General features: G+C 35.6%; 3 protein-coding genes and 1 pseudogene across 3 annotated transcripts; all 4 read right to left on the bottom strand.

The window, feature by feature from the left end:
* Nucleotides 1-14299: 14299 nt before the first annotated feature.
* On the bottom strand, nucleotides 14300-24506 carry LOC100249656 (uncharacterized). Its single transcript, XM_002265163.4, has 5 exons — nucleotides 24080-24506; nucleotides 22738-22854; nucleotides 16531-16565; nucleotides 15793-15893; nucleotides 14300-14563 (listed from the first exon to the last, which is right to left on the bottom strand). Exons 1-5 carry the CDS (start codon nucleotides 24253-24255, stop codon nucleotides 14471-14473), a joined length of 522 nt encoding a protein of 173 aa, XP_002265199.1. The 5' UTR covers nucleotides 24256-24506; the 3' UTR covers nucleotides 14300-14470.
* A 29194-nt stretch (nucleotides 24507-53700) lies between these two features.
* Nucleotides 53701-73478, bottom strand: LOC100261621 (protoheme IX farnesyltransferase, mitochondrial). The gene is made up of 7 exons (XM_002265003.4): nucleotides 73134-73478; nucleotides 67623-67752; nucleotides 67326-67463; nucleotides 67054-67187; nucleotides 64846-64971; nucleotides 64272-64375; nucleotides 53701-54338 (listed from the first exon to the last, which is right to left on the bottom strand). Exons 1-7 carry the CDS (start codon nucleotides 73382-73384, stop codon nucleotides 53953-53955), a joined length of 1269 nt encoding a protein of 422 aa, XP_002265039.1. The 5' UTR covers nucleotides 73385-73478; the 3' UTR covers nucleotides 53701-53952.
* Nucleotides 56130-64265, bottom strand: LOC132255198 (uncharacterized). The gene is made up of 2 exons (XM_059743111.1): nucleotides 57852-64265; nucleotides 56130-57819 (listed from the first exon to the last, which is right to left on the bottom strand). The coding sequence occupies exon 1, from the start codon at nucleotides 61501-61503 to the stop codon at nucleotides 59233-59235; it is 2271 nt and encodes a 756-aa protein (XP_059599094.1). The 5' UTR covers nucleotides 61504-64265; the 3' UTR covers nucleotides 56130-57819; nucleotides 57852-59232.
* Nucleotides 73479-90931: 17453 nt separating the features above from the next.
* On the bottom strand, nucleotides 90932-94480 carry LOC100244494 (proteasome subunit alpha type-1-B-like; annotated as a pseudogene).
* Nucleotides 94481-105687: the final 11207 nt, after the last annotated feature.

The following is a 105687-nucleotide window of genomic DNA, read 5'->3' as shown; positions in this document are numbered from 1 at the left end:
ACTTCCTTACTACCATGCCCTAAAACATCCTTCCTTTAATCCCCTTCACCAAGGTTTCTTTCTCTTTCTTATTTTTGGAAAAAAGGGAAAAAAAAAAAAACATTTCTTCTACTCAATTTCTCATAGATGATGACACATTCATGGATTAAGGGTAAATATCAACAATAGCAACAACAAAGATCAAATAAGCCCAATGATTGGTTTCAATTCCTATGGGTTCGGTTTGTATAAACATGAGGTATATCTGGTTCTCCATAATCAACCTTTTATGTAGTTAGGGTCCCTCCGCCTCCACCCCCCACCCACTAAGAAACCCACAACTCTCAGTTTTCTAAAAAAAAAGTTCATAAATTTCTAAATTATGTTATATTGTAATACATTGTAATGTTAATATATTTGTGTTATAAGTGTAGTGTATTTATATCGTAACCAAACTTTATAATAAAAATATCAATGTTACAAACCCATTTTTAAACCTCATTGGGTGTTAACACATCATAAATGTATTACGCAATGTATTGAAATTACTTAATTATTTTTATAAAAAGAACAAAAAAACATATAAGCATTGCAAATTCAAATTGATATTTTATTTGGCTTCTAAGGTTGGTTTGTTATATAAGACATGTCCATAACTATTAATTTTCTTTCAATTGTCCATTTGAAAGAAAAAAAATTAAATAATTTAAAATTTCATCATGTTGTAATGCATCATTTTTATAGTGTTTTTACATTGTAACTTTAGTGCATTTCTATTGTAATTATAATCTAATCGATCAATATACCAACAAAATCCTGATCTTAGTAGTTGAAGGTTATTTTTTATATTTTTACATCTACTTTTTCTACAAGGCTTTTGGAGGAATTTTTCACTTTTTCCATCGCCCTTTAGAGAACTTAAAGTTGGTGACCCCTTGGAAGAATTAGCCCATCCTACTTGGTAATTTTCCCTAAAAAAAATCCTCAATCCATATATTGAATAACCTTTTTATATTTTTCTATTAAAATATATTCTTTTTTTAAAAATCATTTAAATAACCTATTGAAATTCTAAAAAATATCATTTTAAATACTATTTTTTAAGAATAGGTAACATTCATTAACAATTAGACAATTTAGTTTCTTATATAGAATATTCTTGTTTTGTTCTCTTTTTGCTCTACGCTTTAGACACCATTTGGATATTGCTTTCACTGACATGTAGAACAAGTCGAGAAGAGGAGCATCATTTAGGCTAAACCTCTCCAACAATTAAGTCCATCATGATGTGATGTCATTTTTTAGAATGGAGGAGTTTGTTTTCATATGAATGAGAGGACATCGCTACAATAATGAGAATATCCTTACATTGTAATGGTGAGGTTCATCAACTACTGTTTAATGTGCTATGATGAGGAGAGGCCTATTGGGATGATGTGGTAAGTGGGCATCTTTAGAGTGAGCATTGCCCAATATTATTATCTAGCTAGTCCATGTGTCAATAGAATATCTCACCCTTACAATTCTTATGTCATCAAGTCTTTCAATTCTCTAGAGTTAATTTGAAAGACACTGATAATTGTTATTAAGATATTTTCTCATAGGGATAGACATTTTTCAAAATTAGGCAATTAGTTTTCGTCAAAGACTACTCACTATTTAGTCACTTTACTTTTTTTTTTTTTTCAATTATAGTTATTAGTTTAACTTAAAATAGTCATGATCTCATTACCTAAATGCTTTTTGAGTTTGTCTTTTTTTTTTTTTTTTTTCTTTTCCCTTCTTAAAAGGATTTTATGTGAAAATGCTTTCATTCTTAATTGTCTTTATTTTCAGTACATTGCATGAGGTTTTGAATATGATAATTTATGTGTGAACTCCTTGAGTATATCTTAAGATGCATTAGGGTATCCGTTATTTTAAGAATTGGATACAAAAGAGTACGATCATTATTAGAAAACTAATATCCTATTTCAATTACAATATGAACTTAGGAATATATTTATCTTTAGATGTTTTATTTGCTTTTGTTAATTATTAATCACTAATTTAATTTTGTTAGGTTACAACAATAATTTATTAGTTTAGCAAAAACAATTCCTTGATTCTCTATGACAATTAATATAGTTGTTTGTTTTTTTTAATTCTTTTTTGTTTGGAAAATAAAAGCTTGCAACCTTGGTTTGTAAAAATCAACTTTTTATCACAATCCCCAAGTCAAGCCAAAAATTGGCATCATTATTAGGGAATTGACATTGTTTTGAAATTCTTTTGTTTTGTTAAATCAATAATTATTATTGTTAGGTTAGCTAGTTAATTTTTTATTATTCTTTGTTTTATTTCCTTTTGGTGGATTTCACTTGTTTTCATGTTGAAATATTTGTTCAAGATAGGTTACTAAAGTTCACAAACAAAGGCTTCCATGGTGCACTAGTGAGATGACTGTTACAATTATTTTGGAGCATCGCTCGATCCTACACAAGAGAACTAATCGGTTTGAAATCATCTCAATGCCAAGTTTACAAAATTAATGAGGGATTGTTACGGTTTTCCATTGAATTCTCCTTCATCTTATTGTAACCAACCTTTAGGTTGTTAGGATAACCCTTGTATCATAGATGTATGCAAGATCTATTCTAAGCCTCTCTAAATTTAAGCAACATAAGCAAATAGAACATTAACAACTTTAGATATAGAGTTTAGATGTTGTATATGCAATCTAGAAGTTCTTACATTGATTCCAGCCGATAAAAATGTAGGATAACCTTTGTATTATAGGTGCATGCAAGATCTATCCTAAGCCTATCTAGATTTAAGCAACATAAGCAAATAAAACATTAAAAACATTAGATCTATAGTTTAGATGCTATACATGCGATTTGGATATTCCAATATTGATTCTAGTTGATAAAGAGGTGTTGTGGATCTTGAAAACCAATAGATCTTCCACTTGATAACTCCCTTTCCAACACGCAAGGAAGTGGAATCCTTTTTTAAGGGGGTCAAGGCTAGGGTTCTTCTTTGAAAGATTGAATGTCAAGAGTAAGAGTCAAAGGCCCTAAACCCCTTAGGAGATTTATATAGGTTTTCTTATGACCTTAAATGACTTGAGACCGTCTTGGGCTTGAGTCACTTCATATAATCCATTGGGTCCTAATTGACTAATTAGCTTAATCCAGAAAATCTATTCATAAGCTTATTTAGATTTTGTTCTCATAGCACATACTATTCATCTTATTTGTGTCTTCATGTAGTACACGTGTAGAATCCTTTTCTACTTAGTTGTTCATCGTGCTTCTTGATGGTCCACCTGTTACTCAACTTTACTAACACTTGAGCTAGTTTTTTAGACCTTTTGAAGGGAGTTTTTGGATCTATAATGTGACTTGAAGCACCCTAGGTTTTCTTAAAATTTTGATGCAATTGGAGCCTATTTATCCCATTTTTCCATGACCTAAGATCATTTTGGGGTCAAACCAGTAAAAGGAAACTAGTTGAATCAGATAATTGGTCGAGAGAACCGATTCAACTGATTTAACTAGTTCGATTGGTTGCAATTGGTTGATATAGTTTTTGAGTTTGTTTCGATCCATTTTTGAGCTTTGTCTTTTGTTTTGTTTTTTTTTTCTTTGGGGGTTTTTAAGGGTGTTTTGTGTTGGTTTTTGCGAGCTTTAATAATGGGTTAATGACTCTTTGGGTTTGGTTTTGAATTTAAAGAGAATTGAGCTTTGGTGGAGATCATGACAAGTATCAAGATCCCCACATTTTCTTGTACTATAAAAAGGGCCTTTGGAACTTAATTTTAGGAGGATTCTCTTGGTGATTTTGGAGAGGAAACTCTACCAAATTTCAGAGAGAGAATGAGTAGAAAAACTTGCTTGGAAAAGGATTTGGAAATTACAATAAGACAAGTGATTTACTTATGTAGAGATTTCTTGGTAAGTCACTTTGACTTTGTCTTCATCTTATCTACAATTCATTTTCATTCTCTTGGTTCTTACGTTCATTTGTGTATTGAGTGTGGATATTGAAGGCTACACATTTGATTGTTGGATATTTTGTTCTTTATTTGTGGTTTTTTTTTTTTCTTATTTTCTTCACTTTATTCATCTTGATCACTTAGGAAGTTGTCTAATATTTGGTTTAATTAGTTGCATAGTGGTTTTTGAGGTTTTATTTAGTTTTATTTTAATATTTTTTTTAGGTATTTTACTCATTTTTGAAGCCCATTGAGATTTTCTTATTCTAATAGTTTCTTTTGTTTACTTATTTTAATATTTGGTTTAATTTGTTGCATAGTCGATTAAAAATAAAATTTGAGAGCCACAAATGTTTGTTTATTCGCCAAAGAGATTTTCTCTAGAAAAGCCATTTAGAGCTTATTTTTGCATTTTCAAGTTTATCTAGACCATCTATTTTGTCCTTAGCACACACATATTTTTATTATTATTTTTTTCTCCCACCCCATTCTTTGTAGCACATGTTTAAGATTTCTTTTGCTCAATTTGTCATTGTCCATTAGTCGTCCATGTCTACTTGGCTCATTATTGATTTTTGAGCTACATTTTGGAGACCATTAAAGGATTATTTTAGGTCCCAACATGATTATTGGAGGCTTCTTAGGATTGATTTTTTTTTTTTAGACTTTGTGTTTTTATAGCTTTAGAGCTCTTTTAGGCAATCTAGTTGGGATGAGAACACATGTCTTCATTCTGGCCATCTGTTTTTTTTTTTTTTTTTTTTTTGTGGCCACTTTTAGCCTTTTGTAAGACATTTCCCCCACCATTTGGAGCAATTTTTTTTTTTTTTTTTTTTGGTTAAGGAAACAAAGAGGGGATTGAGAGACAATCTTTATAGGGGAGTGGGTTGCAAGAGACACTGTTGCCTTAGCATGGTGTGGTGGTTAGGTTACAAAGGATATTTTGAGTGAGAGAAGGGAGGAAGAGTGAGGGGACGTAGAGATTCAATAGAGAAAATAAAAGAAACACGGAGAGAATTCCAAGTTATAAGGGAAAACACTCTGTTGTTGATGGTTTTTAGGAGTGTTAGTAGGGAGACTACTTTTTTTCATTTAATGGTTTTTGAGAGAGGAGAGAAGGTGTCTTGGGCATGAAGAAATGGAGAGAGAGAGAGAGAGAGAGAGAGAGAGAGAGAGAAAGAGAGAGATTCAATAGAGAAAAGAAAAGAAACACAGAGAGAATTCCGAGTTATAAGGAAAAACACTCTATTGTTGATGGTTTTTAGGAGTGTTAGTAGGGAGACTACTTTTTTTCTTCTAATGGTTTTTGAGAGAGGAGAGAAGGTGTCTTGGGCAGGAAGAAATGGAGAGAGAGATAACTAAATTGTGAGCATGAAGCAAAAATAAAAGGAAAACTATGAAACAGAGAGAAATAGCAAGCTATGGGAGATCTATTTTTTAGAGGAAAAGAAAACTGGTGGAAGCTGTGGGAAACAAATTCAGGCATGCTAGAGAGAGAGTTGGCTAGATTTTGGGAGGGGTGCAAAGATGCTTGAAGAGCAAGAAGCCAAGAGGACCTCGGGGAACTACTTTGCCAATTTTTGTTGGAAAGAAACACTCCCAAGTGCAAACACTGTGGATTTATTTATTTATTTTTATTATATTGCTCTTCATATATTTTTCTTGTGGTTTCTAGCTTTCATTTGTTACTTAGGTGCAATATTTTTTTAATTTATTTATCATTTTCTTTTGATATTCACCTGAAGATAAATCAAGATATGGTTTTCAGTTTTGCTACTGATAATGAAGTCCATTGATTTCAACATGAAATGGGTTTCTATTTAATGGGTCTTTTGGATTTCTTGGGACATTTCATTTCTTTGCATCAGGTATTTTAAACTTCATCTCTATTCATTATCATTTGCCATGCTTTCTTCAAACTGCTTTGTTTTGTTTCATGGGAGTTTCTAGTTTATGTGCTCATGGAGGGCAGTGTAATTTCTTTTGGATAGTAAGGTTTGAGAAACTGGAAGGAGGAGGAAGATATTAATGGAAGAAAGTAGCAACTATGGGAACCATGGGATTTGTGAAGAGAATTGCACAGTTGAATGATGTGTAAAATGCAGCCATGAAACTTGATGCCCTTGATTTCAATCTGCCTTAATGAAGGAATCAATTTATGTTTTTTTTTTTTTTTTGTGAGATAACTCACATACAACTGTTAATGGAAGAATTGCAGTTGGAATTTCAAGGGATTAATGCATGGAATTTAGTGCCATTGAATTGGGTTTATTATTGAAATTTCAATGAAAATGGGTTGAAGTTTTGGTGGTTAAGTACATGATGAGATTAATGGTGTTTTAGTGGCTAAATGGGGATGGGTTTTGTGGTTGTTCTATGGCTGAATATTTTAAAGATAAATCAATAAGTTCAAGTGGTTGTATATGGAGAAGTTAATGGCTGAAAATTCTAAGTGATTTCCATGGGGTTCAAGTGACTGTGCAATGAAACTTTCATTAGTTGAATATTTATATGGAATTCTATGGTTCAAATGGGTGCATGTGGTGGGTAGTTGGTGTCTTTTTCTTTGGCTTTTGGAAATTCAAGGCTGAATATTCAAGACATTTATGGGACAAAGTGTATGTGCATGAAAGATTTCATGGATGAAAATCCCCGCATGCATGACCTCCTCCTATGCATTTTTTTAAAACACTTTTGTCTCATCTCCTTAATTCTTCATCCTTGTTTTCAAAAATTTATTTTCAAAAGCCCAATTTTCAAATAATTTTAACTCTTCAACTTTTTTTTATTTATTCTTCCTTAGCCATCTTTAGGTCTCTTCAACCTTTGTTTCTCTGATTTTAAATAATTTTCCTATTTTAATAAATTTACTTCCATTTTCTCTTTGGCAACCATCTTTCACAATTTTTTTTTTAATAAATTTTCAATTTTCTTGATTTTTAAACAAACATAAATAAATTCTATAACCCCAAAGATCATGGGATTTATGGAATTAATTCATGTAAAAATAAATCAGGCTTTGGTAGAGCTCAATTTAGTGAACATTGTTTGATCTTTACCTTACTCTGTGATATGCATGCGATTATTTTATGCTTGAGTTAACCTTATTTCCATGATAGCATATTATTATTTGTTGCTAAGGTACACTCCCACTCCCACTTTGTTTATTTATTCTCTATGCATGACTTATTTCCATTGTATGATTATTCCTTGGTATCCATTGATTTCCTTATCAATCGTCATATCTGCCTTAACCCTATTTAATAGAGACCCGTTTTTAGGTGCTTAGAGGGATGCTATGACTCACCACTGTACATTCTCAATAAATAACCTAATTCTCGAATCTAGACTCAATTTTCACAGAACGTTTTTTTCATTCAGGAGTCACACTTAAGGTTTTCTTTCTTATTTTATTTTCCCTTTAAAAAAATAAAACAAAAATAAGTGGTGACTCCAAGTCTTTTCACAAAATAAAATTTTCACTAATAAAAAGTGAATCTCGTCATTCGAATGAGAACACATCATGAAAAATGTGGGTCCACAATTTACTTTACAAATCTAGTTACACAATCCATTTTCAAACTCTCTTTGGTTGAGTTTCAAGCATATTTCAACGGTTGATTTCAGGACCCAAGGTCAAGCCTTCTTCAATGAGTTTTGGTATTACTTTTATGTTTAAGATGATAGTTGTTCTCTTTATTTTTATGATTTTTGAATTTTTTTTTAAATTAATTTTTAGAATATCATTTTTAACCCTTTGAACCTCCTCCCATAGTCATTTGAGGCTTTAGATTATTGTTATTTTATGGTTAATAATGGTTGCCACTAGTTCTTAGCATTCATGGTTTGATTTCACATGGAAACATACCTTTCCATGGATGTTTTCATGTGCATTCAAGCATTTTTTTTCCAAGCTTGAGTGTTAACTTCATCCTCCATGCCTCTTGTGAGCTTAAATTTATACTCATTTGAGGGTTGTGAAAGAGTGAATGTCGTGTAATTAATCAATGGTTCATTTCTTTAGCTTATATTGCTTACTTTTCTAACTTATGATTTTCAAATTTTCTTAATTTTTGGAAAAATGGATTAATCTTACAAATCTTAATTTAATGAGATTATTTCTATCCTTTGTGAGCTTCTTTCCATGATCATTAGAGGGTTGGGATGTAAGTTTGTCCATGGAAATTAATTTGAGCTTATGACAAAGCTTTACATTCTTTGATTTTTAAACCTCACTTGTTTGTTACCTTATTTATGCCCTTTATAGTGTTTTTCCAAATCTGGACCTTTTGGCTTGTTTTAAAATATGTTTTAGTGTAGACCCTCCATTTTGTCCCTTTAACACATGTCTTTAAATTCACTTCCAGTGTTCCACAATAGTTCTTTGATGGCCCATTACTACTCGTGTAGCTTACATTTTCTGAGCCACTTTGGAGACTTTGGTTGAGAGGTTTATCCAGCTCCACATTATGACCTTGGCTGCCCTTCATCTTTAGATTAGGCTTCACTTAGGTGAACTTTAGGTTAGACTTAGTTAGGCTCACCTAGTCTCATCCTAGGCCCGTATAGGTATACCCGACCCATTAGGCACCACATTAGGCCCACTTAGACATCTTAGGTCTATCTAGGTTCACTTAGGCCCTCTTAGGCACACTAGGCCTATTAGACATTTTTAGTGTTTCTCGCATGATTCACATAGTCGCATGACTTGCATGGTCTGCATAGCCTTCATAGTTTGTATAGTTTGCGTGTGCTTGATATCTATTTATTTATTCACTTGACCATTTTATTTTATTTATTATTTTATTTATTTATATTATTTTACTTTATTCTTTTATAGGTTGCAAGATCGCTAACTCTTTGATTTCGTTTTATTCTTTTTATTTTCGTTTTTATTATTTTACAAGAAAATTGAGGGCTGCTAATCAACTTTCACTAAGGCACATGCACTCAAAGAAGGTAAGCAAAATATTTTTGAAGGGAAAATGGGATTAATGTGGCTACATACATATGGAAAGAGGAGATCCTACATAGATAGGAGAGTAAACCTTCCAAAAGAAAAACATACAAAAAGGAAGGAAGAGGAAATAAATGAGAAGATTTTCCTCCAACATATTTTTTTTTTTTTGGGTTGATATATATATGTAAAAAAAAAAAAAGATACAAAATGAAAGATGATTCTTTGATTTATTTTCATAGAGAAGAAGGAAAACGGGTGATTCACTAGTTTTCGAAGGATTTTGGAGAAAAACGATAGCCGGAAGCCAAGAGATTACATTCGAGATCGATCGGGTATGCTTCTTGTTACACTTTGGACTCTTACTTATATTCGATTCCTTCTTTTGGTTGTTACGGAGTATTTAATATTTTGTTGATTGTTGTGGATGGAAAGGACCACAAATTGTTATGTTGAAATTGGTTCTTTGTTTGTTTGATATGCTCTTCATTCTGTTAATGCCATTGATTTCATCTGAAAATAATATGCATTTGAGTCTGTCCTTGAATCTGATGGTAGAAATCCTGCCCTATTTATGTTAAAATTTTGTTTTGAATCATTCCCTCGTTTTAGCCTATGGGTCTGCTCTTGAAATGAGGCTATTTATGTTCATCTTCTGCTCATACTTCCATTGGAATTTTTTTTAAATGTTTTCATCTATGCTTTTTGCTCCTTATTTCACATGGTGTTAGAGTCCTTGCCTATGTGTTTGAGCATGTATTGGAGAATGATAGAGGCTTTGATATAAGAGATAAGTCTATCTAGTTCTGGAAGGTTTTGTGTTAATAGACTAATGCTTGAATACAAGATGGTTAATTATGAGATATTACAAAGGGTTGATAAGGAAGATTTGCCAAGGCTTAGTGAGAATATGAACCATGTGATCCCTAAAGGCAATAGTAAAGGGATTTTGTGGAGATGTTGAGTTTATTTCCCGGATGCTTGTTTCGGTTGATGAGGTCCAACTCATTGCGACAACAATGACATGTATTCTAAGTGCAGGGATGTGGAGAAAGCTTGGAGAATCTTTGATGGTGTTTTCTCTTAAGAAGCTGCCTCTTTGGAACACCATCATTATTGGATATGTGCAGCGTGGACTTTTTGAGGAAGCAATTGATTTATACTGTCTCAGGAAAACGATAAATCTGTTGAGGAATTTCTTTTATCTCCACTTCGTGCACTAGACAAGCTACCTGTGAATCTCCATGCGTTACAGACTTGAAATGTTGGCAAGTCTATGAATCATTTATGCAGTCATAAAAATTCTAAAATTCAAAAGAAAGCTAGAAGTTTAGTTGACACATGGAAGAAACGAGTTGAAACTGAAATGAACATTGATGATGCAAAATATGGGTCAAATCACAGTGTCTCCTAGAAAACAAAGGCAGTGTCATCTGAAGTTTCTTATGAAGGGAATAGGAAAACTGGGGGATCGTCTGAAGCTAGCATGAAGGGCTCCATTGTACAACCACCTGCACCTAGAACTCCTTCAATTAAGCTCAATGATGGTCAAAGATGATAGATGTAGTTTTGAAAGGTTGATCGCTTTCACTTTGTTAGACTACGAACACTAGTTCATGGGGAGATTGAACACAATGGATAGCAAGTCACGAACCCGAGCACTTGGTGTCTCGTTGTTATTGATATATGATACTAGAGTTCAGTTGATTATCTATAGTGGGATGTTGAATCAACTTTAGAATTGGATTATGAGGGAGCCAGTATTCCTATAGGTCTTAATAGTCCTCACTTTAAGGTCATATACCTTGTTGGCATGAGTTTTGAGGGTTGGATTGAGTCTAGGTTCACTTGTGTGCATAAGGGCATTTTGGTAATTACGTAAGATTGCACAGGGGTAAGTGAACAAGGTCTCTAGATTGAGCTAATTGATTAATTAGTCAACCTTGCTGGGTTAATTAATCAATTAGGACCTGTTTTTGGGCTAGATTAAGTGATACAAGCCCTTAGTGGGCTCGAGTCACTTAAGCCCAATAGGAAACCCTATAAATACCCCCTTAGGGGTTAGGGTTCCCATAGTTTTTTCTAGAGAGTCGTTTTCAAGATCAATGTCTAGAAAGAGAGAGAAAAGTCATAACCTCTAGCATCTCTTTCATCCCCATTAGAAGTGTGTCAAGATCAATGTTCGAGTCATTAGGTGGAAGACTTTGGGTTTACGAGACTTCTGCGATTTCATTCTTCATCTTCACTACTTGGATTTGATTTGAGAATATCCAAATATGAAGTATGGTTTTCGTTAGCACTTTTTGAATCCCTTTAAAGTTTAAAAATGCTATTTTTCCGTTGTGCATACGGTTTAGAAAAGGCCTAGGATAGTTATGCATGCTCCTAACTTGACCTATGCTTAGGAAACAGAGAGATCTGAGTTTTTCGCATCAGTTTAGCCATCTTTAGTTCTTGATTTTGATTGTATACACCTTGCATATATTGCATGTTTCTAGCTTTGATATTATATCCCTTATTTTGCTTGTGTACTCTTTTCCTTATGTAAGCGAGCTATCGTATTTTGGGCATTATTGAAGTACGCTTCCTTCATTCTTTGCTTGTTTGATACCTTTCATATACATACATGAATGTTCTTTGTCCATTGCTCTACATCATCATTGCTTTATTGTATATTTTTAGTGTTGTCTCTTAGTATCCATTGGTTTATTAGTCAATTACCTTAGTTTCCTTCACTTGTTTAGTAGAGATCTCTTTAGGGCCTAGAGGGATGCTACCTTATGATACCTTCCCAATAAATAACTTGACCCCCAAATTTAGACTCGATTTTCGTAGATATATTTTTCCTTAAAAAAGAAGTCACTTAAGGCTTTATTTCTTATTTTATTTTCCCCTTTAAAATAAATAAAAATAAATAACAACTCCAACTTTTTTCAAACATCACTTTTTCACTAAAAAGAGAGTCACCATTGAGTGGGGATACATGTGAAAAATGCGGGTCCTCATAGCTCTTATGCAACCTTACATTTTTACTAAAATGCTCTTATGCACATATATAAATAAAGAATTAGATATCCCTCAATAATGTGTCACTAAAAACTATTTTAAAAATTTTCTAATACTATTCTTATTTGAAAATAGTTTTTAAAAACAAATGGAAAATATAAATTTCTTTTAAAAAACTATAAAACATAAATAAAATTAACACATGATATCATTTTTTTTTCTCTCCATGATCTAATACCGATACCATAAATCCTAAAATATGGTCTTCCTGATAAATTACACGTACTTTTATGAATTTCTTTTAATATTTCTAATTTTTTTTAATAATCAAATAAATTTCAAATCAAATTGTATTTGATAAATAAAATTTATTAATTTTCAAAATAATTTGAAACTTAAAAATCGATTTAATTAATATTAAAAAGTCATGAAACTCAATAATATTAGTAAGTCATAGATCAAAATTTATTCTAAATATTTGGGTTAGTTATATATATATATATATATATATATATATTACAATTTTTTTATTAGGCAAATAAATTCCAAATTAAACAATACTTAAGGGGTGTTTGGTACGCATGAATGAAGAGTGGGAATAGACATCTCATTCATTTTCTCACTTATTCCCATGTTTGGATAAATTTTGTGAAGGTAGGAATGAAATAAAAAATTATTATAGCAAAAATCAAATCCCACTTATAAGTGGGATTTTAATTCATCCTAGGTATTTTGATTCATTCATCCAATGAGATAATATAAAATGACCTAAAATTACTATTTTACCCTTAAGAATTTAAATGCTCTTATATATTTTTTATTTTTATTTTTTGTAAAATATAATTCTATAGCTTCTTTTGCATGACAAATTATTCAAATTTGATAAAAGAATAAATCGATATTTGCATATTTTAGGGATTGTGAATTTTATTGGATATAATACTTATTGAAAATTAGAATGAAGTTGAAGTTTTTATTTTATCTTTTGGAAATAAGTTTTTATTTTATCTTTTGGAAATAGGAAAAGCATTTGCTAGCTTTGAGAATTCAAATATGATAATAAATATATTTTTTCTTTTTTATTTTTTGATAAAATATAATTTTATAGTTTCTTAGGTGTGACAAATTATTCAATTCTTTTTATAAAAAGAATAATTGAATATATGTAGATTAGAGTTGTATGATTTTTTTATGGTTAATTATTTATTTATTGAGTACATATTATTTGTTTAGTCTTAACATTTAGTAGCAAAAAAAACCTTTCAAAATTTATTCTTCTAAAATATAAGGGTATTATTGTCAATTTATTTCTTTTTTATTTTCATTCCTATTATTATCGAACATTGTAAGGAAAACAAATAATCATTTTAACTTTAAATTCCTAAGTTGATCCAAACACTGAAAATGGAATCACTTTCATTTCCATTTCACAATAAATTGGAATGGGAAAAAATATCCATTCTCATTCTCCATTCTCCCATACCAAATACCCCTTTAATGCATTTAATTCATTAACAAATCTAATAATTTTTAAAAATAATTTAAAACTTAAATAATAAACTCATTAATCCTATAAATTCATGAATAAAAAATGGTTCATAATGGCTCAATTATGTAACAAGTTTTTTACTTTTTACTTTTAAAAATTATTTTTTTAAAAACAACATGCCAAAGAGCCTTATTTTTATAGAACGCTAAAAAATTATTTTTTGTTCTTGAACTTAAAAATGGTTTTTAAAAACAAGTACTATAAAACATGATCAAATTGTCCCTTAATTTTCTTCCCCTTAACCTTTTTTCATAAACAATCAAAAAAGAGAAAAATGTTATACTAATTTTCTTTTTACCTTTTTTTTCTTCTATTTTTTTTCTCTTTTATTTTTCTTTCCATAACACTTCACAGGAAGGAAAATCAACATAGCTTTAGGTAATTAATACTTTTTCCTCTTGCTTGTCACTCCACTAGACTCCCTCTCAAATTTAGACATGCACCATTCCATTCCATCCCATGTGGCTAGTCATCTTCAACCAAGAATCTCAAAATGAAATAAATAAAAACTGCAACAGAAGAAACAACTACCACAGCTACAAACAAGTCCTAATTTTGCAAATCCAAATTCATAAGCTAGGTATGACTTCTTCATGGGTAAGCCATGCAGATTATTCCTTAATCTTATTGTAAGGGTTTACATTTCATGATAACTCATTTGAACCCATTCAATCATTCCTAGACTTTTGAATGGGAAGGATTCTGAGTTTACATAACATTCAAATGATAAGAGGAAAAAGGTTTTCTAGGGTTTTCATTCTTAATGTTTTTGCAGGTCTCTGGAAGAAAAGATGGTATAGAAACATACCAGACATTGAACGCCTCTTAATTCACAATCTAAAGGCCACCTTTATTAAACAAATAAATTAAAAAGTTAGCTAACTCAAGCTACATTACATCCACCAAAACAGGGTATTAAGACATTTTTTAGCAGCTTCCCAAACAAAAGAAATGAAACGCATTTTGAAGATCACAACCTCAGAGGAGAAGCTAGCAGCAATTAGGCATCACGAGAAACTCCATAGGGGAGAAGTGCAGCAGCCACAATCCTGCCTTCCTCATTTAGTATGTTGTATGTTGATGCAGCATTTCTCTGAGACAAGAAGGAACAATTATGAAGTTCTGAAGACCATAGCAGTTATTAGAGTATGGGGAATTTATAGATGCCATTACTTGGTTTGCTACTGCCCACACATTTTACACAATCGAAATCTATCATGCTGCAATTAATAGGAAGTCTTATTGCTGATATCGAATAAATAGATGAGATATGCATCAGTAAATAAATCAGAAGTTCACATTTTTAAATACAAGTATTTTTATAGGAATCAAGTTCTATTATTGCCTGCCAATGAAAAGGTATCAAAAACTATTTCAAAAAGGGAAAACAGTGAGAAGAAAATTGATGGCAACCAACAGCAGTTAGGCACTATGGAGTATAGTAGCAAACACAATAATGAGAAAAAGGACACAATAGGGCCCCTAGTGTGGAGGAGAATATGATCATTAAGATTAATTACACCTTTACTACCACTTGTACAACAGGTGCTCGGTTAGTAGAACTGCCCATATGAATATACAGGTACCAGGCTTAAAATGTTTTCTATGAAATGATAAAGTCTCTAAGAATTCAAGGGGCACAATATTTTTAATACCTGTAGAACAACCTATGACAACAATCCATTATGTTTTTAATGGCTAAGAGTGATATTGATAGCATACACAACTTATTTTTGAATGATTATCTAGTTGTGGATTGGCACTGTCTTGTGTGTCCAGTTTTGAGTGCGCACCGTTTTGGTGGGTTATAAAGACAATATCAAATAGATATGGGAGAACTAAACTATTAACATTCAGAATCTAAAGCATGCTAAACTGCAAGGTTCTAAAAATTTTCAACCAGAACAGCTGTTGACTTTTTCCAATTTTTTATTTTATTTTTATTTTTTATTTTTTATTTTTTTTGGTTTAGTTTCAAGCAATTTGGAAATTCTCCACATCTCGAAATTGAATAAAACAATTTTTATCTCAAAAAGAGTTTAAAATTTTTTTCTGATTCATTTTGATTTGACGATTCAAAAATTAATGCTAAATTTAAATTTAAAAATCTGAGAAATAGATATGGCTTTAAGAATAAAATATAATGAGTTTTGAATTATGCGCGCCCCTTTGAGATAAATTGTGAAGAGTTATAAATATGTTACCTTACAGGCAAACAACCTTGCTCACATTAATTACCTCCGCTTAATTTAGGCTTAAATAAATCCAATTCCAAAAGGGGAAAAAGTGGGGACGAGGAGGAAATTATATTATGATAAATACCGAGTCAACTGCTTCTAGTTTCATGCCAGTAGATTGGATGTAGCGTCGAAGCTCAGGATCTACTTGTTCAATATGTCTTCCACAGCCAAGAATCAAAATTTCTGAAATGAATAACAAGAAGTGAATGGCTATACAGAAAGCTAAATACAGATAAGAGAGTTGATATTATACACTCAAATAGGTTCTTATGTGGAGGCCATGAGGATGGACCTTGAGGTGTTCTCGTAAGAAACACTTCAAGTATCTAACAACCAGATGTGATCTAACCATAATTCCAGACACATGTATCTGGTTCTCAAGGAAACTAAATACTGATATAAAAGAAGAAAAACCAGTAGAAGATTATCTCTGGGTACAAGAACGAAGAACAACCACCCTCACATGGTCTGTTGACATTTAATCATTCAATTATTTGTTAATGATCAGAGCAGGAAAAATCCAGATGATTTTTTTAACCATTTAGTTAGTTGCATTTACCTAGATGGAAAGCAAACAGTAAGCAAAAAATGTAAGGAAAAAGTATGCAAAATGGTTGCATCTTTGACCTGAAATTTGAAGTAATTTGTGGTGGGCTTGTATAACATGCAGTTTATCAGATTACAAGTAATACCATGATTGAAACATATTAGAGCTTGAGCAGGTGTTATCATGTGCAATATTGCATTAGGGGGCATCATTCTTAATGTTCCAATATAGCATCAAATTTCTGCTCTTAATGAATTCAAATTGAAATCTTACCTGGTATAGGACGCACAATTCGAAAGATAGATAAGCTGCATTAGCATAAAAATGACAAAATATAAGTTAAATACAAGCAGACTTCATGAAAGAATGTACTTATTCTAGTTAAATTACCAAAAACTATACATAACCTAACTGTTAACACCACAATTGATTGAAACTCTTCATCTTGAGGGATTGAAAATATTGTAGAGAGTGAAACAGCCTAGGAGATTCTATAGATCAAGACTCGGTGAATCTCATGACAGAAAAGATCATCTCATCCCCAGCAATTGAAAGTAACAGATCTGAATGGCATGGATAACAACAATCATATATAATGCAGAACATATGCACATGGATATTTTGATTATGGAGAACACCACAAAACCTTGACACATCAAAAGCCAAGATTATATTGCCCCTAATCAATTAATGGTCTCCACTTTAAGATTTCTAAATTTGCATGAGAAAAGGCCATAAGAAGCAATAAATCATTAATTAAAGTAGAAAACAAATAAACTCATAAACGAGTATCACAACCATCTCTATGTAGATGGTTTAGTTCATATACTTAAAAATTCATGATTACATTTTCCACTAGTATCTTATATTCAAACCTAATGCTAAGAATTGTGAATGCTTGGTGAAACCTGCAAAAGTTCACTCCTCTTTTTCATACCTAGTAAAAAATTGGAAAGTTCTAATTAAATATTTCTCCATTACTGTCATGCTTAGAAGCAGTGGCAAAGGTTTTTATCATCAAGTGATGAACTTTGGAATTTCCCCAAGAATATTTGTGACAAATTGATAATCTCATACAATGGTTTTGTATGGGTAAAGGAATACAATCATAGGAGCGTCAACCCTGATGTGATTTGGGAATATGGCTAGAGCAGAGTGCAAAAAATTTGAACAATAGGTTTGGTTTCACTGAAGATTTATTTGCTAAAAAAATCTATTCCCCACATCTCGGTATCAATCCTCAATGAGCTACTTCACAATTTCTTGAGCCTCATCTCTTTGAACTAGAAAGTTGCTTCAATGAGTAAGCAAAGAAAAGGAAAGTAATTGGCCCTAGATTTCCTCCATCTCAAGGTCCTCCCAAATTTAATTTTGATGGGTGCACTTTGGGGTTCTAGATCAACAGGGAAAAATGGGGTTATCAGAGATTATAAAGGGGAGGTGGCAAGCAATAATACCAAAGCAGTTGGTATAACTATAAGTATTGCCATTGATATTGAGCTTTTAGGTCTTTGGGAAGGTTCAAATATATGCTAGCCTGGGTGCAAGGAAACATCCTGTTGAAGGGGATTCCACTATTTCTACGTCATGGGCCCTTTTAGGTGGCAGAGAGCTACAAAGAATCTCTCACTTGATGAGGAGGATTAATGCTCTTAATGGAAGCATTTAGTAATCTTTTACATGGAGATATAGATCATCAATCAGGTGGCTGATGTTTTGTCTAAAAGGGTTGCCAGGTCTTTAGAGAGGTAGTTCTATCTTTCTTGAGTGTTTTGAGACTTATGGTCAATGCTTTGTACATTACTTTTTCTCTGTATATGTTTTGTTTTTTTAGAAGGATGTTTATAATATTCACAAAGTTAATAGTTGAATAAGTGAATTTAAAGGGGCCTTAGGACATCCTTTGAGATTATTAATCATTAGGCAATGGAGTTATGTAAAGAACGGGGCTAGTTTGAAATTGGATCTGTTGTGAAATAAAATTGCACATCAGTTTGGGTCAGATGAAAAATTAGAGAATTGTGGGATCAAAGATAAATACCTAAAGTTCGGTCAGGGGAGTGAACTGGCAGTACCATCTAAAACGATGAAATCAGGTATTTGAGTTTTGTTTGGGTTGTTTCAGTGCAGTTTCTCCAGGAGAAGGAATGCAGCTACTTGGGAGCTGTAAGGAGAAACTACTGAGGGGAAGAAGAAGGCAAGGAATTTGCTCAAAATGCAAAGAGTCGACCTATTAAGCTCAGGAAATTCATAATTTCAAAACCTAATTCTGGAAATTTAAAGGAAAACAAATGATTTGTCAAAGATTTGATATGGAATTTATGGGTTAATGTTCTGACAAATGATAAGGGTTTGCATATGCTTGTTATTAATCACTTCTCTGAAACTTTCTGAGTTTAAACTGGGAACAGCTTAGATTAAACTCTTTGTAAATTTAAACATTACATATGCTTGTTATTACTTTTCAAGCTTTCGTTGTCTTACTTGGGTCTCCCCCTAGGTGCTCCTTTCAAGTCCGTGGCGGTATGGGATGGGGTGGAGAAAAGGTCTCACAGAAAGTTAGCCATGTGGAAAAGGCAATACTTATCCAAGGGTGGGAGGATTACCCTAATCCGGAGTACTCTATCTAGCATGCTCATCTATTTCAGGTCTTTGTTCAATATTCCAAGGACAGTTAGGATGAGGTTGGAATAAATTCAAAGAGATTTTCTTTGAAGAGGAGGAGCTCTTGAGCAGAAGCCACACTTAGTAAGGTGGTCTATTGTTTGTACAGACAAAAGCAAGGGTGGATTGGGGGATAAGGAATCTTGCAAAGCTAAACAAAGTCCTTTTAGGTAAATGGAATTGGCGGTTTGTAGAGGATAGGGGAGCTTTATGGAAGCAAGTTATAAGTGGTAAGAACGGGATAGAAGAGGGAGGGTGGTGCTCCAAGGTGGTGAGAGAAAGTTATGGGGTAGGGTTATGGAAAGCCATTAGAAAGGATTGGGAACTCTTAGCAAATAGGGTTACTTCTTTGTAGGTAATGGGCGGAGAGTGAAATTTTGGAAGGACAATTGGTGTGGTGATGTGGCACTATGTACTTCTTTCCTTATTGTTTATGCTATTGCTAATTTTAAGGAGGATTTTTTTTTTTGATCAGAGAGGACTGGGTGGCGTATGTTTGGCACCCAATAGTTGAAGGGGGATGTTAGGCCCCTCGTTTTTCTAGGGCTTTAAATGATTGTGAGGTAGATTTGGTGGAGCAGTTTTTTTAAAGTTTGCAAGGGAGGAGTGTGTGTGGGGAAGAGGAAGATAAAGTGATTTGGATAGGATCGAAGAATGGAAAGTTCTCTATTAAAGCCCTATACTTGACTTTGGAGATAGAAAGTACAATGCCATTTCCTGCTATTGTGATTTTTAAATTGTGGGTTCCGCCGAAGGTAGGCTTTTTCGTTTAGGAGGCTTCTTGGGCACGTTGGACTATTTAAAGAGGAGAGGGTGGTCTTTAGAAAATAGACGTTTCCTTTGGCTTGAAGAGGAAAAGATCATTAACCACAATCTTATCCATTGTGTCAAAACAAGAGTGTCATGGAATCTTTTGTTCTCCCTGTTTAGTGTGCTTTAGGTTCTTCCTTCTTTAGTTAGAGACATGCTCTTCAGATGACGTGGTTCTTTTGTGGGTAAAAGGCAGAAAAAGGTGTGGAGGGCAGCTCCTCTTTGCTTATTTTGGACTATAAGGAAAATAAAAAACAAAAGAGCTTTCAAGATTGAGGAACAATCCGTTCAAGGACTAAAATACACTTTCCTTTGTAACCTATGGGATTGGCCTAGGTTGTTTTTAAGTTATGGTCCTTCTTCGATTGTAGATCTTGTGGATTGGGTGGGTTCTTTTTTAGGGGGGTGTAGTTTTTTGTTGGTCCCTCTCCTCTTGTTTGCGCTTTTAAGCGGGTCATTATATACTTCCTATGTACTTTAGAACACTGTTTTGGTGCTTTTTTATTGATAATACATGCTTGCTTTACTCATTAAAAAAAAAAACTTATTGATAGAATAGAAAACAATTTTTCCCTCATTTAAAATAAAATCAAGAGAAATTTTTTCTACAGTATTGATCAAGAAGCAGCAAAGTTTTCTACAGGATTTATTTTAAGAAGAAAAGACTAATTAAAATTTTATTAGAATGAGAAATCAAATTCAAGTGGAATGAGATGTCCTTCAGAAGGAAGGGAACCAGAAGAAACATCCAGCATAAATAAGGAGGAACCAATCACTCCCAAAATACAAACATCCCAAAAGGAAGAGAAATAGTGAACCCAAAAAAGCTTCTAAAGCACTTATTTTTTTTAGCCAGTAGTCGGTCTCCTTTTTGCATCCTCCACAGCCACCTAATCTCTAAATCCAAGGAAGTATAATGTCCTTACTCTTAACTGTATTCCTAGGAGACTATGCTCCACCTTTTTATCCAATTAGTGACAAGGAGAAATCACCTTCCTTTTTACTTTTATTTTTGTTTTTGTATTTTAGTTCTTTGGTTTGTTTGTTTGTTTGCTTGTTTTTTCTTTTCTTTTCTTTTTTCCTTTTTGTTCAGAGGTAACTATTTTTTTTCACATTGGGAATGGAGCCTGGAACCTCCCAAATCCCCATAACAACTCCCTGCCTCTTGAGCCAAGCTTTTAAGGGCCAAGGAGGCATCTCCTCTACATGTGAATTCGTAATCCCCTTTGAGGAAGCTTTTTTAACCCCCAAACTTGCCAATTTCTTGATCTGCAAGCATAAGTTGTTGCCATTTAGCCAAGGATAAGCCAGGAAAGTACAATGGTGGGCATCTTCAAAACATCTGCAATGCCGACTGAGTAAACAAGATAAGAGCCATCAAAGAAGAGGTTTGCTTTTCCCTCAAAAGGTGCTCCCACAAGGACAAGAATTATCCCTTATCTACACCTAATCCAACATTATGAGGAACAAAGGAACTGCTCAAACTTTCAAATAACTGAAACCCATATGAAAAAGAGAAAGGGACCCCTATCCCAAAAAATTCCGACATCATAATTCTTTCCTTAAAAGATTTTAGTATTGTATTCCAAACACAGAGTCCAAAAAGTGCAAAGAATAGAGAAGTCCCAAAGCATCCTACCTCATTCCCACCTCACTGATCCTATGAAAAATCTCCATCACGTCCATTGGATATGCTGATGCAACCCATCTCATTTCCTATATAAAATAACCTTTGCCACAAAGATAAGCAACAGGGCAATGATAAAAAAATGATTAATGGTATTACTATTCTCCTTACATAGGATGCACCAATTAGAGGTTAGGAACTTAGTTGGTATCTTACTTGCAAATTTTCATTACTATAGAGTCTCCTAATGGCCAAGGACCAACACTATGCTTTGACTTTCCAATTATCTAGAACCTGACTCTGTACTTCACCATTATAAATCATGTTTATAGTTGACCTCATAATTAATATATCAATTGTGTTTAACTAGTGAACATATTATATATAAGTAGGTCAATGAGTATCTTTGCATCTAAGCTAGACAACAAGTTATCCACAACTTTCCTTTACAATTATAAGCCTTTTTTGCTGTTGTAATATTTATTCCATATTTCATGAATTTTGATTTAATACATTCATATTTCTCCAAATTTTTTAATAGATTTCCATTTTTACACATAGACACAGACACACATGCCAAAAACAATTGACATTTTTGGAACATTAGCCTTAAAAAACACAAATCACAACATACTATAACCAACATAAAATAACATAAAAGTTTTGGTTTGTAGAAATAGCTTGCACGCACAACAAATTCCAAACTACCATGAAAAATTAATGGAATTATAGTGATTATTTGGAATGCTCTGATTAAGGCAATTTGTAGGTTGTACATACAAACTATTTTGTTTGTATAGCACAAATCTATGATACAAGAAACATTAAATATAACCCCATTCCTGTTCGACCAAAACTTTTCCATGCACTACTACTAGAGGTGTTCTCAAATGTTTTGAATTTTCTGTAAACTTGTCTTCTTTTTTCTTTCAAGTTGTATTTTGATCCCATAACTCTTACTAAGAAAAAGGAAATTCTAATTCAAAGTCAATTAAAAATGTTTGGTAGAGAAAATTTTGTTCATTTTGATAAGTAGTTGGGAAAGCTAAAGAAATTTAAAATATTCTTGTCATATCTTTTTGCCAATTTTGACTATGTGGAGTTTATGTGAAAGGTTAAAATATTTTCCATGCCTTATGCATAGTCCAAAACTCATCAACCAAGGCCATTCAATCAAAGATGATTAGTCTTCGAATATATATAACCTCATGTAAAAATGATTCAGCTAACTCTTGCCATCCAGGATACAACATATATATATACCTCAGGGATAAGTTTTAGCAGCCAAATGCATGTATTTCACAGTAGTTATTTATGATTAGATATGGCAATTGCAAAACAGAGTATTTATACATATTAAGAAAAAAATAGTAATGTACCTATCTGCAGTGATTTCCGATAATTTCTTTGGACCCCAAGACAATAAAACATTTCCAACACAAAGCAAGCTCCCTTCATACTGTACTCCACTTACAGTGAATCCAGTGTCAGTATACCTATGAAACAAAAGTGATGAACTTAATGAAGTACACGTTAGCATCCAGAAACATATGTACTAAGTGTTATCTTATGATTTAGAGGCCATTTGGAAGTGATTCTTGTAAAACACTTTTGGCCAGTATTGCCTCTATTGGTAGCACTTCCATCAGAAACAATTTTATGAAGAATTAATTAGTGCTTGGATATAAATAAAAAATAAAAAATAAATTAAAAAAAGTTTTGGAAGTGTTTTTTATAGCAGGATATATGACCAAAAAGTGAATTTTTAAAAGAAACACCTACCAAGTGCCAAACCAAAGCCATTCTCTTGATTTTTAAAAGTGATTTTGGAAATTAAACACTTAATTAAGAAAAACGCTTCTAAGGATTAGAAAACAATTTAAACCCTTCAAAATCACTCCCAAATGCACTCTTAGTAATGCACGAAATATAGTTGGTCCAGTTTTGGTTCTTGGCATGTTACCTAAACCAATTTCAGCTTTGAAATTCAAATGTATCAATCAACTAGTCATACATAGCCAGGATAACTTTAATTTTCGGAGATGGTGCCTAAATCAGTTTGAGCGTACAAATTCAATCAGGAGTTATGGACTAGTCAATTATAGTCTGTCCAAAGTCGTATTCTAACATAGAGCCTACCTGAATTCCAGTTTAACATTAACAGGCCAGTTACATTTAATTGGTCCAGATTTAAGTTCTAGAAATGGTGCCCAAATGAATTAAAGCTCAAAATTTCAAACAACTTAACAGCTACTCACATGCAATCAGGTCAAATCCGACTTTGGTAATGGTACCTAAATCAATTTCAGCTTTAAAATTCAAACCGAGTTATCAGGAAAATTCAAATTTTGGGCATGATGCCTCCATCAATCTCAGATGAAAACATTCAAACCAGTTACCAGCAAGTCAGACAAAGTTGGCCGAAACTCAATTTCAGAGATGGTGCCCAAAACAATTTTTGGATAAAACCCAAACCAAGAAAAGGCCAATTTGCCTAAAACGAAATTTTCGTAATTCAATGTATCTCTTCAACAACGGTATATAAACAAACACCTTATATTCATAGATATTTCATTTCTGGACATACAAGGATTGAAATTGGAAGAAGGAAATTGAAAATCAATACAGCAAAGGGCCTTGGCCTTGAGCCTCCACATGGGATAATGAAGAAATGAGGAAGAAATAGGGGGAAGGAAAGAAATAGAGAAAGTGAATAGGTACCCTTGAAAGCGGAGTTGATCTTCGGGGACGTTATCGATGAGATTGATCTGATCGTAGAGAGAGAAAGCGCGTCGGAGGGAAGGCAGCGGCTGAGTAGTGGGTTTTGGAGGCTCCTTCCGCAGAGCTCTCATCAGAGTTGGCAGAGTTGCCACTGCCCTTTGTCTCACAAACATCATCTGTCTCTCTCTCTGCCCTCTCCTCTCCTCTCTCTCTCTCGGGAGATTATATATATATATATCGGAAATTAATTTAACATATATATCACTATTTTAACCTTTTTTATGATCGGCAACCAAAACATTCCTTTCTTAACTTTACATACTCCCCTTAGATTTGGGTATGGTTGAGCAAGGAACCATCTTTTCTCTTGATTATTCAGTTTATTGAGTGAAGTTTGAATATTTGTGACGGAATGGAATTCTAATATCCCACATCGGTTGATTATTAATATTTACTAGGCCTTATATGTGGGTTTACCTTTACACCCTATTATTTTGGATTTTGAGGGTGTATGTGGTTGCACATCATTTAATAGTGAGGTTTGCCCTAACCCATCATTTGTTTGTTGATGTGGTGGGCATTAACAATTGAATAAGATTGTTTGATGTAGAACAAATGAAAGTTCAATGTCAGTACATAAACCAATTACCAATGTTGATTAAGCCTTTATATAAAAAGTTACCTTTACCCCATCCTCAATTATCTTAAGCTTTTAGGAGTGTATATGATCCGATATCAATGTGCCGTTGCTTGAGAGGTTTGAGCATTGAATTTTCACTACTCTTCATTCTACTTCTTTTGTTTTTCTACACTTCTCTTATCCTCATTACATATTCCTTGCTCTTTGATAAGATTCTAAATTAAGCTCTTCAAATTTGAGGATGAGTTAGATGATTAAGCTTGGACTGATTGAGCTAGGTTGATATTGCATCTTATGAGAACTTGATGAACTTGGTTATGCAGATTGAGAACTCTGTATCCTGAACAATTTTCATGATTACTCCATGGTAAATTCTAGTAAGTCAACACCGTCCATTACTCCTTCTATTAAGCCACAATCTCCTCATTGAATACATGGAAACAATCTTTAAGCTTCATCCTCATCTCATCTAAACTCTCAACCATGACTGAATCAAGCAAAGTCATGTCTATGTCCAATAGTGCAAATCCTTATTCAACCCCTTTCTCTTCACAAGTTATCTCGATCGAGACAACCACACTCATTCCCCAAAAACTATTGACAGAAGGAAACTATTCAATTAGGAGCTCATAAATGATGAATCTCTTCATTAGATATGATTTCATGGGATTTATGGATGGAACTTATCCATGCCCACCAATTGGCAATCCAGAGTACAAAAATTGGATTTGTCAAGATCAAGTACTACTTCTTGCCATCTAAATTGTTGTTACTGGATTAGTGGGGCCACTCGTGTCATGGTGCAAAAACACTAAGGAGGCTTGGAACAAACTCAAAACTACCTATGCCAACAAATCCAATACTTGGATGGTTGGTCTCATGAACTCTCTCACCAAGGTTAGTAAAGAAAGGAATAACATTTATGAGTTCATGTAGTTTGTTAAAACCATTATTGATGATCTTGCCACGATTAGGCATAATTTAAGTGATGGAGAAATCATAGTTCACATACTCAATGGTCTCATTAATCACTACAAAGAGCTTGAAGTCGTCTTACATGCCAGAGTCACCCATCTCGTTTGAAGAATTAGTTGAGAGGCTTCTAAACTATGCATCTAGTCTAAAGCACCCAAATCCAACAAAAGTTGACACCCATCATGACTCAATATTTGCATAAACAACACAACAAGAAAGGCAAAAACGACATTGTCAATTCCATTCAAAATAGGCCAAACTATGAAGGAAACAACAATGGCTACAATTAGAACAACAACAATCAATTTCAAGAGAATTCTTATGGAAATTATGGAAACAAAAATTACTCCAACAACTCACACAAAGAAGAATTTTCGTCTAACCAGTAGCATCAGAATTGATGGTCTTCATTCAACAAAGATTCTCGAGTGGTTTGCTAGTTATGTGACAAACCAGGTCATGTTGCCAAAGTGTGTTAATCACACCTTTCACTTTCCTCTTGGATACAAGTCAACTACACAACTCGTGAGAATTCGGGTAATCAATCAGACTAGATAATTGACTCCAAGGTCTCTCACCATGTCACTTCGGACTTACAAAATCATTCAATTCATTTTGAGTATGGTTGTAAGGAAGATATCATGGTTGGAGATGGTAATAACGTCCGCATTACTCGTATAGGATTCACTACTCTTAAATCTTGTGATTCTACTTTCAAACTTAATAATATTTTGTGTGCTCCAACATCAAGAAAAATCTTCTCACTGTTTCTCAATTTTGCTCTCATAATAACACCTTCTTTAATTTTTTCCTTGATTTCTTCCTTGTGAAGGATCTATCGATAGATGCATCCTTGGTGCAAGGCCGGAGTAGAGGAAATGTGAATAAATAGGCAACTTTAGTGAGCGGATCAATCTATTTGCCACAACCCAGCTCACAGGACAACCATGACAAGTCCTCTTTCTCTAAATTTTAACCTTTGACACAATCAACTTGGCCACCCATCCTTTAAAATTCTTCTTCAAATCATTGCTTCTTACAAACTACCATTGTCTAAATCTAACTCTTCTCTTAATTCTTGTAATGCATGTTTTTGTTGAATGTTACTACTATCTTTGAACAATTTCAATCTCTTGTTGAATGTTACTTTTCTACAAGGATTCAAACCGTCTATACAGATGGAAGTGGTGAAGCCACTAGTCTTGGCCATTTCTTCTCTCGAGTTGGAATACAACATCTTAAATCCCTTCCTCATACTTATAGGGGCTTTCCCATGTGGCCACATGGCAGGCCACCTTTGCTACACGTGGCGTTCTTCTATCTCTATTAGGACAAGCATAACCAGATCAAAATGTCTAATCCGACCTATGAATATCAGTAGTCGGTTACATTGTGTTCCTCTAAGACTGCACGATGCATTCCAAATAGGTTTCCTGACCCACTCCCATGAGCAATCATTCTCCTCATGCCAGAGGTACGCTCAATGGGTCGTCACCCTGTCTCCGCAGGCGACGTGCTACATGTTGCACCATACTACTTGCAGGCTGAAGTGACAAGTGAACCATCAGGTCACCCCCACTAGCAATCCCTGTCAGTCGCCTAAAGGGTGATGATTGCTTTGTCATTAACTATGCTGTCATCATGACTGCGAAAGCCAAGAAGCCATCTCAGCACAGATGTGACATCGTTCCAAACACTATAAAAGCCCTCCTCCAGTCCAAAATCAAGGTACGCGCGCAATACAAACTCCTTCTTTAGCTTAAAAAATGGGGTAATCTCTCGAGTTGAAATTAATCATTTGACTTAGGCTTTGGAGGGTGTGTCCGGACAACCTATCCAGACATCTTTGGTAGGGAAGAAGGGAGAAGCACCGCTCCTAGTTGGCTAGACTTCAACAATACTCTTGAACATGTTGGTACGACTGAGTGCAAACACTGTCATATTAATGAAACTACTCTTACTTTGCTTCATCATGCTTCCATGCCACTCAAATATTGGTCCTTCGCCTTTAAAGTTCCAGTTTATCTCATCAACTGGATTTTTTCTCCTATTACACGTAACAAATCTCCTTTCTCTTGCCTCTTTAAGCAATCACCAAATTACTTATCCCTTAAAATATTCAATTGTCTTTGTTATTCATGGGTACAACCCTAGACTTCTCATAAACTCGAACCACGATCTTGTCCCTTGTGTGTTCATTGCCTATTTAACTACTCATCATACATATCTTTGCCTTGATCTCTCCACAAATAAAATCTTTACTTCTAGACACGTGATTTTGTGGAAAACATCCTTATCTTTTATAACAAAACTTCCCATAACGAGTCCTCCTACATCTTTTCATCTTTAAGCACTTGGTTGTACAAACCAATTCCTACATCTTCCAAATTCTCAAACTCCATATCTTCTCCTTCTATCACTACTAGTTCTTCACTATTAATTTTGGGTACTCCAAATACTACCAATTTGCCCATCACTTCTACATCTTACGTTAAGAATTTGTCACTTCCCCCTCATAGACATTAGTTTAATTCGCATCGGTAATCTTCCTTTTATAGGTCTGAGTTTTTGAACCAAGACATCTTACTCTCAACTTCCAAGTCTCAATCTCGAAATGCATCCAATCCTTCATAGGTAAGTCTCTCACCTTTACTCTCTTCTTCCTTACCTATCATAGTCGAGCCTCACCCTTATAACACTATAATAAGAAACAACATTATAAAGCCCAAACACATACTTGATCTTCACACTAGGCTAAAAAATTTGCACATTTTTGTTATGATTAAATTGTCAAATAAAATATATAGTTGGAAGCTAGATAGAAAATTTAAAAGCCAGAAGCTATATAGAAAATATTTCATAGGCTGATGCTATGCAAAAATTTTGTTTTATCATAATAAAATTATTCATGGTTAAAAGTTATGACAAATTTATTCTTTCACTTTTATTATTTAGTTAATGTTACCTACTTCATGGCTAGAAGCCATATATAAAATTTATGGCCTAAAGTCATATATGTGAAACAAAATATATTATAAATAAATAGAGATTATTATAAGTATTGTGATATAAAAATTGTTGTTTCACTTCTAACCTAAAGCTATAAGATTTTTATATATTTTTATAGCCTAAAGTTATGAAATATGAATTTTTCTCATAGTTAAGAATCGAATTATTGAAATCCTTAATTTTCTATGATTTGGATTTATATGAATAGTATTTTTTTTCTATTAAGTGTAATAGTTGAAATATCTAGAATTATAAATGTTATGCTTTATTTCTATAATAGTGTTCATATTTCATGAAAAGACATAGTTATAAGTGTTTCACATTTATAAATTTACTTAAATATTTTTAATTCTCTATTTAGCTTGTTATCATATGTAATTTCTATGTAATTAAAATATAATAGTTGTTTAATTATTTAGAATAATGTAAAAGAAAGATATGCCCACTAAAAGACTATGATCCTCCTCTAAGTTCACTATAACTAGATGTAATTGGGAATAGTAATTTTTTCATGAATAATCATCAATCTTATTAATCCAGATCTGAATCATTTCCTAAAGTGAATGTAATCGATTAGAAATGAGATCATAGGCTAGGATATGATCTAAATCTAGTATACAATAACTTCTTAATCTATGAGGGTAATTGTTTTCCCAAGAAAAAAAAGTTCATGCCTTACCACCAAAAGTGGTGAAATGATAAAAAAGAAAGTTAGGTTTGTAGAATAAACCTACCCTAGTTGATAAGAAAATGATTGTTAAAGATATAACATATAATGACACTTGATGTGTACCAGTTGTACGATCAAATGTTTCACTGACTTTTAATAAAATTAGAAGAAAAATATTAGTAAATTCTCATGTAGGATATTTACTTTATTATGTTGTGGCTTTTTATTTAATAATATAGTACATATCATATTTGCAAATACATGTCTATGTTTTATCAGTTGCTTAATAAATATATTTCAAGATGTTTGTCTCATTAATTGTATAACATTGGTAATAACTAATGTTATTACTATGTATATCAAGTTATGGAGATCTGATTGAAAGCTCCAAAAGAGCTCATACTATGTCACTAGTGGCACATGAATTCATATGAATGATATTCAATGTTCTATCAAATTCAAAAAAAAATATTGATATGACCAACTTGGTTCCTTTGGGTGAACAATGACAACTCTTAGAATGTCATATGGATATGCATTAAAGAACTAGAAGTTTCTTCAACTAGTGACTGACATATTTAAATCCTTGAAAGGTATTGTTACATGTCATGCAAATTTCTAATTTCATGACATAATTTTCCTACCATTAGGGAGAGACAAGCTAATTCTAAAATAATGACATGAAATTTTGAATATGAGTTAGTATCCCTCCAGAAGAATGACATGAAATTTTGAATATGAGTTAATGTCCTTGAAGGATAATTAACTGATCCTACAACATATAAATCTAAAACTCATCAAAGTGTGATAGATTGATGTCCTAGTAAGATAATCAGTGATTATAGTGGTAAATGAATCTAAAACGTGTTTGAAACATGATAGATCTTTATGTTCAAAGTCTTGAAGCATGATAGATATATATATTCAAAGGGTCGTAATCCTTCAAAAGAGACTAACATAAGGAAAATCATATTGAAATAGGGGTTACTCCTAAAAAGACTATAATTAGTCTTACTAAAGAGAGTACAATCATAAAAAGGGTAATAAAATGGTTGATCAATCCAAAATTATTATAAATAAATAGCCATTGGAGAAGCATAAATAAATAGCCCTTGAAAAAAATTAACACGTTATACAACATCCCTTAAAAAGGAAGACGGTTCCTAAAAAGGCAATAGCCTCTAAAGAGGCATAAGTATCTAAAAATAGCAAGATCTCCATATGTAATATAAAATCAGATCAAAATAATGTCTTCTTTCCAAAGTGACTTAACATCATTAAAAATGATGAAGATCCCAACTGAAAAAAAAATATATATATATATATAAAGCCATCAGTCAAAATGGAAAAAAGTAATCCAAATAGATCTAAACTCGTTAACAAAACGAGAAATATTAGGACTTGAAATCCAACGCTTGAAGATGTAAAAATAAAAGAATTTGAAGTCTAAATTTTGTTGGATAAAATGAGTATTTGTATTAAAGTGATATAAAAAATGAGATCATGAGACATTAAACATTACTTATAGCATGGAGGTTCTAGAAGAAACCATGTATTAGCTCTCGTAATAACTCATTTATGTAGTAGTCCTAGAAGAACTTTATATATATATATATATATATATTCTAAATGTAGCTACAACTTATTTACATAGATCCATGGATAATGATGTATATAAGAAAATCTCTAAAGTGGAGCTTTAAACTAGTTTCCTATAAAACTTATGTGCTTGAAGTGTCATGAGGATCAAATAAGAATTCCAAAATTCATCATTAGAAGCTTCAAGGTAAGTGTTGAGGCCTCGCGTCCCTGGTGATCCACGTAGTTGCCAAATGGATGGACGCACGATCTCAACCAATATAGATTCCTGGTTCGGTCGTTCCTGCAAAAGGCGTCCGGACAGGGTGTCCGAACACACCCTTCGATGGTTTTGTCAGCCATGGTTCAGAGAGATAAATCAGTTGGCCTTTTACTAGGTATAGCAAAAAACTTACCTTCCTCTTTGTGTGAAGATCCATATATATCGTATCAGAAGCTCTGTCTCCCTTTTTAATGATAGGGAGATATTTTGGCTTGTCATGATGTCTCTAGGTGGTGACAGGGTCATCATCACCCTACGGGCGATTGACAGAGATTGTGGGAGGCGCCGCAGCTGTCAGAGATCGTAGGAAGTGACTTGCCATCATTCCTGTCTTTTCACTCTGTAGGTGGCGGAACGTGGGCCGTGGCAGGCTGTCGGAATGACGTAGTAAGACTTGCTTACTTTAGTCAACGATCCGGATAAACATATCCGGATAGGATATGTCGGTCGTCCGGATGTGATATGACGGTCGTCCGGGTGTGATGTTTGCGAGTGTCGTGTGCCTCTCCCTGAGGAAATCAGGATAGGAGAAGCGCGCCACATGTCCTCTTGGGGAAATCTGGATAGAAACGTGTGCCACGTGTCATTAGGAAATGTGTGCCACGCGTCATTAGGGGGAGAGGTCCCTATAATGCCCCCATTTTTAACTTGCCGATTTTGCTTGAGCGGAATGGGCGGGTTAAAAATAATTGTTTTTGAAACTGAAGTTACTTTTTTGCGCTCATTGGGCCACGTGGCGAGCGGGGGCGAAGAGAGAGAAGAGCATATATGATGAGTCGCCGTCTCTAGGTATTCCCAGGCAGCGCGTCGTTTCAATAATGGCGCAGCTGAACGGTTAGAATACCAAGAGGTTGTCTCGCTATAAATAGCAGACTGTTCCTTCCTCTTGCATTTTTTCCTTATGCGTTTTTCCTGGTAGTGCTTTCTCTTCTACCTTCTGCATATCTTCGTTCTTGACTGAAGCTCTAAGGTTTTCTACCGGCAATACTCGTGTCATGACGGTGACTGCACTACGGATTTCATCTCCATTTGCCAGTTTACACTCGGTATGTTCTCTATCTCTGCCTTCTCCTCATTTGCGTTTGCTTTGTTGGTTGTTTCTGACTTGCTGGGCAAGTTTCTTTTGCGACTGGGAGTCGATATTGGTTTCTAGGGTTTTTTCGGGAGGTTTTGCCTGTGTTTTGGGTGTGTTTAGGGTTTCTGTTGCCCCCTTGTAACTTTTGTGGGCTATCGAGTCCTTTTTTAGGATTGAGACAAGGTTTGGGATGGGTATGTTGGTGATGTGAGGTTTTCTGAGCGTTTTTGTAGTTAGGGTTGTGGGGTCGGATTGCTGTGTTTGACTGTTGGCATTCCTCCATGCAGATTTCTTTTCAGCCCCAGCCTAAAAAATGTCTGCGAACAAAGAGGCTACTTCATCTAGCTCGTCCGGAGATGCTCATGCTGAGAAAGCCGTGGATAAGTTGAATGTGAGGGAGTTTCGAGAAAATGCTTCTGCATCCCAAATGGCGTGCTTGTGGAACTTATGGACGGAGAGGTCATGACGACTGAGAAATCTGAGGACAATGCCATCTTTTTTACCAAGGAGCAATTCAATGTTGGGCTCCGGTCCCCCCTCCCGTCACTGTTCAAGGAATTTCTTCACGTTACCCAGATTCCTTCGGCTAACATCCATCCCAACATGGTTCGGGTGCTGATGGGATGCAACATTCTAAGCATGTTGTTCAACCTAGACCTCTCGCTGTTGGAGGTTCTTTTCATCTACTCCCTCAAGAAGAGGAAAAATGACATCTTTAGCATGGTTGCCCACCTGCCCTCTCTTCAACTGGTGACTGAGCTTTCGGATTCGACGAAGGGAGGAGCCAAGGGACATGTGTTGGTCCGGGGTGCCTGGGCTGGGCTACTGGAGCATCCGGAGAGGCCGTTTTCCCCAAACCGTTCGTTGGTGCTTTTTGGTAAGGCAACTTGTGAGGTTTGTCCGGCATTCGTCTTGTTGTTCTTCTTGCTTTGGGGTTATCAGATGGCTTAATATCTTTGGTTCCTGATAATGCAGGTCCGGACAAGAGGGGTTGCGTAGTCGAGTGGGTAGAAAAAGCGTCTTTCTCACGATTGAACAAGTTATTTGAGATTACTGCCGCTGAGAGGCATCATGAGACGCTGCTCACTGCGCAAAACTTGCTGGCCGTTGTCTGGGAGCCCCAGGCGTACGTCATCAATATTCTCCCCAGGAAGCTGCCAAAGAAGGTAGTGCCTGGGGAGCATTATGTTCTAAAAGACCTCCCTTTCTACAAGGAGGTACGCAAGGCAGATGCTTAGAAACGCCAAGCACGCCTCGACGATCGGGAAGGAAGGAGGAAAGAGGGAACTTTGCGGAGAACTCCGGTAAAAAATGCTTCGCGCCCTCTCTTCCTGCTGGCGCCCCATCAAAAAATAAGAAGAAGTTGGTTCTCAATAAAGGGAAAGAAATAAAACTTCCATCTCCCCCAAAGGAAGTGGTAATACCGCCTCTCACTTTTGTAAAGGAAATAACAATAAGAGAGCCAGATCTCCCCATCTTGCCCTCTATTTCAAGCGGCTCCGGATGTCTCGCGGGTCTCAACCATTCGGGGCCTTTAGTGCCAACGACTGGACGGCTGGCTCTTCTGGCTAAGGAAGCGACTTCAGTAAATCAGCCCGACTTTCCCCATCCGGACGCGAATGCAGCCGGGGCCTTTTGTGCTGAAGCATTGCCTCCTACGGCACCCCCAATGGAAGAAACGAGGGCAGAAAGTCAGGGTTTGCCTCCTTACGAGCCAAGCCCCCTTGCCTTTATATCGGTGAAGAGGCCAGCTATAAGGAGGTCTCGTCCGGCGCGCGACTTAAAGTCTGGCCTCATCGGGCGGCTTCAGGATCGTTTTCTGGAAGCCATCGAAGTCAGCTACTCGTTCGTCCAGGAGGATCATCCGGAGGGGAGCGAGACAGAGATGGTAGTAGAGAACCCAACCGCCTCGGTGGTGGTTCTGGATGGGGGTTCACCCGGAGAGACCCAGCTGGCCGAGAATGATGGGGCCCCGGACCCGGGGGAGGAGTCACTCCCTAATGCCTCGTTAGGGGGGAGTCCCGTTGATGATGCATCTTGCATCTCCGCTAGTCCTTTCAACTATGCGGAGTTGGGAGAGATGCTGAAACGGATTCCATCCGGCTCAGATGTTGCTGTGCCTTCAACAAAAATGTTCGAAGCGACGGAAACGGTATAGTTTACTTCTTGGTTTTTCTCGCCATACTGATGTGTTTGCTACATGGGTTGTAATTTTTGCACTTCTTGTTTGTGGGTTTTTCTACAGCTGGTGAGCAGTATTCGCGGAATGGCTCAACAACGTGATCTTTTTTCTGACCTGCTGTGGATCGCTGACTATATGAAGGCCTTCATCTCTCAGCGCATAAATAGTGAAGAGGAACTACGCTTGAGATTGGAGCAGGCCGAGGCCAGTTTATCCGCTGCTCGAGATGACAACGAGGCTCTTCGGATGGAGCTGGCTGAGGCAAAGAGTCGGGAGGAATCTACGGACGCCCGCCTGCTTGAGGTGGAGGACGAGATGACCCTTTTGAGAGGGGGAGGTGAGGAAACTTCGGGCGGAGGTATCTATCGAGAAAAAGTAGAGAGAGGATTTGCAGTTGCGTTTATCAGCGCAAAAAGAAGAGTTGGAGGCTGAGTTTGCTGCAGAAAGGGAGGAATTTGAAGCGGACTACTAGAAGCAGGTAGACGAAATGTACTTCTTCGGCTACCGTTGCTGTATGAAGAAACATGGTATCAAGCGGGACGTCCCTTCGATTCCCCCGGATGAGGAGGAGAAGCTGCACGGCAAGCCTTCCCAATGAGAGCTTTTCTTTTTGTAATTTTTTACTACTATCTTCTCTTTGTATTTTGTAGTCCGGAGAACTCTTTGTATACAACTTCACAAGTATTAATAAAACATACTTATTCATATTTGTACTTGTCTCTTTCTTTCATTGGTAATACTGCTTTAAATTGGACACATTCCATGGTCTGAGTAATGGGGTGTCGTCTAGCTTTTGTAGATGATAAGCTCCACTTTCACTTGTCTTAGATACTATATAGGGGCCTTCCCAATTGGCTTGAAACTTTCCTGCTCCTATCTCAGCAGTATTTTCGAAAACCTTTCTAAGGACCAGCGTACCATTTTTTAAGCTTCTGGGCTTTGCCTTGCGATTGTAGTGAGCGGATGCCCTTTGTTGATAGTCTGCCATCCGGATGGATGCAGTTTCTCTTACTTCGTCTGCCCAGTTCAAGTTTCTTCCTAACTCCGCATTTGCATCATCCTGCCTTCTTGCCTCGGTCCGGATAGTGGGTAGCCCTATTTTAGTAGGAATGATTGCGTCCATACCGTATGCGAAGGCGAAGGGAGTGTTTCCTGTCGGACGTCCGGGTGTGGTTCAATAAGCCCATAGGACGCCGGGTAGCTCTTCCACCCACTTTTCTTTGGCTTGCTCGAGCCTCTTCTTTAAGGCAGTGATTAGAGTCTTGTTTGTGGCCTCCGCTTGCCCATTACTTTGAGGATAACGCGATGTGAAGTATGAATTCCGGATGTTTAGTTCCAAACAGAAATTCCGAAAAGTGATGCTATCAAACTGTGGACCGTTGTCGGCTATAATGGTTTGGGGGATTCATAAGCGGCAGATGATGTTCTTCCATACGAACTTGGTGACATCTTTGTCTTTGATGCTAGCGTATGCTTCAGCTTCCACCCATTTACTGAAGTAATCCGTGGCGATGATCAGGAATTTCTTTTGAGCGGGTGCGGTTGGTAGGGGTCCTATTATGTCCATGCCCCACTATGCGAAGGGCCTGGGGCCTGAATTGACTTCAATGTCTCTGATGGCACATGTGGTATGGGGGCATGCCTTTGACATTTGTCACATTTTTTTACGTAGGCTGCCGCATCATTTTTCATCGTGGGCCAGTAATATCCTTGCGAGTGGGCCCTGTGCGCCAGAGATAGTCTGCCAGAATGGTTTCCACATACCCCCTCGTGCAATTCAACTAACACATACAAGGCTTCTGAGTGGTTTAGGCACCGAAGATAGGGACCTGTGAAGGACCGCTTGTATAAGTGCCCCCCAATCAGGGTGAAATGGGTAGCTTTCACCCGGATCTTGTGTACCTGCTTGGGCTCTTTGGGCAGAGTGCCTGTCCGGAGATAGCTTATAATGTCCTTCGTCCACTCTTAGCTATTTGCTTGGCTTGCCTTAATAGTATTGCAAGTGGAGTCTTCCGTGACGGAAGGGTTGGTTTGCACATGTATAGGCAATAATATGGCTTCTTTGATGGGAAGGGAAGCAGCTATGCCTGCTAATGCGTCGACGCGTCCATTTTCGGCCCGTTTAATCTTTTCGACCGTCCATTCGAAGAACTGTTGTAAGGTGTTTCTCACCTTAGCCAGGTATCGTGCCATGCGCTCATCCTTAGCTTCATATTCTTTTTGGACGTGCCTGACCACAAGTTGAGAATCGCTATAGACCCGGAGCCTGGAGACGGATAGAGCCAGGACGAGGTCCAATCCGGATAGGATGACCTCATATTCCGCTTCATTGTTAGAGGCGGGGAACCCCAGCTGGATGGCTTGCTCCAGATGTTCTCCTGTTGGTGATTGCAGCAGGAGCCCTACTCCGGATCCAGATGATCGTGAGGCTCCATCGACCCGCAAAGTCCACCACTCTTTTTCACTTGGTTCCTTGCGCTGGATAGGCCTACGGGAGTATTCCAGCACGAAGTCAGCCATAACTTGGTCTTTCATGGACAACTTGGGTTGGAACTCAATTCCATATTCGCTTAACTCTATGGCCCATTGAAGCATTCTTCCGGTTATGTCCGGCTTGTGCAGAATGTTGCGAAGGGGCTGGTCAGTTAGGACAACCACCGGGTGGGCTTGGAAGTAGGGGCAAAGCTTCTGGGCGGCACTTCGAAGAGCTAAGGCTGTTAGCTCCATCTTTGAATACCTGGTTTCTACGTCCGCCAATGCTCTGCTGACGTAGTAGATAGGTTTCTACTCCTTAGGTGAGGGGCAACGGAATAGAACAACGCTAATTGCCCACTCTGATACAACTAGATACATATATAGTTTTTCTTCAGGGAGGGGACTGCTCAGGATGGGTGGTTGCATGAGGCAGTGTTTAATTTTTTCAAGAGCGCTTTGATAGCTGTTCGTCCATCTGTTTGCTCCAGCTTTTCATATTGCCAAGAAGAAGGGTCGTAGTTCATCAGTGAAGCGGGCTATAAAACGTCCTAGTGCGACGAGTTTGCCTGTGAGGCGCTGTAATTCCTTTTTGCTCCTAAGAGGTGGTGTTTTCATGACTGCCTTGACTTGGTCTGGGCTAACCTCTATCCCCCTTTGGCTGACCATAAATCCCAGGATTTTCCAGCACTTACGCCAAAGGCGCATTTGGAAGGATTTAACTTCATGCCATACTTCCTTAAGAGTTGGAAGACTTCTTGTAAATGGAGGACATGCTCCTCTCGAGTTTTGCTTTTAACCACAATATTGTCAATATATACCTCTACTGTGCGGCCGACCAGAGGTTTGAAGATCTTCGTCATCAGTCTCTGATAAGTGGCGCCAGTATTTTTGAGTCCAAATGACATGACTTTGTAGCAATAAAAACCATGTGGCATTATGAAGGTTGTTTTTTCTTCGTCAACCGGAGACATGGGGATTTGGTGGTATCCGGATAAGGTGTCCAAGAATGAGAGCATCCCTTGCCCAGCAGTGGAATCCACAATTTGATCTATCCGTGGCAAAGGAAAACTGTCTTTTGGGCATGCATTATTGAGGTTGGTGTAATCGATGCACACCCGCCATTTGCCTTATTTTTTGGGTACCACCACTACATTTGCCAACCAGTCCGGGTAATCCACTTCTCTGATGAATCTGGCTTCTAGCAATTTGTCAATCTCGTTTAAGATAATTTTTTGCCTATCCGGGTGAAAACGTCTAACTTTCTACCAGATGGGTCTGGCTGTTGGCAAGACGTTAAGCCTATGAGAGGTAATGGAGGGATGAATTCCCTTCATATCAAAATGTGCCCATGCAAAGACGTCATGGTTTTGTCTGAGGGCGTTCTGCATGTTCCGGGTCTCTTCTGGTGTCAGGAGGGAATTGATATTTGTAAGGTGAGTACCCTCTTCCGAAATTTGAATCGTCTGTAAGGGATCTGCTACCGGGAGATCTTTGTCCGTCGGACCCAATGATTGCTATTGGTCCCGCGCGTTGGAGGATTCAGGGAGGGGTTCGTTCTCCTGACTTGTTCCTGCCTCTCGTGCTATTTGGCAGCATTGGCGAGCGGCTAACTGGCTGCCATATAGGTCTATTTGCCCATCTTTGGTAAGGAAGCTTACCATTTGATGATATGTAGTGATTACTACTCAAAAAGTGCTATTAGATAGCTTGTAATTAACTCTTTTAAACACTTTTGAGTAGTAGTTATTGCCTTTTAACCCAATTAACATGTTAAGGACCCTTGCAATCAATTCTAATCAAATTGTGTTAAGTTTTGGTGTTTTGATAGCTTTTTGATCACTAAAGCAATCCAAGATTGAGGAGAGTTATTTGGAATCCACGCAAAGCAATGGAAAGCTCAAATTCATGAAGAACAAGCTTTGGAGCTCCATAGCCCTTTGCCAAAGTCGTTCAAAGTATGCAAGGAAAGAACAAAGGAGAGAGGAAAAACAGAGTGAAGAAAACAGAGGACAGTAGCTGCAGTCTTCTTTCGCACTTTTGGAGCACTTCCCGAAGTCCATTTTCTACATGCTATATACCATTTCAAAGCTCAGGAAGTCAAAAATCCAATGCTTCAAACGGTGCACAATTGGAGTTGAAACGAAGGAGTTACAGCCATTGCAAGCAGATTACTCCAAGCTGAAGAAAGCATTTTGCAAAAGTGTTGCGGAATCACCCTTTTGTTGCGAAATGATTTCGCAGCCTTTTTGTACAGTGTTGTGGATTTCCTCCTGAAGTTGCCTGATATATGCCACAAGTTGGAAGCTGAGCACCTCAAGATGAAAGCCAACTTCGCAGCCCTGCGAGAATAACCTTTTGCTGCAAAGTGATTTCGCAGCCCTTTGTGTGCGTCTACGAAATCTCGCAGACCTCGTTTTCACCTGCGAAATGGTCCTTAGTGCTTCTCGATGTTTGCGACCGACACTTTGAGATATTTTTCTTCAGATTTTTGTGTCTAAATTTCCATTTTCTCCTTGTATTCAACCACTCATGTAATTCCTTAGCTAGGAAGTATCCAAGGAAGGGTAAATTACCTTCCTATATAAACTCTCTTGTAAACACTAAAAAAGGGGACTCTTGGGGGACTCTCGGAGGAGCTTGTCCCAGGAGATCATGTAATATAGAAATAGATAGATATATCATATATAGAATCAACGAACAGAGCACTTGCTCTGTTTTTCTTATATATTCTTGTTTTCTCGTTAGTTTTCTTGCTAGCCAAACATTCTCTAAGGATTTTTCCTCAGAGGATGAGAGGTTAGGCTCTTTGTCTCTTGGAGTGAGGAAAGTCAGGCAAGTTTCCACATGCATAAATTGGAAGTTTTGTTGTTTTAGTTTTTAATGAAGAGAAAGTGTGACCCGTTAATGGTTTTTATCTTTTTAGTTAACTTAAAACGCCTTTAAATCACTTGGGCCAACACTTGGTAAGGCAAGTGATCTCCAACCATAGAGATGCACTAGTTTATCTCTTGCGAGCCTTTGGTAGGTGGTTTGAAGGTAGGATTTTCTAGAATAGCCAACACTTGGTAAGCTTTTGGACTCCAAGGAGACATCCATTAGTTATCTCTTGCGAGCTTTTAACGGGTAATCCAAGGTTAAAGATCACCTTGAATGGCAAGTGCTAGGTGAGAGGTATGAGCCATTGCAAGATGCATCAGTGAGAGGGATTTAGTGTTTGAACCCATTAATGGGAAGCATCTGTACAACACCAGTTGGAGAAGGAACTATATGTTAATTCTCTAATGCGAGGAAAAGAAACAAGTGACCGGAACTCCCTTTTTTGTATGAGGAATTTGAGCCTAGTGATCTGAAACTCCAAGAAACACTTTTCTTTGTAAGTAAAATCAGTTACTATTTGTGGTTAGTTTAAAACCAAACCTTTTCCAACTCATCTTTATGTTTTCTTTTAAAGCTAACCTTGAAATGAAAAGGCACCAATTCAGCTTTGAATTAATATCATTTGCAAAGTGAAAACCCATCCCAGTGAATGATCCTAGAGCCACTATGCTATAATAGCTTTGTCTTTACTACCCTATTATATGGTGTAATAGATTATAAATTTTGTTGATTACTCCCTCAATCAAGGAGCACCAGCTGGACACGAATCAGCTGAGACACCAATTGGGCATGAATCATGTAGAGGGGATGACTTTCATGTAGTGCAGCCATGTGCGCCCCAAGATGACATTGAAGGGTGATAAATCTTGTACCACCGAAAATTGTACGTTGAGAGTTACTGGGCCAGCTTGGACCGGCAGTACAATATCTCCCAAGGAAGTAGTTGACGACCCGTTGAATCCAGACAAGATTCGCCCAGGATTTTCGAGGCCTGTGAGACTGTGCCCCATGTGGCTAACGACCGACGCTTGTACAAGATCGGCCGAGCTGCCCGGGTCAACTAGTATGCGTCTCACGTCGAAGTCTCCAATTTCTAGGGACAGGATGAGGGCGTCGTGGTGCGGCTACAATATCCGGGTGGGGTCTACTGATGGGAAAATGATTGTTCCATCTATGGGGCAAGGGCCCTTCCCAGTTATCCTTGGCCGGATGGAGTTGACACGCTCGCGCACCAATGCTGCTCGTAACAACTTTTGTCTCTTTCGCTTGAAGTCGTACTTCTCGTTAGATGGGCCTCTGTTAATATAGTTTATAACGGCTTTGGGGGCGGCTGGGGCCCTGGGGGCTCCAGAGTTGTGATTTCGGGAAGCGTCTCTACCTCTGGCATTTGAGCGGAGGTATTGCTTTAGATGTCTCGCCTTTATGAGCCTTTTGACCAAATAATGCAGGCACCTGCATGTCTCCGTCGTGTGACCATGCTCCTTATGGAAGATACATTTTTTACTATGATCTCTTCGGGATGGGTCTGTTCCGAGGGGTCTAGCCCACCTGAAGTCGGCCATGTCTTGGATCATAGGGAGAAGCTTCTCATAGGATATGGAAAGGGGTGTGAGGGGCGGCTTTTTCAGGCGACTTGGCCCTTCCTGCCTTCGATCGGACGGCCCTAGCTGATCTGGAAGTTTGGCACTTCTTTTCGTGCCACTTCTGGATGCCTGTCCGGCAACCAAGACTTGCTGGGTGGCTGCTTGCATGTCATCTTCGAGCATTGAGTATTTGTTCGCACGCCGGAACAAGTAGTCCATCGTTGCAGGAGGCTTTTTAGCGAGTGATTCAAAAAATGGGGTGTCTGGACAGATGCTTCGCTTGAAGATCTGTAGGACAACATCCATGCTATAAGCCTCTACCTGTAGTATGGCTGATTGGAGCCAAAATATGTGCTCTAATGGCACATATTCGATATGATTTGTGCACCAAAGGACATTCAAATCACCCAAATTGACCTAAATCAATGTTAAGGCCCTAGCCATGAGTTTAATCTATACTTTGGAGATTTATCTTAGGTTCAAGGGAAGAAAATTGTGCAAATTGAATGACTTTAGATTTTGAAAGATCAAGAAAGGGCTAAATGAGGAAATAAGTGAGTCAAGACTCATTGAACGTAAGGAAAGGAAAAACAAGGATATCATGAGGTTGGAGGATGATAAATTACCATTATGGAGTAAGAAAGAAGGCAAAAAAGCATGGGAAATGAGGCATGAAGCAAGATTTAGCTGCATGGAAATTTAGAACTCAAAAATCTGATGGCATTATATACTCTGACTTTGAGGACAAATTTGGAGCACTTTCTGGAGTCCATTATATACATACTATATATCGTTTCGAAGCTCGGGAAGTCAGGAGTCCAACGCTTCAAACGGTTTGCAAATCGAAGCTGAAATGAAGAAGATATGGCCATTTGAAGACAACTGCACCAAGTTGGAGGGTCATTTCGAAGTGATTTCGAAATTCAACTTATGATTTCGAAATTCAACTTATGAATTCGAAATCCACTTCGAAATGACATCAATTTCGAATTCACCCACTGCCACTTTGATGTTCCGCCTCCTCCACCTCGGGAATTGCATCTAAAGCACTCTATCCGCCCTAGGTGGACCCCACACGACTAGAAATCACAATTTTATTATTTTTTTAATCATTTTTAGGAAATTATTTTGTAATAAGTGGCCAATGAGAGTGTGCCACATGTTAGGTAATTGAGGATATTATATAAACTCTCTCAATTCTAGGTTTTAGGAATCTTGAATCTTGGATTTTTTCTGGAGTTTTTGACATTGAAGGAGGAAGAAGACGAGAACTTTGGTTTGTTTTCTTTTGCTTCTTTATTGAATATATTGTTTTTAGTTTCTTTTGATTCAAATTATGGATTTTTACCCTACTATGGATTGTGAATGTGACATCACCCCCATGAGAGGCTAAGATCCAACTTGGGGCTTGAAGCATGAAAACCTAAGGGCTAGGAAACCTATAGGGACAATGGGTGAATTATTACAACAATGAGATTAATTATTGGTTGAGTGACAATTTATCAATTTTTTTTATCCTATCCTTGTGAGTTCATTTAGGGAATGATACGGTAGGTTATTACTTGATACTAGTGATTCTTGGTAATTCTTGATCATTAGTTATCCTCATCTTACCTACCGTTATTTGCCCCTAAACAAAGCTATAAGGAGTAGGAATAGTTAAAAAGCCAAATCTTAAATTGATAATCAATCTCATTCATTTGATGGTTTTAGAAATCTGTTTTAAAAAGGAAAAATTAGGTTTCGGATGCAATTTTGAGTTATAGAACTCAACTTGATCGCGAGTGGCCAAGGATCCCAAAACCTTAAGATCATATTACTTAAAATACCCTTGTTTTCTATAATTTCTATACCCTAGGTTGGATTGTGGAAAACCCCAAACTTGAATCAATTGAATTTAAAATCAATATTCATTTTCTCTTATTAATTTAATTTCTTTTACTTAGTTTCACATTATTCACATATTGTTTTTCACTTAAGGATTTAAACAAAAACAATTCATTTATTCTAGTATTGACAATTTTCATAAGCCAGTCCTTGAGAACGATACCCGGAATACTACAAAAGCCGTAGTGACTCTTTCTCTAGTTTTTCTTGACCAGAGTTACTACGTAAAAAGGCTAAGTATTTTGGTACAATAGAGAAATTTCGGTCAATGGCCTGACCAAACCGCTTCACGAATTCCCTTAAGGATTCGTTATCTTGCATTTTTATGTTTTGTAGAGTGCTGATGTTTTTCTTATGTCGAGCGGAGCATAAGTATTGTCCCACGAAGGCATCTGATAGAACTGAAATTATCAACAGAATTGGGAGGTAGGTGATGAAACCATGAGAGGGCTTGCCCTTGTAGGCTGGCGGGAAATACTTTGCATAGCAGCGCGTCGTTACCTATATCGAGAGTCATGAGCTGTCGATAATGAATGATATGGTCGAAAGGGTCGCTGGACCCATCGTATGTGGAGAATTTGGGCACGAGGAATCCTCTTGGGGGCTCGTAATGAATGATATGAGAGCAGAAAGGCGTGGAGAGCATATCGTCCAGCCTTTTGCTGATGGAGCCAATGGGTGGCTCATTTGGGAAGTTTTTCCCAGCTTGTCGCACCGCTAGGTGCAGTTGAACGTTTTGCACCATAGGGGTGACCATGGGGTCACGGTGTGGGAGAACGTTCTGCACCATAGGGGTGACCATAGGGTCAGGGTGCGCTCCCTAGGTTGTGGCTACTGGCGGCCTTGGCCTCCTAGGCTCTTGTGGGCCTAGTCTCGCGCGCATTGAGTTTGAAAACTGGGGCCTTTTATCGCGTTGTCTTTTTGCTGAAAAATGAGTAGAGTCTAAGCTTTCCTCATGGGGAGCTCAGTGCATGGGAATGTGTGGCTCATGTGGCCTAACATTGCTTGTTTCTGGGATGGCTCCTACTGTCCCAAGGTATATTGACTCTAGTTCTGGCCTTGAATTTGCTACCTGGCCTCTTGAACGCTGACGACGGGGAGGCCCCGTCGATGAAGCCTGGATGCGTAGCACCGCGTTTTCTTTTCTTAACCTTTCGGTCTCCTGGAGGAGAGCTTGCAGTTGTCGTTCGCTTGCCAACTGTCTTCTTTCGATGGCTTGGCGCTATTCAGAATTATCTTCCTATCCTCTACCAGATGAACGGCTTTGGGAAGGTGTGACCATCTTTTCCGGTGACTGAATCAGCGAGGTTCCCACAAACAGCGCCAATGGCGAGGCCTCGCGTCCCTGGTGATCCATATAGTTGCTAAATGGATGGACGCACGATCTCAACCAATATAGATTCCTGGTTCGGTCGTTCCTGCAAAAGGCGTCCAGACAAGGTGTCCAGACACACCCTCCGATGGTTTTGTCAACCATGGTTCAGAGAGATAAATCAGTTGGCCTTTTACTAGGTATAGCAAAAAACTTACCTTCCTCTTTGTGTGAAGGTCCATATATATCATATCAGAAGCTCTGTCTCCCTCTTTAATGATAGGGAGATATTTTGGCTTGTCATGATGTCTCTAGGTGGTGATAGGGCCATCATCACCTTACAAGCGGTTGACAGAGATCGTGGGAGGGGTCGCAATTGTCAAAGATCGTAGGAAGTGACTTGCCATCATTCCTGTCTTTTCACTCTGCAGGTGGCGGAACGTGGGCCGTGGCAGGCTGTCGGAATGACGTAGTAAGACTTGCTTACTTTAGTCAACGATCCGAACAAACATATCCGGATAGGATATGTCGGTCGTCCGGATGTGATATGACGATCGTCCGGGTGTGATGTTTGCGAGTGTCGTGTGCCTCTCCCTAAGGAAGTCCGGATAGGAGAAGCTCCACGTGTCCTCTTGGGGAAATCCGGATAGGGGTAATTCGGATAGAAACGTGTGCCACGTGTCATTAGGAAATGTGTGCCATGCGTCATTAGGGGAAGGGGTCCCTACAGTAAGTACATTTTCATGATTTTTTTTTTCAATATCAAAATATCAAATTCTAGTATTTTTGCTTAATAAAAATTTTACTAAATTTCACTATAGATGATTGAATATATACAAGGAAGAAAGAGAGAGAGAGAGAGAGAGAGAGAGAGTAATACCAAAAGTTCATTGCTGTCCAGTGATTAGGATGTCTAGCTTTCACCTAGGAGACCCAGGTTCAATGCTCAACAATGGAAACAAAATTAAAAGACAAACAAATTTTATATGCATATTTTGAGAAAATAGAAGTTGTAAAAAATTACTATTGTTAAATCTTGTTTGTTATTTTTTTTTTATGTACTTCATCACTTATTAATTTATATTTCCTAAGGATTTCTAAAAATAAAACTCTTATCTTATAAATTTAGTGAGGTAATTAATTTAGTATAATAGCCTAAATTAGGGTAGCTTGAATTAGGACAAAAGATTTTATTATTTAAGTAGGGTTATTAAGAATAAAGTTGACACAAAGAAAAGACAAACAACTTTTATCAAGGTTTTACTATAAATATCAATATATAAAGCAACTTAATGAAGATACACAAAGAAGGAAATTGTGTTTTATATTTGATATAAGAGAAAATGTCTTTTGACTTGTTGATAATTTTTTTTTAGATTGGATAAAAAATATAAATAATTAGATAAATCTTTTATAAATTACAAAATATGAAATATAAATTACAAGAATTTTTATTAGAGATAATATCAAAAGTGTTAATGGAATCGTAGGTATATAAAAAAATGATTGACAGTATTTAAAAGAAAATCAAAATTTATATTTAAGAATTTTTTTTTTAAAAAAAAAAGAAGGGAAAAAAGCCTAAAATGACTTTTGGTCATGGAAAAGAAGTTACAATGTCCAAAACATGCATTTAGTCATGACTAGTACTTAATTACTACCATATTCCTTATCACCTGTGGTTACTATCAGCATTTATTGTGGCTATAAGAGAACCTATAGTCACAAAAATAAAAACAACTATGACTATAAGATATAGCTACATCCCAATGGTCACACTTTGTGACAAATCACTTTATTATGCAACTATATATTATAGTCACGCTATTGCTTGGCACTTCCACCTCCTCAACAATAGCAAAGAGAATCAAACCAAGATCTTCCAAGAGATTGAAAGTTTGTTATCAATCATCCACAAGACCAAATTAATTGTAATAATTTGGCCCTTATTTCTCAAATTGAACCTAAAAATATTCATAAAGGAAAAAATGATGAAAATTAGATGATTATCATGAAAAACAAATTAAATCAACTTGAAATAAATGAAGTTTGAGAATTAGTTCCAAGGCCCACAAAGCAAACCATAATTGAAACTAAATGGATTTTTAGAAACAAAGTTAGGTTAATAGTCTAAGAATTTAATCAAGAAGAAGGAATTGATTATGAATAAACTTTTACACTTGTTGCTAGATTGGAAGCTATTAGAATGCCACATACTTTTGTTTGTTTTAAGAACTTTATTTTATATCAAATGGATGTAAAGAGTGTTTTCTTAAATGGTTATATTTCGGAGAAAGTTTATGTTGAACAACTACTCGATTTTAATGTTTACAATTTTCCTTACTATGTTTTTAAACTCAAAAAGACATTTATGATTTAAAGCAAGCACTTAAAACTTGATATGAAAGATTAAACAAATTTCTTCTAGAAAATGGTTTTAAATAGGAAATATTGATATTACTTTTTTTTTTATATTAAAAACAATGACAAGGATATGCTTATTGTACAAATATATAGTAATGACATTATATTTGGTGCTATTAATATTTCTTTATATATTGAATTTGCTAAGTGCATGCATAGTGAGTTTGAGATGAGCATGATGGGAGAGTTCAACTATTTCCTTAGACTTCAAATCAAACAATTAAAGGATAACATCTTCATCAATCAAGACAAGTACATTAAAGACTTACTTAAAAGATTCAAAATGGAGGATGCAAAGACCATGGCAATGCTAATGAGTTCATCGATCAAGCTTATTAATGAGGAGCAAGGTAAATCCATTAACACAACTATGTATAAAGGCATGATGGGTTCTTTAATCTACTTAACTGCTAGTAGACCGAATATCATATTTAGCATATGGTTGTGTGTTAGATTTTAGTCTTCTCCTAAGGAATCATACTAAAGTGCAGTAAAAAGAATTTTAAGATACTTAAAAGGAACAATTGACCTAAGCTTATGGTATCTAAAGTGTGAGATTTTGATTTGATTAGTTTTTTTGGATGCCAACTTTGTTGAATGCAAAATTGATAGATAAAACACTAGTGGTACTTGTCACTTTCTATGACACTCATTAATTTCATGGCATGGTAAGAAGCAAAATTTGGTTGCATTTTCTACTGCAAAAGACAAATACAATATCATCAATTTATGTAAATTCTTTAAATGAAACAAAGTTTGAATGATTTTGGTTTGTCTTTTAAACATGTACTAATTAAACGTGATAATACAAGTGATATTAGTATCTTTAAAAATATAGTACAACACTTTAGGACTAAGCATATTGAAATTAGGCATCATTTTCTTAGAGACCATTTACAAAATGGACACATTACACTAGAATTTGTAGGCACTAAAGATCAACTAGGCAATATTTTCACAAAACCCCTTAATGAAGATTGCTTTATTAAAATAGGAAGAGAATTAAGGATAATTTTGCTTTGAAATGAAATTGTTTGTGCTCATATGTCATGTGATTTATAATGTCTTATGTCATATTTATTACATGTCATATAGTGCATTTTGATGTCTTTAATCTTCAAAACATTGCATATCACTTAGTCATATCTTAAAAAGAACAATTTTTTACTAAAATTCAAAATCCCCAAGGCAATGGACATAAAAAAAAATAGGAAATGCTTGAAAATAGGCATGAGGAGGCATTAGGAGTAAAATTCCAAGATTTAGGGAAGTTTAATAGATGTTGACTCAACTAATTGAGCTAGAGTTCAACCGATTAAGTCGGTTCATTGAGGCTAAAGTCTAAAACCCTCCTACAATGGTTCATTTTAGCTCCAAATCACTTGTTCTCTTTAGGGTTTTGCTCTACAATGATTGTGCAAGCACTTTTTAGTGATCTTCCCTTGGAAATCTTCAATCTCCTTCCTACCTTCGCGCTCTCTCTCTACTCATTGGATTTCTGTCTTCTATGTGATTGTTTAGCTAGTTCCATGGCACCCCAACGAGTGACTACCTCTCTAAGGCATAAGGGAAGCATCCAAAAAAAAAGCTTCTAAAGCTAAGGCATAGAGAAAAGCTAGTATGAAATCTAGAATTTTGCCGCTACTGAGGAATACCAAAGGTATCATCAGCTGATCTCCACCTGAAAAGTGGTTTCAAATCACCATATCAATTTTGTGCAATTGAGGTATTTTTACTTTAAAGGGCTTGCAATGGTCAGTGATCGTCAATTTTACTCTATCAAGGACCATATAGACTAGTATCAAATCGACTTTACTAGTCAATATGATAAACTCGCCACCAAACTTGATCAGTATCAAGCCACATCCACCTCACAACATGAGGAGATAATGACATATCTCCATTCAATGTTTCCACCTCCATCTTCTCAACCTTAAGTGTCATATTGTATTTTTTTTTTCTTCTTTTTTTATTGTTCTTGAGGGGAAGGGAGGGGATGAGGATATATTTACAAAGGCATATCTAGGGAGTTAGGAGCATTTTGGATATGGATATCTTGGACATGGTTATTTTTTATATGATGGTTAGCTTGATATGCCATTTTGCTAGATATGTGTCTTAGACATGTTTGTTATTTTTTTTCCTTTTTTTATGGATATATTTACTCTCTACTATTAACTTTTTTTATCATCTTACTTGCCTCTTTATATTTGTTTAACCCCCTCCCCTAGTGATTTGCTTAACTTAATTAGCCATATTTCACATCTCCTATACATAGAACTATATATTTTAAAATTTTTCTTACTATGTAAATGGATTCTAAATTAAGTCTAACATAATTAATAATTTAAATTACTTAATAAATATTTTAATTTTTAAGAATAATTTGAAATTCAAAAAATTGATCCAATTAATTTCAAGTTAATCAAAGTATTTTAGAATATTGTGCTTGTAATTGAGTACTAAATGTGGGCATATGATGAAAAACTTGACTTAAAATATTAAAAAAAAAAATTGATGTTTTTTTAACATAAAACAATTTTTAAAAACAAGTATCAAAAACATAACCAAACAAACTCTTTTATTTTCTTAATTCAATTATTTCTCAAAATATACATTTAAAGTTGTTAGCCTTTCTTTATACCTAAAATGAACTCAACCTCATTATTAATTTTTTGCAATACATGCCTTATCTCTCATATATATTTTTTCATTTACAAGTATTATATTAGAAATATAATATTCTCTTTAGGTTAATAAATATTCATTTATCAATAAGTTAAAAAATTATTAAATATTTATTTATCAATAAATTAATAAATTATTTACTAATTTTCCTAACCACAAATCAAATCAAATAGCTTACAAATTAAACCCCAACCCTAAAACAAATCAATTGGCAACAAAATCAAAAACCCTAAATATTCTCATAATTTTATTTCACTTCTCTTCATACTTTTCCCTCAATTCGTCAACCAAACACAAGCTAGGTCCAAAAATATAAAATGTACTCCTACAAACAAATCGATAAGGATTGAATTAAAACCCTAAAAATCACATCCCTGAAGGCTAGATTCCCAAGCTTTTATTCAATATCTCTATTTGAATTTCTAACCAATTTGTGAGCAAAATATGAACCTTAATCTGAAATTTTCATGACAAAAAAGGTGATCAAAGATGGTAGGGCATTTCCCTCTCAGCTCTATAGTAATAGGCGTTTCAACAACCGACATGACAATGCGTGCCATTGATGGACTCCCTGAAGATGGATTTAATAAAATGCACAAACGTTAATTTGAATCCATCAGATTTATGAATATGTAGCCTCACTAAAGGCAAGAATATCATGATAATTAGATTCTAGCTTAATCAATTATTGAGTGTATTACACTTTACCCCCTCAACATATAGTGTGTTTTGCATATTACCTCATCAAGTTCAAAATCGAGCGATGTACCTTCCATCCTTTATAATTTCATGCATGTGCGTTTTTTGAAAGATGATGTTATTTTTTAAAACGAAAAGACATGTGCTCTCCACGTAACTGAGGGTAAAAGGGTCAATTTATTAAAAAAATCCTAACCAGTTAGCCCTTCTCTTTGTTGTTCTTCTTCTTCTCTTTTCACTCTTTCTCTCTCCTCCCCAATTCATTGTGGTCGATTCACTCTTTCTCTTTCCTCTCTTTTTCATTATGGTCGATGTAGATAAGCATTTAGACATCTCTTTTTTCACCTGTCAAAAGATACCCATCAAGGAAAAGTTTTGGTTTTGTTAAGATTTTTCTAAAAAAATTTGTAGAATGGTGTGATGTAGGTCTTCCATGGCAATGCCACCCATAAATAAAAAGCTTCAATTTTGATGATATTTATGCTAGGATTTTTAGATTCTTGATTTAGGTTTTTTCAAAAAACTTGTTTTTTTTTTAAAATTTTTATCTTTAGCTATGAATTGGAGGTAATCATACAAAATTGAAGTGTTTTTTTCCCTTCTTTTAATTTTATTTTTTAGGGGGTTGGAAGATTTGACATTGAAGTCGGATTTTCAACTTTTTATTGCCATAAACATGATCTTTTTAAATTATGGGAACTGTCGATTTGAATAAAATGGAATATGGGTTTGGAATCTGGGTTTTTTTTATTATGATGAACAAAGCCCATCTCTAAATACTTACCATAGTTAAGGTTTCAAGCCTAAAATTTCAAGATATGCGGTCATCTGAATTGGCCTTTTCATCTCATCAAAGACAGGATTGAGGATTGAGGATTAAGGAGGAGAGAGAAAGAGTGAAGAGAGAATAAGAAGAAGAATAAAGGAAGAGGAGGGCTGGTTAGGGTTTTTTAAAAATTACCCTTTTGCCCTCGATCACATGGAGAGCACATGCCTTCCTGTCCAAAAAAATAACGTTGTCTCTCAAAAAATGCACATTGCATACAATTATAAAGGATGAATGGTACATTGCTCAATTTTGAACTCGATAGGGTAATGTGCAAAACACGTTACAAGTTGGAAGGGTAAAGTGTAATAAACCCTTGAATATTTGATTGGTAATTAATACCCATTTAAATTGTAGTAGTAGTTTTCTAATTTCTGTTCCACCTTCAATGACTTTAATGGCTTCATTGTTGAGCTAAAGAATGATGGTATTGACTAAAAAGAAAGACCATGTTGAGGTTAGCTTAAATGGTTTTAAAACCCTAAACAAACCAATTGCAAATGGAGATGTGAACAGAGAGAGTTTTAGATAGAGAAGCACAGGGAAATGAAGTTACAAGAAGAAACAAGAAACTCCATCGCTTTATGATGAGAGCTTCCAAGACTTTTTGCCTAACCAAACAATCCTGAAACAAACCCTAAGGAAAATTTCAAGCTAATCAAGAATTTTAAAAAAAAAAACATAATGGAAAGTACCTTAGAGCAAAGTTCAAAGGTGATTAATGAGAGTGATGAGAATATTCGGGGGAAAATGTCAACTAATCCATAGGTGGGGACAAATTATAATAATTTGTTCCAATCTGAGACAAACAATGACAAAGATATTTTTTCTAAAAGAGATTCTCTAAAGAACCTTATGTACAAGTGAAAAAAAAATCATGTTTTGCATTGAATGAATATATTCATATATCTCTTATTCATATTTATGAAATGATAAAATATGGTGAAACTTATACCAATAATTGGCTCACATAAGAACAAACATATTGCTTCACGTAAGAGTACACATGGAATACCAAAGGGAGTTATTCATGTTCAAGCAAGTTTTAACAATACCGTTGTGACTGTTACAAATGTATGAGGTCGGGTGGTTTCCTGGTCCTCAATTAATACTTGTGGATTTAAGGGTACAAGAAGAGGGACACCATTTGTTGCTCAAATCGTAGCAAAAAATGCTATTCAAAAGAGTAAAAGGAAAAAGTAGGGTATTGAAAACCATTTGGGGGTAATTCTAGAATATTTGAATGATGGGAATGGTGTTTTGGGTTTTTTAAAATTGTAAGGTGGATGTGTTCACAAGTTTTCAAGTGGATGTGTGAATAAGATGGATGCAAAGAGAGTTCAGGTGAATGCATTTATAAATTTCCCTTTTTTAAAAAAAAAGAAACACTTCTCTTAAAATCACTTCAACTATTTTTCTAAATTTTCTAAATTATTTTTTAAAATATTACCAAACACCTATTTTTGATGTTAAAAACACTTCTTAAGTGTTTTTTGGACTAAGAAACATTTGTAAGAAGCACTCTCAAACAAGTTTTAAATAAAACTTGAATCTTTTCTTTTTTAGTAAATAACCTTATGTTATATCAAATAATAATAATAATCATAGTAAATGAAAAAAAAGAAGAAAAATAATAAGCATTGAAAGTTACTTGAAAGTGAGCTTCCAAGACTTTCCTCTTAACCAAACAATCCCAAAACCCAAATCCTAACAAAAATTTGAAGCGAATCTAACATTTAAAAAAATGAAGAACAACAAAACGGCCTTGGAGCATAGTTCAATGATGTTGAATGTGATGAGAACATTTGGCCTATGGAGTCTCCACTCAAGCGGAGAGGGAAAGAGGAAGAAGAGAGTGAAATAGGAAGAAAAGAGTGAAAGGAAAATGGAGGATACCGGAAAACACTGGGGAGTAATTAATAAATATTTAAAAAATCTTAACATTTTTTTTTAAATAAATAAATTAACACCTCCCAAGTATTTTATCTAAAAATCACTTTAAGCATTTTTTAAAAAAATTTTAAAAGTGTTTTTTAAAATGTTGCCAAACACTTTTTTTTTTTTACCTTAATAGTGCTTTTAAGTATTTTTATGATTAGAAACATTTGTAAAAGCACAATCAAACAAGTTATAAATCAAACTTGAATACTTTCTTTTCTTTTTTGGTAAAAAAATCCTACGCTATATCAAATAATAATAATTATAATAATAATAATAATAGTAAATAAAAATAAAAATAAAAGATAGAAGAAAAATAATAAGCATCGAGTCACTTGAAAGTGAGGTTTCCTCTCAACTCTCAAATAATAAAGGATAAACGCTGGTTTGCATGTAAATGTTCCCGCTTATACAATAAATGGATTCAGCTGATCACATTATAGTGGTAAATGGAAGAAAAATAGTAAGTATTGAGAGTTACTTGAAAGTACGCCAAAGAATAGAGGATAAAAGCAATTAACTGATTTGCATATAAATGTTGCCGCTTATACAATGAATGGATTTACCTGATCGCATTGTAGGTAAAACTCAACCAAAATTGGCCAAACCAAACATTATTATTTCGAACCCAACATCCGGAAAAATGTTGCCAACCTGAAAGAGAAAGTACATGATGACATCCCACCTTAATCTTTATTGTACATAAACTTAATTGCATATACAGAGATTAAACTCAACTGCATATACAGAGATCAATCAGCCGAATAAATAGGAGCTGGCAGGAAAGGAAATGGTGCCACAGACGCATAAGCCACCGGTGACTTTGCTGGACTCCCAGCTGCAGGCCACCTTGCCTTGTTCTGACTTCTCACATTTTCATTCTCCTGTTCTAGAGTGCCTGAGGAAGATGATAGCTCAACCGTCTTCTCGGAGTTGTCTTGGACAAGGCCCTGTTGGTTATCAGTCACGCGGTGAACTATAAGCCCAGACATGAATACTGGGAGATACAGGAGGCTGGCATGGAACATCCTCCTGGCCTTTTGTTTTGTGCGGTCTCTGTAGAAAGCAAATGCTGCAGCACTAATTGCAAGGGTGAGGAGTGATGATTCAAGACAAAACCATCCTGAAGTTACACCCCCTGCAGAGAGAAATGGTTCAGTGAACTCTCTGTGGTAATCACCAAGTCAAACTGAAGTGGAATTGTACATTCATATAGCACTGCTTCCAAGTGGAGAATCAATCAGTTCATGGCAATTGAACTCAAAAGGATGGCAATGGAAATAAGAAAACAGAAAGAGCCATGCAAATAACATGCACTAAGTACAAACTTGGTCCATAAAATATAATTCAATTTCAGTCAATTTATGTTGGAAAAAATCATCAAATACTATATCCAACAACTAAGGATGGCCCTCCCTCTTGAAGCTATCCTATGGTAAATTTCAGCCCCATCCCTGTTTCATACCCAGTCAGGGAGGGTAAAGGAACTCCTTTCCTGCTTGCTGCCGCAATTGTTCAGCTACAAAATGTTTTTAAAAATACAAATGGGAAAAAAAAATTTACTGCCAAGAAAATGGGAGGAAAAATATTCAAAATAAAAAGGGCAAAGAAATAACAAAGGGAAATCCAATTTTGAAATTTGTTTGGTTGCTAAGATAATTCACAGGAAATTCATTTTACACCTATGCCCTTAGCCCCGTGTTTTCTCACATCAGCCAGTCACTTTACTAATTCCTTCACCTTTTTCATCATCTCCTCTCTTTTTTTCACTCATTCGTCTTTTGATGCCATTTAATTGCTCCTGAAGTTGTACCACTTGCGACTAGTCTTCTGTGCTTGTCGAAGTCTACACCATGTTGAATTGGATTTGGCCTTTTATGATATTCTCACATATGGCATTGATTAATTACAACTTTCCCTACCCTATCTTTGCACATCTCAGCAGAGGAATAAGCCAAGAATGATCGGCAAACACGTTAATACTTAAAAACTAAGTTGACTAATGGCATTCTGATGGTTGAGTTAGTCATGGTATTGAGTGTCAAAATCTAAGGTAGAAAAAAAAAAAGTATTGAGAATAGAATACTTTCATTCCTTGCATCTTTCACTTGGGTTTATAAACTATGGGGAGGTGTGACCCTCCTCAATCTCACTTTATTTGGTTAAGGAGCCCCTTTTGCTTCAGCCACATTAAATACAAGTAAAGGGTTAATAACAATAATCAGTCCATTTCGTGACTGTACTGCAATACGTCATCATAAACAAAGACAGCACTTTACCATGTCACAATTAATACTTGGGATGTCTTCTAAATGTCGCAATTAATTTAGAAGAGATAGCAATTTACCATATCAAGTGTTGCCTATCTGGCCTCCATCCTAAATAGATATGGCAATATGTCATGTTCATGTCATGAAGTAAGAAATACTAAAAATTTAATCAACATGAACATGACCAATTTAATAATCATGTCAAAATGACTCTACATGAACGCAACTCATTATTATACAAGTAACACAACACAACCCGTGTAAACCATTTGATAAACATGGTTGGGTTAGATTGTGCACAGATTGACACAAATAACCCTTTAGCATGATTCAAATTGATTAAATTCATTAAAACCTCATTAACATGATTATAACTTATTAAACCCATTAAAATAATTATAATCAACCTATCAAAAAAAATTAAAATAATTACAATCAGTTAACTTGTTTAAGATTTTAAATGTATAAAATCTTATTTCTAACAAAATTTTTCATTGTTTTTAATTTTCAACTCTCAAAACATTTTTTTGTTTTGGTTGACTTGAATTAATTTAATTTAAAAATTTTAATTATAAGATGTTTATAAGATAGAAGACAAGTAATCTCTTAATCTTACATTTGTTTTATAATTTTATTTAAGTTTTTAATTATGGAATATTTATAATCTTTATAAATTTTTTTAATATATTAAGTTTTGTTTTAATTAGCTTAATAATTTAACTATAGGATATTTATAAGTAAAGGATAAAACATTTTTATAATTTTTAAAATATATAAAGATAATAAATTTATGTGTTAAACAAGTGATAAACAGATCGTGTCTTAATCATGCCATTTTGACATGATTAACTAAATAAGTTAAACAAATTTACGATTAAAACCTAAACAAAAATCATTTGTTAAACAAGTTATATGAGTTGAGAACAATATTACAACCCCAAACTCATAAATTTTATGTTATTTTTTAGTCATGTTAAATTTGCCACCCCTACTTCTGAAACATCCTAGCAGGTTACTCCCTTGTCTCAACTTAACCTACCAGTTGATGGTCATTCAATCTTTACTCGCCTTTAAAGTTCAAATTATTGACAAGACGTTCTATCTCGCCCAACCCTACTTGCCATGTGGCACATAGGATTTGGCCCACAGATATTTAGGCTAGGCGTAGACCCTTTGGGACAAAAACTAACCAAGGGTTTGAGCAAGTTTAGGACAAGATTTGGTTGAATTGTCCCCCTAGACCCTTAGAATAGAAATTGCCCAGAAGCTCGAGCATGGACCCATTGTGACAAATACTGCCCATGGATCTTACAGGTTTAAGACGAACACTACATGACCTGACCCTAACATCTAGAGATCAAGATCACCAAAAGAAAACTAACCAAGGGTTTGAGCAAGTATAGGACAAGATTTGCTTGAATTGTCCCCCTAGACCCTTAGGATAGAAATTGCCTAAGAGTTCGGGCATGGACCCTTTGTGACAAATACTGCCCATGGATCCTACAGGTTTAAGATGAACATTACATGACCTGACCCTAACATCTAAAGATGAAGATCACCAAAAGAAATATGCAAGGCAGATGACTTGAAATAAGTCTCATTCTAAGCCAATGTAGCAACCCAAGACCGTTACTAAAACATGATGATGTTAGGGCTAAACTTATGGGCAGGGACCCTAACATAGGCAAAAAGAAAGTTTGAATAGCAGAGGCATGGGGAATTGAAGACTAACTTCATAGTGTTTGATAAAGAGGTACACGCCCCCCTCAATGAGTACCTCTAACCTACCCTTAAGACAAAACCTACCAACCTTAGATGATGAAAGGATGTCATAATCCTTTATCATCCAAGAGACACTAACTCTTAACATAGCCATTAGGGTGGGGGAGAACAAGAAGTACCCTATAAGAAGAAAATGAAAACTAAAGGGAAGAAAGACAAAAACCAAAGAGAGAAAAAAAAAAAGGAAGAAAAAAAAAACCAAGAAGAGGTGTAACAAGCCAATGAATATCACAAAGAAAACCTTCGAATCTCAAACCTTTAGCCACCAAATCCTAGGAAAATGTGGGCCCTCTTTTCATTTTTCCTGCTCTAAGAAAATCTAGCATAAGAAATTGAGAGAGAGATAAGTGGGCCAAATCTCAGGTGCCATTTGGCAAGCAAGGGCCTGGAACAATGCTCATTGACAACTCCCTAAGGGCATGTGAAGACTGGATAATCATCAAGTAATCAATCAAAATGTGACAATGGAATAAACTATTCAAAATGATTCAAGATGGAGGTCAGACAGATGGCACATGGTACCTAATGGTCATCTTCACAAGAGTTACAAAAAGCAAAAGATATCACCTACATTAATTGTAACATACAAAAGATATCACCTACATTAATTGTAACATACAAAAGACATCACACACATCAATTGCAACATGTGAGAGGGTCATGTCTTCATTAATGGCAACATGTTGTGGCACTGCTCTCCTTAATCACCAAAAGAACAACGATTACCTCTACTAAGCCTTCACCCACATTTAATGCAAAACACTAAAGCACTAGGGTCTACCTAATAAGGTTAGGTGAGAATGAGGGTTAAACCTCACCACTACTTTATAAACTCAAGCAAAAGACAAAGAAGATGTGCATTCTACTGTCAATACTTATTTTGTTTAGGAATCCTCACTATGATGGCTGACTTAACCATCGGATCGTCATATGCAAACTTAGCATTTGATAGGTAAAATGTTTTCTAATCACTCTAGTGTTCTCACTTATTCAAGCACATGCAGAGCCAAAGTAAATCAAAACACTTGGTTGTTAGGAAAATTGAAAGAAAAATTAACAAAGGTCCAAAACCCCAAAAAGAGTGTTTGATTGCCAAAAAAATAGAAAAGAGAAACACATCAATCTCCAAGTAATGGAAAATGACATTGAGAGAGTATTGGAACTTCTTGAAGCATTATATTTGATGTTGTGGTCAAGGGATGGCATCATGGTTGCAAAGAAGGCATCTAGCATTATTGTAGCTGTGGAGAAAGCAATGTGCAGAAGAACTCGAGTAGATTAAGATTTGGGGAAATTTATCTAATGGCAATTTGGCAAATATTTAAAACATAAAGAATGATTTAGTACAATTATAGTCAAGGCAGGCACTATAAACACCTGCCCTTAATCTGAAACGGGTTAAAGCAAATCCCAAACCTGCACCTACACTGATTATTCCTTCCCAAAGTCGTCCTTAGAAGGGTAGGATAATCAAGTAACCTAAAAAACCTGTCTCATTGTCATCCCTACAAACAACCATGTAAAAAGCAATAATGCTAATTGGCATTCTCTCTACGAACATGAGCACTTGTCCTGCATGCTAAAATAAACTGATATGTAGATTCACGGATTTTATATTCTGGATTTTGCAAGTAAAACCAGGACACTGAGGAAACTATAAAATACTTAAGTACAATCAAAATTGACAAGGTAAGGCTACAACACAGTCAGAGCAAAAACAACTGAAGACGTGTCCCAAACTTTATTTTGAAAACAAAACATTACGTGACATGATATTAGCATATCCAGTCACTAAATCACTTCAACTGTTTGTACTAAAAGGGGGAAAAAAGATGGAAAAGATGGCTATGTATTTTTTTTTTTGATAAGTAAATGAATTTCATTAAAAAAGAGACGCTAAAATAGCGACTCTAAGTATACAATACCTATACACCCGCCTTCAAAAAGGCCAAAAGTCAAAGAGAACCGAATACCACAAACCTACTTAGAACCCAACCAATCAATAAAATTAGCTATAGTTAGAGGGCAATCGTCTATGAACAACTTAGCCTCAGCCCATAAAGTAAGAATAAAAGAGTGTTTCAATCTCTGAATTGACAATGATTCATCCTTGAAAGCCAATCTATTCCTCTCCTTCCAAACCGTCCAAAAAATGTGAAGAGGAGCAGCTCTCCACGCCTTCTTGCGATTTTTGCCCAGGAAAAAACCATTCCAACTTAGAAGGGTCTCTCTAACTGAAAAAGGCAAAACCCAAGACACCCCAAATAAAGCAAAAAGAAGATCCCATAACGCTCTCGTTCTTGAACAATGAAGAAGAAGATGGTTTATGTTCTCCTCTTTCTCAAGACACATAAAGCATCTATTCGCCAAGGCCCATCCTCTTTTCTGGACCATATCCAATGTTAAGGCTTTGCCCCACGTAGCCTCCCATGCGAAGAAGCTAATCTTGGGCTGCACATTCACATTCCAAATGAAGCTTGAAGGAAACAAAGATAAACCACCCGCTTCAAGAGCTATGTAGAGAGACTTGACCGAGAATTTACCACTCTTGGTTTCAGTCCAGGACACCGTATCCTCCACATCCTCAATAACTCTTTTACTCTGAATCCTCTCCATAAATCTTTCCGCCTCCTCTACCTCCCAGTCATTGAACGCTCTTAAAAAACAAGGGTTCCAACCCCCCCAACCCCCCTCAGCCAAGGGATCCCATATATCTGCCACCCACGCTTCCTTCTCAACCGTCAAAGCAAAAAGAGAGGGAAAGGTCATACACAGAGGAGACTCCCCACACCATCTATCCCTCCAAAAATTCACCCTTCTCCCATTACCAACTATGATAGCCAACCTATCACTCACCAACTTCCAATCTGCCCTTATTCCTTTCCACAAACCCATACCATGAGCCTCTCTCACTTCCTGTGAGCACCATCCCCCTCTAGCTTCTCCATACTTCCCTCTAATCACTTGATTCCACAAGGCCTCTCTCTCATTTGCGAAACGCCAATTCCATTTAGCAAGAAGAGTCTTGTTGAGGAGGGAAAGGCTTTTAACCCCCAATCCTCCTTTTGACTTACTTAAACACACCAACTCCCATCTTACTAAATGAGGCTTTCGCTCCAGATTGCCCCCACCCCATAGGAAGTCCCTTTGGATTTTCTCTAATCTCCGTCTAACTGAGCTTGGTAAGCACAACAATGACATTAAATAGATGGGCAAATTCGATAACGTACTACAAATGAGAGTTGCCCTTCTTCCCTTGGATAAATATTGTCTCTTCCACATGGTTAACCTTCTTCGAAAGTGCTCTTCCACACCATCCCAAACTGTAACTGACTTAAAAGGAGCACCCAGGGGCATCCCCAAATAGGTGGTTGGAAGACTACCCAGACTACAGCCAAAATCCCTAGCAAGATCATCCATATTCTCCACCCTCCCTACTGGAATTAGTTCACTTTTTTCCAAGTTTACTCTCAATCCTGAAGTAGCCTCAAACCACATAAGAAGCCAACTGAGGTAAGTCAACTGATCTTGTGAAGGTTTACAAAACACCAGTATATCATTAGCTAACAACAAGTGGGAAATTAGGACCCCTTCTTCGCTCCGACCTTTCACCCTACAACCTGATAAAAAATCTCCCTCTACGGCCCTTTTGATGAAAGCACTAAAGACCTCCATAGCTATGACAAAGAGGTAGGGGGAAAGGGGATCGCCCTGTCTCAACCCCCTAGAGCTTTGGAAGAAGCCCGTAGGGGTTCCATTGATCATCACTGAGAAACTTGCAGTGAATATGCACCATTGAATCCACCTAATCCATTTCTCCCCAAAACCCATTTTCTTCATGATTGTGAGAATAAAATTCCAGTCCACTTTATCATACGCCTTCTCTATATCTAGTTTGCACAAAATGTCACTCTCATTATTCTTAAGGGTCGAATCAATGGCTTCATTGGCTATCAACACTGCATCTAGGATTTGTCTACCTTCCACAAACGCCCCTTGAGCTTTGGAGACCACTTTTCCAACCACCTTTTTTAGCCTATTGGCTAATACCTTGGCCAGCCACTTATACAAACTTCCCACCAAGCTTATAGGCCTATAATCCCCTAAAGCTTCAGCCCCTGCTTTTTTTGGAATTAAGACCATGAAGGTTGCGTTTAGGCTTTTAACAAATTTACCATTTTCGTAGAATTCCTTAAAGAAACTCATCACATCAGCCTTCACGAAATCCCAAGCAAAATGCCAAAAATCCATAGAAAAGATGGTTATGTATGCATCAGGATTAATTCAATGAGAAAGATAATCACCTCCAAAATCTGAAATAACAATAAGTAATTAGTACCTTAAGAACATTAACTATTTTACAAAAGGAGGAACTGAAACTCTGAAGTCACTGACCAAATTTCATGTAAAATTAAAACAAGAGTCTCATAAAGTCTATGTTAATCTTTTAGTTTTAGAAACTTGATAATGATTATTAAGAAGTCATTACATTATTTCACAGTCTAGCAAGAAATATCCACACACGAAACAACCTTGACATAGTTACACCCCCCACCGGAAACCCAATCACAACCCAAAACCCTCAACCAAACACTAAAAACAAAACAACAACCTCGCAAAACAAGTGTTGAATCCCCAATGCTCCTCCCCTTCCCCTGACAGTGAGCGGAGAACTATTGTAATTAACCAAACACTCTGGTTTTCGGATTTTCCTCTAAAAATGGGATGCCAAGGGAAGATTTGCCTTTCCGTTTGAGAACTTAATCCCATGCCCTTTTCATGACTCCAATTTATTTAGAAGGGAGTTGATCTCATTTTCAAACCATGCAACAAGACAAACTTACTAGGAAGGCTATCAAGATCCTCCCCCTCAAATCACAAGCAAGCTCCATGGCCTTAGAGGGCTCTAGCTCCTCAGCCCTAACCACCAACTACTTACCTGAAGGATCCTTCACGAAACTTCTTGAAATCTCCAACAAACTACCATCTTTAAGCAACATCCTTAGCAGTTAGCTTCTAGAGTCCAAAAGCCCCAAAGAAGAGAAAGAAGGGCTAGGATACCTGTTCACCTCTGCCATGAGGGCTTTGTCGGTGATTGCCACACAGGAGCATGTCGGCACCAATGCTGGAAACGACTCTTACCTCTCAACCACATCTCCAACACAACTCCTCTGCTAGGTCACTTGAGCCTCTGTAGAAAGACGACTCCCTTTGCAAAGCCCTAACGAGCCCTTTTCTCCCTTAGCCAATTCCAATAAAATACAACCCTCCCTTAAGACTACCCCCCTACCAAACTTAACTTTTCATAGGAATAGCCCCACTCTTAATGCTCTCGCCACTTCATAATCAAATCGAAGGGGCCTCTAAAGCAACAGGCCCACTAAGGCCTCAAGCCTAAAAGGAAACACGACCTCTAGTTTCCTGGCACCCACCCATCCACTAGTGGCCCAAACTCCAAGTCCTTAACTCAACCCCACCAAAGCCTTCCTTAACACAAGGATCAACAAAATTGACCCCTCCTTCTCTAGCTGTATGCCTCTCATCGCCTCCTTAGTCTTCCCACCCTCCTACAACTTTTGCAAGACAGAAAGTTGCAACCTTTCCTGCATGAGCATTCCTACCACTGAATTGCAACACGTCAACGCCTGCACGCTAACAGGGTTGCCCTTCCTTTCCCACTCCTATGTTTGAACATCGACCATCCTCCACACCTCCCCTTTCCTCTAGCCCACAAGAACCACTGCTGCTACTACTTAGGACCGATCACCAATGAAAAACTAGGTGGAGCTTCCCACCACAAGTGAATGGAAAAACTGGAAAACCCCACTATCACTTGCAAGGAGTCGGGCATAGCTCTCCAATCAGACTTAACCAAGATCCTCGCCCACCGTAAATGAGACAAAAGCACAATGTCTTTATCCACAGCGACAAAACCCCCACAATAATCCCCTAGCTTCTTAAACACCTCCTAACTCCACAGATGCAAACAGAGTCCCAACATCCTCACCCATAATTCCGTAGCAAACCCCACTTTAAGCAAACACCCAACCTCGGGAATCCACCTTACTAGATGCAAAACTTTCTCCTTGAGCCTCTTGCAAGCACCCTCTCTGCCTTGGAGCTATCGTCAAAATCAAACAAATGCAGGGCTCCCCCCAAGACTGAGGTTTTCAACCCCTCCTTTCAAAGACCAAACATTAGTCACCAAACTTTTCAACGAAATTAAACCAAGTAGCGGGTCTAAAACCTCTACAAACCACCCTACCAAACACCACCTCAATTGCTCCTCCCTACACTTCATCTCACTCTCCCCCAGCTCAAGCCAAATGGCTTCTCCCACCATGGTCATATCCTTCCTAACTGCATCTGCAAAAGTCCCAACAACAGTCCCATCCTTTGGATTACTCCTCGCCTCTATAGGGGAGACCACTCCTCTAATCTCTACTAAGGGAACGACTCCTAGAAAACGAAGCTTCTCCACACAAAACAGACCACCCCCCATGGAGGCCCCTCCCTTTAGGAAAATCAACAAATACTTCTTCGCCTCCTCAGTCACAACTGAACAAAATAAATAACGCCCTACCCCATTCTAACAACGCTCCATCTTGAACTTTCTCCGACCCTCCCAAGCTTTTCTCCACCTCACCAAGCCTTCGTCTCTACAACAAGTTTCCACCCTTTCCAACAAGCAGCATAAACTCAAATCCCTGAACCTAATCCAAGCTGAAAGGCCTCTTCCCCTTTCCTCAATAATGCCTCTCAACTTTCCCCCCACCACCTCTACAGAAAAATCAAAGGACTTTGAGGGGATTAAATCACGTTTCACTAATTCAAGGGTGCACTAGCTCTAATTCTCACATCAACTTTCCTTCACTTGCTTTTTGTGTTATTGAGTAGGGACTTGCAAGTTTTCAGAATTTACTAAGAAAGATTGCTTAGAACTTGTCAAGTAGAACAAATAGAAAGACAACAAAAATTTCCAACAAAAAATCCTTTACAATTGGGAAAATGTAACTCACAATCATAGGCTATGAAACCCAATGGAATCAAGTACAGGGAGTTCCTCAAAGCCACCACTGCAGTTCTCCGACCAGATGCATCAGCAAAAGAAAGCATTCTATACCTAAATGCATAAAAAAGATGAAATGAGTAGAAGGTCAAAAAGCAAAAAGTGTAAACATGCTGCAAACTCACTGGACATGCCATGCAAGCATTCCAGCTTCTTTATAAGATGTATGCAGAAAATCAACAAGGTGACAAAATCCCTATTGTCCAACCGAAGACCCTTTTCTGGTAATGTGTACTCATAAATTTCATCAATATGTTCATAGTAAAAAGATATAAAGGATCATGCCACCAGGTCACATATGTTTATCAACTTTCAGCTTATAACACATAAGGCAAAAGGTTACATAGAACATGGCTAAACACATCCCTTGCTGAAGAATTCTTCCTATACAGCCAAATGGGACAAGATCCATGAAGTATATCCCAAAGCCACAGCTCTGACTTTGACAACAAGGAATATGATAAAGCATGGACATAGCATTTAACTTCATGCATTCAAAATACAAAATGCAGATAGGAGCATACCCCCCAGCAGCATAATCATCACGACACAAGTATGCTAGGGCCATAAAATGGGGTATTTGCCAAAAATAGAGGGCAGCAGGAAGAATCATTCCATTGAGTGAAACCTGTCCGGCAGCTGCAGCCCACCTAAAACCCAAAACAGATAGGCATGAGCATGTCAGATCAGATATATAGCCAGTGGATATGATATGCAGAATGTTTGTATGCACATGCATGCATTTGATACCATGGGCACAAGCAGACAAGAAACTGGTTCAAAAAGCTAGGTTAGGTTAAGTATGATCTTAAACAACCATGAAAACTACAATCCAAAATGACATTCTGTTTTCATAAAAATAAAAAATAAAAAATAAATAAATAAATAAGTCATTTTCACACAAAGTCTCACCTCCTTCCAGTGTGTTCTCCAATGTTGATCTAATGCGAATTGTCCAAGGAACATTCTCAGAAGTTAAGTTTTAAAACCCAAACTGATACAGAAATTAACTCAGCTTCTATGCCCACCAGTGCCACCACCCTCCTAATTGGAGGGCAGATTGAACTCAATTATCCAAAATGATGTTAAATGGAACTCTCACCTCGGTAACTAACATCTACAGAGATGTGAGAAAATATATTATCTTCCATAATGCAGTCAATAATTACATTTTATCGTTAAAAATCCAGTCATCCCTTTCCACCAAAAAAATGATGTATATTTTCAATTTAAAAAACCCTATCCATGAAGAAATCTAGGCATTCCTTTCAAGCCAAATAACCCACAAGGATGTGACGATGGTATCCCCAATCCACCCTAAACCCCATAGGAGCCCTACCTATATGGTACCTATCAATACCCAAAAAAGAAAAAACGATCATATCAGGAACATCTACAAGAGATACTACTAGCAAAAGTACTCTACTACAACTCTAGGGTAAGGGGAGAATGGAGGAAAAATGGAACTTTTTGCATTAAATACTGATGCATGTGCCAAGGGCAGATACTCTGTATAGTTGTAGTTCAGCTTGCAAAGACTTCAATGACAGTTTTACTGTGAGGCTATATGGGAAAGGAAACATAGGTATCAGCACCAGCTATGTAGTTGAGCCCCGAGCATCTTCCAAAGGCTTTAACTTCTATAGATCAAAAATATCCAAGGATGATTATTAAATCTGATTTAGAAAGTTTAATTCAGAAAGAGGTGGTAAAGCTCATTCAAGGAGAAAAAACAAGAAACTGACTACAAGCGCCAATGGAAGAATTTAAGTCATTTAGAGCATGTTTGGTTTGCTGGTTCCTAAATTAGGGAATACAAATCATATTTCCAGAAATGGATCCCCAAAATATAATGGATATGAAATTCTCATTCTAACATTAAGTTAAAAGTTAGGATTTTGAGATTCTGGTCAAGTTATATTTTCATTGTAGCATTTGATTATCTTAGCAGCCACTAGAGAATTAATCCAAATTTACATAACAATCTTTAAAATAATGTTTATAAAAATTAGATTATTTATAAATAAAAATGGCTTATCCAGTCTTCTTTTACTTTCATTTGTTATGAATTGGAATTAAAAAATAAATAAATAAATAACAAACTAAGATGGTAACAGATTACCCCAATTTTGGAGGGGATCTCACATCCAAGGAAATCAAAATTTCCTATCTATCCCCCAAACATGATAATCGTTATATCTGAAAATGACGTACTCATTCCCCCAATTAAGAAACTCACAAAATAAGCATACCCTTAATGTATATGAGATGGGACTGCAAGATTGTTCACACCCTTACAGGGGAACTTCTATGCAGATCACTTTGGTAATACAAGGGATGAGCAACATGAAAAGATGGTGATTCCAAGTATCCAACTCCACAAATGACTATTTCTACTAGTAGACATGCCAGCTGTGAATTTTATGAGGCCTCATTCAGTTGGGTTGTTTTTTATCCGTAGCACACCACAAAAAAGAAAATCTTTAAAAAACATTCTTTCTGCAAACCAAAACTTAAAACCTTAGACTCTATCCACAAATCACCAAGGAATTAATTCTATTGTAAAAATAATGTAGATAATTTAGTGGAATTCTAGCAAACAAGGATAAAAGGACATTGACAATGTTGTGCACTATCAAGGAAGAACTTAGAGCCTAAGAACAAATTCTTAGAAGTCCTATGAGACACAACTGCAACTAAAGAAGCCAAACCCACATTAAAGAAAAAATTACCCAAGCAGTGGCGGAATAGCACCAACAACAGCTCCAACCCAGGTGTTAACTGGATGAATTTGCTTCAATGGAGTGTATACAAAGGCGTAAAGAAGAAGATTAGAAGCTGCAAGCCCCGCTGCCAACATGTTAGCCTGCAACAACCTTGTCATAGAACATGCAACATGAGTCCAATTACTAGAATATTCAAGATATCAAACAACAAGGGATTATTTTGCATTTGTATCATTGAATGACATGAAGAAACGGGGCGATAGAGTTTATGGCACCACCTTGCATGCCAAAATAGCAGTGCCAGCTACACCAACAGAAGAAGCCCAGGTGACTGCATGAGGTATACTAAGGCGACCAGAAGGTAGTGGCCTTCTCATTGTTCTCTTCATTTTAGCATCATTATTTATCTCAAACACCTAACAATACAAAATGCAAAGATTAGTCTGAAAATTCAAGCAGCCTAGCACATGCACGCATGCGCATGCGCGCGCACACACACATAGACAGTACTTGTAATATGAAAATGATTGTGATTGGAAAATAATAATAATAATAATAAGCAGTTCAAAAGAAACCTGATTTAAGGAGTTAGCGGATGCTGCAACCATCATGGTACCAGCACAAGTCCAAAAAAGTCCACCAAAATCAATGATATTGCCACTGCCAAGAACAAATCCAGTCCCAGAAGTTGCTACAACTAGCATGCTGGAAAGAATGTCAAGCAAACGGTACGGCATAAGAAGTTTTTAAAATGATTTCAAACATTCACTCAACGGTCAAGGCCCAAGTATAAAGAGAGGAGCATCCTGTATACGCCAACAAGTACTATTTTTTTAACACTCATAGATACACAGATAACAACTTGTTAACCACCTTTATTCCAAGAGAGGCATCAAAATGAACCCAAGTTAATGTAGAATACACAACATGGGCATAAAAATGGAATTCCATCAGAAAGAAGAGCAGAGGGTGCCTTCCACTCTTGTGAGATCATAGAACAACTAAGATCTCCCTCAGTACAAACTACAACCTTCAAGATTATCAATCTATGCAGTAATCAACAATGATAAGACCTAAAAACAGAACAGCCAACAAGATAAATGTCTTACAAGATCATAGAACAGGTATTGCATGGGCTAGCATGCACCTCTCTATCCATTGAATAACCACCAGGATTGGCATCCCTACCACTTCACAGCAAGTCAAAGGCCAGTGGAATCCCCTAAATCCTACCACTTTTACATAAACATTTCGATGCAAACATTTTAAAAAACAGGGACAAGTTTTTAGCATCCCAAGAACTGATATTGTTTTAGTGCAAATACGTCACTCTCATCTTGAAATTGTTTCATTTGATTCAAACATATTTTTGGTTTCTTATCAGGAAAGAAAATATATGAATGAATTATAAATCAATTTTATACTCAGTATGGTTAATATATATTGCTTCATGGTCAGTACATATCAAATCCTGCAACTGCATGTTGTAATGCTGAGTCTCAAGTTCTCATACAAAATTCCTTCAAGTTCTCTCATTTGTTTGAATTTGAGTTGTCCTCTGACATAGAGAAAGTTCTCTGAAGTGGGCACAAGGTATTTGCAGGCAAGCCCTTTTTTCTGGACAGATGGTCTCCTTTGCAGGTTGTTATAGAAAAGGAGTTAATGCTAAGGAGAATTGGGAGAGGATAATGGGATTCCTTTGCACCTTTGGAATAAGAGTCTGTTCAAAAAGTTGGGGAACACTTGTGGGGGTTTAGTGGCAGAACATGAAAGACACCACATTCGAGCAGAATTTGCAGTGGGCCAGAGTTTTAGTCAATTCTGACAGTAGACTTGGGCTGGCTTTGCTGAATGTGGTGGTGGGCTTGTCACTCTACACTATTCAGTTATGGTGTGAGATCCAGGTTCCAAACACTGGTTGCAGAGAAAATGGAGGTGGAAGAAGATGGTGTGTGCTCTCTGCATGCTAAGGGGGGAGTATGTGTGGAAGAGGGTTTGGCTAAAAAGGTGGCAATTTACGAGTCGATTAGGGAGTCATCTGGGACTGCATAAAATAGGCACCTAAAGTGGGGCCTAGCTTAAGCCCTCAGCTAGGGATGGCAGAGGGGGCAAGTGGGCCTCAACTGACTGAGGCCCCTTCAGAAAATTTGGGCCCTCTCTTTTGTGAAGGAAGCCAAGCGAAGAAGGTTCTTTTGGGTTTATTTAGAGGCCCATCAAAGAGTTCTTTGGTTTGAGGCCAAGAAAATGGATGCTTTAGTGGAGGCCCAGTCTTGCCTTCCTTAAATCAGGGTCAATCACCTTGTTGCATCCCATCTTCGGATGTTTTTGTGCCCTACGCCGCAAAAAGTGAGGGCGATGAGAGTGAAGCCCCCCTTTTTGTTCAGTCAGTTTTGTCCTCAAAAGTGGACTGAGCGAGTATAGCAATGTTGCCGACAGCAACCAAGGAGGCCCTCTTGGAGGAGGCAGCAAGGTTTTCAGGTGCGTCAATTCCTTCCACTTCTACGAGGGGTGGGGTCTCTTCTTCTTCTTCTCTCTCTTTTTTTGGGAGTTGTGTTGACTGAGGCTTGTTCGAAGAGATCGTCTTCAAGGGAGTTAAATGTGGAGACCGTTTCTAAGTGTCCTTTGAAGGTGGTCCTTCCAAATGGGAGTCCGCTAGAGCTTACCAAGCATTTGGAGAGGAGCTTAAGAGGGCGGATGGCAACTCAGTCAAGGGAGGCTTTTGCAATGACCCCGATAGAGTGGTTTCAAGGATTGATTGGCTTGAGAATAAGTTGTTGGAGTTTAGTAGGTTTTTAAGGTTGCCTATAGAGGGTTTGAAAAGGAGGTTTTGGCCTTGGTTAAAATAATGTAGGCTTGAAGGGGTAATAAAGCTTCAACTTCTAGGATTAAGAGCAAGTTGAATCCCTTGTTGAGAAGATACAAAGAGCTAAGAAAGTTGTCATGCTCAGTTAACTATGACAGGACGTCAATCAGGGAGAAAAGTAGTGTTAAGAGTGGGCGGATATTGTTTCCGTTAATCAATGAAGTTAAAGATTCTTTCATGGAATGTTAGAGGGGCAGCTGATGGAGACAAACAAAAGAGTTTAAAATCCTTAATAAGGTCTCAAAAAGTTGATTTGGTTCGTCTACAAGAAAGTAAAGTTCAGAAGATGTCGACTCAGATGGTGAGGAGCTTAGAGGCAAGTAGATTTCTTGATTGGAGAGTGGTGGAAGCCTGGGGAGCTTTAGGGGGTGCAGTGATGTTCTAGGATAACATGGTTTTGGAGCTCATAGAGACAAAGGTGGGTGCTTTCTCCATTTCTTGTTGTTTCAAGAATTGTGAGGGCAATTTTAAGTGGTTGTTTACAAGGGTATATGGTCCTATTCTCAGGGGGGATAATGAGGCTTTTTGGGTTGAGTTGGCTAATATCAAGGGATTATGGAATGACCTTTGATATGTTGGAGGGGACTTCAACATAGTTAGATACCTTGAGGAAAAGAGGAATTGTTCCAAGGGCTCTCCATCTATAAGATGATTCTCATAGATTATAAAGGAGTTGAATCTAAGGGATTTACCTCTGATTAGAGGCCCTTTACTTGGTGCGGGGATTTGAATAATCGTTTTGTATCAAGAGTAGATAGGTTCCTTGTGCTTAAAGATTGGGAGTCAGTTTAGCAATATTCTCTAGAGTATTCTCCTTAAACCATTCTTGGATCGTGTTCCAATTTTGTTAGATGGTGAAGGGATGAGAAAGGGAAGAACTCCCTTCAGGTTTGAGAACATGTGCCTAAAAGAGGGGTTCATAGAGCAAGTTAAAGCTTAGTGGACAAGCTTTATGGTGAGAGACTCTCACAATTTCATATTGGCCTGGAAGTTGAAAGAGTTGAAAAAGGAGTTAAAAGCGTGGAATAAAGATGTGTTTGGTTTTGTCACAACTAGGAAGGAAGATGCAATGAAGCAATTTGCTTTTGAGGACCTTGAGAAAAGGGAATTTGTCCTTAGTTTTGAAGAGAGAGAGAGGTTAAGAGGCACGCTTTGGAAGATTATACCAAATGGACATTAATGGAGGAAATCTCTTGGAGGCAAAAGTCTTGAGTTTCATGGTCGAAGGAAGGATATAGGAATACTATTTTTTTTCACAAGATGGTCAATGCTCACAAAACAAGAAATTATTTAGCTAGAATCAGAGTAGAAAAGGTCTAGTTTTCCGAGTGTGTGGAGTTTAAGGTTGGTGTTGTGAATGCTTTCCATGGTCTCTTTTCAAAGGGCAAGGGATTGAGGCCCAGCATTAACAGAATGGTCTTTTCTTGTTTAGAGAGTGCAGATGCAAGGGAATAGGAGGCTCCTTGCTCAAAGGAGGTCTTTTTTGCCTTATCTAGCTTAAAAGGGGACAAGCTCCTAGGCCAAATGGTTTCACTTTGTATTTTTGGCAGCAATGCTGGGATTTTGTTAAGCAAGAGGTGATGGGATTCTTTAGAGAGTTCTTTGAGCAAGGTTCCTATGTAAGGATTCTAAATGCTACTTCCTTGGTCTTGATTCCTCAGAAAGGGGCACAGAGGATTTAAAAGATGTCAAACCCATTAGTTTGATAGGGGGTTTATATAAGCTTTTAGCCAAAGTTCTAACTAATAAGCTTAAGAGGGTTGTTGGCAAAGTAGTTTTCGATATTCAACATGCCTTTGTGGAAGGAGAACAAATTTTAGACACAACCCTAATTGCTAACGAGGCCATTCACTCAAGGCTAAAGAGCTCCACTCCTAAAATCATTTGTAAACTTGACATAGAGAAGGCTTATGATCATTGTAATTGGAGTTTCTTCTAGATGTTATGGAGAAGATGGGTTTTAGGCAAAAGTGGGTTGGTTGGATGATAGGAGTGAGCTCAACCCAATGGGGATGATTGATAATCTAGAGGAGTTGGCACTAGAATTGGGTTGTCAAATAGGGTGTTTTCCCATATTTGGTTTTACTATGGAAAATATGAAAGAAAATAAAATATAATTTAAATTAGGTAGAGACTTGTACATTTTTCAATTATTTAATCTTTATATAGAAGAGTTAAAATACATGAAATGAGTTTAAAGCACCATAAAAAATTAATTTATGGATTTTAAGTCTATTTTATATTTTCCTTCACTTTTCCATTTCTTTTACTTTTCCTCACTATTTACTTTCCCTCAAACTTTCCGAAAACCAAACATAGCCTATAAGAACTTGAAATGGACAATATAATTCTAGCCCTCTCTGTGCTATTCCACAACATTGGTGATTTTTTTTTTTTGTCAGAAGTCTAAATAGGACTAAATCTGCCTGAAAGTTGATTACAAAGGTGCCCTTCAAACATCATATTTCAAAGAGAATTTCAATTTGTTACATTTTGTATCAAGACAAAATATTATTTGACAATAAGACTTACCTTAGGCCAACATATAGACTTCAGACCCAAAAAATAAATAAATAGATAAATGAAACAAAACAAAACAAAGCAAAATAAAATTTAGAAGGAAAAAAAAAAAACCCGACGCCTTAGTTTTGCGGATGACACATTTTATTTACACCTAAAAAACCATTTTTCTTTTCTCCTGAATATCACAACTGAGATCGTAATGCTCTAGGCTCCTAATCTAATTCATTTGCATATCAGAAAAAGCCCCAGGCTCCTAATCTAATTCCTTTGCACATCAGAAAAAGCCTTAGGCTCCTATTGTTTACAGGAAAGTTCTGAGCAAAAGGGTTTTTCTTTTTATTTTTTTGAGAAAATTACCGAAAAGAGAAGTAAACATAAAACTGTGAATCTCGTCTTTTTAACAATATTAACTCTACTGAAAATTTGGCTTCTCTCCAGAACCAAAACAACATGAAATACCATAGTCAATTTTTCATTTCCATTTATTTTTCATCAAACAAAATGATGCATTGAGGAAATCTAATTCAGTAAGCTCCAAAATTATTCTCTCGAGAAAAGCTGCACAACTGATTTCATCCAGAACAAACAAAACAAAACAAAACAGTATCCGAGTCACGATTCTTGCTTTTCAAATCCAAAACTAAACCGAATTTTGCTTCCAAAATCAAACAAAAACCACTACGAGTTTTGAAAACCCAACCTGAGGCGAGCTTTAGAGAGCTCACAGTAACAGCGACCGTAGTGGCGAGCAAGGTCGACGGCGTCTCTGGCCGACAACGACGTCGTATTGATGGTAGATCCGACAGTTCGCGTTCCATCTGAGGCGATAGAGAATGGTCTAACAATGGCATCGAGAGAGGAAATGGATGAAGAAGTGAGAAAAGTAGGGTTAGGGTTAGGGTTTCGGGAGAAAACGAGTTTTGAATAGAGACTCTGTGAGTTTCTCCACATGGTGGATTTGAATTCGGTGAGACCTTTCTTTCCAGGGCTCTCAGTCTTCTCTACCTCCTATTCTGCTGGTTTGAAGGGATTAATGGGAATGAATATAATAATCACAATTAATTTTTTTTTATTATAAAATTTTAAAGTAAGTTATTTATTATTCAATATTTATTTCCACGGGGTCACAGTCCGACGGATTTTTTATGAATGTACAGCTAATGAGAGAATTATTTTTTAAAATGTTGTAGATTAGAAAATAATTCTAATTTTACGAACACTTTTGAACACTTAGGATTGAGAATGGAAAAAAAATAGTATTTTATATTTGAAGAGAAATGAAAACTCATTTCACCAACCCATTTCTTCTATGTGTCAAAACCCATTTTTTTCTCAGCTTGAAAACCCATTTTCCTGTCCGTTCACCATGGAGTGGAGCTCCTTGCATCAACATCAATAGGAAGGAGGTGAAGTGCAGATCCGAGACACCATTGCCCTTGGGTGTTTTTTATAAGTTTTGTGGTTACGTTTGATGATGTGGTTGTGTTTGGTTACCAAGAAAGTGTGGGAAAGTTGAAAAAAAAATAAAGTTTTCATTTTTTTTTTTTACAATGAAACCAAGTAAACTAAAAACCCATGCTCTATTTGTTTGTTGAGAAAATCTAAATAAAATAAAAGAATTGAAAATACTTCCACGCAGCAGTTTTCTTTGTAGTTTCTACTACAACTAAAGAACAGCAAAACGTTAAACTTTATTTTTTTTTTCTTTTCCTTCAATTTCCAATATTTTCTAGGCAGCCAAACCAAGGTTCAAAATCTCGATCGAGACTAGTACGACTCGGTCGAGTCGTATAAATGAACAATCTCGAAGTGAATCCCATGGAAACTTTGAGACGACTCCAAAATCATGTTGAGATTAAGCTATTTAAGTGGTATTGGAAAAAAAGGTAATATTGAAGTAGAGATGGTGGAGGAGAGAAGAGGATCAAAACCCACGAAAATGAAAAATATAGAGAGTTCGAACCCTACATCTTCATCCCTATTTGCATTTTCATCATTCTGTATCTTCAAAGATATTTTGTCTTTGGTCTATACACTCTTCAAATATGGGTATTATGTAGAGAAATAGGGAGTTGTGGTATTTTGCAAATAAATAAGGTGTTGCGGGTTTAGAGGAAAAATGGGTATATTGAGAGATAGGTGTTTGACTATGGATGAGGGTTATGAGTATCTAATAGAATTGAGGATTTGGGTTTTAAATAATAATTTGATGACAATTATAATGATCAAAAAACGAATAATGAATATTAGGTTATATCAAATAAACAGGAAACAAATATTTATATAAAAATTAAAATTAATGAATTTATTTTATAAGAAAAATTATATTTATTTTTTTAAATATGAATCATGGTTTTTTTTAATAATTGAAAATATTTTTAAAAAATTCAAAATATTTAATTTAAACAATTTTTTTATAAAAAAAAATTACTTTTATCTTTTTGATATTCAATAAGAAACATTTATTATCAAGTGATTAAATTAAAATATTTTTAGAGATTTTTAAATATTATTATATATCATCCCAAAAGTATGCTTTTATTATAATTTGAATAATTTTAATACAATAGAAGTTTATTTTATTAATTTTTTACTTTACTTATTTGTATTTATTTTTTTAATAATTTTTAAAAATTATTTTGAGCTCTTAAATTAGAATTTTTTGTGTATTACCTGATACCAATTCGAGATACTGAGACCGATGTGCTTCAGGACCTCCTGAGTCTTGATACTGCAACTTTGAATTATGAGCCAAATAGAATGTGAGTGCTAGCTACTGTAATTGTTTATCCGTCTTAGAAACTTTTGTGGATCACAAAAAAGTTATGCTTCCGTGGCCATGAATCTTAACAAGTGACAACCCACAATTTTATTGTAATTACTGAAGTTTTTCTTCTCTTTTTTTTTTTTCCTTTACCCTGACTGAACATAGATAAATGCTTATCTTGAATTTAAGGAATGATAAATGAAGATTTTTGAGTTATAGATTGTGGGTTTTGTTTGTGTTAGTAAATCATTTTGGTTTGGTTGGGTTCTGTTGAGGTTTTTTTAGTCGTTGAAGTATCATTAATGCCTTCTTGTGCTTTCGTTTGTTTTTCTTTGGCGCTATGACAATTCCATTTATTAATTTATTTGATAGATGCTTCACAATTTTATGTTATCATGTGAATTTATTATCTTGAACAAAATCAACTTCTCATTTTTGTAACTTATTGAGTTTTAGAATTATTATTATTATTAAAAATAATTATAATAATAGTTATAATCATAATAAAAATGAATTTAGTTCTACTAATGCTAATTAAAATGAAAAAGTTATTTAAATGAAATTTACTTAAATATGTTTTTATTAGTAATAATATGAATAATAATAATAATAATAATAATAATAATTTTCCAAACTTCATTTTTAGGACATGTTTAGATATTTCTATTACTTGGCAATTGTGGATAATTTTTTACAAAATAATATAATCAAATCCAAAGTTGACCATTGGTTGATTTTTTAAAATGGTGATATGAAAATTACTATTCTATTCATTTTGAAAGTTAATTTTCTTTTTACGCAAATACGAGATTTTTGGTATTTTAACTAAATAAGGTATTGGGATTCAATCATTACTATTACTATTATTATTGTTATTATTATTATTATTATTATGATTATTACTATTATTATTATTAATTAAAATAATTAAAATAATAGTTATAATATTAATGAAAATAAATTTAGTTCTACTAATGCTAATAATAATGAAAAAAAATATTTAACTGAAATTTACTTTAATTTGTTTTTATCAGTAATAACATGAATAATAATAATAATAATAATAATAATAGTAATAATAATAATAATAATTTTCCAAACTACCTTTTTAGAACATGTTTAGATATTCCTATTAGTTGGCAATTGTGGATAATTTATTATTATTATTACTATTATTATTGGTATTATTATTAGTGTTATTATTACTACCACTACTATTATTATCATCATCATTGTTACTATTCTTATTTTTTTTTCTTAGTTATTATCAATTCAATCTTATATATTTTTTATTTGATTATTTTTAGGTACTTGAATGGATAGTTTGATTACAATTATGTGTTACAAGGATAGTGAAATAATTGATGACTCAAATGGGGTGTGTTACAATTGTCCTCCTCAAAAAGGTGTTTTAGTGAACAATTTGAGAAAATATGATGAGTTGGAGGATAAGTTGTGTTATGTTAATTGATTGCACTCATACGATGTTATCCGTGATATTTCGATATCAAATTCTTATTCTGATTGGAAGCAGGAACATTAACTATACCAATTAAAGATGATGATGATGTAAGGTTAATGTTTCATGTTGTAGCACAAATCCCACCGTCGAATCCTATTGAAATGTACTTGCAGACACGTCCAAGGGATCATTCATCTAGGCTAAGTCCATTATTTGATTATGAAATTATGGGTCCTAATGTGGAAGTATCAACAAAGGGGAATTTGGCAATGCACACTGATGATATGGATGGGAATTTGGCACAAAATGACGAAATGGGGGGAATTTGGCAGTAGTGACTTAGTCGGTTATTATAGCGACAAACAACTATGTTGACTATGATGTGGAATTTTATAATGAGGACGAGATTAATGAGAATAATTATGATGATAAACTTCCAACAAAAAAGACTTCTTTAGATGATGGTGAACATATTATGTCTTCCCTAATGTTCAAACAATTGAATTGGGATGCAATCAATAACATGACTACTGAGCCTCTCACATCACGTATTGGATTGTGGAATGAATTCAACGAGTTGTTTAAAGGATTGAGAGTTGAGAGTAAAGAAGACTTGCAATATGTTGTAAAACGTTATGCAATATGTCGGAATCAACATTTGGTTGTTTGTGAATCAGAACCACAATTGTGGGTAGTGAGATGTAAGAAGTGGTAGGAAGGATGTAATTGGAGGCTTCGTGCATGTTGTCGTAAAAGCCATAAAATGTTTGAGATAACCAAGTATGCAGGTTCTCACACTTGTGTTTATCCTAAATTATCACAAGACCACTTTCAATTGGACTCTGCATTGATTGCAAGAGAGATCCAAAATGTAATTCAAAGGGATCACACCACCTCTATTACTAAATTACATCAGATAGTGAAGTATAAATTTGGATATGATATCCATTAGAGGAGAATTTAGGAAGCTAAGAGAAAAACAATGCTTAGAGTTTTTGGTGATTAGAATGAATCTTATCAAGCATTGCCAAAGTGGATGAACATCCTTAAGCTAACTAATCCTGGAATAAAGATTGTTTGGAAAACAATACCTTTAGGAGGGATTTTTGGGAACGTGCGTTTTATGCGTGTTTTTTGGACATTTGGACCAAGTGTTGAAGGGTTCAAGCATTGGAGACCAATTATACAAATTGATGGTACATTCTTATATGGAAAATACATGGGGAAGCTTTTAATTGCTACTTCAATTGATGCAAATGGTCATATATTCCTCCTTGTGTTTGCAATTGTTGAGGAAGAATCATAAGATAGTTGGTCTTGGTTTCTTATTGCATTAAAGTGTCACGTCACTCAAAGAGAAGAGATATGCCTAATTTTAGATCGCCATGCAGGAATAAATGCTGTTGTTAGAAATCCATCAGTTGGATGTAGCCCCCCTCATGCGCAACATCGATATTGTCTTAGGCATGTAGTGAGCAATTTTAATGACATATGTAATAATAAGGTCTTAAAAGAGTTGGTGTATAGAGCTGGATATCAACATCAACTGCGGAAGTATGAGAGATACATGGAGTTAAAATGATTAGATGAAAAAAGTGTGGCTTGGTTTTCAAAGTTAGACACTAAAAAATTGACTCAAACATACGATCTAGGATATCGGTATGGGTAGATGACCACAAATATTGTTAAATGCATAAATGGGGTGCTTAAGGAAGCCTGGATGTTACCTATCACCGCACTTGTTAAATTAACTTTTTGTCGATGTGTGTCATACTTTGAGACTAGTAGAGTGAAGATACGTGTATCTCTGCTAGAATGGCAGCTGGAGATATGTATACTGCGTATGCAATTGATAAATTTAGAAGAGTTGAAGCCAAAGCTAGTGGACATAATGTGACTATATTCCATCAAATTCATCAAACATTTGAAGTAATTACTACTCTCCATGGGTTTCATATGGATAAAGGACGTAACAAACAAGTTGTTAAGTTGAATGAAGGTACATGTAGTTGTAATAAGTGACAATCATTTGGCATTCCATGCACATATGTGCTAGATGTTTGTGCTCATATGGGGATTGATAGTTGGCAATTTGTTGAAAAATACTATAGGATGGATGCCTATGCCAACAGTTACGCTTCTTAATTTAATCCCATTCCACATGAATCCTATTGGTCGTAGCATGATTTTCCTATTCTCCACCCTAACCCAACTTCGATGAGGGATAAGGGGCATCCTAGATCATCAAGGATAAGGAATGAAATGGATTTTAAGGAACTAAGAGTTAGGGTTTGATGTGGCTTATGTAAAATAGAGGGGCATAATTGTTGCAACTGTCCCACAAAAAATAGAGGACAATCCTCCAATCCCCTTTCTCATGACAATTAAAGTATGAAAGATTATCCATTTTGATAATATGATATTTTTATGTAATGTCTTTAAATTTGTAATCATACTAATGTTAACAAGAATTAATGGTTAATTACTATATGCAGGTATCACTCCATGATGGAGTCGGGACCATTGGATCCTACAATTCTACATGAATAGGGCACACACAGGTCACCTCTAGCATGGATAGGTGTTGACTCTAAGGAGCTTCATTGTCGATGTTGTGAGGCGATTTTCCATCGCACCAGTGTACTTGATGGGCATATTATTCCATTGTTGCAGCAAGCAGGCTTCTATGGTATTGCACGCTTAGGATTCATTTCCTTAAATTGACACCTTATTACTTCATTTGTCGAGAGATGGCGACCTAAGACTCATACCTTCCACTTACCTTAGGGGCAGTGCACGATTACACTGTAGGACATTGTCATTCTTTTTGGACTACCAGTAGATGGAGTTGTAGTTATTGGTAGCACATGTTTAGATTGGAAGCGTGTATGTTATTCTCTATTAAAACTCACTCCTGGAGACAAACATATATGGGCAACGCCTTCATCTTACATGGATGAGAAGTCTATTTCGCGTTATACTAGGACTTATATCTTATAGCTCATTGGAGGTTTTCTATTTTCAGGAAAGTCTAGCAATAAGGTGCATCTTATGTTTTTACCCATTTTAGAGGATTTTGAGGTTGCTGGTAGGTATAGTTGGGGTAGTGCCTGTTTAGCCTGCCTTTATCGACAATTGTGTCGACCATCTCATATTGATACACATGATATATTTGGCCCACTGATTTTACTCCAGTTATGGGTATGGGAGAGGTTCCCATTTATTACACCTCATCTTTTACATATAGTTCCACATGATGACCAATTGCCTCCACCTCCATTGGTAATTCGATATATATTATAATTGTTAGCCCAAGGGTTCTCCTAATCGGGTTTTGATGATAACAAACCATGGTTAAGTAACTAATTGGTTTAATGTTTAAGAATCTCAAGTATAAACTCGAAAATTCATCAAATGACCAAATGGATACAAGATCGAGACGCTTGGAAGACTTGAGATCATAGGAAACTAATGTAAGATGAATGCATGAGTGCACTTAGGATTTTCATACATTTTCATGCATCTTAGAAAACTCGGTTTATTCTTTAAAATGTTGATTTCATTAAAACCCGAGTTTTTAACTAATTTACCTTAGACAAAATGTTTCAAAATTGGCTTAATAATTTACCTAAAGACATTGCCTAAGTGTTAGAAAAGAAAGGAATCAAAAAATAGGTTTTTCGGGGCAAAAAAGGCTTAACTGGTTGAGGCTATGGCCAACTGGTTGAGGAACCAGTCGACCGGTTGAGGTCGTTCGGTCGAGGACCGGTCGAGGAAGGTTAAAAACCTTATCTCTCTCCCAGTAGCCTTCTCTTCCCGGTCGAGGTGATTCCTTTACCGGTCGAGGTCCGGTTGAGGCAACGATAACCTGTCATGCATTAAATGCTCCAATGGCTAGTGAGCCGGTCGACCCCTAGCTCGACCGGACGAGGTTGCCTTTTGCTAATTTTGACTCCCGAGATTAGAAACCTATAAATTGAGAGCTCCACTTCATTTATTGATAAGAGAACAATTGCATTCAAAGCCTACCTACCTGTTCTTGATCAAAAAGCTCTTATTTTCTTTCATTGTGCATTAAATCACCACTTGCATATCCTTTAGTACACTCTTGTTTATCATCCTAGCCTTGTCTTGCATTTGAGCTATCTTTAAGCTAGGTTAAGTGATTATATCTTGTAACAATCCGAGTGTTAAAGCCTTCAAGAGGGTTGAATCTTGAAGAGGTTGTGTAAGAGCCCATTGGAGCCGGAATCTAAGTGTAAGAAGATTGGAAGCTTGGTTGAAGCTTCAAGTTAGTGGAACCCTCACTCGGTTAGGAGGTTGAGGAGAGTGGACGTAGGCAAGGAAGTGCCGAACCACTATAAACTCGAGTTTGAATTCTCTCAACTCTATCTCTTTACTTTGCTTATCTTTTGCTTAATTTTGTTGTGATTGAAAAGATTTTAAAAACCCAATTCACCCCCCCCCTCCCCCCCCCTTTTGGGTGTTTTTCTTAACTAAACATAACCTTTGTTTTCTCAATAATATTACCACAAATTTTACTATTTTAAGGATACATGCATAAACTTAAATTCTAACTTTATTTATTTATTTATGCTTTGTTATTTTATTTTTATAGTTGGAGAGATGAGTTTCGGACTACTTCGATTAGCATGCACGTCTTAACTCAATATAGGCACCATCTTGATCGACTTACAACATATCAGGTGATAAAAGTGTGATTCATGTCTTATACTTGTTTCTCTAAACAAATTTCAAACCATTGATTATATCTAACATTTCTTGAGTATAGATTATATGACAACCTTATGTTGATGACATGAATGTTGGTCTTCCTGATTATTGTATTACTGGGAAAGATATATGGTGCGCTATCTCACCTTTGATATGTTTCCATATAATTGATGGCATAGACCTGATCGAGTATTGCGGCAGTTTGGATTTCGTCAAGGGATTCTTCAACCATGTGATAATGAGTCAATCTTACACAAATGCGATTTGAGAGGTAGACATGATGCTGATTAGACTACTCAACATGAAGGCTACATTCCATGTTGGACCTTTAAGTGTGAGCATATTGCTAAAGGCGAGATGGTTATAGGTTCATTGGGGTATCATGATCCATACATGGTGCGGTATCGATCCATACATGGTGCGGTATCGCTCCATTACTATTCGGTTTCTTATTTGGATCGGGTCCTTCCATGAGCTACTAGTAATTTTCATGTTTTATTTTTTTATTAAAGTTTATTTTATTTTTATAAGAATTTGATTTATCTCCTATTTGACTTACAAACTACTAGCTACACCAAATATATGATATTGTACCACCATATGATTTCCGCATTCGCAGATTATGTACTACTGTATTAGAGTCCATACATGAGATGGATCGCTTAGATGCTCCATTTAGTGTTGATGCTACTACACAACTCCAACCTCGATCAGGAGATGTACGACCTACACAACGAGGGCCTCGTATGAGGGAGATTAGGCATACACCAGTTGTTGCCCAAGTGCGACCATCGATTGACATTAGTCTATCACCTCATTAGCAGCCAATATCATCCATTACTCGATTAGGAGGTGTACAAACTAGAGGAGGAGGGGCTCATACGAGAAGGACTAGGCATACACATGTTCTTAGAGATGCACCATCGATTGACATTAGCCCGCCACTTTTAAAGGAGACTCCTATTACACCTATGGAGGTGCCATCCACCTCACCTGTAGTACCACTTGTTGCATCATCACCATAATCGATAAAGGCTACATTGGTTGATGAGGAGTTAGTTCATATAAGCGAGAACAAAAGAATGATCATGGTCGAGGACATGGTAGGAGACGTGGTCGTTGAGCTCATGGAAGGGTACATGTTAGCCTCATAAAGCCAATTGTGGAACATGCATATCATGGACGTTTACAATGAAAGAGGAAGGCTCTTTCGTGTGGTACACACTGAGGATGTTATTACATATGACTTGTATTTTGGATACTGTTAGTATTTTGCATATCATTATTTTGGACAAATACTCAAGATGTATATTTATACTTGTTATACTCAAGAAAGTTTGTGGCAGATTCAATGGCTAGACAATTTAATAGAGAAAACCAAACCAAAAATGCGATTGGTCCATGATTGAACTAGTTGGATCGGTAGATTCAGTTTTCAAAACATTGTTATAAGGTAAGTTAATTATTTATTATTTAATATTTATTAATAGAATGGATTCAAATTCTAATAGGAATTTCTACCATTAATGTTAATATTAACTTTTTACAAAAATTTTCATCTTGAAATATATAAATATTAATAATTATCAAGATGGTCAAAACAAACTTTTCATAGTGAATTTTGTATATTGACTTTATTCAAAAAGTAAGATTTTAAACAAATTTTATTAAAATATAAAAATATGTATATAAAATTTGACAACTAGTTATGAATAATTTTACTTTTTTGAGAGTTGCGATATCAATAGAATTAGGGTTGACAATTCATGTTGATGAGTTGTATTTGTGTCATGTCAAAGTCTAGGTGTTCTAATATGTAGGCTAATTCAAACCCAACATGGATAATAATCATATAAAAAACATAAGCTCAAATACTACTAAATTAATGAATGGGTAACATGTGTTTGTGTAACTCATGTAACTTATTTAATAATAAAGTTCTTTTACTTAATAATCAAATTAAGTTAGGTTTTGTATAAGTCTATAAGATTAATATCTCAATTGATTGATCATAAATAAATTTAAAATGAGTTAAATAATTCAAAATTATAATTAAGTTAATCAATAGGATTATTAAATGGATCAATTCAAGTTAAATTCATGTTATGCAAGTTGATCCCAAAAGATTGACATAATTTGATTTTTAAATCCAATTATAATCAAACAAAACCTATGAAAAAGTATGTTGGTAAATCGTATTAAACTTTGTCATCCTTAGATAGGATCATAAACAAGGGTTTCATCCATTTTATTTCCTATTTTGAAATTTTCTTTTTAATACAAAAATTTTATTTAAAAGTTAATTGCTTGTTGAGATACATTTCCTTTTTTAGTTTCTAAAATTAGAAAATAGTAATAACTTTTATATGAGATAAAAAGAACTTTTAGAGGTTTATATGGAATTTTTTTTTTTTTAAAAAGAGTATAAAAAAATTTACTACTTAAATTTTGAAAATTTTAAAAGTGATTTTTATTCATTCATCCATAGGGGCCATAAAATGAATAAAATACCTTGTAAAACAGAGTTAACACACCCTAGAATAGATCTAGCATGCAAAAACTTATCATAGGGCTCTAATATCAATTGCTAAGAACCCTAAATTACTTTGTTCGAATACCCTAAATCTTGTAGGGTGCATGCATCTATCCTTAGGCAACTCTAAATCTATCGTAGTAGAATAAAATGATAATAAAAACCATTATTAACTATAGATCTAGAGATATAGTACTTATACTTGAATCTGGATGTTCACAAATCAATTCCTCACGGTGAAGAACATGTCTGAAAAGTTTAGAGCTCTTGTTCACCCAAAATCTTTCTCTCGATGACTCAAACCATGATTTTGGCAAACAAAAGTGTGAGTTTTAGAAGGATGGAAACCTAGGCTCTCTCTTTCTCTTTTGATATGGAAGATGACTGTCTAAAAGCCATTAGGAAACCCTTAACCCTATAAAAGGATATTTATAGGGTTACCTTATTGGGTTTAAGTGACTTAAGCACATATGGTTTGGGTCACTTAATCTAACCTAAAACAAGTCCTAACTGATTAATTAACCACATAGGGTTATCTAATTAATTAATCGACCTATTCTAAGGACCTTATTTACTATTCTCTATGCAACCTTGCATAGTTACCAAAATGTTCTTATGCGCTAGAGTGAACCAAGAACCAATCCAATCCTCATAAACTGTGTTAACATGGTATATGAGCTTAGTGTGCGAACCACTAGGACACATAAGAGTATTGACTCCCTCATAACAAAATTTTGAAGTTGATTAAATATCACATTATAGAGAATAAATTGTACGCTAGTACCCTATGTAAATAACAACGAGACAAAGCTCGGGTTCATGACTTACTATCTACCGCATGCAGACCCCCCATGAATTGACATCCATAATCTAATAAGGTAATGCTATCACCTATAAAGATTACCTCTTTAATCCTTGACTTATAGATTTCACTTATTATGTAATCAATTGACATACTCTAGTTTCAAGGTGCATAAGTCAAATTCCACTAAAGGAATTGCTATAACCACAGATTTCATGATCACATGTCCTTTGGATCAACTAAGGGGACACACTATCTCAATCATATGAGATATCATGGTGCCTTTATTAAGAATACCTGTTGTCACTAGCCTCCATCAATAGTGACCCAATCTATAAGGATATATGACCACTTTTGGGTCTTATCTATTGGTCAAAGTCTCCTATTGATTTTAGTACAGACTCAATATCCTCTCAAGGTTGAGTGTCTATGAAGTATAGTAACTTGGTGAATCATGAACATATGTGACCTAATCATGAACAATTGATATACTGACAGCCAATACAAGTCATCCCTCTAATTAGGATGTCGTGCATTACAACTTCTACTGGATTGTCCAAATCCATGAATTGACTATGGACAAGTTATTTACTTACAAGAAACCCACGACTTGTATTCTATATGCAACTCCTAATGTATCTAAGTCATATGAATGTAAGAGATATGAGCTGAATGCTCAAATCAATGTCAATGCATAAAAGGGATAGTAAGGGGACAATCAAGTCTGACTTTGTTACATCATGTCTTACTTTTAGGGGCTTAATCCCAACAACATCAATTTATCGCACTTCAAGTATGTTTGAGATTTAACAATTGTAGTATTAGTTAATGGTCCTTTAAGGATATGAACTCATATTCACTAGTGAAATAGTTCAAGGAATTTCACGTTGTTCATCTAAAATTGGCTTTCCTTCTTCTAATGGTAGCAAAATTGTCTCATCAAAATGACAATTTGTTCAATATTTCATGCCACCCTTTAAGGGTATAGATAAACTAGTTTTAAAGTAAAAATTTATGGTTTTGTAATTTATGATCACAAGACTATATAATAAATCGATGCATTATTGTTTACCATAGGGGGTCAAGTTGGTCATGTTAGATTCTTCTAGATTTGATAAAATGAAAAGTATTATTTACATAAAATCATATTTAGTTAGTGACATAATATTAACTCTTTTAGAGCTTTGACTCAAGTTTTTATTTCTTAGTATGGTATTATCATTATCAATATTGCACAATTAATGAGACAAAAGTTTCATCAAAATGACAATCCATAAAGCATGTTGTAAAAACCTTATACTTTTAAGGGTTTAAGATATCTTATTATAAAGAAAGAGAGTGAAAACCAACAAAATAAAATATTAGTCATCCTTGAGTACCCACTTAATACGTTATGTATGACTAACGAGAATGTGAAACTTTCATAATAATGATCAAATAAAAGTTCATGCAAACCCGAAATTTTAAACTAGATGAACATATATCTAGAAAATTCTTTCACAATGCTTTTCATAAAATATGAAAAAAAATATATAGAATATTAAACCATTGAAATTAGCAACCAAAAAGTTCATCCTTTGATTTCTCTTTGGTGCAAGACATTTAAGCAATATAATTAAACACACTTGAAAGTAATCTTGCATAAAAAAAATAATAATAATTGAATCTTGCTATATGGAATTATCCCAATATTGACATAGAAATTAAAATATAAAGTTTCTTCATTCACATTCAAATTTATAAATATACAAGTTTCTTGCATGATTATACAAGCATATTTAACACATTATGCTACATCATGCATAAAATATGACAAAACAATGAATTTTTTTAATTAATTAAAAAAATATATGCATAAAATACTTGTCAACTATATTTTAAAATTAAAAACTTTCTATCAAATTTACACTGTTATTATTTAATATATTTATCCATGTAAATATACAATCAATAACTTGTTCATATATACTCAATTAAGTAAGCATACATTTGTTATTTAGAATTAATCAATTAAGATAGCATACATTATGAGACTGAAATATGCAATACAAAATTTTATGTAACATATAATAATTGTAGTGCACAACTAATCTCATGATAACATACAAAATAGATTTTTTTTTCAAATTTATTTTAACATACTTAAAATTTAATGTACATTGAGTTACAACTATCTCATAAATATATAAATTATGATAATGATGTAAATATGATTTTTTTTTAATGAGATGTATAAAAATCATGGCAAAAAAAATTAAAGAAAATTATATTATATGTCTTTCAATAACATTACGAATCCTCAAGGAATATTTAAAGCTAGTTATTTGAGTTTCATGCTTTATTTATTTAAAATCAAATATATTAAGAAATAGAAACTCATAAAAAATTTTATTAATAAATTTTTATTAGTAAAATGCTTTACTTGGAGGCACAATAATAAGCTCACAATAATTAAATATTAGAAAAAAATATATCATTCTATATAATAGAAGAAAATAACATCACCCAAATCAAATGAAAATTGATTTAATGATAAAACCAAATATTACCTTGTAAAATTTTATGAGCCTAAATTAGTTTAAGTTAAATATTATTTCAAGTTTATAACATCAATTTAATAATTCTTGTAAAAAAATGTTACCTTAAAGATTATAATAGGACTCTTGAAATATGAGAAAGATATATAACATTGACATAAAATGATTAAAATTGAAAATATAAATCTTTTGGAATTATATTACTTTTAAAATTGGTAACAAGATTATCTTTAATTTTTCTAAACATTGAGAATGTAGAGGAATTATAATATTATTGAAGTTCATAATTTACTATATTGACGTTATTAGAAGTGACTCATTCGCTTCTTAAATGTTTATAAAAAGTTTGAAAAATAATGTGTTTTAAATAATAATTTTATTATTATATTTTATTCTCTTTTAATAATTATTTGCAAACAATAGATATAGAGTCAAAGAAATCAAACCCATAATAGTTTAAATAGTTGTAAATTCCTTTTATAAAATAATAATATGGTAAAGTTTAAAAGCTAAACTCAATCCCATTCAAATTCTTCTCTTTTATTTTTGTTTGCAAAAATAATTTATCCTCCTTTTATTTTATCCACATATAAAATTAATTGTTTCAAATAGAAGAATATTAAATAATACAAATGATAGTATCAGTATTCACCATATGGAGTGGTCCATGATTCTATGAAATTAAGATAAAATATTATTTTTTGTTGAAAACAATATATCCTTTTTAGGGTCCAACTTACCAAATCCCAATATTTAAAATGTCAAGTTGATATATATATATATATATATATATTTGCTCTTTATATTTTATTAATGACTAAGAACATTATTAAAATCTAGATAATGTCAACAAAGATAAGACAAAATCATGATTTAAAAAATCTTCCTTAAAATTGAGAAAAAATAAATTATAAATTTATGAAAACAAAGAGATTTCACAATACAATTCAAAAACCATAATGATTCAATTGTGATAGACTTTTTTTTTTTTTTTTTGGTGTGAAATTTAAACAAAAAATTCATACTTCATAAATAGACACCATAAAGTAAACTAAGAGACTTTTATTTATTTTTATTGTAAGTTTTCTTGTCGTAAGTATTCTTGTAGAACTATAATAATAATAGTTATTATAATAACAGTTATAATGGCTTCGGTGTTATCGTAAGTATTCTTGTCGATTATTTGTCTTGTAAGTCACTTGTAGAACTAGTCACTCAAGTAAAGAATGACAAGTGAACTGGAGACTTTACATGGACAAGCCTATGGATCCAGACAATATCAAAAGCTAGGAAATTATACCTACGATGCCATCATGTCTCTAGTCATGGTTTACATTCCAATTTGCATCCTTTGGAGTTTTTTAAACAAATTGCTCATTCTAATACACTAAGATCCTTCAGTCTCGTAAGAGGTTCGCAAGTTCTCAATCTGTCTTATTCTTGCATTGTTTGGCTCTATCATTCTAAATCCCATAATTTGCTTTTTACATACTTAGAGTCCGATTGTTCCATTGCTTTAATTTATTTTTTGTTCTATGTTTTCATATCCTTGTGTGGACCTCGCATTCTACGCATACGTTTCTACTCGATGAGGAACTCGCTTTTTACTTGAAAATGATTTATTTTTTAGAAAATGACTTAGAGTTGCCACTTATTTTTGCTTTATTTTTAAAGGTAAAACAAAATAAGAAAGAAAACTTTAAGTGTGACTCTTTATTTGGAAAATGTGGTCTGTGAAAAACCAAATCTGGACTTAGGGGTCAAGTTACTTATCGGGAAGGTACAGTAAAGACCGTAGCACCCTTCCAAGTCCCTAAAATCGAGTCTCTACTAATAAGATGAAACAAGTATGACAATTGACTGATTAAATAGGGATACCGAACAATGATCAAAAGTGTGAAAGCAAGACACGCATGATAACAAATAAATCAATAAACACAATCGAGTACGAGGCGTACCTTAGTCACAAACTGAGCGCTATCATTAGAGACCAAGTTAGTGCACAAATATAGAATAATTGCATGCATGTCATAGAGTGAGGCAAACCAATCCGACATAACAATCAATCAATCAATGAGAAAATCACAAATATTGGGCCCCACCAAAGCTCGATTTATTTTAGCATGAATTAATTCCATAAATTTCATTACTTGAAATTATATCATGCTTATTAAAAAAAATGAAAACAAGAAAATTATTAAAAATCAAGGAGAATTTATGTAGGGTACTTGTCGGAAAGAAATTTGGCAACTAATTTTATTAAAAAAAAGGAAAATATTTAAAATCAAGGAAAAAATATAAATATAAATATAAATATAAATAAAATAAAAGATGCATGCCTAGTGGAAAATGGTAAGAATTGATTTATTGGATTTGTTTAAAATAGAGAAAGAAAAATTGAAGAATTAAAATCATTTGAAAACAAGATTTTTTTTATAAAAAAACGGTTTTTGAAGCATGCATGAAACTATAGAATATGAGACATGTGTGTCCTAAGGATGGGCCTAGGAAGGTGGCCATGCAAAATGATGTCATACACGTAGCCTCGTGGTACTGCAGTTAGATTCCAAAAGCATAGAACATGCTATTTTCCTGGTCGGATATCTCATTTCCATCAATAGGTGATTGATAACAGACCATATCCCCTTGGAAATCACAACCACTGGCTAAGATAGAGATTTCCCCAAGACTAGTCGACCCAAACAAGCACCTAGGGTTGTTCATATTCATGCCTAACGACCATGAGTTGGTCAAAATGTTGTATTTATAAACAACATGAGACATAACTTCCTTTCCAAATATGAGAAGCTCTGTACCAACAGCCAATGATTCTTTATCTGAACACATGAAGCATTCATATGAAGGCATTCTAGGCAAATGCATCCATCGGCGGCGGATTGGATCAAAGGCCTCCCATTGAAGAAGATTGCAGGAAAAATAAACCCAATGTTCAACAATACCCAATTGTCGTCTTAGTCTATAGAGTTTCCCACCACGAATTAGAGAGTGGAAGCTCCGATTAAGTGATGCAACTGAGCCAATATCATACCTTGAGCACTGAAGGAGACAATTAATAGAATTGTCTTGGCCAATTTGGCTACTGAGTGAACTCAAATCTGACTGATCCCCGATATTATGATGGGTATTAGATTGGTTGGCTTGAGAAAGTGAAAGATCATGAAAACCTTGCATTGTTTCCTCGGTCTCATAGACATCTGATGGCTTGGATAACTTTCTCAACCCAACGTCTTCTCCATTTTCTAATGGGCATTTACTATTTGAGAGTTCAATAATAAGGAAAGTATTGTAAATCCATTTGCTCCATCATTGACATTAAAGACCGAGTGTATGATTTTCACAAGAACAATTGTTGTTTTATTTTGCAATTTACAACATAGAGATGGGTTTAAAGGTAAGTTCAAGCTGAAAAACTTTAGAAAACTCTTTTATCAAAGACTTGTGTGTGGTATCAATCAACTGAAAATCATAAATATAATTGATATATGATGCTCTACATCGATTAGATGACCCAAATTCACCAAGAATCCCCTTAATGAGTCCAATCTCACGGTTCCTTATGCCACATGGGACTATTAGCTGAAAGGGAGTAAGGTATGTGGTGACATTCAGTGCTGAACCATGATATGCTATGCATTGAGACACTCATGAAGAGTTTTGGAACGTCTCAAACCCGCGTGCTAAATACATCTTTGCAACTTGTGAGCAGGATCCAATAGCAAAAGCTTGATGTTCAAAGTAATTACCACTTGGGCAGTTGTAATAGAAGTGAGCTCCCGATTCATCAAAGCCAGCTACAAGTAGACCAACACCATAGGACCGTTTCTAGGATCTTTGGGTGCGAACTTGGACCTTGTCAGCAAGTTGAATGACTAGTCGACCAACATAAAGCGGTGACTCGTAAGTGAGGCTATAATAGATACATTCAGATCGTATGTACCAAGAGAGGACTCTGCCATCAGAGGTGAGACCGACGATGGCTACTCCGATGTGGTCATCGGCCTTGAAGATCTTCTTATGGTGAGGAGAGAGCTCGAAATTAACCTTGTTGACACAAGCCAAGACGACGTGAGTTTGGGATCAGAGGCCAATGGCGGCAGACCTTTGCTTCATGGCTTCCATGGCATATTCCACCTGAAAGAATCTGCCGATTAGGCTTCATGTGGTCACGTCCGTTACTGATCTTTAACATTTTAATGATATCTGCTCCACCACTTCGATTGATGTAAAATCCATGTGCTCTTCTTAGCATTCCAAATCTCAGATTCAATCATCGGGCCATGTTCAAAAGCTCCATAAGACCCATATTCAATCGATCATAATTCACTTTTCCCATGAAACACCAATCACCAGAGCCACTGAGTCTGCTCTCCTTTTCCAAATTCGAGACCTAAGTCTCAATAGCATTTCGAAACCCTTCTCTGTCATAGTCACATGGTAGTACCCATAATGCCATGCACCCAAACTACCCATAGAAAAACAGAGGAAGACAACCAAAAAAACAGAGCATAGGAAAAAGAAAAAAAAATAAACCAAAGGTAGCCACATTTCATGATCGCTCAATAGGCTCATACTGGTGGAAAAATCACAAACCGATTCAAATACAAAAAAAATGCAGTCAATATCTCTAGATGCCTCATAGTGAACATGATAAAGAGCCTCACCAATCAACAAATCAATGCCCAGAAAAATAGTTAGAAATAAGAGTGAATAAATGTGGAGGTGAGAGATTAAAAGCTCACAGTAGTTATACTTGGAAGGCTTCCCTCAAGGAAGGAATTGCTTGGCTTCAAGCTTTGCTCTCCTCCTACAGATCAGCAAAATCTTCTCATTCTCTGGTAGCAATCCTCCTTCTCTCTCTCAAGCTACCTTTTATTCCCAGACTGCCTTCTTTCTCATATGCTGTTCCCCAAGCTATCAAAACGGTTCCCCCCTTACGACTTCAAAATCTTCCCATGCACGTGTTACTTTCTCACTACACCTTCAGTCCACTATAGTGATTCCCTAATGGCCAAACCAAAGGTGACATGTGGATCTCTAAGGTTCTTCCACGTATTGAAATAAATAGCTGCAGGAAAACACCCTAAAATGGGGGTTTACACCTTGTTTCTTAGGGTTTTGTATTCAAATTGGGGTGAGGAGATGGTGGTCCACCACTAGATCTTTGTTTGTCATATTGGTTGAATGTCATATTGGTCTCCTTACCTAAAATTAAATCAATAACTAAATAGTATTAATGTGATGTTGTGAAATAATAATTGATATTTATATTATCTTATTTGTACTATTTTCAACGTGCAAAAAATGTGCAAAAAATATGTCTTGTTAACTTTTGAAACTACAATGGTAGAATATAGAGTATTGTAGAATAGCGAGTGGTCCATGGCATGAAAATTCTAAGGCCCAACTTAATGAGGAAAGTCAATTTCAATCAAATACGAAAATTATGGGATTAAAATAAGTGCATATATCCTTTATTTTAGTCAGTTTCATTTTCTTATTTTTGGTGGTTTTAGTTTCATTATGAAAAGAGAAATCATGGAGATGGTCCCAAAATGGCAAAACCTTAGGAAAGAGTTGAAAAATGTGGGTGTCTTGGCAACACAAATGGTGGTGGCAACACTATTAGAGTACCATATGCAAGCGGTAACACTAATGATAGTAGGATCCCAATTCACACCCATGAAACATCAATCACCAGAGCCACTAAGCCTGCTATTTTCTTTCAAATTCGGGACCCAAGTCTCAATAGCATTTAGAAACACTTCTCTGTCATAGTCACCTTGTGGTACCCATAATGCCATGCACCCAAAATAACCACAGAAAAATATAGGAAGACAACCAAGAAAACAAAGCATAGGAAAAAGAAACAAAAATGAACCAAAGGTAGCCACATTTCATGATCCCTCAATGGGCTCATATTGGTGGAAAAATCACAAACCGATTCAAATAAAAAAAATGCAGCCAATATCTCTAGATGCCTTATAGTGAACATGATATAGAGCCGCACCAATCAGCGAATCAATGCCCAGAAAAACAGTTAGAAATAAGAGTGAATCAATGTAGAGATGAGAGATTAAAAGCTCACAGTAGTTATACCTGGAAGGCTTCCCTCAAGTAAGAAGTTGCTTGGCTTCAAGCTCCGCTCTCCTCCTACAGATTAGTAAAATCTCTCAATTCTCTAGTAGCTCTCCCCATTCTTTCTCTCAAGCTGTCTTTTCTTCCTCGGCTGCATTTTTTTCTGTCAAGACTTTCCTCTGTTCTTCCCAGGCCGCCTTTTTTCTCATATCCTGCTCCCCAAGCTATCAAAACGTTCCCCCCTAAGGGCTTCAGAATCTTCCCATGCACATGTTACTTTCTCACTACACCTTTAGCCCACTATAGTGATTCCCTAATAGCCAAACCAAATATGACATGTGGATCTCTAAGGTTCTTTCACGTATTGAAATAAATGGCTGCAGGAAAACACCCTAAAATTGAGGTCTACAGCTTGCTTTTTAGGGTTTTATATTCAAATTAGGGTGGGGAGATGGTGGTACACCACTAGGTCTTTGTTTGTCATATTGGTTGAATGTCATATTGGTCTCATTAACTATAATTAAATCAATAACTAAATAGTATTAATGTGATGTTGTGAAATAATAATTGATATTTATATTATCTTATTTGTACTATTTTCAACGTGCAAAAAATGTGCAAAAAAGTATGTCTTGTTAACCTTTGAAACTACATTAGTAGAATATAGAGTTTGTAGAATATGGAGTGGTCCATGACATGGAAATTCTAAGGCCCAACTTAATGAGGAAAGTCAATTTAAATCAAATACGAAAATTATGGGATTAAAATAAGTGCATATATCCTTTATTTTAGTTAGTTTCTTTTTCTTATTTTTGGTGGTTTTAGTTTCATTATGGAAAGAGAAATCATGGAGATGGTCCCAAAATGGCAAAGCCTTAGGAAAGAGCTGAAAAATGTGGGTGTTTAGGCAACACAAATGGTAGTGGAAACACTATTAGAGTACCTTATGCAAGCGGTAACACTAAAAATAGTAGGATCCCAATTTACTTTTCCCATGAAACATCAATCATTAGAGCCGCCGAACCTGCTCTCTTCCTCTGAATTTGGGACGCAAGTCTCAATAGCATTCAGAAACCCTTCTCTGTCATAGTCACCTGGTGGTACCCCTAATGCCATGCACCCAAAATACCCATAGAAAAACAGAAGAAGACAACCAAGAAAACAAAGCATAGGAAAAAGAAACAAAAATGAACAAAAGGTAGCCACATTGCATGATCCCTCAATGGGCTCATATTGGTGGAAACATCACAAATTGATTCAAATAAAAAAATGCAGCCAATATCTCTAGATGTCTCATAGTTAACATGATAAAGAGCCTCACCAATCAACAAATCAATGCTTAGAAAAGCAGTTAGAAATAAGAGTAAATCAATGTGGAGATGAGAGATTAAAAGCTCATAGTAGTTATACCTAGAAGGCTTCCTTGAAATAAGGAGTTGCTTAGCTTCAAGCTTCGCTCTCCTCTTACAGATCAGAAAAATCTCCCCATTCTCTGGTAGCCCTCATCCTCTCTCTCAAGCTGCATTTTCTTCCCGGGCTGCCTTTTTTTGTCTTTTGTCAAGACTCTTCTCCGTTATTCCTAGGATGCCTTTTTCTTATATCCTGCTCTGCAAACTATTAAACGCACCCCCCTAACAACTTCAGAATCTTCTCATGCATGTGTCACTTTCTGACTACACCTTTAGCCCACTACAGTGATTCCCTAATGGCCAAACCAAAGGTGACATGTGAATCTCTAAAGATCTTCCACGTATTGAAATAAACGGCTGCAGGAAAACACCCCAAGATGGTGGTGCACCACATTTCATGATCGCTCAATGGGCTCATATTGGTGGAAAAATCACAAACCGATTCAAATAAAAAAAAAATGCAGCCAATATCTCTAGATGCCTCATAGTGAACATGATATAGAGCCTCACCAATGAAGAAATCAATGCCAAGAAAAACAGTTAGAAATGAGAGTGAATCAATATGGAGATGAGAGATTAAAAGCTCATAGTAGTTATACCTGGAAGGTTTCCATCAAGTAAGGAGTTGGTTGGCTTCAAGCTCCGCTTTTCTCCTACAGATCAGCAAAATCTCTTCATTCTCTGGTAGCTCTCCTCCTTTCTCTCAAGCTGTCTTTTTTTCCCAGGCTGTTTTTTTTTTTTTTTCTGTCAAGACTCTTATCCGTTCTTCCCAAGATGCCTTTTTTCTCATATCCTGCTCTGCAAGGTATTAAACGCTTCCCCCCTAGTAGCTTCAGAATCTTCCCATGCACGTGTCACTTTCTCATTACACCTTCAGCCCACTACAGTGATTTCCTAATGGCCAAACCAAAGGTGACATGTAGATCTCTAAGGTTCTTCCACGTATTGAAAAAAACAACTGTAGGAAAACACCCCAAAATGGGGGTCTACACCTTGCTTCTTAGTCTTTTATATTCAAATTGGGGTGGAGAGATGTGGTGCACCATTGGGTCTTTGTTTTTCATATTGGTTGAATGTCATATTGGTCTCCTGAACTATAATTAAGTCAATAACTAAATAGTATTAATGTGATGTTGAAAATAATAATTGATATTTATATTGTCATATTTGTACTATTTTCAACGTGCAAAAAATGTGCAAAAAAGTACGTCTTGTTAACCATTGAAACTACAATGGTAGAATATAGAGTATTCTAGAATAGCGAGTGGTCCGTAGCAAGAAAATGCTAAGGCTCAACTTAATGAGGAAAGTCAATTTGAATCAAATAAGTAAATTATGGGATTAAAATAAGTGCATATATCATTTATTTTAGTTAGTTTCTTTTTCTTTTTTTGGTGGTTTTAGTTTCATTATGGAAAGAGAAATCATAGAGATGGTCCCAAAATGGCAAAGTGTGGACCCCGTATTTCGGCTCATGCATTCCCCACTCGATGGCGAGCTCGATTTTTTATTTGAAAAATTGATTTTTATTTATTGTTTGAAAATGACTTGGAGTCGCCACTTATTTTTGTTTTATTTTTTAAAAAGGTAAACAAAATAAGAAAGAAAAACCCTAAGTGTGACTCCTTATTTTGGAAAAGATTGGTCTACGAAAAATCGGATCGGATTCGGGGGTCAAGTTACTTATCGGGAAGGTACGATGGAGCCTGTAGCACCCCTCTAAGTCCCTAAAGTCAGGTATCTACTAATGAGATGAAGCAATCATGACAATGGATGAGTGAATCAATGAATACCCAGAATAAATCATGCACACGTGAGAGAATCAATACATGTATATAGAGTGACCAGAGTGAAAGTGGGTATGTACCTGGAGATGCTCTTTCAAAGTTCTTGAGTTCTTCCTCCTCTCGCCTCTTCAACTCTATCTTTCCCAGATTCTTTTTCCTTCACTCTCGGCTCGTCTTTTCTTCCAGTTGTCCATCACCCTCAAGCAAAAACCTTCTTCCCCCAATTACCTCCCTCTCATCCTCCAAAATATCTTCCAATGGCAGCCCTCTGCACCTCACCTAGCTGCTAGCCTCCACTACTCCACTCAAAAATCATCACCCTTAACAGAAAAAGATCCCCTCAAAATATCTCTCAGTCGGTAGAAAAAACACCCTCCTCTTACGCTCCTCTCAACAGCTAAATATTCTTCTGATTCCCTTTTTCCAGGTGTCAGTCTTTGATTGGCCTTCAAAAACATTATTCTAATTCCATGATGGCCAATCAGGGATTGACACGTGGCTGTCTAGGAACGCGACACCTGGTTGAAAATTAGATGCAAGAATGTTTAAAATTCATTCCAATTTGGGGGTCTACACAAAGCCTTAGAAGAGAGCTGAAAATGTGGGTATCTTGGCAACACAAATGGTGGTGGCAACACTATTAGAGTACCTTATGCAAGCGAAAACACTAATGATAGTGGGATCCCAAATCAGTTTTCTCTTGAAACATCAATGACTAGAGCCGTTGAGTCTGCTCTCTTCTTTCTGAATTTGGGACCCAAGTCTCAATAGCATTCAGAAACCCTTCCCTGTCATAGTCACCTGGTGGTACCCATAAAGCCATGCACCCAAAATACCCACCGAAAAACAAAGGAAGACAACCAAGAAAACTGAGCATAGAAAATAGAAAAAAGAAAAAGAAAAAACCAAAGGTAGCCACATTTCATGATCGCTCAATGGGCTCATACCGGTGGAAAAATCACAAACCGATTCAAATATAAAAATGCAGCCAATATCTCTAGATGCCTCATAGTGAACATGATAAAAAGCCTCATCAATGAACAAATCAATGCCAAGAAAAACAGTTAGAAATGAGAGTGAATCAATGTGGAGATGAGAGATTAAAAGCTCATAGTAGTTATACCTAGAAGGTTTCCATCAAGTAAGGAGTTGATTGGCTTCAAGCTCTGCTCTCTTCCTACAGATCAGCAAAATCTCCCCATTCTCTGGTAGCTCTCCTTCTCTCTCTCAAGTTGTCTTTTCTTCCCAGGCTGCTTTTTTTTTCTGTCAAGACTCTCTTCCGTTCTTCCTAGGATGCCTTTTTTCTAATATCCTGCTCCGCAAGCTATTAAATGCTCCTCCCCTAACAGCTTTAGAATCTTCCCATGCACGTGTCACTTTCTCATTACACCTTCAGCCCACTACAATGATTTCCTAATGGCCAAACACATGTGACATATGGATCTCTAAGGTTCTTCCACGTATTGAAATAAACGGCTACAGGAAAACACACCCTAAAATGGGGGTCTACACCTTGCTTCTGAGGCTTTTATATTCAAATTGGGGTGGAGAGATGGTGGTGCACCACTGTGTCTTTGTTTGTCATATTAGTTGAATATCATATTGGTCTCCTGAACTATAATTAAGTCAATAACTAAATAGTATTAATGTGATGTTGTGAAATAATAATTGATATTTATATTATCTTATTTGTACTATTTTCAACGTGCAAAAAATGTGCAAAAAATATGTCTTGTTAACCTTTGAAACTACAATGGTAGAATATAGAGTATTGTAGAAAAGCAAGTGGTTCGTGGCATGAAAATTCTAAGGCCTGACTTAATGAGGAAAGTCAATTTCAATTAAATAAGTTATGGGATTAACATAAGTGCATATATCCTTTATTTTAGTTAGTTTCTTTTTCTTATTTTTGGTGGTTTTAGTTTTATTATGGAAAGAGAAATCATGGAGATGGTCCCAAAAAGGCAAAGCCTTAGGAAAGAACTGAAAAATATGGGTGTCTTGGCAACACAAATAGTGGTTGCAACACTATTAGAGTACCTTATGCAAGTGGAAACACTAATGATGGTTGGATCCCAATTTACTTTTCCCATGAAACATCAATGAGCAGAGCCACTGAACCTACTCTCTTTTTTAATTCAGGACCCAAGTCTCAATAGCATTCAGAAACCCTTCCCTATCATAGTCACCTTGTGGTGCCCATAATGCCATGCACCCGAAATACCCACAGAAAAACAGAGGAAGACAACAAAAAAAATCGAGCATAGGAAAAAGAAAAAAAAAAAACCAAAGGTAGCCAACCATATTTCATGATCACTCAATGCGCTCATACTAGTGAAAAAAAATCACAAACCGATTCAAATAAAAAAAAAATGCAGCCAATATCTCTAGATGCCTCATTGTGAACATGATAGAGAACCTCACCAATGAACAAATCAATGCCAGGAAAAACAGTTAGAAATAAGATTGAATCAATGTGAAGATGAAAGATTAAAAGCTCACAGTAATTATACCTGTAAGGCTTCCCTCAAGTAAAGAGGGTCTTGGCTTCAAGCTTCGCTTTCCTCTTACAGATCAGCAAAATCTCCCCATTCTCTAGTAGCTCTCCTCATTCTCTGTCTCAAGCTGTCTTTTCTTTCCAGGTTGCCTTTTTTTTTTCTTTTTTTTTTTTAAATCAAGACTCTCATCCGTTTTTCCCATGATGCCTTTTTTCTCATATCTTGCTCGGCAAGCTATTAAACGCTCCCCCCCAACAGCTTCAAAATCTTCCCATGCTTGTGTCACTTTCTCATTACACCTTCAGCCCACTACAATGATTCCCTAATGGCCAAACCAAAGGTGACATGTGAATCTCTAAGGATCTTCCACGTATTGAAATAAACGGTTGTAGGAAAACACCCCAAGATGGTGGTGCACCACATTTCATGATCGTTCAATGGGCTCATACTGGTGGAAAAATCACAAACCGATTCAAATAAAAAAAAATGCAGCCAATATCTCTAGATGCCTCATAGTGAACATGATAAAGAGGGTCACCAATCAACAAATCAATGCCTAGAAAAATAGTTAGAAATAAGAGTGAATCATTGTGGAGATGAGAGATTAAAAGCTCACAGTAGTTATACCTGGATGGCTTCCCTCAAGGTAGAAGTCGTTTGGCTTCAAGCTCCGCTTTCCTCTTATAGATCAACAAAATCTCCCCATTCTTTGGTAGCTCTCATTTTCTCTTTCTCAAGCTGCCTTTTCTTCTCAGGCCGCTTTTTTTTTTCATCAAGACTCTTTTCCGTTCTTCCTAGGCTTCTTTTTTTCTCCTATCCTGTTCCCCAAGTTATCAAAACGTTCCCTCCTTAACGGCTTCATAATCTTCCCATGCATGTGTCATTTTCTCACTACACCTTCAGCCCACTACAGTGATTCCCTAATGGCCAAACCAAAGGTGATGTGGATCTCTAAGGTCTTCCACATATTGAATTTAACGGTTGTAGGAAAACACCAGAAAATGGGGGTCTACACCTTGCTTTTTAGGCTTTTACATTCAAATTGGGGTAGGAAAATGGTGGTAAACCACTGGGTCTTTGTTTGTCATATTGGTTGAATGTCATATTGGTCTCCTAAACTAAAATTAAGTCAATAACTAAATAGTATTAATGTGATGTTGTGAAATAATAATTGATATTTATATTATCTTATTTGTACTATTTTCAACGTGCAAAAAATGTGCAAAAAAGTATGTCTTGTTAACCTTTGAAACTACAATGGTAGAATATAGAGTATTGTAGAATAACGAGTGGTCCATGGCATGAAAATTCTAAAGCCCAACTTAATGAGGAAAGTCAATATCAATCAAATATGAAAATTATGGGATTATAATAAGTGCATATATCCTTTAAATTAGTTAGTTTCTTTTTCTTATTTTTGGTGGTTTTAGTTTCATTATGGAAAGAAAAATCATGGAGATGGTCCCAAAATGGCAAAGCCTTAGGAAAGAGCTAAAAAATGTGAGTGTCTTGGCAACACAAATGGTGGTGGCAACACTATTATAGTACCGTATGCAAACGGTAACAGTAATGATAGTAGGATCCCAATTCACTTTTCCCATGAAATATCAATCACTATAGCAACTGAGCCTAGTCTCTTCTTCCGAATTCGGGAACCGAGTCTCAATAGTATTCATAAACCCTTCTCTGTCATAGTCACCTGGTGGTACCCATAATGCCATGTTCCCAAAATACCCACAGAAAACGGAGGAAGACAACAAAAAAACAAAGCATAATAAAAAGAAACAAAAATAAACCAAAGGTAGCCACATTTCATGATCACTCAATGGGCTCATACTGGTGGCAAATCACAAACCGATTCAAATAAAAAAAATACAGCCAATATCTCTAGATGCCTTATAGTGAACATGATAAAGAGCGTCACCAATCAACAAATCATTGCCCAGAAAAACAGTTAGAAATAAGAGTGAATCAATGTGGGGATGAGAGATTAAAAGTTCACAGTAGTTATACCTTGAAGGCTTCTCTCAAGGAAGGAGTTTCTTGGTTTGAAGCTCCACTCTCCTCTTACAGATCAACAAAATCTCCCTATTCTCTGGTAGCTCTCTTCCTTCTCTATCTCAAGCTGTCTTTTCTTGCTAGGCTGCCTTTTTTTTTTTTTCTACAAGACTCTCCTCCGTTCTTCTTAGGTTGTTTTTTTTTTCTCATATCCTGCTCCCCAAGCTATCAAAACGCTCCCCTAACGACTTCAGAATCTTCCCAATCACATGTCACTTTTTCATTACACCTTTAGCCCACTACTAGGCTGTTTTTTTTTTTTTTTTTTTTTCTGTCAAGGCTCTTCTCCGTTCTTCCTAGGCTGCCTTTTTTTCTCATATCCTGCTCCCCAAGCTATCAAAACGCTCCCCCCTTTATAACTTCAGAATCTTCCCATGCACGTGTCAATTTCTCACTACACCTTCAGCCCACTACAGTGATTCCCCAATGGCCAAACCAAAGGTGACATGTGGATCTCTAAGGTTCTTCCACGTATTGAAATAAACGACTGCAGGAAAACACCTCAAAATGGGGGTCTACACCTTGCTTCTTAGGTTTTTACATTCAAATTGGGGTGGAAAGATGGTGGTGCACCACTGGGTCTTTGTTTGTCATATTGGTTGAATGTCGTAATTGTCTCCTAAACTATAATTAAGTCAATAACTAAATAGTATTAATGTGATGTTGTGAAATAATAATGGATATTTATATTATCTTATTTGTACTATTTTCAACGTGCAAAAAATTTGCAAAAAAGTATGTCTTGTTAACCTTTGAAACTACATTGGTAGAATATAGAGTATTGTAGAATATGGAGTGGTCCATGACATGGAAATTCTAAGGCCCAACTTAATGAGGAAAGTCAATTTCAATTAAATATGAAAATTATGGGATTATAATAAGTGTATATATCCTTTATTTTTGTTAGTTTCATTTTCTTATTTTTGGTTGTTTTAGTTTCATTATGGAAAGAGAAATCATGGAGATGGCCCCAATATGGCAAAGCCTTAGGAAATAGCTAAAAAATATGGGTGTCTTGGTAACACAAATGATGGTGGCAACACTATTAAAGTACCTTATGCAAGTGGTAACACTAATTATAGTAGGATGCTTAGGTCAACTTTCTCTCTGTGTTGTCACTATTGCCATTTTTATAACCAATGTCACGGCTTCAATGTTATCATAAGTATTTTTGTCGATTCTTCATCTTGTAATTCGGTTGTTGAACTAGTCAATCAAGTGAAGAATAGACCAATTAGGAATATTAGGTGGACTAGAGACTCTATGTGGACAAACCTATGGATCCAAACAACATCAAAAGTTAGGAAGCAATACTTTCGGTGCCATCATCTCTAGTCCTAGTTTGCATTCCAATTTGTATTCTTTGGAGTTTTTTTAGACAAACTATTCATTCTAATACACTAAAATCCTTCAATCTCACACGACGCTCACAAGTTCTTTGTTTGCCTTATCCCCACATTGTTTGCCTTTGCCATTCTAAATTCCATAATTCGCTTTTTACAAACTTAGAGTTTGATTGTTCCATTGCTTTAGTTTTTATTTTTATTTTTTATTTTATGTTTTCATATCCCTTTTTCTTGGACTCTCATAATCAAACTAGGGTGGGGAGATAGTGGTGCAACATTGAGTCTTTGTTTGTCATATTGGTTGAATGGCATATTGGTCTCTTGAACTCTAATTAATTCAATAACTAACTAGTAATTAATGTGATGTTGTGAAATAATAATTGATATTTATATTATCTTATTTTCACTATTTGCAATGACAAAAGATGTGCAAAAAAAGTATGTCTTAGTAACCTTTGAAACTACAATGGTAGAATATAGAGTGGTCCAAGCTAACTCTGATTTTGGCTTAAAAATTCTAAGGCCCACTTTAATGAGGAAAGTCAATTTCAATCAAATATGAAAATCATGGGATTATAATTAGTGTATATATCCTTTATTTTAGTTAGTTTCCTTTTCTTATTTTTAGTAATTTTAGTTTTACTATGGAAAGAGAAATCATGGAGATGGTCCCAAAATGGAAGGCTTTAACAATTGAAGAAGGTGGGAGTCTTGGTAGCACCAATGGTGGTGGCAACTTGTGGCCTCGCATTTTCACATGCGTTCCCACTCAATGATGAGACTCGCTTTTTGTTTTGTGAAAACTAATTTTATAAATAATGGAGTTGCCACTTATTTTTATTTTATTTTTTAAGGGAAAACAAAAATAAAAAAGAAAAAATGAAAACCCTAAGTATGATTTCTAAAAAAAAAAAAAAAAGACAAGTCTACAAAAACCAAGTTGGGTCCAAGGGTTAGGTTACCTATTAGGAAAGTACGACAAAAAACCGTGACACCCCTCTAAGCCCTAAAGGCTAGGTCTCTACTAAGTAAGTTGAGGTAATTGTGAGAATTAACTGATTAATTCTTGGATATTATAAATCAAATAAACACATGAACACAATTCATCAATTTAATAAAGAAAGGCATATCTGATTTGCATTCCAAGCGCTTCCAGAAAACATCAAAGGTAAATGGCAAGTGATAGTATCAAATTACACCATAAGTGTCACATATCCATAACAAGTCAAATTCAACGTCATACAATTTCAACACAACAATCAAACAATACCAGACAATGTTCAATCATAAGCTTTAATTTAAAAAAAAATGTGAAAGGGAAAGTTTGTGTACTTGGTTTAGCAAGCATAGCATTTTTCTCCAAAAGTGATATTTAATTTATAAAATACAATAATTTTGACTTTACAAGATAAACTTACATTTAACCAATTACATGCATATCAATTAGGAACTAAATATGATTAAAAAAATGATCAAATTTAGAACATATAAGAATCATAATATAACTCAAAACTATTTTAATTTGATTTATCCTACATTGCACCTGAACTAAATGATTTAAGCTTTAGTTTAAGAATTCATTATTTAAGTAAATAAAAATTTATATAAAAGAAACTAAAATTCATTTTTAAAAATCATTTGATATATTGAGACTTGTTGGATACCACTTCAATTTCCATGAATTTATCCATAAGTCTCCATTAATTGGAGCTATGAAATTTAATTCATGTATATCATTTTAAAACATTTTTTTAAGCATGCTTACTAGATGAAATTAGATATCAATCATTTTTAGAGAATGGAAGTTTAACAACCTAAATAAACTAGATTATTTTAAATAGAAAACTGAATGATATAAAATGGTTCAAAACTGATTTTTAAAATAGTAGATTATTTGATAACTAGATTATGTGTATATATATTATCATTTTAAAATTCAATGGTTTAAGAAAATAATAATGGAAGAAATATTTTATGCATGATTAAAAAAAAAAAAGATAAAGCCTTTAAAAAATAATGAATATTATTTCAAAGTCCATTGTCATGTAGTTGGTCCAAGGGCTTTCAAAAAATCAAAGTTTAAATTTTCTCAATCAGATTTTAAAGTTAATAAAATTTGATAATTTTAGATTATTAGGATAAAAAACTATAAACTGATATTTTGTTCTTCCCTATGTCTTTATGAAATGGTAATTTGTTGATTATTTAGATCAATAGCCTACGACCACTTGCAATGAAATGTTACTTTTCTATATTATACAATCAATTTGAAAAAACTCTAGGTGATTTTGGATCAATTTTCTTCTGTACTTTTATTCTCATCGATTGCCAATATATATACATAGTGAAGAGATACATCAAGACTCCTAAACAAGGAAAACTCCTAAACAAGGTAAAACTAAACAAGAAAGAAAATATGTACAAATTACAAACACAATATTTGCTTACCATGACAATCAAGGCTTACCAAAAACTTGTCAATCAAGGCTTACCATAATCGCTAATACCCCCCCTCAAGTTGGTGCATGAGGATTCTGAACATTCAACTTGCGAAGAAGAAAGTCAAACTATTGTTTTCCCAAAGCTTTCATAAAAATGTCTGCAAGCTGCATGGAAGTATGAACATACTTAGTGTGAATAGCACAATTTTGTATCTCATCACGTAGAAAGTGGCAATCAACTTCAATATGCTTTGTTTGTTCGTGAAAAATGGGATTAGTTGCTATGTCTAAAGCTGCTTGACTATCATAGTACAAATGCATAGGGTCAGAATGCATCACACCAAGGGTAGACAACAATCTTTTCAACCATTTCAATTCACAAGTTGTGGTTGCCATGGACCTATAGTCTGCTTCAGCCGAAGAGTGAGACACCGTATGTTACTTCTTGGTCTTCCAAGAGATTGGTGAATTACCCAAAAGAATAAAATAACCAGTCAAAGATTGTCGTGTTAAAGGACAACTGGCCTAATCTGAGTCACAATAAGCATACATTTTCAGGTCGCAATCAGAACGCAAAAGGATACCTTGTCCCGGATTGCCTTTCAAATATCGAACAACTCTCAAAGCTGCTTCCTAATGTTCATCCTTCGGTTGTTGCATGAATTGAGCAAGCATATGCACACAATAAGACAGTTATGGCCGGGTAATCGTCAGGTAGATGAGCCGACCCACCAGGTGTCTGTATTGTCCAAGATCACGTAAATTAGAATTCGCAGCAATTGCT

The sequence above is a fragment of the Vitis vinifera genome, chromosome 15 (genome assembly GCF_030704535.1).
Source record: "Vitis vinifera cultivar Pinot Noir 40024 chromosome 15, ASM3070453v1".
Lineage (NCBI taxonomy): Eukaryota > Viridiplantae > Streptophyta > Magnoliopsida > Vitales > Vitaceae > Vitis > Vitis vinifera.
This window is presented reverse-complemented; position numbering and strand designations above follow the sequence as displayed.

Bases quoted from the DNA above. Each gene is read 5' to 3' on its own strand.
- LOC100249656 (XM_002265163.4), bottom strand. From the start codon at position 24,255: ATGATGTTTGTGAGACAAAGGGCAGTGGCAACTCTGCCAACTCTGATG. The intron at 22,855-24,079 runs GTACCTATTCAC...TTTGTTTCATAG, and splicing joins GATCAACTCCGCTTTCAAGG to GTATACTGACACTGGATTCA. The intron at 15,894-16,530 runs GTAAGATTTCAA...TATTCATTTCAG, and splicing joins AATTGTGCGTCCTATACCAG to AAATTTTGATTCTTGGCTGT.
- LOC132255198 (XM_059743111.1), bottom strand. From the start codon at position 61,503: ATGGATTTTTGGCATTTTGCTTGGGATTTCGTGAAGGCTGATGTGATG.
- LOC100261621 (XM_002265003.4), bottom strand. From the start codon at position 73,384: ATGTGGAGAAACTCACAGAGTCTCTATTCAAAACTCGTTTTCTCCCGA. The intron at 67,753-73,133 runs GTTGGGTTTTCA...CATTCTTTCCAG, and splicing joins CTCTCTAAAGCTCGCCTCAG to CATGCTAGTTGTAGCAACTT. The intron at 64,376-64,845 runs GTATGCTCCTAT...TTATGCATTTAG, and splicing joins GATGATTATGCTGCTGGGGG to GTATAGAATGCTTTCTTTTG.